Source organism: Salvelinus namaycush, chromosome 8, assembly GCF_016432855.1.
Source record: "Salvelinus namaycush isolate Seneca chromosome 8, SaNama_1.0, whole genome shotgun sequence".
Lineage (NCBI taxonomy): Eukaryota > Metazoa > Chordata > Actinopteri > Salmoniformes > Salmonidae > Salvelinus > Salvelinus namaycush.
The window spans coordinates 409,956-554,134 of NC_052314.1; the positions used below are offsets into that span (position 1 = coordinate 409,956).

At 42.6% G+C, this 144,179-nt stretch overlaps 3 protein-coding genes across 3 annotated transcripts; 2 read left to right on the forward strand and 1 right to left on the reverse strand.

Moving 5' to 3' along the window:
* Positions 1-14,842: 14,842 nt before the first annotated feature.
* On the reverse strand, positions 14,843-16,947 carry LOC120051629 (protein NLRC3-like). The gene is made up of 2 exons (XM_038998525.1): positions 15,104-16,947; positions 14,843-15,020 (listed from the first exon to the last, which is right to left on the reverse strand). The coding sequence occupies exons 1-2, from the start codon at positions 16,945-16,947 to the stop codon at positions 14,843-14,845; spliced, it is 2,022 nt and encodes a 673-aa protein (XP_038854453.1).
* Positions 16,948-41,385: 24,438 nt separating this feature from the next.
* Positions 41,386-60,372, forward strand: LOC120051630 (NACHT, LRR and PYD domains-containing protein 12-like). Its single transcript, XM_038998526.1, has 13 exons — positions 41,386-41,411; positions 41,664-41,830; positions 41,932-43,194; positions 43,309-43,846; positions 43,930-44,103; positions 44,381-44,554; positions 44,724-44,897; positions 45,080-45,256; positions 45,333-45,506; positions 51,079-51,252; positions 54,318-54,491; positions 59,636-59,682; positions 59,819-60,372. The coding sequence occupies exons 1-13, from the start codon at positions 41,386-41,388 to the stop codon at positions 60,370-60,372; spliced, it is 3,816 nt and encodes a 1,271-aa protein (XP_038854454.1).
* A 10,547-nt stretch (positions 60,373-70,919) lies between these two features.
* LOC120052259 (NACHT, LRR and PYD domains-containing protein 1 homolog) lies at positions 70,920-77,969 on the forward strand. The gene is made up of 9 exons (XM_038999078.1): positions 70,920-70,974; positions 71,373-71,437; positions 71,570-71,784; positions 71,971-72,227; positions 72,856-72,990; positions 73,118-73,250; positions 73,352-73,381; positions 75,006-75,288; positions 76,518-77,969. Exons 2-9 carry the CDS (start codon positions 71,430-71,432, stop codon positions 76,522-76,524), a joined length of 1,068 nt encoding a protein of 355 aa, XP_038855006.1. The 5' UTR covers positions 70,920-70,974; positions 71,373-71,429; the 3' UTR covers positions 76,525-77,969.
* The last annotated feature ends 66,210 nt before the right edge of the window (positions 77,970-144,179 follow it).

Sequence of the window (144,179 nt, forward strand, 5' to 3'; positions counted from 1 at the left end):
GAGAGGCTATATACGTTAGAGAGGCTATATACGTTAGAGAGGCTATAACACTAGAGAGGCTGTAACAGTAGAGGCTATAAAAGTAGAGGCTATATACAGTAGAGGCTATATACAGTAGAGAGGTTATATACAATAGAGAGACGATATAAAGAATAGAAGCTACATACAGTAGAGAGGCTATAACAGTAGAGAGGCTATAACAGTAGAGAGGCTATATACAGTAGAGAGGGTATAAGAGTAGAGAGGCTATATACAGTAGAGAGGCTATAACAGTAGAGAGTCTATAACAGTAGAGGCTATAAAAGTAGAGGCTATATACAGTAGAGAGGCTTAATACAGTAGAGAGGCTATATATGGTAGAGAGGCTATAACACTAGAGAGGCTGTAACAGTAGAGGCTATAAAAGTAGAGGCTATATACAGTAGAGGCTATATACAGTAGAGAGGCTATATACAATAGAGAGACAATATAAAGAATAGAAGCTACATACAGTAGAGAGGCTATAACAGTAGATATGCTATATACAGTAGAGAGGCTATAACAGTAGAGAGGCTATAACAGTAGAGAGGCTATATACAGTAGAGAGGCTATATACAATAGAGAGACAATATAAAGAATAGAAGCTACATACAGTAGAGAGGCTATAAACAGTAGAGAGGCTATATACAGTAGAGAGGCTATAACAGTAGAGAGTCTATAACAGTAGAGGATATAAAAGTAGAGGCTACATACAGTAGAGAGGCTATATACGTTAGAGAGGCTATATACGGTAGAGAGGCTATAACACTAGAGAGGCTGTAACAGTAGAGGCTATAAAAGTAGAGGCTATATACAGTAGAGGCTATATACAGTAGAGAGGTTATATACAATAGAGAGACAATATAAAGAATAGAAGCTACATACAGTAGAGAGGATATAACAGTAGAGAGGCTATATACAGTAGAGGGGCTATAACAGTAGAGAGGCTATAACAGTAGAGAGGCTATATACAGTAGAGAGGCTATATACAGTAGAGAGGCTATATACAGTAGAGAGGGTATACGAGTAGAGAGGCTATATACAGTAGAGAGGCTATAACAGTAGAGAGTCTATAACAGTAGAGGCTATAAAAATAGAGGCTATATACAGTAGAGAGGCTATATACGTTAGAGAGGCTATATACGGTAGAGAGGCTATAACACTAGAGAGTCTATAACAGTAGAGGCTATAAAAGTAGAGGCTATATACAGTAGAGGCTATATACAGTAGAGAGGTTATATACAATAGAGAGACAATATAAAGAATATAAGCTATATACAGTAGAGAGGCTATAACAGTAGAGAGGCTATATACAGTAGAGAGGCTATAACAGTAGAGAGGCTATAACAGTAGAGAGGCTATAACAGTAGAGAGGCTATAACAGTAGAGAGGCTACATACAGTAGAGAGGCTATATACAGTAGAGAGGCTATATACAGTAGAGAGGCTATATACAGTAGACAGGCTATAACAGTAGAGAGGCTATAACAGTAGAGAGGCTATAACAGTAGAGAGGCTATATACAGTAGAGAGGGTATAAGAGTAGAGAGGCTATATAAAGTAGAGAGGCTATAACAGTAGAGAGGCTATAACAGTAGAGGCTATAAAAGTAGAGGCTATATACAATAGAGAGACTTAATACAGTAGAGAGGCTATATACGTTAGAGAGACTATATACGGCAGAGAGGCTATAACACTAGAGAGGCTGTAACAGTAGAGGCTTTAAAAGTAGAGGCTATATACAGTAGAGGCTATATACAGTAGAGAGGCTATATACAATAGAGAGACAATATAAAGAATAGAAGCTACATACAGTAGAGAGGTATTAAACAGTAGAGAGGCTATATAAAGTAGAGAGGCTATATAAAGTAGAGAGGCTATATACAGTAGAGAGGCTATATACAGTAGAGAGGCTATATAAAGTAGAGAGGCTATAACAGTAGAGAGGCTATATAAAGTAGAGAGGCTATAACAGTAGAGAGGCTATAACAGTAGAGAGGCTATATACAGTAGAGAGGCTATATACGGTAGAGAGGCTATATACGGTAGAGAGGCTATAACATTAGAGAGGCTGTAACAGTAGAGGCTATAAAAGTAGAGGCTATATACAGTAGAGAGGTTATATACAGTAGAGAGGTTATATACAGTAGAGAGGTTATGTGCAGTAGAGAGGGTATAATAGTAGAGAAGCTATAAAAGTAGACAGGCTATATACAGTAGAGAGGCTATAACAGTAGAGAGGCTATATACAATAGAGAGGCTATATACAGTAGACAGGCTATATACAATAGAGAGACAATATAAAGAATATAAGCTATATACAGTAGAGAGTCTATATAAAATAGAGAGGCTATATACAGTAGAGAGGCTATATACAGTAGAGAGGCTATATACAGTAGAGAGGCTATAACAGTAGAGAGGCTATAACAGTAGAGAGGCTATAACAGTAGAGAGGCTATATACAGTAGAGAGGCTATATACAGTAGAGAGGCTATATACAGTAGAGAGGCTATATACAATAGAGAGACAATATAAAGAATATAAGCTATATACAGTAGAGAGTCTATTTAAAATAGAGAGGCTATATACAGTAGAGAGGCTATATACAGTAGAGAGGCTATATACAGTAGAGAGGGTATAAGAGTAGAGAGGCTATAACAGTAGAGAGGCTATAACAGTAGAGAGTCTATAACAGCAGAGGATATAAAAGTAGAGGCTATATACAGTAGAGAGGCTATATACGTTAGAGAGGCTATATACGGTAGGGAGGCTATAACACTAGAGAGGCTAACAGTAGAGGCTATAAAAGTAGAGGCTATATACAGTAGAGGCTATAGACAGTAGAGAGGTTATATACAATAGAGAGACAATATAAAGAATAGAAGCTACATACAGTAGAGAGGCTATAACAGTAGAGAGGCTATATACAGTAGAGAGGCTATAACAGTAGAGAGGCTATAACAGTAGAGAGGCTATATACAGTAGAGAGGCTATATAAAGTAGAGAGTCTATAACAGTAGAGAGGCTATAACAGTAGAGAGGCTAAATACAGTAGGGATGCTATATACAGTAGAGAGGGTATAAGAGTAGAGAGGCTATAACAGTAGAGAGGCTATAACAGTAGAGAGTCTATAACAGTAGAGGTTATAAAAGTAGAGGCTATATACAGTAGATAGGCTATATACGTTAGAGAGGCTATATACGGTAGAGAGGCTATAACACTAGAGAGGCTGTAACAGTAGAGGCTATAAAGGTAGAGGCTATATACAGTAGAGGCTATATACAGTAGAGAGGTTATATACAAAAGAGAGACAATATAAAGAATAGAAGCTACATACAGTAGAGAGGCTATAACAGTAGAGAGGCTATATACAGTAGAGAGGCTATATACAGTAGAGAGGCTATAACAGTAGAGAGGCTATAACAGTAGAGAGGCTATAACAGTAGAGAGGCTATATACAGTAGAGAGGCTATATAAAGTAGAGAGTCTATAACAGTAGAGAGGCTATAAAAGTAGAGAGGCTAAATACAGTAGGGATGCTATATACAGTAGAGAGGGTATACGAGTAGAGAGGCTATATACAGTAGAGAGGCTATAACAGTAGAGAGGCTATAACAGTAGAGAGGCTATAACAGTAGAGAGGTTATATACGGTAGAGAGGCTATATACGGTAGAGAGGCTATATACATTAGAGAGGCTGTAACAGTAGAGGCTATAAAAGTAGAGGCTATATACAGTAGAGAGGTTATATACAGTAGAGAGGTTATATACAGTAGAGAGGCTATATACAGTAGAGAGGCTATAACAGTAGAGAGGCTATATACAGTAGAGAGGGTATAAGAGTAGAGAGGCTATATACAGTAGAGAGGCTATAACAGTAGAGAGTCTATAACAGTAGAGACTATAAAAGTAGAGGCTATATACAGTAGATAGGCTTAATACAGTAGAGAGGCTATATACGTTAGAGAGGCTATATACGGTAGAGAGGCTATAACACTAGAGAGGCTGTAACAGTAGAGGCTATAAAAGTAGAGGCTATATACAGTAGAGGCTATATACAGTAGAGAGGCTATATACAATAGAGAGACAATATAAAGAATAGAAGCTACATACAGTAGAGAGGCTATAACAGTAGAGAGGCTATAACAGTAGATAGGCTATATACAGTAGAGAGGCTATAACAGTGAGAGGCTATATACAGTAGAGAGGCTATATACGGTAGAGAGGCTATAACACTAGAGAGGCTGTAACAGTAGAGGCTATAAAAGTAGAGTCTATATACAGTAGAGGCTATATACAGTAGAGAGGTTATATACAATAGAGAGACAATATAAAAAATAGAAGCTACATACAGTAGAGAGGCTATAACAGTAGAGAGGCTATATACAGTAGAGAGGCTATATACAGTAGAGAGGCTATAACAGTAGAGAGGCTATATACAGTAGAGAGGCTATATACAGTAGAGAGGCTATAACAGTAGAGAGGCTATAACAGTAGAGAGGCTAAATACAGTAGGGAGGCTATATACAGTAGAGAGGGTATAAGAGTAGAGAGGCTATATACAGTAGAGAGGCTATAACAGTAGAGAGGCTATAACAGTAGAGAGGCTATAACAGTAGAGAGGCTATATACGGTAGAGAGGCTATAACATTAGAGAGGCTGTAACAGTAGAGGCTATAAAAGTAGAGGCTATATACAGTAGAGAGGTTATATACAGTAGAGAGGTTATATACAGTAGAGAGTTTATATACAGTAGAGAGGTTATATACAGTAGAGAGGCTATAACAGTAGAGAGGATATATACAGTAGAGAGGCTATAACAGTAGAGAGTCTATAACAGTAGAGGCTATAAAAGTAGAGGCTATATACAGTAGAGAGGCTTAATACAGTAGAGAGGCTATATACGTTAGAGAGGCTAAATACGGTAGAGAGAATATAACACTAGAGAGGCTGTAACAGTAGAGGCTATAAAAGTAGAGGCTATATACAGTAAAGGCTATATACAGTAGAGAGGCTATATACAATAGAGAGACAATATAAAGAATAGAAGCTACATACAGTGAGAGGCTATAACAGTAGAGAGGCTATATACAGTAGAGAGGCTATATAAAGAATAGAAGCTACATACAGTAGAGAGGCTATAAACAGTAAAGAGGCTATATACAGTAGAGAGGCTATATAAAGTAGAGAGGCTATAACAGTAGAGAGGCTATAACAGTAGAGAGGCTATAACAGTAGAGAGGCTATAACAGTAGAGAGGCTATATACACTAGCGAGGCTATATACAGTAGAGAGGGTATAAGAGTAGAGATGCTATATACAGTAGAGAGGCTATAACAGTAGAGAGTCTATAACAGTAGAGGCTATAAAAGTAGAGGCTATATACAGTAGAGAGGCTATATACGGTAGAGAGGCTATAACACTAGAGAGGCTGTAACAGTAGAGCCTATAAAAGTAGAGTCTATATACAGTAGAGGCTATATACAGTAGAGAGGTTATATACAGTAGAGAGGCTATATACAGTAGAGAGGCTATATAAAGTAGAGAGGCTATATACAGTAGAGAGGCTATAACAGTAGAGAGGCTATATACAGTAGAGATTCTATATAAAGTAGAGAGTCTATAACAGTAGAGAGGCTATAACAGTAGAGAGGCTAAATACAGTAGGGAGGCTATATACAGTAGAGAGGGTATAAGAGTAGAGAGGCTATATACAGTAGAGAGGCTATAACAGTAGAGAGGCTATAACAGTAGAGAGGCTATAACAGTAGAGAGGCTATATACGGTAGAGAGGCTATAACATTAGAGAGGCTGTAACAGTAGAGGCTGTAAAAGTAGAGGCTATATACAGTAGAGAGGTTATATACAGTAGAGAGGTTATATACAGTAGAGAGTTTATATACAGTAGAGAGGTTATATACAGTAGAGAGGCTATAACAGTAGAGAGGCTATATACAGTAGAGAGGCTATAACAGTAGAGAGGCTATATAAAGAATAGAAGCTACATACAGTAGAGAGGCTATAAACAGTAAAGAGGTTATATACAGTAGAGAGGCTATATAAAGTAGAGAGGCTATAACAGTAGAGAGGCTATAACAGTAGAGAGGCTATAACAGTAGAGAGGCTATATACAGTAGCGAGGCTATATACAGTAGAGAGGGTATAAGAGTAGAGATGCTATATACAGTAGAGAGGCTATAACAGTAGAGAGTCTATAACAGTAGAGGCTATAAAAGTAGAGGCTATATACAGTAGAGAGGCTATATACGGTAGAGAGGCTATAAAACTAGAGAGGCTGTAACAGTAGAGGCTATAAAAGTAGAGTCTATATACAGTAGAGGCTATATACAGTAGAGAGGTTATATACAATAGAGAGACAATATAAAAAATAGAAGCTACATACAGTAGAGAGGCTATAACAGTAGAGAGGCTATATACAGTAGAGAGGCTATAACAGTAGAGAGGCTATATACAGTAGAGAGGCTATATAAAGTAGAGAGTCTATAACAGTAGAGAGGCTATAACAGTAGAGAGGCTAAATACAGTAGGGAGGCTATATACAGTAGAGAGGGTATAAGAGTAGAGAGGCTATATACAGTAGAGAGGCTATAACAGTAGAGAGGCTATAACAGTAGAGAGGCTATAACAGTAGAGAGGCTATATACGGTAGAGAGGATATAACATTAGAGAGGCTGTAACAGTAGAGGCTGTAAAAGTAGAGGCTATATACAGTAGAGAGGTTATATACAGTAGAGAGGTTATATACAGTAGAGAGTTTATATACAGTAGAGAGGTTATATACAGTAGAGAGGCTATAACAGTAGAGAGGCTATATACAGTAGAGAGGCTATAACAGTAGAGAGTCTATAACATTAGAGGCTATAAAAGTAGAGGCTATATACAGTAGAGAGGCTTAATACAGTAGAAAGGCTATATACGTTAGAGAGGCTAAATACGGTAGAGAGAATATAACACTAGAGAGGCTGTAACAGTAGAGGCTATAAAAGTAGAGGCTATATACAGTAAAGGCTATATACAGTAGAGAGGCTATATACAATAGAGAGACAATATAAAGAATAGAAGCTACATACAGTAGAGAGGCTATAACAGTAGATAGGCTATATACAGTAGAGAGGTCTATAACAGTAGAGAGGCTATAACAGTAGAGAGGCTATATACAGTAGAGAGGCTATATACAATAGAGAGACAATATAAAGAATAGAAGCTACATACAGTAGAAAGGCTATAACAGTAGAGAGGCTATAACATTAGAGAGGCTGTAACAGTAGAGGCTATAAAAGTAGAGGCTATATACAATAGGGAGGCTATATACAGTAGGGAGGTTTTATAAAGTAGAGAGTCTATACCAGTAGAGAGGCTATAACAGCAGAGAGGCTAAATACAGTAGGGAGGCTATATACAGTAGAGAGGGTATAAGAGTAGAGAGGCTATATACAGTAGAGAGGCTATAACAGTAGAGAGGCTATAACAGTAGAGAGGCTATATAAAGTAGAGAGTCTATAACAGTAGAGAGGCTATAACAGTAGAGAGGCTATATACAGTAGAGAGGCTATATACAGTAGAGAGGCTATATACAGTAGAGAGGCTATATACAGTAGAGAGTCTATAACAGTAGAGAAGCTATAACAGTAGAGAGGCTAAATACAGTAGGGAGGCTATATACAGTAGAGAGGCTATATACAGTAGAGAGGCTATAACAGTAGAGACGCTATATACATTAGAGAGGCTATATCAGTAGAGACGCTATATACAGTAGGGAGGCTATATACAGTAGGGAGGTTATATAAAGTAGAGAGTCTATAACAGTAGAGAGGCTATAACAGTAGAGAGGCTAAATACAGTAGGGAGGCTATATACAGTAGAGAGGGTATAAGAGTAGAGAGGCTATATACAGTAGAGAGGCTATAACAGTAGAGACGCTATATACAGTAGGGAGGTCATATAAAGTAGAGAGTCTATAACAGTAGAGAGGCTATAACAGTAGAGAGGCTATATACAGTAGAGAGGCTATATACAGTAGAGAGGCTATAACAGTAGAGACGCTATATACAGTAGAGAGGCTATAACAGTAGAGGCTATATACAATAGGGAGGCTATAACAGTAGAGAGGCTATAACAGTAGAGAGGCTAAATACAGTAGGGAGGCTATATACAGTAGGGAGGTTATATAAAGTAGAGAGTCTATAACAGTAGAGAGGCTATAACAGTAGAGAGGCTAAATACTGTAGGGAGGCTATATACAGTAGAGAGGCTATAACAGTAGAGACGCTATATACAGTAGGGAGGATATATACAGTAGAGAGGATATATACAGTAAATAGGATATATACAGTAAAGAGGATATATACAGTAAAGAGGATATATACAGTAGGGAGATAATATACAGTAGGGAGAATATATAAAGTAGAGGCTATAACAGTAGAGAGGCTACATACAGTAGGGAGGCTATATACAGTAGAGAGGGTATATACAGTAGAGAGGGTATATACAGTAGAGAGGGTATATACAGTAGAGAGGCTATATACAGTAGAGAGGGTATATACAGTAGAGAGGGTATATACAGTAGAGAGGCTATAACAGTCGAGAGGCTATAACAGTAGAGAGGCTATAACAGTAGAGAGGCTATAACAGTAGAGAGGCTATAACAGTAGAGAGGCTATATACAGTCGAGAGGCTATATACAGTCGAGAGGCTATATACAGTAGAGAGGCTATATACAGTATGGGGGACATACCATTAGAAAGGCTATTACATTAGAGGCTATAAAAGTAGAGAGGCTATAACAGTAGAGAGGCTATATACAGTAGAGAGGCTATATACAGTCGAGAGGCTATATACAGTCGAGAGGCTATATACAGTAGAGAGGTTATATACAGTAGAGAGGTTATATACAGTAGAGAGGTTATATACAGTAGAGAGGCTATAATAGTAGAGAAGCTAAAAAAGTAGACAGGCTATATACAGTAGAGAGGCTATAACAGTAGAGAGGCTATATACAGTAGAGAGGCTATATACAGTAGAGAGGCTATATAGAGTAGAGAGGCTACATACAGTTGAGAGGCTACATACAGTAGAGAGGCTACATACAGTAGAGAGGCTATATACAGTAGCGAGGCTATATACAGTAGAGAGGCTATATACAGTAGAGAGGCTATATACAGTAGAGAGGCTATATACAGTAGAGAGGCTATATACAGTAGAGAGGCTATAACAGTAGAGAGGCTATATACAGTAGAGAGGCTATATACAGTAGGGAGGCTATATACAGTAGAGAGGCTATAAAAGTAGAGATGCTATATACAGTAGCGAGGCTATATACAGTAGAGAGGATATAACAGTTGAGATGCTATATACAGTAGAGAGGCTATATACAGTAGAGAGGCTATATACAGACACCGGTTAGTCAGGCTGATTGAGGTAGTATGTACATGTAGATATGGTTAAAGTGACTATGCATATATGATGAACAGAGAGTAGCAGTGGCGTAAAAGAGGGGTTGGCGGGTGGTGGGTGGGACACAATGCAGATAGCCCGGTTAGCCAATGTGCGGGAGCACTGGGTGGTCGGGCCAATTGAGGTAGCATGTACATGAACGTATAGTTAAAGTGACTATGCATATAAGATAAACAGAGAGTAGCAGCAGTGTAAAAGAGGGGTTGCGGGGGGGCACACAGTGCAAATAGTCCAGGTAGCCATTTGATTACCTCTTCAAGAGTCTTATGGCTTGGGGGTAAAAACTGTTGAGAAGCCTTTTTTTCCTAGACTTGGCACTCCGGTACCGCTTGCCATGCGGTAGTAGAGAGAACAGCCTATGACTGGGGTGGCTGGGGTCTTTGACAATTTTTAGGGCCTTCCTCTGACACCACCTGGTGTAGATTTCCTGGATGGCAGGCAGCTTAGCCCCAGTGATGTACTGGGTCGTACGCTTTACCCTCTGTAGTGCCTTGCGGTTGGAGGCGGAGCAATTGCCGTACCAGGCAGTGATGCAATCAGTCAGGATGCTCTCAATGTTGCAGCTGTAGAACCTTTTGAGGACTTCAGGACCCATGCCAAATCTTTTTTGTTTCCTGAGGGGGAATAAGCTTTGTCGTGCCCTCTTCACGACTGTCTTAGTGGGTTTGGACCATTCTAGTTTGTTGGTGATGTTACCAGGGAACTTGAAGCTCTCAACCTGCCCCACTACAGCCCCATCGATGAGAACGGGGGCGTGCTCGGTCCTCCTTTTCCTGTAGTCCACAATCATCTCCTTAGTCTTGGTTACGTTGAGGGATAGGTTGTTATTGATGCAGGAGCACAAACAAGGGCTCTGATGACACCTCCTTCACTGGATCCACCCACATCCTCACCACTGGCTCTGCCTCTTGAGTGTAAGACAAATGACTGGTTAAATGAGATACCTCGTGTCCAATCACCATCCCCAGCAGGGGCAGAAGGCGAGTCATCAAACAAACAGGAGGAAGCCAGACCAACTGTAGAGTTTGTTTGGGTTAAATTGATGCAAGGTTTAGCCTTAGATGACGTATAGACACTGTCGCAGGCAGCTTGTCGCATTAGTTTACAAGAATAGAATGTAACTCAGCGCTAAGGCTGACTTGGTCCAGAAAATATATATATATAAGAAGCATGCCTTCCCAAAAAAAGGCGTGCTACTTGACTTATCACTAAGCTCGTGATACTTCAACCTACCATCACCCTAAAAGGTAATATCTGACTTTCATACTCTAGAACAATTGTATCTTTTGACCGCTGGTTCTTGGGCGAGACCTACTGAGACAAATACCCTATACACTCCTGTTGCTTAATACATCCACCCCCTAACCGGAGTTGATAAATAGCATCAGTGGTGTTACAAAGGGTCTTGATCTACGAAAGCAGTCTCGTTACTAATCAGAAAAAATATAAAAAAGAAAAAAAGGTCATAGTACAACTTCTATCAGGAGAAACAGATACTGAGTGATTGGCTATACCTATAGAGAAATTGTGAGTCGAAGAACATACTCTTTGGGAACCAACCAGGTCAGCCTACGCTAAGGTAATTAACTGCTTGTTGTAATACATAGATAAGGCATTAAGAGTTCAAGTGTTTTGATGATTATTGATGTTTTATTATATAAAGAAACTGTAATGACGTGTATCACTGTGTGCTTTGCAAACATTGAATAAAAAGTAGAAACTAGACCCAAAACCCCAGGGGAGAGAACACCTCTGACACTCCCGATCTGGGGGAGCAAATCTAGTTTCTACACAAAAGACAATTTAAGGGATTGGACAGCCAACTCATTTATATTGTAAAAGAAAAGTTACTCTGTATTAATATTCAAGCAGTATTAACCGACGGGTATAGGCATTAAATCGTAGAGGAAAGCGTGTGTCTAGATACAAGAGTATAAAAGGTAAAGGTACTCTAAGTCTGATATTATCTAAGATCCCGAAACAAAAACACTAAAAGGCAATTCTCCGAACGAAGGGTAGGAATAAACAAACCGGGTCAGTCCGGCGGAACTGTGAATCATCTGTTTGCCGGATGATATAAGAACTCGAGTGATACGACTTGCGTCACTCTTGACGGGGGACCCTGTAAGGTCTACTCAAAATCCCCTACCGCGACATTATTCTGGCACCACCCGGCCAGGTCTCTGACCTCCTCCCTATAGGCTGTCTCGTCGTTGTCGGTGATCAGGCCTACCACTGTTGTGTCGTCTGCAAACTTAATGATGGTGTTGGAGTCCTGCCTGGTCATGCAGTTGTGAGTGAACAGGGAGTACAGGAGGGGACTGAGCATGCACCCCTGGGGGGCTCCAGTGTTGAGGATCTGCATGGCAGATGTGTTGCTACCTACCCTCACCACCTGGGGGCGGCCCGTCAGGAAGTCCAGGATCCAGTTGCAGAGGGAGGTGTTTAGTCCCAGGATCCTTAGCTTAGTGATGAGCTTGAGGGTACTATGGTGTTGAACGCTGAGCTGTAGTCAATGAATAGTATTCTCACATAAGTGTTCCTTTTGTCCAGGTGAGAAAGAGCAGTGTGGAGTGCAATAGATTGCATCATCTGTGGATCTGTTTGGGCGGTATGCAAATTGGAGTGGGTCTAGGGTTTCTGGAATGATGGTGTTGATGTGAGCCATTACCAGCCTTTCAAAGCACGTCATGGCTACGGACGTGAGTGGAACGGGTCTGTAGTCATTTAGGCAGGTTGCCCTTGTGTTCTTGGGCACAGGGACTATGGTGGTCTGCTTGAAACATGTTTCTATTACAGACTCAATCAGGGACATGTTGAAAATGTCAGTGAAGACACCTGCCAGTTGGTCAGCACATGCCCGGAGCACACGTCCTGGTAATCCATCTGGCCCCGCAGCCTTGTGAATGATCACCTGTTTAAAGGTCTTACTCACGTCAGCTACGGAGAGCGTGATCACACAGTCGTCCGGAACAGCTGATGCTATCATGCATGCCTTAGTGTTGCTTGCCTCGAAGTGAGCATAGAAGTGATTTAGCTCGTCTGGGAGGCTCGTGTCACTGGGCAGCTCGCGGCTGTGCTTCCCTTTGTAGTCTGTAATAGTTTGCAAGCCCTGCCACATAAGACAAGCGTCGGAGCCGGTGTAGTATGATTCAATCTTAGCCCTGTATTGACGCTTTGCCTGTTTGATGGTTCGTCGAAGGGCATAGCAGGATTTCTTGTAAGCTTCCGGTTTAGAGTCCCGCACCTTGAAAGCAGCAGCTCTACCCTTTAGCTCAGTGCGAATGTTGCCTGTAATCCATTGCTTCTGGTTGGGGTATGTACGTCAGTCACTGTGGGGACAACGTCCTCAATGCACTTATTGATTAAGCCAGTGACTGATGTGGTGTAAAAAAAAAAAAAAAAGTGTACTCCTCAATGCCATTGGAAGAATCCCGGAACATGTTCCAGTCTGTGATAGCAAAACAGTCCTGTAGTTTAGCATCTGCTTCATCTGACCACTGTTTTTATAGACCGAGTCAATGGTGCTTCCTGCTTTAATTTTAGCTTGTAAGCAGGAATCAGGAGGATAGAGTTGTGGTCGGACTTACCAAATGGAGGGCGAGGGAGAGCTTTGTACGCGTCTCTGTGTGTGGAGTACAGGTGATCTAGATTTTTTTCCCCTCTGTTTGCACATTTAACATGTTGATAGAAATTTGGTAGAACTGATTTAAGTTTTCCTGCATTAAAGTCTCCGGCCACTAGGAGCGCCACCTCTGGGTGAATGGTTTCCTGTTTGCTTATTTCCTTATGAAGCTGACTGAGTGCGGTCTAAGTGCCAGCATCTGTCTGTGGTGGTAAATAAACAGCCACGAAAACTATAGCTGAAAACTCTCTAGGCAAGTAGTGGCCTGCAATTTATCACAATGTACTCTACTTCAGGCGAGCAGAATCTAGAGACGTCCATAGATTTCGTGCACCAAAAATTGTTTACAAATATGCACAAACCGCCCCCCCTCGTCTTACCGGAGTGTGCTGTTCTATCTTGCCGGTGCAGCGTATATCCCGCTTGCTGAATATCCATGTCGGCATTCAGCCACGATTCCGTGAAACAGGATATTACAGTTTTTTGAAGTCCCGCTGGTAGGATATTCGTGATCGTACCTCGTCTAATCTATTCTGACTTACTTCAGCTTATATGTGGGATCCACCAGAGCAGCTGAAAGCAGTCCCCCTGCAGAGTCTCCTGGGTGATTGTAGCTCAAGTCCAGCTCTTTCAGGTGGGAGGGGTTTGACCTCAGAGCTGAAGACAGAGCAGCACAGCCCTCCTCTGTGACCAGACAACCAGACAGCCTACAGAGACACACAACAGATGTCTAGGTTGATGTACTGGTGTCAATCATCTTGTAGGTCACCCGTACATTTGTCCATGACATAAACATTGTGATGAAAATACTAAGCTCAGTACCGACCTGACTGAAACAGCTGTACTTACCCCAGTGTGTAGTTTACAGTCTGGATCCTCCAGTCCAGCAGACAGCAGTGTAACTCAGCTCAGTACCAACCTGACTGAAACAGCTGTACTTACCCCAGTGTGTAGTTTACAGTCTGGATCCTCAAGTCCAGCAGACAGCAGTGTAACGCAGCTCAGTACCAACCTGACTGAAACAGCTGTACTTACCCCAGTGTGTGTAGTTTACAGTCTGGATCCTCCAGTCCAGCAGACAGCAGTGTAACTCCTGAGTCCTGCAGGTCATTGTCTCTCAGCTCCAGTTGTTTCAGTTGTGAGTTGGGTGAACTCAGGACTGAGGCCAGATCTGAACAGCAACCATCTGTCAGACCACACTGACCTAGACTAGAGGGCAGAAGAGCACATGATTAACACATGTTTAAAACATCCACATAATAACTCATACTGAAGATATTTAACTCACACTAGTGTCTGTATGTTGCAGAGTGGACTGGTTAGTCCAACACAGAGCAGCTCCACTCCTCTGTCTCCCAGGTCATTGTAGCTGAGGTCCAGTTCTCTCAGGGGGGAGTTTGGTGTCTGCAGAGCTGAGGTCAGAGTCTCCCAGGATTCATATGTGAGTTTACAGCCATCCAGTCTGGAGAGAGGAGATATTTTGATACACTTAAATATGCAAACCTTTAACAATAATGAGATGCATTAAGACAATAACAGAAGGACATGATTCGACTATGTTAAAAACATACTAACCCACTCAAGATATTTAACATAAGTTTCAAATATTTATCACATTGTATGTATGTTTCTGCATATTTACCAAGATGTTCAAATAATGTTAAAAACATAATTACTACAAATATATAAACACTATAAAGACAGTGGATACTGAAGATATTTAACTCACACTAGTGTCTGTATGTTGCAGAGTGGACTGGTTAGTCCAACACAGAGCAGCTGCACTCCTCGGTCTCCCAGGTCACTGTAGCTGAGGTCCAGTTCTCTCAGGGGGGAGTTTGGTGTCTGCAGAGCTGAGGTCAGAGTCTCACAGGATTTATTTGTCAGTTTACAGTGATCCAGTCTGAAGAGAGGAGATAATCTGTTAGATATACAAATCCTTCATTATAATGATACTGTAAACATCAACTCAATAACAGAACTTACAGTGCTCTCTTGCAGGTTTTCACTACCGGCAGCAACCTCTGATAACCTTTCTCTGTTGTGTTGTATGTCTTCAGGTCAAACTCCTCCAGCACCTCCGCTGACATCAGAAACAGGTAGGCCAGGGCTGAACATTGGTCAGGTTCTAGCTCTGTTTCTGAAAGAGTTCCTGATCGCAGGGAGGTCTGCATATCTTCAACTAGAGAGTTGGCACCAAGTTCATTCAGACAGTGGAACAAGTTGATGATCCTTTCTGGTGAGGATACCCTTTTGATCTTGTATGAAAGGTACCTGACTGTTCTCTCAACTGTTTCCTCATTGGTCTGTGTTGAATTTCCTGTCTGTGTCAGAAGGCCTCGTAACAGATTCTGATTGGACTCCAGTGAGAGACCCAGAAGAAAGCGAAGGAACAGGTCCAGGTGTCCATTCTTACTCTTCAAGGCCTGGTCCACTGCACTCTCGTGTAAGTCAGACAACTGGATTGACTCCTCCTCATCATCCTCATCAGTAGGGACTGCTTTGGGGTAGAAAACATTTTCATTCTTGTCCAGACATGATTCTAAAACATGCACTGCTGCTAGAAACTCCTGAATGCTCAGATGCACAAAGCTGTAGACCTTGTCTTGGTACAGCCCAGATTCTTCTTTAAAGATCTCTGTACACAATGCTGAGTACTCTGATGCCTCTGTGACATCAAGGCCACACTCTCTCAGGTCCTCCTCATAGAAGATCAGGTTGCCCTTCTGCAGCTGTTGGAAAGCCAGCTTTGCCAGTTTCAGGATCATCTCTTTGTCTGACTGAGACAGTTCCTTTGGGTTTGTCTCTGTGGCTTTGTTGTACTTCTTGTTCTTCACAATGATTTGGATGAGCATGAAGTGTGAGTACATCTGGGTCAGAGTTTTGGGGACTTCATCCTTCTCTGCCTCTTTCAGCATCATCTCAAGGACAGTGGCTGATATCCAACAGAAGACTGGCATGTGGCACATGATGTGGAGGCTCCTTGATGTCTTTATGTGTTTGATGATTTTATTGGCCAGATTCTGATCTGTGTTCTTCTTCCTGAAGTACTCCTCCTTCTGTGGATCATTGAACCCTCGTACCTCTGTCACCTGGTCAACACACTCAGAAGGGATCTGATTGGCTGCTGCAGGCCGTGAGGTTATCCAGAGGAGAGCAGAGGGAAGCAGATTCCCCTTGATGAGGTTTGTCAGCAGCACGTCCACTGAGGTTGGCTTCGTGACATCACAGCACTTCTCATTGTTTTTGAAGTCTAGAGGAAGTCGACACTCATCCAGACCATCAAAAATGAAAACAGTTTTGGTTTCACCATCTTCAATGCTGTCAATCTCTTTCAGCTCTGAGAAGTAATGGGAAAGAAGTTGCATCAGACTGTATTGGTCCTTTTTCAGGTTCAGATCACGGAAAGGAAGAGGAAACATGAAATGAACGTCCTGATTTGCTTTTCCCTCTGCCCAGTCAAGGATGACCTTTTGCACAGAGACTGTTTTTCCAATGCCAGCGATTCCTTTGGTCAGCACAGTTCTGATAGGTTTGTCTTGTCCAGGTAAAGGCTTGAAGATGTCGTTGCATTTGATTGATGTCTCTTGTGTGGTTTGTTTCTTGAATGCCATCTCTAACTGTCTAACCTCATGTTCATTATTGAGCCCTCCACTTCCACCCTCTGTGATGTAGAGCTCTGTGTAGATGTCCTTTAACAGACTTTGGTTTCCATGGTGTCCAATTCCTTCAGATATGTGTTGGTACTTGTGTTTCAGATTAGCCTTAATGTCATGTTGGACTGTCAGCAGAGTTTGACCTGTAGGAAAACAATGAGAGTTGGGACTCATACGTTTGTGGGTGTGTTTTATAAGGGCCTCTGTACCGTTCTTTGTAATATTGTATGAAACACAGTCTTACTTCTTCTGTCCAGAAGGTTGTGTATGATCTTTAATGCATCCTCACTGTCCAAACTCTCCACTTCCTTATTGTCATCTGGTAATGGTTCCTGGCTGAAAGCAGGTGGCTGATCACTCTTCATTGATAGCAGGCTGGTTGTAGGTGACTCTGCTCTGGGCTTCTGGACACTGAACAAAACAGGGAGACAGATCACCTCATCAATATCACATCAATACCTCATCTACTTCATTTTAGCAACTGTATAGTGAAATCCTGATGTTGCTTTATAAAGCTACAGTCTGCAATTGGTAAATCCATTTGGGGCTTTTAAATGAATGATGTAGACCTACATTTTATGTAATGTGGGAACACTTTTCTCTTTAGTTTATATCTTTAAGATAACTGTATATTTTACATTTCATCTCTTACCTCTTAGAACTGGTGTCTTGAGTCATTTTAGAGGCAGTGGTCTCCTCCTCTCTCTCCCCAGAGAGACTCATTTTAGAGGCAGTGGTCTCCTCCTCTCTCTCCCCAGACAGACTCATTTTAGAGGCAGTGGTCTCCTCCTCTCTCTCCCCAGAGAGACTCATGTTAGATGCAAGTCACAGCTCACTCAGCTACAATAAGAGATAACAGAACAGTCAATATTTCTGAACATTGTTGAATAACCATTAACAATGACAACACTTTTACTGTCTGTTGTCAAAGAGTTCAATCAGCGACTTCATACTGTATTTAAACATACACAGTCCAATATTATTTATTTGATTTGGATCCCCAATAGCTGACTCCATAACAACAGCTAGTCTACCTGGTTGGATCCCCTGACTCCATAACAACAGCTAGTCCACCTGGTTGGATCCCCTGACTCCATAACAACAGCTAGTCTACCTGGTTGGATCCCCTGACTCCATAACAACAGCTAGTCCACCTGGTTGGATCCCCTGACTCCATAACAACAGCTAGTCTACCTGGTTGGATCCCCTGACTCCATAACAACAGCTAGTCTACCTGGTTGGATCCCCTGACTCCATAACAACAGCTAGTCTACCTGGTTGGATCCCCTGACTCCATAACAACAGCTAGTCTACCTGGTTGGATCCCCTGACTCCATAACAACAGCTAGTCCACCTGGTTGGATCCCCTGACTCCATAACAACAGCTAGTCTACCTGGTTGGATCCCCTGACTCCTGGTTGGATCCCCTGACTCCTGGTTGGATCCCCTCACTCCATAACAACAGCTAGTCTACCTGGTTGGATCCCCTGACTCCATAACAACAGCTAGTCTACCTGGTTGGATCCCCTGACTCCATAACAACAGGTAGTCTACCTGGTTGGATCCCCTGACCCCATAACAACAGGTAGTCTACCTGGTTGGATCCCCTGACTCCATAACAACAGCTAGTCTACCTGGTTGGATCCCCTGACTCCATAACAACAGCTGGTCTACCTGGTTGGATTCCCTGACTCCATAACAACAGCTAGTCTACCTGGTTGGATCCCCTGACTCCATAACAACAGCTAGTCTACCTGGTTGGATCCCCTGACTCCATAACAACGGCTAGCCTACCTGGTGGAATCCCCTGACTCCATAACAACAGCTAGTCTACCTGGTTGGATCCCCTGACTCCATAACAACAGCTAGTCTACCTGGTTAGATCCCCATTAGCTGACTCCATAACAACAGCTAGTCTACCTGGTTGGATCCCCATTAGCTGACTCCATAACACATGGGGTCCACACACAACTAACTAAAAGACATTACAGACCTCGACTACAGTTTACATTGAAAGACGGTAGTAGAAATTATAAACATTTACCAAGTAGACATTACAGACTGTTAAAATAGCTGACAGGTATTTCTTCCTAACCCTTCGGCCTCATCAAGCAGCGCTTCAGAAAGACCAGAGTGAACACTTTGTCTGAGATTGCTGGTGTTGTGAAGAACAGCACAGTGACAGGGGTCAACATCCCACAGCTGGTTGGGCTGGAGGATGGTACGGTGACAGGGGTCAACATCCCACAGCTGGTTGGACTGGAGGATGGTAGGGTGCTGGTGGAAAGTTATGGCTGGCAACAACACCTGACTCCGATCTTCAGGCCACTGCCACAGATCAAGCAGAACCAGCACTTCAGGTGAATATCATTTTCATTGCATTGTATGAGGTTATTCTTCTTATCTAAACTTGGAGGTGAATTCATGTTATGCAAGGTTGTAATGTCTTCTCAATTGGTTTAGTTATTTCCTGTTTTACAGCTCCGATGCTCTGAAGCCTGGTGTTGTTGTCGCCAAGGAGCGTTGGGACTCAGTCAGGACCAGGTTTCAGCTGCTGCACAACGCTGACATCCTTCCTCCCATAGATGGTCTGCCTGTAGAAGCACCACCTGGACTGGACACAGCTAGACAAACTGATCTTTTTGAGAAGATCAGGGAGTTTTGCTACGAAGAAGCTATGGACATCACATGCCCTGCACCAAAGTCAAGGACAGGACAGAAACAGGCTCTCCGAATATAGATTCCCGTCTTCATGCGTGGTTCAGACGGACCAGTTCATCACTGGGGGAGAGTTCCCAGTCATCAGCACTATCTGCAGTGCCTCTATTCACATGACTCTCTCCTAACACACACCATACGTTGCTGCTACTATAAAACAAATGTATCCTGCTGCTCAGCTACTTTACCCTTGATTGTATACATATAACTACCTCATCTATCACCAGTATCACTGATATGCTTATTGATATTGTTCTTCCTCTTACTGTATATCTACATATAACTAACTCATCTATCACCAGTATCACTGATACGGTCATTGATATTGTTCTTCTACATACTGTATATCTACATTTAACCTGCTGAGGACAGAGGGTGCTATTTTCACTTTGGGGGAAAATCGTGCCCAATTTAAACGGCCTCGTACTCTATTCTTGCTCGTACAATATGCATATTATTATTACTATTGGATAGAAAACACTCTCTAGTTTCTAAAACCGTTTGAATTTTGTCTGTGAGTAAAACAGAACTCATTTGGCAGCACACTTTCTGACCAGGAAGTGGAAAGTCTGAAAATTATGCTCTGTTCAAGGGCCTGCCTATAAATGGGCATGATACGTATGAGTATACATGCACGTCATACACCTTCCCCTAGATGTCAAGAGGAAGTGAGAGAAGAAATGAAGTGTTTATCTTGGTCTGAGGTGGAATAAAAGCTCTTGGCACGACGAGTCAGCCATTTCCTGTTTTCTGGAAAGCGCGTAGATGGACCTGGAATTGCCGTCGGAAAGCTGTCGTTATAGGCGACTACTATCTCCGGCTTTGATTTTATTTGATACATGTCACAAAATCATCGTAAAGTATGTTTTTTCAATATAGTTTTATTAGATTATTGAAATTTTTTCGGGACGTTAGGCGTGTTGCGTTGTCTGTGTTTGTTGACGATGGAGAGCTTCGTGCCACTTGGCGAGTGTGCTTGCTAATTCAAGAGGGACAAAGGACATTCTAAAACCAAACAACGATTGTTCCCGACAAAGGACCTCTTGTACAACATTCTGATGGAAGCTCATCAAAAGTAGGATCCATTTTATGATGGTATTTCATATATCTGTCGAACTGTGTACTATTAGCTTTGCGCCCAGGTTTTGGGCACTATCTCGCCATAACCTAAGCCTTATGTCGTAATGAAGATATTTTTAGAATTCTAACACTGCGATTGCATTAAGAACTAGTGTATCTATCATTTCCTATACAACATGTATTTTTTTGTAATGTTTATGAATAGCTATTTGGTCAGAATAGGTGAGAGTCTAATAGAAATATCCGCACATTCTGGGAAAAAGATGCTACGTTAGCATAATGGATAACCACTGATTTCAGCTCTAAATATGCACATTTTCGAACAAAACATAAGTGTATGTATAACCTGATGTTATAGGACTGTCATCTGAGGAAGGTTTATGAAGGTTAGTGAAAATTAATATCTTTTGCTGGTTTATTCGCTAACGCTAACGTGCCTATTGCTATCGCTAACGTGCCTTGATGAATGAATGCGGTAGTGTGGTAGGCTATTGTAGTAAGCTAATATAATGCTATATTGTGTTTTTGCTGTAAAACACCTAAAAAATCTGAAATATTGGCTGGATTCACAAGATGCTTGTCTTTCATTTGCTGTACACGATGCATTTTTCAGAAATGTTTTATGATGAGTATTTAGGTATTCCACGTTGGTCTCTATAATTACTCTGGCTGCTTCGGTGCTATTTTTGACGGTAGCTGTGATGGTAGCTGCAATGTAAAACTGATTTATACCTCAAATATGCACATTTTTCGAACAAAACATAGATTTATTGTGTAACATGTTATAAGACTGTCATCCGATGAAGTTGTTTCTTGGTTAGTTTGGTTGGTTCTTGGTTAGTTAGGTTGGCTTTGTGCATGCTACCTGTGCTGTGAAAAATGTCTGTCCTTCTTTGTATTTGGTGGTGAGCTAACATAAATATACGTGCTGTTTTCGCTGTAAAACATTTAAAAAATCGGACATGTTGACTGGATTCACAAGATGTGTATCTTTCATTTGCTGTATTGGACTTGTTAATGTGTGAAAGTTAAATATTTCAAAAAAATATTTTTTGAATTTCGCGCACTGCCTTTTCAGTGGAATGTGGGAGGAGTTCCGCTAGCGGAACGCCGGGGCCAGACAGGATAACTACCTCATCTATCACCAGTATCACTGATATGGTTATTGATATTGTTCTAGTATGTACTGTATATCTACCTATAACTACCTCATCTATAACTGATATGGTTATTGATATTGTTCTAGTACATACTGTATAACTACCTCATCTATAACTGATATGGTTATTGATATTGTTCTTGTACATACTGTATATTATGTAGTTCTTTCTCTACATTGACACTTGATATTTTTTTATTTATATTATTTATATTGACACTATCTATTTCTGATATTGCTACTATGTAAGTAACCAGTTGTCTGTACAGTTTCCGCCTTCTGTAGAGACCCATCCACTTAGCTAGATGTGGCTGGGGGATATAGCATTTCTATCACATGACCCATCAGTTTAGTGTCTGGATTAGCATCATCTAACATTTATACAATGTTTTTATCTGGACACTTTCAGTTTTCCTGGAATTGTTCCTAATTGTAGGCTACTACTTTTAGTCTTAATCTTTACTACACTACTCACTGTTTATCACATGACCTCACATGTGGATCCTTAAACAGATGGGTGGGGCTAAGGCTTAAGAGGGTGTGAACGATGCTGAATCGGTGTAGACAAAGGAGAGCTCTCCAGTAGGGGTACCAAAACATTCAGGAGCCATTTTCTCAAAAGTGGGGTTTCAGGTTTATCAACTTTCAAAGCAGAATTACTTTCCCATTGTTCCTCAAATGATACGGCCTCGTATTTTTCAGTTCCCAGTTGTTTTGAACGCGGCATAAACTTTTCACATTAGCCCTTCTTTAAGTTTCAATGCCCATTGCTGCACGTCACTTTTACTTGGCCGAATTGATGAGAATTACTTTTTTTTCTCCAAAGAAACTACTTGAGGTGACACACGTCTTTCTCCGGTAAGTGAAAGAGCGCAAAGACAATAATCGCGGTCATGTGCAGTCAATCCCCCATACCCTACCTCACAGCCCTGTAGACTATAATATAACATTAATTCATATTGACTAGGCTGATCAATATGAATCAGCATCAATGTAAGGAAGCCTAAAATTATCATTATTGAAAGTTGAAATCAGTTTTGTAATAACTTGACAATTCGGCGGATGTCTTACCCTCGAAATCACCTCTCTCTGCGATGGCCTAACTTCTACAAAGCACTTTTCTACAAAAAATGGTAAAAGGACGCTACAAACCTCAGAAACATTTTTCTTCGACCGATCGTGTCCAGTTCTTCCTCTACTTCCTTATAAATGTACTTCCTGTTTCAACACAGTGGGCGGGTTCAACAGGTATAGGTTTATATTATATGTTCATAGTTATTCATGTAACGTGTTCATACAGTTTAACTGTAGTCCCTGAGCAGGTAGATAAACATTTATTCATGTAACGTTTTCATACAGTTTAACTGTAGTCCCTGAGCAGGTAGATAAACATTTATTCATGTAACGTGTTCATACAGTTTAACTGTAGTCCCTGAGCAGGTAGTTAAACATTTATTCATGTAACGTTTTCATACAGTTTAACTGTAGTCCCTGAGCAGGTAGATAAACATTTATTCATGTAACGTTTTCATACAGTTTAACTGTAGTCCCTGAGCAGGTAGATAAACATTTGAATAAAAACATAGTATTTATTTATCCCCTAACACTAACACACCTGATTCTACTAATCAAAGACTTGATGATAATGAATTAATTAGTAGAATGTAGTGTGTTAGTTCTGCGACAAAAACTAAAACCTCATTGGGGGTCCCAGAGGAGAGGTTTGGAATACACTGACCTAGAATAATGTGATGCAAATCAACTCACCAATTCACACACACACACACACACACACACACACACACACACACACACACACACACACACACACACACACACACACACACACACACACACACACACACACACACACACACACACACACACACACACACACACACACACACAGAGAGAGAGAGGCCGGGACACACATACGAGCATGTACACATACACACAGAAAGAGACACAGACACACAGAGATTAAATGACTACAGAATAATAAAGGCAATATTTTAACTTTTACTAAAAGTAATTATGGTCTATATTTTCACAGTGACTATGTACATGGTTGGGGTCACTACCATTTGAATTTGTCAATTCAGAAAATAAACCAAATTCAAAATCCAAAGTCTTCATTGAAAAGCATTGAGGAGAATTGGAATTAGAATTTCAGTGTACTTCCTGAATTGACTGGAATTTAAATGGAATTGACCCCAACCCTGACTATGTATTGGTTTACCAACCTTTCTCAATATATTTTTCAATTATGAATTCTCACACCCAGGAGCCATTTAAATCAAATGTTATTGGTTCATACACATATTTAACAGATGTTATTGGTCCATACACATATTTAACAGATGTTATTGGTCCATACACATATTTAACAGATGTTATTGTGGGTGTAGTGAAAATGGTCTAAAGTTGGCAGGAAGGTGAGTGTGTGTTCGTCTGTGTGTCTGTCTGTGTGTCTGTCTGTCTGTCTGTCTGTCTGTCTGTCTGTCTGTCTGTCTGTCTGTCTGTCTGTCTGTCTGTCTGTCTGTCTGTCTGTCTGTCTGTCTGTCTGTCTGTCTGTCTGTCTGTCTGTCTGTCTTCACATATATCTATATTTCTTAATTATTTTAGATTTGTCGGTATTGTTGTGTATTGTTAGATACTACGGCACTGTAGGAGCTAGGAACACAAGCATGTAGTTTAGCAGCGTTGAAAAGGGTTGAGGGTTTGAATGGTGCATCAGAAGAGTTCATGGTGGTGGATAGGCCTACACTGCAGGATGCAGGGGTTTCCTTTCACCAGCAGGATCCTGACATTTTAAAGGTTAAGAAGGTGGACTTTGTGGCCTTTATAGCTGTGGTAATTAAGGGCACTGCCAAGGTGGAGAGAAGGTGGACTTTGTGGCCTTTATAGCTGTGGTAATTAATGGCACTGCCAAGGTGGAGAGAAGGTGGACTTTGTGGCCTTTATAGCTGTGGTAATTAATTGCACTGCCAAGGTGGAGAGAAGGTGGACTTTGTGGCCTTTATAGCTGTGGTAATTAATTGCACTGCCAAGGTGGAGAGAAGGTGGACTTTGTGGCCTTTATAGCTGTGGTAATTAAGGGCACTGCCGAGGTGGAGAGAAGGTGGACTTTGTGGCCTTTATAGCTGTGGTAATTAATTGCACTGCCAAGGTGGAGAGAAGGTGGACTCTGTGGCCTTTATAGCTGTGGTAATTAATTGCACTGCCAAGGTGGAGAGACAAATAGTGAGTAAAAAATACCCTAAACATGTTTAGAATTACAAATGAACTTTCTTCTGTCGATTCTTATTTTTTTTAATGTCACAATTCCAACCCTCCTATTTTATCCTGGCTTGGGACCCAAAAGAGACGCTGTGGCGGAGCTACTTAGTTTTTTTTCGTTTTCTTAAATTGGTTTGTTTTTTAACCTTATGGTCCACTTAGGAGCCTACAACAAGTGTAAGGAATTGTATTAGATATTGGTAACTTGTTTTAACAACTTCTCAACATTAGCTATGGTTGACACAATATACACACTCCCTTTTATATTGGACATATGCTGGACTCATTGGACACATGCACGACACCCACAACTCCCCTCCCCCATGACAATCACTCAGACACACACAACTCAGGGTTGGAGCTCCAGACAAAGAACTACCTCAGGAACCAATGGAACGTGGACACCAGGCCTGTACAGGACTACCCAAGACCCAGATCGACCAATCGGAAGGCCAGACTCGCAGATCAACCTACTTTGCTTGTTGTCTATATATAAAACTGTACAACTGTGGAAACTCTCCCTTTTCCTGACGACCCCATACGGATCAGATAGAAAGAGCCGTGCTGCACGCTTTGCATAATATTTTTACACTTGAATAAACCTGCCTTATTATAAAATTATCCACCTCGTCCTATGTCTCCACTTGGTCTCCTGTCTCAAGTAAAACGAATTATCAACAAACTTGGTAAGCAGAGGATGGTCAAAACATATTTGAATTCGGCCCAATAGAAAATTCATCGGACAGGAGACGAGAGGGAGAAAGATTCAAGAAGGAGAGGTGACCCGCTCGAGGGAGACGTCGGCGATTCAACTCACCCAGGAAACTGATCAAAGAGCTCGAAAATATTAAGGTAAGCAGAGCCGGTTTAATCAAAATCTGCATATTGTATTATAGCCAATATCTAAATTCAATGATCAGAAGTACTGAGGTGAGTGTGAATTGTTGCTAAATTTATGTGGAATTGTTTAGAATCTAAGGCATTGTGTAAAGATATTTGCGAAGTATAAAATCAAGTCGAATTAGTAATCTGGAACTAGTTGAATTATTCTTCAACTAGGAGTATCGGGGATAAATCTAAGCTTGAGGCTGTTCAAGTCGAATTAGTAATCTGGAACTAGTTGAATTATTCTTCAACTAGGAGTATCGGGGATAAATCTAAGCTTGACGCCGTTCAAGTCGTATTAGTAATCTGGGACTAGTGGACATGGCACCCCACTAGGAGCATCGGTGATAAACCTAAGCTTGATATAGGAGTAATGGTATTAAACTTGAAACTCAAATGTATTTGAAATGTAATGTAGCCTGTTCAAGTCGTATTAGTAATCTGAGGCTAGTGGAAATGGCACCCCACTAGGAGCATCGGTGATAAATCTAAGCTTGGCGTATTGGGATTCAAGTCGCATTAGTAATCTGGGACTAGTCGAAATATTCTTCAACTAGGAGCATCGGTGATAAATCTAAGCTTGAAATAGGAGTAATGGTATTAAACCTGAAACTCTCCAAATTAATGTGAGTGATTGAACGTTCCACGAGACCGATTGCTACTAATTAGCCATATGCTAGGTTGAGGCTGTGTTTAAGTGACCGCCGAGTCAGATTGTGGGAGCTGCTGTGAAGCAGCTATTTTTCTGCTGATAAATTGACCTGGTTTTTCCCTCTGGTGCTGTTGGTAAATCCTTAAGGGTTAGAATTAATTTGATAATTATTCTAGAAGCGCTAGGATACACCATATATTGTCCTAAAAGGACACGTTTGAAATACTTTGGGAAAGTATTTAATTAATTAAGTTAGTTTTTGAGTTTTCAGTTTTTTAATTAGTTTTTGAGAAAAATGAGTCCCAGAATTAATTAAATATTTATTCTAGAAACGCTTGAATATACTAATATAATGTCACGAAAGGACATTTCTGAAATGTTTTGGCAAAGTATTTAAATAATTGAAAAAGTGAAAACGAATAATAACTGTTTGAAAATAGTTCCTAAAATTATTATTATATTTAAAATAGAAGCGCTAGATAATACTAGTAGAGTGTTCCAAAAGGATATTGCCGAAATACTTTGGGAAAGTATTTAATTAATTCGCCAAACATAAAGCAATAACATTCTTTGTACACAAGGGGGAGACAGACACCAGAGATAAGACTGTGTCAGCACCAGAGATACATTGTTAGTTTTGGCCAGTGATGGGCTAAGTGCACCAAGATAATAATAGACCCAGACATAGCTCAACGACAAAATGACCACGACTATCGTCCCCAAACACAAATTCAACGAATATTTAGATCAGAGAATGAAAGACAGAGCAGGCGGGAAATTACACTACAAACCCGTTAAAAGAGTTTGGGAAGAAGTGAGGCTGAGATGGATTCAAGCAGGCTTCCTTAGTGGAGTCGCCCCATCAAAAGGGCAACTCCTCATTATGGAGAAAGAATTGGAGGAAGCAGTGAAGCAAGGGATAGAATGTGAAGTTGATAAGAATAAGAGTCACTTATTTAAAAAAGAAGGGACAAAGCAGAGGGAGAAGGCAGAGGCTGAGATGAAAATAGGATTATGGGCAATTGAGGAAATTAGAAAAGCTCTCCCTTACCGGAAACCTGATATGATGGGAGTGGTCACTGGAGCACCAACTGACACCAAAGAGGGCAGGCCCAACAATAATGACGCCCCACCTACCACCACAGCAGCCCCATCGGCCCCAACCCATCTCAGGGGCACTGTGGGGTTAATGGCAATTCCCCAGGCTCAGTTCAACTCCCATGTGCATCACCACATTACCCAATACAATAAGGGTAAGGGAGGGGCTGAAACACAAATCCAGTCCCTACAGGTACAACTTTTGAAACTACAATTGAAAGAGGCCCAGAAAGGAGAGAAACCCAAGAAACAGATGGTGGCTGAAGACCAACAAGAAATCTCACAAATCATTAAAAAAACTGTTTCCCGAATGATACAGCAACAACAACTACCCATCTTCACCCAGCAGGGACCACCTATACACCCACCCCAGGAGCAGCCATTCCAACTGCCGTATGCCTACCCGCTTCAGCCATACCCTTCGTCGGAACCACCACTACAACCCTACTACCCACTACCACAATCAAACTATTCACCCACATGGGGACAGCCCCAGAGGTACTCTGGATCTTATGGAAGCTGTCATAATTGTAAACAAGCTGGGCATATGGTGCGACAGTGTCCGCACCCAATAACCCCGGCCCAAAGCCAGTTTCTGGCCAAAAGGGGACGAGGATACGCCCCTAGACCAAGGGGGAGTCAGGCCAATGATGTATCAACCACGTGCGGCCCTTCAACCCGCATACAATCACCCCAATCCAGACCCGAATCAGCAATCACCTCCCCCTTTTCAGGGCATGGCTGACGAATATGCCCCATGGCCCTGAAGCTGCTCACCACTAACCTACACTCATCATTGACCTGGACTACTGAAGCATCAAAGGCTTTTGCACTCTTGAAAACAGATCTCTAAGTGGCAGTAGCCCTAACAGCACCTGACAAAAAAAACAAGTTCCATCTGGATGTTTCTGAAAAAGAAGGATTTACATCATCCATCCTTTTCCAGAACCTAGAGGGGGAGAGAAGAGTGTTGAGGTATCACTCCTCCAAACTGGACTACATTGAAGAAGGACAAACCACATGCTCCAGGTATGTGGCTGCAGTGGCAAAAGCTATTGGAAAAACAGCCCACATGATAATGTGCCATCCATTGGAAATCCACACCCACCATGGGGTTGCAGCATATCTGATGAGCAAAGAATTCACGTTCAGCGCTGAAAGGAAAACGGAAATCCAGAATAAATGCACACAATCACACATCACATTTGTTAACACTGACAAAAACATGGCAGACGCACTCAATGCTGAAGGTCTACCCCACTCCTGTGCAGAAAGAGCTGCACAGGAACTGAAACGGAGACCTGACCTGGGGAACGAACCACTCACCAACACACACAGATATGGGGAAAGACAATGTGACAAATGGAAAAAGGTACCTGTTAGTTATGGTAGACAGGTTCTCTAAATGGGTTGAGGCAATACCAACAGCAGGGGAGGATGCAAAATAGGTCATTAGGTGGCTGCAAACCGAACTCATGTGTATTGTTTAATGACAAACGCTCCATGTACCAATAGGGTCGGATGTGTAAATGTCAACTGATTAATGGATGTTGTTTAATGATGGGGTTAGTGTACAGGCCACAATCTCATAAGTCTCGTGGAACGCGCCAATCAAATGTATGTGCAGGTTTGAAGTTGATTTGGGTTAAAGTCCTGCCCCTGGCGTTGCTGGCCATGATAGCCTCTCCAGGTGCAGGCACCCATCTCTCTCCTCATGAGACAATGGCTGGAGGAGTCATGCTGGGTTCACCAAGGAAGGGAGGTCATATGCCCGCCCTTGATGTACAACAAATTGTAATGTTTGATAATTGACGGAACTTTCTGCAGCTCTCTCCACACAGATTCACAAGGTCCAACGGGGAAGCAGAAGGGAGATCTGGCACACGGAAGGTAAAAAATTGGTGACTGGGTGGGGTTAATGTCCACAAGAGAAAGTGGCTAGAACCCAGGTGGACTGGACTGTACGAAGTGGGGGAGGTTACTTCACACTCAGTCCAGGTCAAAGGTAAATCAGGCGCACCTTGGCACCACCTCACACATTGCACTCCAGCCCCAATCCCTTCTAGAACACTGACAGAAGTCAGAGCTGATTTAAACAGCTTAAATTCGATTCCAAAGGAAGACATTCCTGACTCAGGTGATGCGGAATCAAACTCCGCCTCCCCTGATAAAGGAACCTCGCCCAGTTAGAGGGATATTTCTCCCTCCCTGGGCAAGGCTAGGGATATCTGGCCCCTTATTTGTGATATTCCTACTGATATTTGGGGTGTCCCTGGGCACTTTCACATGGTTAATAGAATAACTATAACCGGATCCCCATGGATGTATGTCACGGACACTCTAGTCTAACTAGGTAATAATAGATTAAAAAATTAAAAAAATTTAAAAATTTAGAAAACAATAGTTAAAATAAGAAACTAAAATGGCTCGAATTGAGAAGGTTGAATAAGAGTGGGTGGAGAGCTGTGCAGAGAATGGACAGAAGATGGCAGTATTGCAGCACCCAATGGTCTCCCAGCCGACTGGTTGAATGCTGGTGACATAATTTTGTTTTTTGGAGTAAACATTAAGGTTAAGGGTTTCCGTGTACCCAGAGATAAGATATCTTAAAAGAATACACTCATATGGGAATAGGAGTTTTACTTTCTGAGTTTTATTTAGGCAAGGGACTTTGAGAAGATAAAGGGTTCTTTTGGTATGTTTAGATATGGAACACGAATGTAGGTGTAACATTTTGACCTGTTTTCTGTTTCCATTGCATTTTCCGGCGACTTGATCACTCGCGGGGAAATGTGGTGAGAATAATGAGATTGTGTCATTTGGGATACTAGTTTTGAGGTAAATTGATTATAATAGAGTTTATAACTCTTGACCATAAGGTAAGCATTTGTATTGGCCATTAGAAGATAAAGATAGGTTAATTAAGGTTATGTTAGGACTTTAAAGATTGACACTATAAGACCTGTTGTTATTTTTAAATCCATGCAGATAAAGTCAAAACAGTGAGACACTTAGTTAATATTGTAAAGGAACACATAGAAAAAGGCAGACAGATGGGTCTACCCCGCACTGTTGAGACCTTGAAGGTTTGAGAGCAGAGTGGGGAGGGTGGACCAGGAAATGAGCAAGGTGGGCTGTGAAATAAGATAGGAGGGAAATGGGTTAACATATATAAGCAGCACAGATACATTTCAAAGTAGATAGGTCACTTGACAGAGAATTGGAAAAGAATAGATATGGATGTGCGCCCAGGGGAGAATTGGATATGCGGGGAATAGAAGGGACGTTCCTATAATATGATGTACAAGGTTATTATTTAGAGTAGGTAAGGTTGATACCTGGCCAGAGCCAGGTATCAAACGAAGGAGGGTACATTGTGGACTGGGAAAGGATGGGGCCCATTGGATAATAAACTTATTTAAAATTAAACATTTATAGCTAAAAAATTAGGCATAGAAGTTAAATATATAATCAGAAAGAACAAATGAGGAACTGTTTGTTAACCAAACCTGTATGTCCAAGAGTTTATACATTGCAGGTGAATCAAGGGAGAAGGTGAATCACTCGACATGGGGGCATATCGCACTTGGAGGGTGAGACACACTGACACTGCCGAATGATCACAGAGTTAAGGAGAAGAACCGTTGCTAATAGAGCTCGGGGATCAACTCCTTAATGAAGAATCCCTGACCCTGACCTCTCAACCCTGTGTACGTTCATAGAAGTGAAAGTGTTGCTTGATCTCTGGCTGATGATGTGTTCTCTGGGAGAGGGTGGGGTTTTACAGGACTGCTTGTAGTCCTGAGCTGTTTGATCAGGATACGATGGGGATGTTACCATCGCGGTGCTGCCAGAACCACCACCAGTTCCAACGGACCAGGGTTCAGCCGGTCTCCTCCACCACTTCAAGACCAAGTCCCACGCCATCACCTAAGCTCTCCAATCTGGTACAGATAATAAATATAAAAGACATCTCAGATAGTGAACATTTGGGGACTGAAACTGGTTATGAGGAAAGGGAGAATATGTGGTTGGCCTACAAAACACTTAATAGAAAGGACTGTGTCGTATGTGGACATGCCAGACCTATTCTGGCTGCTCACCCATTTGTCCTAAGTAATGGGGAAGGTTGGATGTGCATATTGGAAAAGTTCAAGCCAAATTCAACCCTGTGTAAGACTCTGAGTCTTGTGTTCCCAGTGGTCCCTCCCCAGAAGGTACCGTGGGGAGTTAAGGCATATGGGGGACATAACAGCTGTATCACTGGTACAGGTAGAGGTATAGACTATGGAGGGCTCCCTGCTACTACCTGCATCACTAATACCACTATTAACTAGAGGTGTTGCTGATGTATGGTGGATGTGTGGACCTGCCAGGCGGTTGACCCTATTTTTGAAAGGAAATTGTCGTTGCTCATGTGCTTTGGCCAGTCTGATACCACCATTGCCTATTATTATAGCTAATCAACTTCTGGGAGCTACACAGGACACAGAGGCTTGGGACCAACCCAGGAGACGGCAGAAACGTGACGCTCCTTGGTCCGAGGGTACAGATAACATGCACACCAACCTGTTGGGGGTCCCAATAGGGGTCCCCCACGAATTCCAGACATTAACCAGGAATGATGGCCTGTGGCATCTGATGCCCATCATTGGCCCAGCTATTGTTGATGCTAAAACAAAAGGTCTGGATCAATTATATCTACTATAATTAATGATGATTTGTCAAACACACCCACACAGGACTTACAGGGATGGCTGAACAATTGGATGCTACCTCACAAACCAGTAGACACAATAGACTAACACTGGACATAAGTCTGGCCAACAAGGGAGGTGTAACAGTGTTGCACGTTTGTTCCTAACAATACTAGTCCGGATGGGAGCATTTCAAAAGCTCTGAGTGGGTTGGCAAGGTTATCAGTGGAGATGAAGGGTCTTGCAGGTGTGGAGGAGAGTGGACTGTTCCCCTGGCTGGGTGGTTGTTTTGGTAAGTACACTGCAATGATGATTACTGGATTTCTGACACTAGTTGTTGTTTTTCATTTCTGTGTAGCCTGTATCGTACCTTGTTTGAAGAAGTTTGTTACAGATGTGTAAGGGGCCTCTGGTATGATGCCGCTGCTTGATGCTCCAGTTGGAGAGGCTGATACGAAAACGAGCTTCCGCAGGAGAGTGGACTGACAGAGGAGGACCCTTGGTTTGCTGTAGATGATGTTGTTGAATGAATAAAAAGTGATGTTTGTCCTCCCTGTGGTGAAGGTTTGAAGTTCCCGGGTGGCGACGAGCCCACCTGGTACAGGTTGTATAGAGGGATGGACCGGAGGGTTTAACATATTCTCGTTTTTTGGTTTACTAATGTGTGGTTGGCCACTCCAGGAGTAGTTATTGGAGTGGTCTCCTTTTTGGTCCTTGCTCATTTACGACTCAACTTACATTGATGCTATTGGTGTCCCTAGGGGGTGCCAGATGAATATAAACTGGTGGACCAAGTGAAAGCTGGGTTTGAATCTTCTGTCTGTTGGTGGTGAACAGTTAATAAAAATGTGGACAGAATTAACTACATTCATTTTAATGTCCAGAAACTGGGCAATTGGACTCAACAAGGCTTCGAGGCGGTCCATGGACAATTGGCAGCTACGTCCCTGATGGCATTTCAAAATAGAATCGCGGTTGATATGTTATTGGCTGAACGGGGGGGGGGTCTGTGCAAATGTTTGGTGAACAGTGTTGTACTTTCATTCCCAATAACACAGCTACGGATGGGAGTCTGACTGTAGCATTGGAGGGACTTCGTACCCTTAATGGTAAGATGAAACAGCATTCTGGAGTGGACACTACTATGTGGGACTCATGGATGGATGCTTTTGGTAAATATAAGACGCTGGTTTCCTCCATCCTAGTATCAATTTCTGTTTTTGCGGCCATTCTTGTACTTTGTGGATGCTGTTGCATTCCATGTGCGCGCACGCTTGCTAGCCGTGTTATAACTGCAGCCATAGACCCTAATCAGGAAAGGGCCCAAATGTTCCCATTGCTTGAGGATGGGGAAGCTGGACCTGTCTATCTATTTGAGGACTAAGATACTTTTATGTCACGTCTCTTGTGAGACGTGAAGAGAGGGAATTAAAAATTTGTCTTCTGACAAATTTTATCCTTTAGTTTTGTCTTTTTATATACTTTATGTCACGTCTCTTGTGAGACGTGAAGAGGGGGATTTGTAAGGAATTGTATTAGATATTGGTAACTTGTTTTAACAACTTCTCAACATTAGCTATGGTTGACACAATATACACACTCCCTTTTATATTGGACATATGCTGGACTCATTGGACACATGCACGACACCCACAACTCCCCTCCCCCATGACAATCACTCAGACACACACAACTCAGGGTTGGAGCTCCAGACAAAGAACTACCTCAGGAACCAATGGAACGTGGACACCAGGCCTGTACAGGACTACCCAAGACCCAGATCGACCAATCGGAAGGCCAGACTCGCAGATCAACCTACTTTGCTTGTTGTCTATATATAAAACTGTACAACTGTGGAAACTCTCCCTTTTCCTGACGACCCCATACGGATCAGATAGAAAGAGCCGTGCTGCACGCTTTGCATAATATTTTTACACTTGAATAAACCTGCCTTATTATAAAATTATCCACCTCGTCCTATGTCTCCACTTGGTCTCCTGTCTCAAGTAAAACGAATTATCAACACAAGTCACAGTAAAACATGAACGTTTTTAATCATTACATGTTTTACATTGTATACAAAAACTATCTAAATGGACCGAAAAGACAATAGAATAAACTGTCAATGGCAAAGTGAGAAAATGATGGTAACTATTCTGGCCCTAATTCAGGTTAATAGTTTTTTTAAATGTAAGTCAGGGCGGGATCAGCCAGCGGCGACTTCCCGCATGCGCGATTCATTTGCAGTCTGGACGCGGAGGGGTGAACATCTCCTGCTCTGACTTGCTGCGCGATGACTGGGCCGCCTGTGAGTGCTTTGGGACAGGGGTGGGGCCCACGGCAGCACCCGCTGCTCGTTGAGAAGAGTGAGAACGATACGTGCTTTCACGTCAGTCTCCAAAAGTCTCCAATAACACCAGAAAAAGTCGCTAGTTTTGTCGCTAGTCGCTTTTTTGAAAATGTGTCGCTAGAGGGGTCTGAATACTCGCTAAATATAGCGACAAAGTCGAACCCAAATTGGCAACACTGCGTCGTTCTGCCTCCCAGTTTTGAGGCACGAAGGTTATAAATTGTAATAAATTCCGTTGTGAAATTGTAAACTAATGACTTTAAATTACAGGTAATTTTCAGTCATTCTGTCTATATCAGAATATCTAACAAGCTATTTTATTTTTTTAAATTTTAAATCAATACATTTTATTATATTGTGAATATCAAAATAATAATCAAACTTATACTATATTCAATATTGTATAATTGTATTGGTGTATCTCATGCATTTCAATGAGTACAAGCTGATCAGGCTGACCTTCGGCTATATTTGGACCAAAACGGACGGACTAAATACAGCCCAGTTTTCGGGAAGACAATTTTGTGGGAAATAAAGTCCATGACCAACGGACCTGATATAGTCCTGATATAGTCCTGATATAGTCCTGATATAGACCTGATATAGTCCTGATATAGTCCTGATATAGTCCTGATATAGTCCTGATATAGACCTGATATAGACCTGATATAGTCCTGATATAGTCCTGATAAAGACCTGATATAGACCTGATATAGACCTGATATTGTCCTGATATAGTCCTGATATAGTCCTGATATAGTCCTGATATAGTCCTGATACAGTCCTGATATAGACCTGATATAGACCCTGATATAGTCCTGATATAGTCCTGATATAGTCCTGATATAGACCTGATATAGTCCTGATATAGTCCTGATATAGTCCTGATATAGTCCTGATATAGACCCTGATATAGTCCTGATATAGACCTTATATAGTCCTGATATAGTCCTGATATAGACCTGATATAGTCCTGATATAGTCCTTATATAGTCCTGATATAGTCCTGATATAGACCTGATATAGTCCTGATGTAGTCCTGATATAGACCTGATATAGACCTGATATAGTCCTGATATAGTCCTGATATAGTCCTGATATAGTCCTGATAGACCCTGATATAGTCCTGATATAGACCTGATATAGTCCTGATATAGACCTGATATAGTCCTGATATAGTCCTGATATAGTCCTGATATAGACCTGATATAGTCCTGATACAGTCCTGATATAGACCTGATATAGTCCTGATACAGTCCTGATATAGACCTGATATAGTCCTGATATAGTCCTGATACGGTCCTGATATAGACCTGATATAGTCCTGATATAGTCCTGATATAGACCTGATATAGTCCTGATACAGTCCTGATATAGTCCTGATATAGACCTGATATAGTCCTGATATAGTCCTGATATAGTCCTGATACGGTCCTGATATAGACCTGATATAGTCCTGATATAGTCCTGATACGGTCCTGATATAGACCTGATATAGTCCTGATATAGACCTGATATAGTCCTGATATAGTCCTTATATAGTCCTGATACAGCTGAAAATTAGCCGTACGTGGACGTCACGTGCTGAGTGGGACTCGTCATGGCCAGAAAAGGTGAGGAATTTATTATTATTTATTATGATGTATTATGTTTATAAATTAAATATTGTGTAAGCAAGAAATGTCACATAACAGTCTCGTCATATATTCCCCATCTGCACCAGGCTACTACTAGTCTACTTTTGTCTTCTTGCAATGCAAGACTTCAACCACTAGAAAGTGTAAGGACGCCTGGTCTAAAGTTAGCGGGAGGATTAGCACATTCTCATGTCAAATTCACTTTTTATCAATGACAACATTTGCGTGAAAACTGGCACATGGATGTTTTGTGGCACATTCTGTTTGTTAGAAATGTTTACAAATGAGGCCCCTGGTATTTTACATAGAGCAAAATACTTGAAATAGCTTATCTATTTACTGCTGTGAGGTGGGTCCAATTAAAAGAGAGATGGGACGAATGGTAACCTCGTTGTAGGCCTGTATGCTACCTCGTGAGAATGAAACCATCACAGAAAAGGTGAGGGATTTATTATGCAACGATCATGGAAACGAAATAAATAATAGCCTAGGAAATAAACGGCCATTTCTAATTATTTTAAAATGCAAAGATAAACGAAATACATTTTCTCTCTTCTCACTAACGGTAAATGATTGCATCTTGTTATTAACCGTTTTATTGTTATGAATAAGCATGTCCATCATATCCCACATTTACACTAAATACTAATCTACTGGCCTGCTTGAAATGCAATACTTCAACCACTAGAAACGGTGCATACGCCTGGTCTAAAGTTAGCGGGAAGGAGAGTGTGTGTGCGTCTTTGTGTCTGTCTGCGCGTGTGTGTGTGTGTGTGTGTGTGTGTGTGTGGTGTGTGTGTGTGTGTGTGTGTGTCTCTGTCTGTGTGTGAATCTGCCTGTCTGTCTGTGTGTTTTCACATATTTTAATATTTTATTTATTCCTTTCTTCTACTTTTAGATGTGTGTGTATTGTTGTGTATTGTTAGATACTACTGCACTGTTGGAGCGAGAAACACAAGCATTTCACTACACCCACAATAACATCTGCTAAATATGTGTATGGACCAATAAAATCTGTTAAATATGTGTATGGACCAATAACATCTGTTAAATATGTGTATGGACCAATAACATCTGTTAAATATGTGTATGGACCAATAACATCTGTTAAATATGTGTATGGACCAATAACATCTGCTAAATATGTGTATGGACCAATAACATCTGTTAAATATGTGTATGGACCAATAACATCTGTTAAATATGTGTATGGACCAATAACGTCTGTTAAATATGTGTATGGACCAATAACATCTGTTAAATATGTGTATGGACCAATAACATCTGTTAAATATGTGTATGGACCAATAAAATGTGATTTGATTTAAATGGCCCCTGGGTGTGAGAATTCATAATTGAAAAATATATTGAGAAAGGTTGGTAAACCAATACATAGTCAGGGTTGGGGTCAATTCCATTTAAATTCCAGTCAATTCAGGAAGTAGACTGAAATTCTAATTCCAATTCTGTAATTTGGTTTACTTTCTGAATTGACTGGAATTAAAATGGAAGTGACCCCCATCATGTACATAGTCACTATGAAAATATAGACCTAAATGATATTTTTAGTAAAAGTTAAATACTGTGTTATCCTGTAGTGTTTTAATCTCTCTGTGTGTCTGTGTCTATTTCTGTGTGTGTGAATTGGTGAGATATTGAATAAATAATGAGTTGATTTGTATCACATTATTCTAGGTCAGTTTATTCCAAACCTCTCCTCTGGGACCCCCAAAGGGCTGCATGTTTTAGTTTTTACCCGTGAACGAACACCTTACATTAAACTAATTAACTCATTATCATCAAGCCTTTGATTAGTAGAATCAGTTGTGTTAGGACAAAAACATTTATTTAGTTTTTATTAAAATGTTTATCTACCTGCCCAGGGACTACAGTTGAAAACTAGCTCGCTGGCTAAATCTGTCACATTTACAGACATGTTGATTGATGTGCAGAATCTCTGTCAAATACATTTTCAATAAATAAAATGAAAAGCAATGAAATGTATTTATGTGTCTCTGTGGTCCTTTAATAAATGTGATTAGTTCAATGTAACGTCATCTACTACACATTGTAATCAGTCTGTTTTGGGTTCTGCAGAATCATTGTCTATCATTGGTTACCCATCCTGTCATGTGACCCTAACCCTACCATACTATTGTAAAGTGGCTGTTCCACTGGATGTCATAAGGTGAATGCACCAATTTGTAAGTCGCTCTGGATAAGAGCGTCTGCTAAATGACTTAAATGTAAATGTAAATAACAACACAGATATGACCGTCTAGCGTCCTTCTGCCGAACCTGTTTGTTGTCACACTGCCCTCTGCTGGTAGCACTGCAAAACAACACTCAATCAAATCCTGAAATAAAATAATACAAAATACACTTTTACCAGATAGAATATGAATTTATGGGCTGAACACCTGCATGAAGTGTATGAAGACTTTACATGACATAAATATGAACATATAATATAAACCTATACATGTTGAACGTGTCGACTGTGTTGAAATGGGAAGTAGCCAACATTTTATAAGGAAGTAGAGAAACAACGGTCGAAGAAACATGTTTGAGGTTTGTAGCTTTTTACAATTTAATATAGAAAAGTGTTTGAGAACTTAGACTATTGTACAGAGAGGTGATTTGGGGGGTAAAACATCCGCAGAATTGTAAAATGATTACAATACTGATTTCAACTTTCAAGAATAATCATTGTAGGCTTATATGTTGATTCATATTGATTATCCTAATTAATATGATGTGATGTTATAGGCTATGAGGTATAGAGTAGTTGATAGCACATTATCGTGATTTGCTATCCGCGTGATCCCCAACACAGTCGACACTTTGCGTTGTTTCAATTCCCGAAAGAAGACGTGCATCGGAATTGTGTAAATCTGTCGCTAAAGAAACTAGTCCGTCTCGTCAAGTCGGTCAAGTAAAAGTGACATGCAACAAATTGGCACATAAACGATGTAAATGTTGACTAAATCAGGGTTCCCAAAAATCGGTCCGGCTCTGAATTACCTGAATTTGAAACTCGTTGTCGTTCCAAAACGTTTTGCAACGGTTTGGTACGGTGTGCACTAAGTAGTACACCCCAGCTCAACAATCAAACGTACTTGCCAGACAAACCAATGTTTAAATTTTTTGACATTTTCTTGCATAACAAAGCAATGCGTATCACCTTGTAGGCAACTATTAAACCAGAACAAGAAACGATGGTGTGTAGGCTGTATTCTCTTAAAGGGTTAGGAAGAAACATTTGTCAGCTATTTTTACTTAAGCTCCCGAGTGGCGCTGCGGTCTAAAACACTGCATCACTGCCTCACTACATACCCGGGCTGTAACCGTCCGTGATCTGGAGACCCATAGGGCTGCGCACAATTTGGCCCAGAGTCGTGCGGGTTAGGGGACTTAATGTTACATAAATATGAACGTAGAATATACAAACCTATACGTGTTGAACGCGTCGACTGTGTTGAAATGGGAAGTAGCCAACATTTTATAAGGAAGTAGAGAAATAACGGTCGAAGAAACATGTTTCAGGTTTGTAGCCTTTTACAATTTAATATAGAAAAGTGTTTGAGAACTTAGACTATTGTACAGAGAGGTGATTTGGGGGGTAAAACATCCGCAGAATTGTGAAGTTATTACAATACTGATTTCAACTTTCAAGAATAATCATTTTAGGATTTTATGTTGATTTATATTGATTATCCTAATTAATATGTGATGTTATAGGCTATGAGGTATAGAGTTGTTGTTATAGGCGATTGATTGCACATTATAATGTCTACTACCGTCTTTCAATGTAAAGTAGATGTCTATAATGTATTTTAGTTGTGTGTGGAGCCCATGTAGACTAGCTGTTGTTATGGAGTCAGGGGATCCAACCAGGTAGACTAGCTGTTGTTATGGAGTCAGGGGATCCAACCAGGTAGACTAGTTGTTGTTATGGAGTCAGGGGATCCAACCAGGCAGAATAGCTGTTGTTATGGAGTCAGGGGATCCAACCAGGTAGACTAGCTGTTGTTATGGAGTCAGGGGATCCAACCAGGTAGACTAGCTGTTGTTATGGAGTCAGGGGATCCAACCAGATAGACGAGCTGTTGTTATGGAGTCAGGGGATCCAACCAGGTAGGCTAGCTGTTGTTATGGAGTCAGGGGATCCAACCAGGTAGACTAGCTGTTGTTATGGAGTGAGGGGATACAACCAGGTAGACTAGCTGTTGTTATGGAGTCAGGGGATCCAAGTCAAATCAAAAGAATAACATATTGGACCTTGTATGTTTAATAACATATTGGACTGTGTATGTTTAATAACATATTGGACTGTGTATGTTTCATAACATATTGGACTGTGTATGTTTAATAACATATTGGATTTTGTATGTTATTAAACATACACAGTTAATAACATATTGGACTGTGTATGTTTAATAAGATATTGGATTGTGCATGTTTAATAACATATTGGATTGTGTATGTTTAATAACATATTGGACTGTGTATGTTTAATAACATATTGGACTGTGTATGTTTAACAACATATTGGACTGTGTATGTTTAATAACATATTTGATTGTGTATGTTTAATAACATATTGGACTGTGTATGTTTAATAACATATTGGATTGTGTATGTTTGAATAGAATATGAAGTCGCTGATTGTACTCTTTGACCACAGATAGTAAATGTGTTGTCATTGTTTATGGTTCTTCAACAATGTTCAGAAATATTGACTGTTCTGTTATTTCATATTGTAGCTGAGTGAGCTATGACTTACATCTAAAATGAGTCTCTCTGGGGAGAGAGAGGAGGAGACCACTGCCTCTAAAATGAGTCTCTCTGGGGAAAGAGAGGAGGAGACCACTGCCTCTAAAATGAGTCTGTCTGGGGAGAGAGAGGAGGAGACCACTGCCTCTAAAATGAGTCTCTCTGGGGAGAGAGAGGAGACCACTCCCTCTAAAATGAGTCTCTCTGGGGAGAGAGAGGAGACCACTGCCTCTAAAATGAGTCTGTCTGGGGAGAGAGAGGAGGGGACCACTGCCTCTAAAATGACTCAAGACACCAGTTCTAAGAGGTAAGGGATTAAATGTAAAATATACAGTTATCTTAAAGATATAAACTAAAGAGAAAAGTGTTCCCACATTACATAAACTGTAGGTCTACATCATTCATTTAAAAGGCCAACAATGGATTTACCAATTGCAGACTGTAGCTTTATAAAGCAACATCAGGATTTCTAGAAGTTCCACTATACATTTGTTAAAATGAAGTAGATGAGGTATTGATGTGATATTGATGAGGTGATCTGTCTCCCTGTTTTGTTCAGTGTCCAGAAGCCCAGAGCGGAGTCACCTACAACCAGCCTGCTATCAATGAAGAGTGATCAGCCACCTGCTTTCAGCCAGGAATCCTTACCAGATGACAATAAGGAAGTGGAGAGTTTGGACAGTGAGGATGCATTAAAGATCACACACAACCTTCTGGACAGAAGAAGTAAGACTGTGTTTCATACAATATTACAAAGAACGGTACTAAGGCCCTTATAAAACACACAAACAAACTTATGAGTCCCAACTCTAATTGTTTTCCTACAGGTCAAACTCTGCTGACAGTCCAACAAGACATTAAGGCTAAACTGAAACACAAGTATCAACACATATCTGAAGGAATTGGACACCATGGAAACCAAAGTCTGTTAAAGGATATTTACACCGAGCTCTACATCACAGAGGGTGGAAGTGGAGGGCTCAATAATGAACATGAGGTTAGACAGATAGAGATGGCATCCAAGAAACAAACCACACAAGAGACACCAATCAAATGCAACGACATCTTCAAGCCTTTACCTGGACAAGACAAACCTATCAGAACTGTGCTGACCAAAGGAATCGCTGGCATTGGAAAAACAGTCTCTGTGCAGAAGGTCATCCTTGACTGGGCAGAGGGAAAAGCAAATCAGGACGTTCATTTCATGTTTCCTCTTCCTTTCCGTGATCTGAACCTGAAAAAGGACCAATGCAGTCTGATGCAACTTCTTTCCCACTACTTCTCAGAGCTGAAAGAGATTGACAGCATTGAAGATGGTGAAACCAAAACTGTTTTAATTTTTGATGGTCTGGATGAGTGTCGACTTCCTCTAGACTTCATAAACAATGAGAAGTGCTGTGATGTCACGAAGCCAACCTCAGTGGACGTGCTGCTGACAAACCTCATCGAGGAGAATCTGCTGCCGGATGCTCACCTCTGGATAACCTCACGGCCTGCAGCAGCCAATCAGATCCCTCCTGAGTGTGTTGACCAGGTGACAGAGGTACGAGGGTTCAATGATCCACAAAAGGAGGAGTATTTCAGGAAGAAAATCACAGATCAGAATCTGGCAAATGATATCATCAAACACATGAAGACATCAAGGAGCCTCCACATCATGTGCCACATACCCGTCTTCTGTTGGATATCAGCCACTGTCCTTGAGATGATACTGAAAGTGGCAGAGAAGGATGAAGTCCCCAAAACTCTGACCCAGATGTACTCACACTTCGTGCTCATCCAAATCATTGTGAAGAACAGGAAGTACAACAAAGCCACAGAGACAAACCCAAAGGAACTGTCTCAGTCAGACAAAGAGATGATCCTGAAACTGGCAAAGCTGGCTTTCCAACAGCTGCAGAAGGGCAACCTGATCTTCTATGAGGAGGACCTGAGAGAGTGTGGCCTTGATGTCACAGAGGCATCAGAGTACTCAGCATTGTGTACAGAGATCTTTAAAGAAGAATCTGGGCTGTACCAAGAGAAGGTCTACAGCTTTGTGCATCTGAGCATTCAGGAGTTTCTAGCAGCAGTGCATGCTTTAGAATCATGTCTGGACAAGAAGGAAAATGTTTTCTCCCCCAAAGCAGTCACGAAGAGTCAAAATAATTATGACAAAAGCCGATTCAAAATCTGGTCAAACAAGTCAGACAAGTTGAAGTCAGACAAGTTGAAGTCAGACAAGTTGAGGTCAGACAAGTTGAGGTCAGACAAGTTGAGGTCAGACAAGTTGTCTGACTTACACAGGAGCGCAGTGGACCAGGCCTTGAAGAGTGAGAATGGACACCTGGACCTGTTCCTCCGCTTCCTTCTGGGTCTCTCACTGGAGTCCAATCAGAATCTGTTACGAGGCCTTCTGACACAGACAGGAAGTACAACACAGAGCAATGAGGAAACAGTTGAGAGAACAGTCAGGTACCTTTCAGACAAGATCAACCAGGAATCCTCACCAGAAAGGATCATCAACTTGTTCCACTGTCTGAATGAACTTGGTGCCAACTCTCTAGTTGAAGACATGCAGACCTCCCTGCGATCAGGAACTCTTTCAGCAACAAGACTAAAACCTGACCAATGTTCAGCCCTGGCCTACCTGTTACTGATGTCAGAGGAGGTGCTGGAGGAGTTTGACCTGAAGACATACAACACATCAGAGGAAGATTATCAGAGGTTGCTGCCGGTAGTGAAAACCTGCAAGAGAGCACTGTAAGTTCTGTTATTGAGTTGATGTTTACAGTATCATTATAATGAAGGATTTGTATATCTAACAGATTATCTCCTCTCTCCAGGCTGGATCGCTGTCAACTCTCATATAAATCCTGTGAGACTCTGGCCTCAGCTCTGCAGACACCAAACTCCCCCCTGAGAGAACTGGACCTCAGCTACAATGACCTGGAAGACAGAGGAGTGAAGCTGCTCTGTGTTGGACTAACCAGTCCACTCTGCAACATACAGACACTAGTGTGAGTTAAATATCTTCAGTATCCACTGTCTTTATAGTGTTTATATATTTGTAGTAATTAAGTGTTATTATGTTATTAACATTATTTGAACATCTTGGTAAATATGCAGAAACATACATACGATGTGATAAATATATGAAACTAAGGTTAAATATCTTGAGTGAGGTAGTATATTTTTAACAGTCTAATCATGTCCTTCTGTTATTGTCTTAATGCATCTCATTATTCTTAAAGATTTGCATATTTAACAGTGTATCGACATATCTCCTCTCTCCAGACTCGCCGGCTGTAAACTCACATATAAATCCTGTGAGACTCTGGCCTCAGCTCTGCAGACACCAAACTCCCCCCTGAGAAAACTGGACCTCAGCTACAATGACCTTGGAGACAGAGGAGTGGAGCTGCTCTGTGTTGGACTAACCAGTCCACTCTGCAACATACAGACACTTGTGTGAGTTAACTTCCTTCAGTATCCACTGTGGGTGTTTATATATTTTGTATTTAGTTAGTATGTGTGTGTTTTTAACATTGTTAAATCATGTGCCCTTCTGTTTTGTCATAACGCATATCAATTAAGCTTTGTGTATTTAACAGTGTATCGACATATCTCCTCTCTCCAGACTAGCTGGCTGTAAACTCACATGTGAATCCTGTGAGACTCTGGCCTCAGCTCTGCAGACACCAAACTCCCCCCTGAGAGAACTGGACCTCAGCTACAATGACCTTGGAGACCGAGGAGTGGAGCTGCTCTGTGTTGGACTAACCAGTCCACTCTGCAACATACAGACACTTTTGTAAGTACATTTTCTTCAGTATCCACTGTGAGTATTTATACAGAATATTTTTTATGTAGTTAGTATGTTTTATATTTTTAACATTGTTAAATCATGTGCCTTTCTGTTATTGTCTTATTGCATCTAATTATTCTTAAAGCTTTGCATATTTAGCAGTGTATCAACATATCTCCTCTCTCCAGACTGGATCACTGTGACCTCACATATAAATCCTGTGAGACTGTGGCCTCAGCTCTGCAGACACCAAACTCCCCCCTGAGAGAACTGGACCTCACATACAACAATGAGCTGGAAGACAGAGGAGTGGAGCTGCTCTGTGTTGGACTAACCAGTCCACTCTGCAACATACAGACACTAGAGTGAGTTAAATATCTTCAGTATTAGTTATGTGGATGTTTTAAACATGTGTTAATCATGTGCTCTTCTGCCCTCTAGTCTAGGTCAGTGTGGTCTGACAGAGGGTTGCTGTTCACATCTGGCCTCAGTCCTGAGTTCACCCGACTCACAACTGAAACAACTGGAGCTGAGAGACAATGACCTGCAGGACTCAGGAGTTACACTGCTGTCTGCTGGACTGGAGGATCCAGACTGTAAGCTACACACACTGGGGTAAGTGTTTGTGTGTGTGTGTGTGTGTGTGTGTGTGTGTGTGTGTGTGTTTTTGTTTGTTTGGTATCAGAATCCAGAATCACTGTTGTGGCTGAGGTCTAGTTAATTTTACTCTGGTTTTAGAATCTGAACTCAAGTTGCAGATACCACCCCTCTCAAAGCCCATTCCCTTTTTTTTGAGTTCAGATGTTTTGGGGGGGAGGGGTTTAAATTCACGCTTTTGAAGGGTTTTACTACCTAATTTCCTCATCTGCTTGCATCTGCCTTCCCTATATCAAGGTGTTTTGGTACTTTCTGAAATCACCAATGGGAAAAATGGATGGTGGAAAAACGATGGGAACCATTTTCCTGTTTGACCGCTAGGTTTTATGGGTATTATGGCTCATACTGTGGTACTCTATGGTGAGTAGATGGGTGACAAAAATAATCAATTTAATCAATTTTGAAATCAGGCTGTAACACTGTAACGGTTTTCTTCCAGGGGTGAAGGAGAGGACCAAAGTGCAGCGCGGCTAGTGTTCAACATGTTTAATAAAGCACAAGTGAACACTACAAACAACTTACAAAATAACAAACGTGAAAACCGATACAGACCTATCTGGTGCAGAACACAAACACAGAGACAGGAAACAAACACCCACAAAATCCCAACACCAAACAAGCCTCCTATATATGATTCTCAATCAGGGACAACGATTGACAGCTGTCTCTGATTGAGAACCATATTAGGCTGGACACAGAAACAGACAAACTAGACACACAACATAGAATTCCCACCCAGCTCACGTCCTGACCAACACTAAACAAGCAAAACACATAATAACTCTGGTCAGGACGTTACAGTACCCCCCTCCTGAGGTGCGGACTCCGAACGCACCCCTACAACTTAAGAGGAGGGTCTGGGTGGGCATCTGTCCGTGGTGGCGGCTCCGGCGGTGGACGAGGACACCACTCCACCACTGTCTTTGTCCCCCTCCTTAGCGTCCTTTGAGTGGCAACCCTCGCCCACGACCTTGGCCTAAGAATCCCCCCCAAGGCCCCCACATGATTTTGGAGGTAGCTCAGGACAGAGAGGTAGCTCAGGACAGAGAGGTAGCTCAGGACAGAGAGGTAGCTCAGGACAGAGAGGTAGCTCAGGACAGAGGGGTAGCTCCGGACAGAGGGGTAGCTCCGGACAGAGGGGTAGCTCCGGACAGAGGGGTAGCTCCGGACAGAGGGGTAGCTCCGGACAGAGGGGCAGCTCCGGACAGAGGGGCAACTCCGGACAGAGGGGCAACTCCGGACTAATGGCAGCTCCGGACTGAGTGGCAGCTCCGGACTGAGTGGCAGCTCCGGACTGAGTGGCAGCTCCGGACTGAGTGGCAGCTCATGACTGTAGGGCAGCTCATGACTGTAGGGCAGCTCATGACTGTAGGGCAGCTCATGACCGTAGGGCAGCTCATGACCGTAGGGCAGCTCATGACCGTAGGGCAGCTCATGACCGTAGGGCAGCTCATGACTGGCTGACGGCTCTGGACGCTCATGGCTGGCTGACGGCTCCGGCAGATCCTGTCTGGTTGGCGGCTCTGGCAGATCCTGTCTGGTTGGCGGCCCTGGCAGATCCTGACTGACGACTGGCTCTAGCGGCTCCTGACTGACGAACGGCTCTGACGGCTCGGGACAGACGGGCGGCTCTAACGGCTCAGGACAGACGGATGGCTCAGATGGCGCTGGGGAGACGGATGGCTCAGATGGCGCTGGGGAGACGGATGGCTCAGATGGCGCTGGGGAGACGGATGGCTCCGATGGCGCTTGGCAGACGGCCAGCTCTGACGGCGTTGGGCAGACGGACAGTTCAGGCGCCGCTGGGCAGACGGGCAGTTCAGGCGCCGCTGGGCAGACGGGCAGTTCAGGCACCGCTGGGCAGACGGCAGACTCTGGCCGGCTGAGACGCACTATAGGCCTGATGCGTGGTGCCGGAACTGGAGGTACCGGGCTGAGGGCACGCAACTCAGGACGAGTGCGGGGAGCAGGAACAGGGCACACTGGACTCTCGAGGCGCACTATAGGCCTGGTGTGTGGTACCGGAACTGGAGGTACCGGGCTGAGGGCACGCACCTCAGGGCGAGTGCGGGGAGAAGGGACAGTGCGTACAGGGCTCTGGAGACGCACAGGAGGCTTGGTGCGTGGTGCCGGAACTGGAGGTACTGGGCTGGAGACACGCACCATAGGGAGAGTGCGTGGAGGAGGAACAGGGCTCTGGAGACGCACTGGAAGCCTGGTGCGTGGTGTAGGCACTGGTGGTACTGGGCTGGGGCGGGAAGGTGGCGCCGGATATACCGGACCGTGAAGGAGGACACGCGCTCTTGAGCACCGAGCCTCCCCAACCTTACCAGGTTGAATGGTCCCCGTAGCCCTGCCAGTGCGGCGAGGTGGAATAGCCCGCACTGGGCTATGCAGGCGAACCGGGGACACCACCTGTAAGGCTGGTGCCATGTACGCCGGCCCGAGGAGACGTACTGGAGGCCAGATATGTTGGGCCGGCTTCATGGCACCCGGCTCGATGCCCAACCTAGCCCTACCAGTGCGGCAAGGTGGAATAGCCCGCACTGGGCTAAGCACGCGTACTGGGGACACCGTGCGCTTTACCGCATAACACGGTGTCTGACCAGTACGACGCCCTCTCACTCCACGGTAAGCCCGGGGAGTTGGCTCAGGTATCCAACCTGGCTTCGCCACACTCCCCTTTAGCCCCCCCCCAAGAAATTTTTGGGTGAGCCTCTCGGGCTTCCAGCCGCTCTGCCTTGCCTTCGCCTCATAATACCGCCTCTCCGCTTTAGATGCCTCCAGCTCCGCTTTGGGGCGGCGACACTCCTCTGGCTCTGCCCAGGGTCCTTCTCCGTCCAGAATCTCCTCCCATGTCCATTCCTCCTTGTACCACTGCTGCTGTTGCTGCTGCCCGTTGCCACGCTGCTTGGTCCTGGTTTGGTGGGTGTTTCTGTAACGGTTTTCTTCCAGGGGTGAAGGAGAGGACCAAAGTGCAGCGCGGCTAGTGTTCAACATGTTTAATAAAGCACAAGTGAACACTACAAACAACTTACAAAATAACAAACGTGAAAACCGATACAGACCTATCTGGTGCAGAACACAAACACAGAGACAGGAAACAAACACCCACAAAATCCCAACACCAAACAAGCCTCCTATATATGATTCTCAATCAGGGACAACGATTGACAGCTGTCTCTGATTGAGAACCATATTAGGCTGGACACAGAAACAGACAAACTAGACACACAACATAGAATTCCCACCCAGCTCACGTCCTGACCAACACTAAACAAGCAAAACACATAATAACTCTGGTCAGGACGTTACAAACACACCAAAATATGGAATAAGTCAAGGAGGATGAATACTTTCTGAAGGCCACTGTGTCTACCAGTCTAACTGTCTATCCTGTCCTCTATCCACCATACATAATAGTCCCTGTATAGTCTACCAGTCTAACTGTCTATCCTGTCCTCTATCCACCATATATAATAGTCACTGTATAGTCTACCAGTCTAACTGTCTATCCTGTCCTCTATCCACCATACATAATAGTCACTGTATAGTCTACCTATCACACCCTGATCAGTTTCACCTGTCCTTGTTATTGTCTCCACCCCCTCCAGGCGTCGCTTGTTTACCCCAGTGAATTTATCCCTGCGTTTCCTGTCTCTCTGTGCCAGTTCGTCTAGTATGTTCCAAATCAACCAGCGTTTTTCCCGTTCTCCTGCCTTTGCTATTATTTTTTTTCTAGTCCTCCCGGGTTTTGACCCTTGCCTGTTCTGGAGTCTGTACCCGCCAGCCTGACCTTTCTGCCTGCCTTGACCACGAGCCTGGCTGCCACTCTGTACCTCCTGGACTCTGATCTGGTTTTGACCTTTTGCCTGTCCACGACCATTCTCTTGCCTACTCCTTTTGGATTATTAAACATTATTAGACTCCAACCATGTGCATCTGGGTCTCGCCTTTGGTCATGATACTACCAGTCTACCTGTTTATCCTGTCCTCTATCCACCATAAATAGTGACAATAGTGGATCGGTTGTCCAGATCTGCAATAGGATAACTAGCTAATATCATACCACACATACAATCATTCAAATATTTAATATAAGACCATGGTGCGTCACTGAAACAGTGAAGACATGAGACACGCAGCTAAAAAAAACTCCCATATTGATTTTGTTTAGTGACAATACAATTATCTAGCCTACAACACCACATTGCAATGAATAATTGTCTTACAAAATTCCACTCTAGGCTGTAAACTGCAGTGAAAAGTTCATCCAAATAATGGCACAAAAGCCCTTTGATTGAGAATATTTAATTCCATTGATTGCATTTGGATCAGTTGTGGGTCTCAACTCTCAACAGCTTATAGGAAAGGCCAGTCTGGCCTTGATTAGGTCTCGCTTTACCGCAGCCGCCGGGTCACTCAAGCAGACAGCACACAGTCGTGCAATTTTACTAAGTAAGATGTTTGCTGTAGTATATCTTAAGTGGAAAAATGTGCAGATAAACAAGTCATCTCTCATTGAATGACAACAAATACTTAATTGAAAAATCTCTACTGTTGACCAATCACCAACGAACGGGTGTAGACTTCTGCTATCAACTTTGGCTTGCCTCGAGAAAAAATGTTGTGTGCACGAACAGCCGAAAAACCCGAAGACCAAAATGAACAAAAACGTCACAAAATGTCTTCATAATAAATGCAAGAACTGTTCCAAACTGTTTATTGGATGGGAAGCATGCAGATGCCTTAAGCTGGCATGTGCCTAAAATAATGGTAATTGCTAACTAGCTAGCTGGCTAGCAAAATGCAGTTAGCTAAATGTACACGTTAGCTCTAATACAGGTTGCTACCAGTGGTGGTGTAGATCAGCATGCTTGTGCAACAGCATGTTCTGAATTAGATAGCTAAAATCTTTGTCTAAATGTCACATCTATCTATTTAAATGTGATTAGTGTCCGCTGGGAAACACTCACCAACACTTTGGTTCCTACCCTGTCATAACTCCTACCTGGCTTTTTAATTTGTTGTCATGCTAAACAACACCAACCATAGAATTAGAATAATCATTCTATTTATGTTTCCAACAGTTCAAGTGTTTTGATCTATAAAAAATAAAAAATATATCAAAAAAATTGCAATATTTGGTTGAAAAGTTAGATTTTCTGCCCATATTGTGCAGCCCTACTATCAACCTGGTAACTTTACCAGTATATGCAAACATTTTGTGGCACAGAAAGAAAGGTGAAAAGGGAATTTTTTTCCAGATGAGTTTTAAAAGTTAGTAGGATTCATTTACACTATAGGACCAACATACGCTATATCTCAATTTAAAAATAGATTATTCTGGTGCTCCTAAATTTGATGTGGCATTCAACCAAATATTGCAATTTTTTTGATAGATTTTTTATTTTTAATAGATACCAATGAAAGACAATGTTTCCCCATCTCAGACTCAACACAGAGGCAGACAGAAGTTACCATTCTGTCACCAGAGATGTGTGCTAAGTTTCCCCTCTACTCCCCTCAGTCTAGGTCAGTGCGGTCTGACAGAGGGTTGCTGTTCAGATCTGGCCTCAGTCCTGAGTTCACCCAACTCACAACTGAAACAACTGGAGCTGAGAGACAATGACCTGCAGGACTCAGGAGTTACACTGCTGTCTGCTGGACTGGAGGATCCAGACTGTAAACTACACACACTGGGGTAAGTACAGCTGTTTCAGCCAGGTCTGTACTGAGCTGAGTTACACTGCTGTCTGTTTTACTGGAGGATCCAGACTGTAAACTACACACACTGGGGTGTGAGTGAGAGATAGAGAGAGAGAGATCTCAGAATTCAGAAACACATCTCGTTTTTGATGGCCAGATACTTGATTCGACTCTGGGTGGCATGTATTCATGGATGCCAAGGAAGCCAGGCTTACCAAAAAAACTGACCAAGAAAACATTTTTCTACTAAATAAAATAATGAATCTTTCATCTCTCTGTGTTTACTAATTTTCCTTACATTCGTGAGATACTTGTAAATTTATCTCATAGGAGAAAGCATCCGAGCGGCGATTCTGATCCAACCATTAATTCATACATTGTTGTGCTCCTGGCCTGAGAGGATGGAAGTTCAATATGTAGATAGATGTAGAAGGCTAATGTTAACTAGCGAACGTTGCCCATGATTGGAAGTTAGGCTAGTGAGCAAGCATTTTAGCCAGGAGGCATAGGACAACAAACAAGAAAAGCGTGTACTGTATGACAGAGTGATGGACCGTTTTGTCAACATGACAGAGAGGAGGATGTCATTGGTGTTTCTCTACAATTAGGGTGAGAACATGGTTTTTTCTACTTGCACGAACGTGCACCCATATACGCAAACAGAAATCAGAACCATGGACAGCCACATTATATTTAGCTTACATTGATTGGACTAATTCGTTTCTGTATCTTTTAGTTGTCACTGTATTAGACTAAGCAGAGGTGATTTGATGATGTTGAAATTGAAATGGTGCTCGAATAGTGGACGCAGCATCTGTTTTCTTTGTGACTTGCGGTAACTCTCTGTGGTTCTAAATCAATAGTTGTTTAGTGGTCCAGAAATGTCGGAAACATGAACTTGCTTGACCCTGCTGTAGGTCATGTAACTGTCTGTTAAATACAATACGCTTTGTGGACTTAACCGGACAGATGTTGCTCTCCGGTTTTGTGATAAAACAAAGGTATGGTTGAATTTATTCTGCCACTGTGTCTTCTTATTGTCTCAGCCTTTAGTCCTATATATCACTGTGCCTTATTGTCTCTGCGTTTATATCACGGTGAACTAACAGGTTATAGAGCAAACAAAGGTTATAATATGGCTTTCAAAGCCTGATCCCCTTCCATCTCCTTCCAAAAAAAGTCCACCTGTTTACAATCTAGGCTGCAGGCTTTGAATGGAATGCTGAATGCTGAATGGAATGCTCTGAATGGAATGCTGAATTAAATGTATTTATTTATTTATTTATCAAATCAAATTTATTTATATAGCCCTTCTTACATCAGCTGATATCTCAAAGTGCTGTACAGAAACCCAGCCTAAAACCCCAAACAGCAAGCAATGCAGGTGTAGAAGCATGGTGGCTAGGAAAAACTCCCTAGAAAGGCCAAAACCTAGGAAGAAACCTAGAGAGGAACTAGGCTATGAGGGGTGGCCAGTCCTCTTCTGGCTGTGCCGGGTGGAGATTATAACAGAACATGGCCAAGATGTTCAAATGTTCATAAATGACCAGCATGGTCAAATAATAATAATCACAGTAGTTGTCGAGGGTGCAGCAAGGCAGCACCTCAGGAGTAAATGTCAGTTGGCTTTTCATAGCCGATCATTAAGAGTATCTCTACCGCTCCTGCGGTCTCTAGAGAGTTGAAAACAACAGGTCTGGGACAGGTAGCACGTCCGGTGAACAGGTCAGGGTTCCATAGCCGCAGGCAGAACAGTTGAAACTGGAGCAGCAGCAAGGCCAGGTGGACTGGGGACAGCAAGGAGTCATCATGCCAGGTAGTCCTGACGCATGGTCCTAGGGCTCAGGTCCTCCGAGAGAGAGAAAGAAAGAGAGAAAGAGAGAATTAGAGAGAGCATACTTAAATTCACACAGGACACCGGATAAGAGAGGAGAAGTACTCCAGATATAACAAACTGACCCTAGCCCCCCGACACATAAACTACTGCAGCATAAATACTGGAGCCTGAGACAGGAGGGGTCAGGAGACACTGTGGCCCCATCCGATGATACCCCCCGGACAAGGCAAAACAGGAAGGATATAATCCCACCCACTTTGCCAAAGCACATCCCCCACACCACTAGAGGGAAATCTTCAACCACCAATTTACCATCCTGAGACAAGGCCGAGTATAGCCCACAAAGATCTCCGCCACGGCACAACCCAAGGAGGGGCACCAACCCAGACAGGAAGATCACGTCAGTGACTCAACCCACTCAAGTGACGCACCCCTCCTAGGAACGGCATGAAAGAGCACCAATAAGCCAGCGCTTTATCTGGGTAGCCGGAAAGTAGAGCATTTCAGTAGTCTAACCTAGAAGTAACAAAAGCATAGATACATTTTTCTGCATCATTTTTGGATAGAAAGTTTCTGATCTTTGCAATGTTACGTAGATGGAAAAAAGCTGTCCTTGAAACAGTCTTGATATGTTCGTCAAAAGAGAGATGCTGAATGGTGATGTTTTAGATTTAATTTTTTCTCAGCAGTGTAACGATATCGCTCTACCAGATTGTTATTTTCCCCATCAGAGAAGATGTAGAGAGGCCAACAAATATTACTATTTGTTAATGTGTCATTTTTGTATTTACAAAATGTTTTTAACATACGTATCCGATAACGTGTGTGTGTGCGCATGTGTGTGTGACTAATGATGAAGTTTGTCCTCTACTCTCCTCTAGTCTAGGTCAGTGTGGTCTGACAGAGGGTTGCTGTTCACATCTGGCCTCAGTCCTGAGTTCACCCAACTCACAACTGAAACAACTGGAGCTGAGAGACAATGACCTGCAGGACTCAGGAGTTACACTGCTGTCTGTTGGACTGGAGGATCCAGACTGTAAACTACACACACTGGGGTAAGTACAGCTGTTTCAGTCAGGTTGGTACTGAGCTTAGTAAAACACAAACTCTGAAAATCTAATGTTTCATCACAATGTTTGTGTCATGGACAAATGTATGGGTTTCCTACAAGATGATTGACACCAGTACACCAACCTAGACAGCTGTTGTGTGTCTCTCTGTAGGCTGTCTGGCTGTCTGGTCACAGAGGAGGGCTGTGCTGCTCTGTCTTCAGCTCTGAGGTCAAACCCCTCCCACCTGAAAGAGCTGGACCTGAGCTACAATCACCCAGGAGACTCTGCAGGGGGACTGCTTTCAGCTGCTCTGGTGGATCCCACATATAAACTGATGAAGCTGAAGTAAGTCAGAATAGATGTCCTAATAGTGTGAGCAGCGGTTGTGTCATATGTAGTGTAGTAGGGTCAGTAACATGAGTACATGATGGTAGAATTAAGGGGAAGTTTACCCAGCAGGCTGAGCACTCAAACACAGCATACATCATCACCACATGAATACTCTTCTTCTGCATCTCTGATATCCTGTTGGAATTGTACTCCGTTCTGTATGCAGTAGGTAGGATAGAATACCTGTATGTCTCTAGTAATGAATTGTACTCCGTTCTGTATGCAGTAGGTAGGATAGAATACCTGTATGTCTCTAGTAATGAATTGTACTCTGTTCTGTATGCAGTAGGTAGGATAGAATACCTGTATGTCTCTAGTAATGAATTGTCCTCCATTCTCTATGCAGTAGGTAAAAGTATCAACTGTCATACTTGAGTAAAAGTAAAGATACCTTAGTATAAAATGAGTCACCCAGTAAAATACTGCTTGAGTCAAAGCAAAAAAGTGTATGGTTTTAAATATACTAAAGTATCAAAAGTAAAAGTATAAATAATTTCAAATTACTTATATGAAACAAACCAGACGATGTTCTCTTGAAACGTGAGAGAATTGGACCATTGTCCTGTCCATTCAAAATGTGACCGACCGCCTCAATTCGGTAGCAACATTTGAAATTGTGTTTCTTTCATTGGATAAAAGCAGAGATACAAAATGGTATATCATACACTGCAGTTGATGAACAATGGGAAAGTAATTGTGCTTTGAAAGCTGATCAATTTGTAACCCCCTTTTGAGAAAATGGCCCTTGAATGTTTTGGTACACCTAAAGGAGAGCTCTTCTTTGTCTCCACCCATTCAGCATTGTTCACACCCTCTAAAGCCTTAGCCCCACCCATCTGTTTAAGGATTCACATCTGAGGCCATGTGCTAAACAGAGTAGTGTAGTAAACAACCAAAGATTGCAAGACTATAAGTGGTGAAAGTAGTAGCCTACAATAATAAGTTCTCTCATGTCGGCCACGGAGAAGGAGAGCCCACAGTCTTTGGTAGCGGGACGTGTCGGTGCCACCGTATTATCCTCAAAGCGGGCCAAAAGGTGTTTAGTTTGTCTGGAAGCAAGACGTCGACAGGGCTGGTTTTCTTTTTGTAATCCGTGATTGTCTGTCGACCCTGCCACATACGTCTCGTGTTTGAGCTGTTGAATTGCGACTCCACTTTGTCTCTGTACTGACATGTTGCCTGTTTGATTGCCTTACGGAGGGAATAACTATACGATTTGTATTCGGCCATATTCCCAGTCGCCTTGCCATGACTAAATGTTGTGGTACATGCTTTCAATTTTGCGCGAATGCTACCATCCATCCACGGTTTCTGGTTAGGGTAAGTTTTAATAGTCACAGTGGGTACAACATCCTTCTAAACTCGCTCATCGACTCAGGTTATACGTCAATGTTATTCTCTGAGGCTACCCGGAACATATCCCAGTCCCTGTGATCAAAACAATCTTGAAGCGTGGAATCCGATTGGTCAGACCAGCGTTGAATAGACCTAAGCACGGGTGCTTCCTGTTTTAGTTTCTGCCTATAGAAAGGGAGCAACAAAATGGAGTCTTGGTCAGATTTGCCGAAAGGAGGGTGAGGGAGGGCTTTGTATGCATCGTGGAAGTTAGAGTAGCAATGGTCCAGAGTATTACCAGCTCGGGTGCTGCATTCGATATGCTGATAGAATTTAGGTAGCCTTGTTCTCAAATTAGCTTTGTTAAAATCCCCAGCTACAATAAGGATAAATGGTTTCCAGTTTGCATAAAGTCCAGTAAAGTTCCTTGAGGGTCGTCTTGGTATTGGCTTGAGGGGGGATATACAGTCGTGGCCAAAAGTTTGAGAATGACACAAATATGAATTTTCACAAAGTCTCCTGCCTCAGTTTGTATGATGGCAATTTGCATATACTCCAGAATGTTATGAAGAGTGATCAGATGAATTGCAAAGTCCCTCTTTGCCATGCAAATGAACTGAATCCCCCAGAAACATTTCCACTGCATTTCAGCCCTGCCACAAAAGGACCAGCTGACATCATGTCAGTGATTCACTAGTTAACACAGTTAACACATTCACTAGTTTCACTAGTTAACACTCAACAGGTGTGAGTGTTGACGAGGACAAGGCTGGAGATCACTCTGTCATGCTGATTGAGTTTGAATAACAGACTGGAAGCTTCAAAAGGAGGGTTGTGCTTGGAATAATTGTTCTTCCTCTGTCAACCATGGTTACCTGCAAGGAAACACGTGCCGTCATCATTGCTTTGCACAAAAAGGGTTTCACAGGCAAGGATATTGCTGCCAGTAAGATTGCACCTAAATCAACCATTTATCGGATCATCAAGAACTTCAAAGAAAGCGGTTCAATTGTTGTGAAGAAGGCTTCAGGGCGCCCAAGAAGGTCCAGCAAGCGCCAGGACCGTCTCCTATAGTTGATTCTGCTGGGGCACCACCAGTACAGAGCTTTCTCAGGAATGGCAGCAGGCAGGTGTGAGAGCATCTGCACACACAGTGAGGTGAAGACTTTTGGAGGATGGCCTGGTGTCAAGAAAAGCAACAAAGAAGCCACTTCTCTCCAGGAAAAACTTCAGGGACAGACTGATATTCTGCAAAAGGTACAGGTATTGTACTGCTGAGGACTGGGGTAAAGTCATTTTCTATGCTAAATCCCCTTTCCGATTGTATGGGGCATCCGGAAAAAAGCTTGTCCGGAGAAGACGATGTGAGTGCTACCATCAGTCCTGTGTCATGCCAACAGTAAAGCATCCTGAGACCATTCATGTGTGGGGTTGCTTCTCAGCCAAGGGAGTGGGCTCGCTCACAATTCTGCCTAAAAACACAGCCATGAATAAAGAATGGTACCAACACATCCTCCGAGCGCATCTTCTCCCAACCATCCAAGAACAGTTTGGTGACGAACAATGCCTTTTCCAGCATGATGGAGCACCTTGCCATAAGGCAAAAGTGATAACTAAGTGGCTTGGGGAACAAAACATCGATATTTTGAGTCCATGGCCAGGAAACTCCCCAGACCTTAATCCCATTGAGAACTTGTGGTCAATCCTCAAGAGGCGGGTGGACAAACGAAAACCCACAAATTCTGACAAACTCCAATCATTGATTATGCAAGAATGGGCTGCCATCAGTCAGGATGTGGCACAGAAGTTAATTGACAGCATGCCAGTGCGGATTGCAGAGGTCTTGAAAAAGAAGGATCAACACTGTAAATATTGACTCTTTGCATCAACTTCATGTCATTGTCAATAAAAGCCTTTGACACTTATGAAATTGTCACAATCGTCGGAAAGGACGGACCAAGGCGCAGCGTGAGTTGAGTTCCACATTTAATATACAGTGAAACTAAGAAAACAACAAACATACAACGAACGTGAACTACGTGGTGCTGAATGCACTCACTCAAAACACAGGTGGGAAAAAGCTACCTAAATATCATCCCCAATTAGAGGCAACGATTACCAGCTGCCTCTATTTGGGAACCATACAAATCACCAACATAGAAATTAACTGACACCCCCCCTAGTCACGCTCTGACCTAAACAACATAGAGAACCAAGGGCTCTCTATGGTCAGGCGTGACAGTACCCCCCCCCCCAAAGGTGCGAACTCGGGCTGCAAAACCTGAAACCAAATGGGGAGGGTAGGGGGGTGACTAGTGTCGGTGGCGGCTCCGGTGTGGGTCGTAGCCCATGCCCAGACCCCGGATCCATGGCGCCGGGCTGAACGCCGTGCCTGGACTAGGCATCGGAGCTGAGGAGGGCTCTGGCCATGGAGCTGGGTTAGACGCCGTGCCTGGACTGGGCACCGGCGCAGAGGAAGGCTCCGGACCATAGACTATAACTAGCAATGCAAATGGATTTTGGATTCGAATAATATTACTACACACGTAACATTAGTTTACGAGCCAGCAAGCTAACTTTATTTTTTATGAAAATGACTTTCTGACGAAATTTGAAATGTGTAATATCTGAAAATGTAGCTAAGCTCTTATACATATATTTTTTTCCTTTATTTAACTAGGCAAGTCAGTTAAGAACAAATTCTAATTTTCAATGACGGCCTAGGAACAGTGGGTTAACTGCCTTGTTCAGGGGCAGAACGACATATTTGTACCTTGTCAGCTCGGGGATTCTATCTTGCAACCTTTCGTTTACTAGTCCAACGCTCTACCCTGCCGCCCCCATTATCCATATGAGGAGGAAGCAGGAACCATTTAACTCCGTTTTGTTTGCAGCTACATCTTGTTTGGCGTTGTGTCATGTCACTCCGTGGCGTGTGCAAAAAGTAGCTTTTTCCAACTGATCTGTCGATAGCTAAATTCAGAGCATCAATTTTGTTGAGAAAAGTAGCAAAACGTTTGTAGTTCAAGATGGTTAATGTTGTATCTTTCAAAAACGGCGCAGTAGAAAGGACTGTCAACACATACTGAACAGCTCACGTTATAGACAGACGCATTCTACATGGCAGACCAATCAGAACTCATCTCCCTGCATGTCCAGCCCAGTCATTATCTCAGCCAATCATGGCTAGCGGGAAGGTTCCTGCATTTTTCCGTGGCTAAACCAACTAGGCTCATAATTTAAGAATTGTATTCGTATTTACGGATGGAATATAAGTTTGTTAGTAAGGCACATGAAAGTTCACATGTGTTCACATGTTCCAAGAAATGCATTTTGATAAAAAGTTTCCTGAAACGATTCACAAATGTAACAAGTACTTTTGGGTGTCAGGGAAAATGTAGGGAGTAAAAATAACATTATTTTCTTTAGTAATGTAGTTAAAAGTAAAAGTATATAAATATAAATAGTAAAGTACTGGGTATTTTTACTTAAGTATTTTACACCACTGCCGTTCCGTATGCAGTAGGTAGGATAGAATACCTGTATGTCTCTAGTAATGAATTGTACTCTGTTCTGTATGCAGTAGGTAGGATAGAATACCTGTATGTCTCTAGTAATGAATTGTACTCTGTTCTGTAGGTAGGATAGAATACCAGTATGTCTCTAGTAATGAACTTGGATAGTGCACCAGAACACAACAATATGGTTTAAATGTTGACCGCTTTATTAGGTCTTTGTCAGTCAATAACTTGTTTCTCCTACAGTGTGGATCATGGTGGAGAGTGCAGGCTGAAATCAGGGCCGAGGAAATGTAAGTCTCTTCAATCCTAATTAATTGCATATTCAGAACTATAGTAACATAGTAACTAAGCAATACTTGTTCTGTTCCTACAATGCAACATTTTAAATGAAGATGTGGTTTGATTAAACTCTCCTTTTGTCTACAGATGCCTGTCATCTCACCCTGGACCCAAATACAGCAAGCCCAAACCTGATACTGTCTGAGGGGAACAGGAAGGTGACACCGGTGGTGGAGGAGCAGCGTTATGAAGACCATCCAGACAGATTTGACCGTTATCGCCAAGTTCTCAGCAGAGAAGGCTTATCTGGATGTCGTTATTACTGGGAGGTGGACTGGGATGGTGGTGGGCCTGCCATTGGTGTGGTGTACAAAGGAATGTTGGGAAGGGCTGGCATTTGTATTGGACTCACCAGCAATTCCTGGTGTATGTACTGCTCTGACAGCGTTTATGACTTTTACAATGCTGGAGTCCATAGTAGATCCATCCTTGGCCCTGTATCTAACAGAGTTGGAGTGTATCTGGACTGGCCAGCTGGTACTTTGTCCTTCTATAGTGTGTCCTCCTCTGGTACACTGACACACCTTTACACATTCTACACCACGTTCACTGAACCCCTCTATCCTGGATTTGGGTTTCTTTTGTTGAAAACCTCCTCAGTGACCCTGTATCAGATCAACGACCAATACATTCAAAGGTGAGTCATAGTTGACAAAGGGTAAATCCTTGAAGTCGGAAGTTTACATTCACCTTAGCCAAATACATTTAAACTCTATTTTTCACAATTCCTGACATTTAATCCTAGTAAAAATTCCCTGTCTCAGGTCAGTTAGGATCACCACTTTATTTTAAGAATGTGAAATGTCAGAATAATAGTAGAGAGAACTATTTATTTCAGCTTTTATTTCATTCATCACATTCCCAGTGGGTCTGAAGTTTACATACACTCAATTAGTATTTGGTAGCATTGCCTTTACATTTTTTAACTTGGGTCAAACGTTTCGGGTAGCCTTCCACAAGCTTCCCACAATAAGTTGGGTGAATTTTGGCCCATTCCTTCTGACAGAGCTTGTGCAACTGAGTCAAGTTTGTAGGCCTCCTTGCTTTTTCAGTTCTGCCCACAAATGTTCTATGGGATTGAGGTCAGGGCTTTGTGATGTTCACTCCAATACCATGACTTTAATGTCCTTAAGCCATTTTGCCACAACTTTGGAAGAATGCTTGGGGTCATTGTCCATTTGGAAGACCCATTTGCGACCAAGCTTTAACTTCCTGACTGATGTCTTGAGATGATGTTTCGATATATCCACATAATTGTCCTGCCTCATGATGCCATCTGTTTTGTGAAGTGCACCAGTCCCTCCTGCAGCAAAGATCCCACACAACATGATGCTGCCACCCCTGTGCTTCACGGTTGGGATGGTGTTTTTTGGCTTGCAAGCCTCCCCCTTTTTCCTCCAAACATAACGATTGTCATTATGTATTTTTTGTTTCATCAGACCAGAGGACATTTCTCCAAAAAGTATGATCTTTGTCCCCATGTGCAGTTGCAAACCATAGGCTGGCTTTTTTTATGGCGGTTTTGGAGCAGTGGCTTCTTCCTTGCCGAGCGGCCTTTCAGATTATGTCGATATAGGACTAGTTTTACTGTGGATATAGATACTTTTGTACCTGTTTCCTCCAGCATCTTCACAAGGTCCTTTGCTGTTGTTTTGGGATTGATTTGCACTTTTCACACCAAAGTACGTTCATCTCTAGGAGACAGAACGTGTCACCTTCCTGAGCGGTATGACGGCTGCGTGGTCCCATGGTGTTTATACTTGCGTACTATTGTTTGTACAGCTGAACGTGCTACCTTCAGGCGTTTGGAAATTCATCCCAAGGATGAACCAGACTTGTGGAGGTCTACAATTCTTTTTCTGAGGTCTTGGCTGATTTCTTTAGATTTTCCCATGATGTCAAGCAAAGAGGGACTGAGTTTGAAGGTAGGGCTTGAAATACATCCACAGGTGCACCTCCATTTGACTCAAATTATGTCAATTAGCCTATCAAAAGCTTCTAAAGCCATGACATAATTTCCTGGAATTTTCCAAGCTGTTTAAAGGCAGTCAATTTAGTGAATGTAAACTTCTGACCCACTGGAATTGTGATACGGTGAATTATAAGTGAAATACTCTGTCTGTTAACAGTTGTTGGAAATATTACTTGTGTCATGCACAAAGTAGATGTCCTAACCGACTTGCCAAAACTATTGTGTGTGTGTGTGTGTGTGTGTGTGTGTGTGTGTGTGTGTGTGTGTGTGTGTGTGTGTGTGTGTGTGTGTGTGTGTGTGTGTGTGTGTGTGTGTGTGTGTGTGTGTGTGTGTGTGTGTGTGTGTGTGTGTGTGTGTGTGTGTGTGTGTGTGTGTGTGTATATATACCAGAAATATATTGGGGATTGGAAATGATGCAGACAATTACATTGATGGAAGCAACCATCTATCTGCAGTATTAAAGCTGAACCCTGATTATTATCAACAGCTGTAACAAGTTGTCCCCTGCAGGAAACCCTCACTGGTCCCATCATTTATAGAAAGATCCATGTCTATACAGTATAAAGTTGTAGTTTGTTTAATCACGCTCAATCGGTCTGCTTTCCCAACACCAGAGACCATGAGTGTTCTATCAAGCCTGGACCTGAGAACACCAGAGACCATGGTGGAGAGTGTTGGATCAAGCCTGGACCTGAGAACACCAGAGACCATGGTGGAGAGAGTTGGATCAAGCCTGGACCTGAGAACACCAGAGACCATGGTGGAGAGAGTTGGATCAAGCCTGGACCTGAGAAAGGTGAGTGTTAACTGATTTACTTGTTTTACTTGTTTAACTTGTTTTCCAATCCAAATATGATTATAGAGTTCGTTATACTTGAGTCCCAGGCAAGGAACACAATAATTATGTATTTGTGACCCGTTTCAGGAAACTTCTGGAACATGTGAACTTTCATGTGCCTTAATAACAAACTTGTATACCATCTGTAAATATGAATACAATTGTTAAATTACGAGCCTTGTTGGTTAAGCTACAGGAAAAGTCAGCAACCTTCCCACTAGCCATGATTGGCTTAGATAATGAGTGGGCTGGATATGCAAAGAGAGGAGTTCAGATTGGTTTGCCATATAGAAGGCTTCTGTCTATTTGAGCTGGTCTGTTGGTAATCCTGTTGAATGCTGCTTTTAAAAAAATGTATTGTGTAGTAGAGTTTCTCTCCACTTTCTGAAGGATCAAGTTTTGAAATCAGTGGAATTAGAGTCTGATAGCTAAAGAGATGGAGAAAACACCTGTCTCTGGATTACATCTTCAAACTAAGGGCAACCGTGGTATGGCATCCGTGACAGAGAGATGCGTCCATCATGCTTGATGATGTGTACGGGTAGGATAGTCTAGCTAACTACATTTTCAGATATTACACATTTCTAATTTTGACAGAAAGTGGTTTAATTTCAAGCTAAAGTGTACTGTTAGCTAGCTAGCTAACGTTACGTGTATGACATTATTATTCGTATCCCAGAACCGTTTGCTTTGTTAGTTAGAGCCTAATGTTAGCTAGCTAACATTGAACCTGGTTGGTTAGCTCCCAGCAGATTCATGCAGGGTAGTAACAACATGATTTGGCACTATGTTCATTGTTGTTAAAAAAAAGAAAAAAGTATTTCAACATTATTTAACCAGGTAAGCTAGTTCTCATTTACAACTGCGACCTGGCCAAGATAAAGCAAAGCAGTGCGACACAAACAACAACACAGAGTTACACATGGAATAAACAAGCGTACAGTCAATAACACAATAGAATAAAAGAAAGTCTATATACAGTGTGTGCAAATGGCGTGAGGAGGTAAGGCAATAAATAGGCTACAGTAGCGAAGTAATTACAATTTAGCAAATTAACACTGGAGTGATAGATGAGCAGATGGTGATGTGCAAGTAGAAATACTGGTGTGCAAAAGAGCAGAAAAGTAAATAAAAACAATATGGGGATGAGGTAGGTAGATTGGGTGGGCTATTTACAGATGGGCTATGTACAGCTGCAGCGATCAGTTAGCTGCTCAGATAGCTGATGTTTAAAATTCTTGAGGGAAATATAGGTCTCCAGCTTCAGCAATTTTTGCAATTAGTTCCAGTCATTGGCAGCAGAGAACTGGAAGGAAAGGCGGCCAAAGGACGTGTTGGCTTTGGGGATGGCCAGTGAAATATACCTGCTAGAGCGCGTGTGGGTGTTGTTATCGTGACCAATGCGGAGCTTTACCTAGCATCGACTTATAGATGACCTGGAGCCAGTGGGTTTGGCGACGAATATGTAGCAAGGGCCAGCCAACTAGAGCATACAGGTCGCAGTGGTGGGTGCTAAAAGGGGCTTTGGTAACAAAACAAATGGCCCTGTGATAGACTGCATCCAGTTTGCTGAGTAAAGTATTGGAAGCTATTTTGGGGGCTTTATCTGTCCTTAGTTCTACATTTTTTGAAAAGGGCATACTTATTTAAGATGGTGAGGAAATTACTTTTAACGAACGACCAGGCATCCTCGACTGACGGGATGAGGTCAATATCCTTCCAGGATACCCGGGCCAGGTCGATTAGAAAGGCCTAATCGCAGAAGTGTTTTAGGGGGCGTTTGACAGTGATGAGGGGTGGTCGTTTGACCGCGGACCTATAGCGGATGCAGGCAATGAGGCAGTGATCGCTGAGATCCTGATTGAAAACAGCAGAGGTGTATTTGGAGGGCAAGTTGGTCAGGATAATATCTATGAGGGTGCCCATGTTTACGGATTTAGGGTTGTACCTGGTGGGTAACTAGCTAACATTAGCTGGCTGGCTCGTTAGCTAATGTTACGTGACGTGTGTGGTCTTACACGTTGTTTACCTAGCTAGGTTAATTGTTACCTAGCTAGCTACATCTCTTAAGCTAAAGTGTACAACACCCGTTGAATATGGCCGGTGTCAGTAAATGTCGGCAAAAAAAAGCCAGCAGAGCTGGTAAGGCTGTTTTCATGTTATCCCTAGGTAAACAAAATTAGACAGAGCGTCAGGTGTGCTCTGAACACTCCAAGAGCGAAACTAAATGGGTGGGGCTAAAGCTTAAGTGGGTGTGAACGATGCTAAATTCACTAAATACCAAAACATTCAAAGGCAATTCTTCTCAAAAGTGAGTTTACAAGTTGATCAACTTTCAAAGCAGAATTATGTTCCCATTGTTCCCAAAGCAGAATTATGTTCCCATTGTTCCCAAAGCAGAATTATGTTCCCATTGTTCCCAAAGCAGTGTATATATACCATTTTGTAGCTCTGAGTCTCTAGTTTTATCCAATGTAAAAAACACAATTAAAAATGTTGCTACATAACACCAAATCCAGGTGGTGAGGCACATTTGGTCAAAACAAGCTTAAAACCTCTACCACTTCTCTCTCCCGGATCCGGGATCGTCCTCATCAAAAAAGCTGACTAGCATAGCCTAGCCTAACGGGACAGGGATATCATATAATATAATTTTCTTGAAATCACAAGTCCAATACAGCAAATGAAAGATAAACATCTTGTGAATCCAGCCATCATTTCTGATTTTTAAAATGTTTTACAGCGAAAACACAATATGTATTTCTATTAGCTAACCACAATAGCCAAGGTATTGAGGTATAAATCATAGTTTTACATTGCAGCTACCATCAAAAATAGCACCAAAGCAGCCAGAATAATTACAGAGAGCAACGTGAAATACATAAATACTCATCATAAAACATTTATGAAAAATACATGGTGTACAGCAAATGAAAGATAAACATCTTGTGAATCCTGCCAATATTTCCGATTTTTTTAAAGTGTTTTTCAGCGAAAACACAATATAGAATTATATTAGCTTACCACAATAGCCAAACACACAAACGCATTTATTCACCGCAAAGGTAGCTTTCGCAAAAACCAGCAATAGATATAAAATTAATCACTAACCTTGAACAAATTTATCAGATGACAGTCTTATAACATCATGTTATACAATACAATTATGTTTTGTTCGAAAATGTGCATATTTATAGCTACAAATCATGGTTATACATTGTGAATACGTAGCATCGATTCACCAGAATCTCCGGAGATATTTTTGACACTCGCCTAATCTGACCAAAGAACTCATCATAAACTTTACATAAAAATACTTGTCGTATGGCAAATGAAAGATACACTGGTTCTTAATGCAACCGCTGTGTTAGATTTTTAAAAATAACTTTACCATAACATACAGCTTGCGTTATTGTGAGACAGTGCTCACCAAAACGGCGGAGAATAGGAGTCAACATTTTACACAGAAATACGAAATAACATCATAAATGTTTTCTTACTTTTGCTGAGCTTCCATCAGAATGTTGTACAAGGAGTCCTTGGTCCAGAATAAATCGTTGTTTGGTTTTAGAATGTCCATTTCTTCTGTCGAATTCGCGCCACAATGCTAGCCAAGGTTGCTAACATTCCCACCCTCTCTTGACGCAAAGAATGGAAAACTCCAAAACTCCCAATAAACGTTGAATAAACTGATAAAACTCGGTTGAAAAAACCTACTTTATGATGTTATTATCTTAACTTCTTCAGGCTGCAAGCCCGACACCGGGCACAATATGACAACAGCCACTTCAAGTGCAGGGCGCGAAATTCAAAATATATTTTTTAGAAATATTTAACTTTCACACATTAACAAGTCCAATACAGCATTTGAAAGATAAACATCTTGTCAATCCAGCCAACATGTCCGATTTTTTAAATGTTTTACAGAGAAAACACCACATATATTTATGTTAGCTCACCACCAAATAAAAAAGAGGACAGACATTTTTCACAGCACAAGTAGGATGAAGTAGCATGCACAAGCCAACCTAACTAACCTAAAACCAACCTAAATAACCTAGAAAAAACTACCTCAGATGACAGTCCTATAACATGTTACACAATAAATCTATGTTTTGTTCAAAAAAATTGCATATTTTAGCTATAAATCAGTTTTACATTACTGCTACCATCAAAGCTACAGTCAGAAATCGCACGGGAGTAGCCAGAGAAAATACAGACACCAACGTCAACTACTAATTACACATCAGAAAACATTTCAGAGAAATATATGGTGGATAGCTAATGAAAGACAAAGATCTTGTGAATAAAGCCAATATTTCAGATTTTTAAAATGTTTTACAGCGAAAACACCACATATATTTATGTTAGCTCACCACCAAATACAAAAGACAGACAGACATTTTTCACAGCAACGGTAGCATGCAAGTAGCATGCACAAAGCTAACCAAACTAACCTAGAACCAACCTAAATAACCTAGAACCAACCTAAATAACCTAGAAAAAACTCCCTCAGATGACAGTCCTATAACATGTTACACAATAAATCTATGTTTTGTTCGAAGAATTTGCATATTTTAGCTATAAATCAGTTTTACATTACTGCTACCATCTTAGCCACCATCATAGCTACAGTCAGAAATCGCACGGCAGTAGCCAGAGAAAATACAGACACCAACGTCAACTACTAATTACACATCAGAAAACATTTCAGAAAAATATATGGTGGATAGCTAATGAAAGAGAAAGATCTTGTGAATACAGACAATATTTCCGATTTCTGAAGTGTTTTACAGCGAAAACACAATATATCGTTATATTAGCTTACTACAATAGCTAACACACAGCAGCATTGATTCTAGTCAAACGCTAGCGATAGCACAGTTCGACAGATATATGAAAAAGCATCCCAAATTGGGTCCTTATCTTTGTTGATTTTCCATCAGAATGTTCTCCAAAGGGTCCTTTGTTCAGAACCGTCTTCATTTGGACCCAGAACGAACGATGTCCCTCTTGAATTAGCATGGCACACTGGCCATGCCGTGCTAACCTCTCCGTCTTGACAAAATTCTTGCGTCGCATCACGTCTAAAGTCCAGAATAAATTTCAATAATATAATTAAAGTATATTGAAAAAACATACTTTAGGATGATATTGTGACATGTATCAAATAAAATCGAAGCCGGAGGTCATATTCACCTATAACGAGGGTTTTCCAGGAGCGCAGTCCAGTTCCTACTTCGCGCCCAGAAAAGAAAAAAAAAGTGCGCACTTCTCACTCCAAGATGTTGTTTTCAGTCCCTGACAGAGATAATCAAGTCATTTCTTCTCTCACTTCCGCATGACACCCAGGGGAAGGCGTGTGACGTGTTTCTACAGTCCTAAGTGCCAAGGCCTTTTATAGAGAGTATCTTGGAGAGACATAGCTTCTTGGAAATTTCACTTCCGGATAGAAAATGGGCTGTAAAAAGAGTTATGTTTCACTTAGAGAAATAATTAAACCTGTTTTAGAAACTAGACAGTGTTTTCTATCCAATTGTAATAATAATATGCATATTGTACGAGCAAGAATTGAGTACGAGGCCGTTTGAAATGGCCACCTCTTTCCAGGTTACTCACTGCTGATACTCAATGCTAATATTTGAGCCATAAGAGGATATGTATCAAATAAAATCAGAGCCGGAGATATTCGCCGTGTAAACCGAATGCTTTTCAGAATACAATGTCGAGCTCCCCCGCGCGCCTTCGAAGACAAAGAAAATTCCGGACCTGTCACTCCAAAAGCTCTTGTTCGGCCTCAGATCAAGCTAGACACCCCATTCCACCTTCCACTGCCTGTTGACAGTGTTTTCTATCCATTAGTAATAATAATATGCATATTGTATGATCTAGAAAAGAGTACGAGGCCGTTTCATTTGGGCACGATTTTATCCCAAAGTGAAAACAGCGCCCCCGTATTGACAAGAAGTTGTTAAGCTTTCATTCTAGAAACTAGGGAACCAGAAATCAGGCCCCTAACGTCTACAAACCATGGACAAGAACAATGTTGTTTCCTGCTTCCACAAACATGAATTAATATAACAATGTAATTGTATCCTTAATACTTTTCACGTCAGATTATGGTATGCTAATGAGTGGATAAATCATGTATGACTTCATTATCCACACCACATTCTAAGCCTGTTGCTCACTTATATTAATTTTTATTACAAGTCTAAGTCAAACGACTAAAACAATGAATCGAGTTAATGGCATTAGTTCAATTTTAGAATTTGTTCAAATTTGTCCCCAAAAATTGTCCAATTTTAAAAAGCAGTGCATTGAGTTATAAGCATACAATGCTTTGATTGTAAGGGAAAAAAACACATCAGGCTACTAGTCCACTACCACATATCTACAACACAAAATCCATGTGTATGTGTGTGTATGTGTGTGTGTGTATGTGTGTGTATACGGTGTGTATGGTGTGTATGGTGTGTGTATAGTGTGTATAGTGTGTGTAGTGTGTGTGTTGTGTTTGGTGTGTATGTGTGTGTGTGGTGTGTGTGTGTGTGTGGTGTGTATGTGTGTGTATGTGTGTGTATGTGTGTGTATGGTATGTGAGTGTATGTGAGTGTATGTGAGTGTATGTGAGTGTATGTGAGTGTATGTGAGTGTGTGTGAGTGTGTGTGTGTGTGTGTGTGTGTATGGTGTGTGTGTGTGTGTGTGTGTATGTGTGTGTATGGTGTGTATGTGTGTGTGTGTGTTATCATGTTTGTGTGTACATTGCATTCGGAAAGTATTCAGACCTCTTTACTTCTTCCACATTTTGTTACGTTACAGCCTTATTCTAAAATGGATTAAATTTAAAAAATCAATCTACACACAATACTCTATAACGACAAACCGAAAACAAGTTTTTAGAAATGTTAGCAAAATTAGAAAAATTAATACCTTATTTACGTAAGTATTCAGACTTTTTGCTATAAGACTCGAAATTGAGCTCAGGTACATCCTGTTTTCATTGATCATCTTTGAGATGTTTCTACAACTTAATTGGAGTCCACCTGTGGTATGTTTGGAAAGGCACACACCTGTCTATATAAGGTCCCACAGTTGACAGTGCATGTTAGAGCAAAAACCAAGCTATGAGGTTCGAAGGAATTGTCCATAGAGCTCCGAAACAGGATTGTGACTCTTCCTAGAGCTGGCCGCCCGGCCAAACTGACCAATGGGGGAGAAGGGCCTTGGTCAGGAAGTTGACCAAGAACCCAATGGTCACTATGACAGAGCTCTAGAGTTCCTCTGTGGAGATTCCAGAACCTTCCAGAAGGACAACCTTCTCTGCAGCACTCCACTAATCAGCCACTCCTCAGTAAAAGGCACCTGACAGCCCACTTGGAGTTTGCCAAAAGGCACCTAAAGGACTCTCAGACCATGAGAAACAAGATTCTCTGGTCTGATGAAACCAAGCTTGAACTATTTGGTCTGGAGGAAACCAGGCACAGCTCATCACCTGGTCAATACCATCCCTACGGTGAAGCATGGTGGTGGCATGCTGCGGGGATTTTTACAGCAGCAGGGACTAGGAGACTAGTCATGATCGAGGGGAAGAATGAACGGAGCAAAGTACAGAGAGATCCTTGATGAAAACCTGCTCCAGAGCGCGCAGGACCTCAGACTGGGGCGAAGGATCACCTTCCAACAGGACAACGACCATAAACTATGAAACAACACATATGGAATCATGTAGGAAGCAAAAAAAGTGTTAAACAAATCAAAATATATTTCATATTTGAGATTCTTCAAATAGCCACCCTTTGCCATGATTACAGCTTTGCACACTCCTGGCATTCTTTCAACCACCCCAACCAATGCCAACAGTGTGCAAAGCTGTCATCAAGGCAAAGGGTGGCTATTTGAAGAATCTCAAACATAAAATACATTTCGTTTTGTTTAACACTTTTTTGGTTACTACATGAATCCATGTGTTATTTCATGGTTTTGATGTCTTCACTATTATTCTACAAAAAAAAGAAAAAAGCCTTGAATGAGTAGGTGTTCAAACCCTTTTGACCGGTAGTGTATATATATATATATATATATATAGAGAGAGAGAGAGAGAGAGAGAGGGAAAAGGAATGACAGACTACTGATGGCAGTAGGGATGCTGCTACCCCCTGAAAATCAGAAGATTTTTTTTATTTTTTTTAATAAAATATATATATATCTTTTTTCCTTTTCCCTCTCAAACATACAATTTTTAATTCCGCATCAATAATAGTAATTTAACAGCTTTTACAGTCAGTTATTAGTAACTGAAATAAGCAATTTCATAAATGCGTCTGGTTACTTGACAGTCTAATTACTTGTATTTAAATATCTGTTTTATAGAACAGCTACTTTTGACATCAGGGATTCCTCAGAGCTGTAAGACTTGTGACCATGTTGAGGTAAGTCATAATGTCAATTCTTACTTTTACATGCCTGCAGGAGTCAGGTACAGTCTCAAAGCCAGGTGTGTACTGACCAACCATTCATACTGGGATATAGACAGTCCTGTGTTCTGCTTGTAGGCATGCAGGATTTTAGATGTTGTCATATTTTGTCATTAGACAGTTTAATTGATAAATTAAATCACCAGCATTCCATGTAACATTGAATAAATACATTAGATTAGTTACTTTGGTTAATGGGCCAGTTTCCCAGACACAGATTAGGTCTTGTCCTGGACCTTAAAGAACTTTCTATTGAAACTCCCATTGAGCATGCTTTTAGTCCAGCACTAGACTCAATCTGTGTTCAGGAAACAGGCCCCATATGTATTACTGACATGCTTGTCCTTGTTCAGGACTCCACACACTGGCTTCAGATTGAACCCTTGACTTCCACTGTCCAGGGAGTGACAATGTTCAGGTAAAATAACTACTTTTAACATTTCATTCCACGTGCTAGTGTATTTCCCCACTACCTTTGGGAATAGTCTTCTAATCCAACCTCTCCATTTGACCATTGACCCTCTCTACCATATATTGTTGTTGCCCTCAGGCACAGGACACCCAAAGGGAGTTATGAGTGCACAGTGTCTGGTCTCCGCTGGCTGTGTGAGAGAGATGTCATTCTGAAGTATCACTTCAGGAACTGGGAACCCTACAGTCAACTTCTGAAAGACATGCAGTACACACAAGGTGGTCCATTGCTGGACATCACTATGGAGTTAGGTGAACTGGAGGAAGTTCATCTGCCACACTGTGTCTGTTTAGGTAAAACCATATAGAAATAGTATTCAGAAAGACATTTCCATGTAACTGAGTTTCACTTCCTGAGTTAATGAATTAACTATTCTGGGAGTTTGAGTTTACTGTGATCTGGTACTGCATATTCTTTGTGTTTTAGTTGGATGAAGAAGACAATATTTGTCTTTCTCTCCTTTTTATTGTGTTGTTCAGGGACCAACCCTTCCCTGAGGAATGAGATGAAGATTCTTCATGTAGAGGAACATGGAGTGTCTTTAGAGGAAGTGCATGAGGTCACCAGATTCCATGCTAAGATTCTCCATCCCAAGTTCTCAGCTATCTCTCTGATACTGAGATTACTGTCTTGGAACGTAGATGTCCACTGTGACGTGGTCCTCTATTTGGCAGTAAAAAGGTCAACAGTAATTTCAAGGCTGTACCTGCTCCTCAGAAACTCCAGTCAGAAAGAGGTGAGGCACTATCATTGAAGTGACAACAGTATGTTGAAACTTACTGAAGAAAAGCTGATAGTTTGCTGAAAATCTCTAGATTAGAAAGACAACATGCAGCTCTGTGAGAAATCTATTTCTGTCTCATTCATTTGAAGAGCCAGTAGATGGCACTCTTCCCTCTGGTCGGAGGAGAACCCAATGCCCCGGGGCAGTGAAGGGGACATTTCCCTGTGTAGGGTGCATCTTTCAGATGGGACGATAAACGGGTGTCCTCTCCATGGTCACTAAAGATCCCATGGCCCTTCTCGTAAGAGTAGGGATGTAAACCCCGGTGTCCTCACTAAATTCCCAATCTGGCCCTCATACCATCATGGCTACCTAATCATCCCCAGCGTCCAATTGGCTCATTTATCCCCCCTCCTCTCCCCTGTAACTCTTCCCCAGGTCGTTGCTGTAAAAGAGAATCTCTTCTCAGTCAACTTACCTGGTACACCTTTAACATAATATCCTGGTAAAATAGGGATAGTAAAACAGTAGTGTACACATTTTTTGTTGTTGACAAAAATGGATTGCTCAGTGAGCTGCATGTTGTGTCAATTATGAGACTACATTGTTCTGACTGACTACTACATTGCTCATTTTGTAGGCTGTTCAGGAACGGGAGAAAAATCAGCTGTCCCAAGGATATTCAGAATTGGTCCTGTCAAGTCCAAATGGGTCCTTAAAGCTGAACAGTTGGTTTGCACTCAAAAATCCCCACTCCACTTCCATCAATCCAGAGGTGTAGTTTTATCAGTCTAAGGACATGAATCTGTCATATTGTATATGAATAACTGGAATATCATTCTATTTCACTATTTCTCTCTCTGTCTGATGTCTCAATCGTTGCACCATATGGCCTCCTACAGAAGATTCAGCTGTTACCTGCAGACACCACACCAAGCTGTTGTAAGATGATCATGAGAAACACAGGGGTTGACATTGAGATGGAGTTAATCGGGGATGATGAGAGGACAGTATGGAAATCAGTGGTATCAAAAGGTAAGAAATACTATACATGAACAGTATGTCAATCATAAATGTCCTTTTCTAACAGATGCTATTCACATGTTTTATGATATTTTCTATTGCTTGTCTTTCAGACGAATACAGCAAAGACTCTCATCCAACATGTAAGTTTGTTTTTGTGGACAAGGTTTATAAAACGGGCTATAGAGCCAACATATCTTCAAGTTGTGATGAAGAACACTGATGAAGGTCTTCGTGAGTCATGTTCAGTGGGGTGATTCTTCATGAGTCATGTTCAGTGGGGTGATGAAGGTCTTCATGAGTCATGTTCAGTGGGGTGATGAAGGTCTTCATGAGTCGTGTTCAGTGGGGTGATGAAGGTCTTCATGAGTCGTGTTCAGTGGAGTGATGAAGGTCTTCATGAGTCGTGTTCAGTGGGGTGATGAAGGTCTTCATGAGTCGTGTTCAGTGGGGTGATGAAGGTCTTCATGAGTCGTGTTCAGTGGGGTGATGAAGGTCTTCATGAGTCGTGTTCAGTGGGGTGATGAAGGTCTTCATGAGTCGTGTTCAGTGGGGTGATGAAGGTCTTCATGAGTCATGTTCAGTGGGGTGATGAAGGTCTTCATGAGTCGTGTTCAGTGGGGTGATGAAGGTCTTCATGAGTCGTGTTCAGTGGGGTGATGAAGGCTTCTGAGTCATGTTCAGTGGAGTGTAATGATATAGAACATTCAGACAGAAATTCAGAGCCTTGCAAAAGTATCTGCATCACATGTTATTGTGTTACAAAGTGGGATTAAAAGGGATTTCATTGTAATTTCCTGTCAACATTCTACACAAAATACTCTGTAATGTCAAAGAATATATATTTTAGATTGATAGGTAAGTCTCAAAGAGCTTTACAGCTGGGAGTCTTCTTGGGTAAGTCTCTAAGAGTCATTACAGCTGGTAGTCTTCTTGGGTAAGTCTCTAAGAGCGTTCCAGCTGGGAGTCTTCTTGGGTAAGTCTCTAAGAGTCATTACAGCTGGTAGTCTTCTTGGGTAAGTCTCTAAGAGCTTTACAGCTGGGAGTCTTCTTGGGTAAGTCTCTAAGAGTCATTACAGCTGGGAGTCTTCTTGGGTAAGTCTCTAAGAGCTTTACAGCTGGGAGTCTTCTTGGGTAAGTCTCTAAGAGCTTTACAGCTGGTAGTCTTCTTGGGTAAGTCTCTAAGAGCTTTACACACCTGGATTGTACAATATTAGCCCATTATCATTTTCATATATCTTCAAGCTCTGTCAAGATGTTGGGGATCATGGCTAGACAGCCCTTTTAAAGTCTTACCATAGAGTTACAAGCAGATTTAAGTAAGAACTGTAACTTGGCCACTCAGGAACATTCCTTCTTGGTAAGCAACTCCAGTGTAGATTTGGCCTTGTGTTGTAGGTTATTGTTCTGCTGAAAGGTGAATTACTCTCCCAGTGTCTGGTGTAAAGCAGACTGAAGCAGGTTTTCCTCTAGGATTTTGTCTGTTCTTAGTTCCATTCCCTTTATTTTCATCCTGAAAACTCTACGGTATTTGCTGATGACAAGCATACCCATACCATGATGCAGCCACCACCATGCTTGAAAATAAGGAGGCAGTTACTCAGTGATGTGTTGTGTTGGATTTGCCCCAAACATAAGACTTTGTGTTTTTTACAATATTACTTTATTACCTTGTTGCATATAAGATGCATGTTTTGGAATATTTGGAATATTTATTCTGTATATTTGTTTTATTTTCACTCTGTCATTTAATTCACCCCCCTTCAGCATTAACACTCTCTGGGATTCCTGCTGAGGAGTTTCTGAAGAAACACAGGGCTGTACTCATTCAGGGAGTCAAAAACCCAATGCCGATAGCAGATGTTCTGTCATCAAAGGACATGATTGGTGATGAAGAGTACTCCAGAATAACAGCTGAAACAACTGAACAGGAGCGAATGAGAGAACTACTGAATGCAGTCCTCCCTAAAGGACCAGAAGTGATGGGAGCTTGTCTCAAAGCTCTCAGTGAACATGAACACCATCTTGTTAAGTACTTGAGTGAATCTAGGTAAGACCGTTTTCTTTTCTCCCTCCCTTGAATATGTGGAATGATTAAATATAGGTCAAATGAAAACATAGCTACCCAGATCAAAGAGAAAGTCTTTTTCAGAATGGAAGCATGTTTTTTTGTGTTGCTGCCTGTAATAAATGTATCTTATTATAGTTCTATCATAGGACCATCATCACATCATTATCTCAGGTGTATCATAGGACCATCATCACATCATTATCTCAGGTGTATCATAGGACCATCATCACATCATTATCTCAGGTGTATCATAGGACCATCATCACATCATTATCTCAGGTGTATCATAGGACCATCATCACATCATTATCTCAGGTGTATCATAGGACCATCATCACATCATTATCTCAGGTGTATCATAGGACCATCATCACATCATTATCTCAGGTGTATCATAGGACCATCATCACATCATTATCTCAGGTGTATCATAGGACCATCATCACATCATTATCTCAGGTGTATTATAGGACCATCATCACATCATTATCTCAGGTGTATCATAGGACCATCATCACATCATTATCTCAGGTGTATCATAGGACCATCATCACATCATTATCTCAGGTGTATCATAGGACCATCATCACATCATTATCTCAGGTGTATTATAGGAACCATCATCACATCGTTATCTCAGGTGTATCATAGGACCATCATCACATCATTATCTCAGGTGTATTATAGGACCATCATCACATCATTATCTCAGGTGTATTATAGGACCATCATCACATCATTATCTCAGGTGTATCATAGGACCATCATCACATCATTATCTCAGGTGTATCATAGGACCATCATCACATCATTATCTCAGGTGTATCATAGGACCATCATCACATCATTATCTCAGGTGTATCATAGGACCATCATCACATCATTATCTCAGGTGTATCATAGGACCATCATCACATCATTATCTCAGGTGTATCATAGGACCATCATCACATCATTATCTCAGGTGTATCATAGGACCATCATCTCAGGTGTATCATAGGACCATCATCACATCATTATCTCAGGTGTATCATAGGACCATCATCACATCATTATTTCAGGTGTATCATAGGTCCATCATCACATCATTATCTCAGGTGTATCATAGGACCATCATCACATCATTATCTCAGGTGTATCTCACTCCTCATTCTTCTCTGTACTTTCTGATTTCTCTCTTCCCTTCTCCTCCATCCTCTGTCTTGTAGCACCTAATCTGAAGATGCTGAGGCCTGTCTCCTAGTCTGTGGACAAAGACACTTCTTCACCTAATCTGAAGATGCTGAGGCCTGTCTCCTAGTCTGTGGACAAAGACACTTATCCACCTAATCTGAAGATGCTGAGGCCTGTCTCCTAGTCTGTGGACAAAGACACTTCTTCACCTAATCTGAAGATGCTGAGGCCTGTCTCCTAGTGTGTGGACAAAGACACTTAAATGATTGTAAGGGAAATTGTTTGCTATTCTTTTAACAAATGTCTGTATTTTATTCATGTGCTGTTCTATAAACCAATGTGTGTTCATCAAGTGGCTGACTGTACAAATCCTCACTATCAGTAGCTGTAATTTGGCAGCAAGCCCAGATGATGTTTTGAGAACGAGATATCTCAGTTTCAAGGTCTCAGCTTAGAGAGAAGAAGACTGGTGAGGTGTTGGTCTGTCAAATGCTATGAACCAGTATTGGTCGGTCACATGAATGGAACAAAACGGTAATGATGAATTAATTATGTTAAATCATGCAAATATTACTTGTCTGTGTATCGCCGTATATAAGACAACTGCTGGGTCTGACCAGGGAGAGCTCCTGATTGACGTGTGTACTATGGTACATTGAGTTGGGTCTGCCCAGGGAGAGATCCTGATTGACATGTGTACTATGGTACATTGAGTTGGGTCTGACCAGGGAGAGATCCTGATTGACATGTGTACTATGGTACATTGAGTTGGGTCTGACCAGGGAGAGATCCTGATTGGTTGGAACCTCTCCAGCTCGCTGACAATAAACAACGATTCATTTCAGATTGACTTCGAGTGTCTCTGTGTGGAAGAATTTCCACGACATGATTTTTGAAAACAAAATTAAGGGAATGAATTGGAATTATCTCTTGTTTATACAGATGGGGAAGCTGATAGTCAGGCTAGTCAAAGATACACACCACGTTGACGTCTTGACCAAAGACCTTCCATAGATTCTTTAGGGGATTACAACTCACTCTGTCTGAAGGAAGTGAGGAAATGGACTCACTAAAGGGGATAGCTGAGAAGGCAGAGAAGCCACGAGTCATCATCGACATGGTGTTGAGAAAAGGAACTGAGTCATGTTCCAGGACGATCAACCTTCTTGGGGAGCTGGACCCTTATCTTTGGACAGAGCCTCAGGTCAACAGTTGTAGTCAACCCCTGGGTGTGAGGAGACCAGGCAGAATAGACAGGCAGGATGGTTCAACATGTCCTTGTTGTCTTTTGCTTTAATTCAGGGTCACAAAAAATGTACAGAAAATGTCAAACAAACATCCTTCTATAATAACAATACACTTACTGAAGGACCAACCACACAGCCTCTCTCCTTCTGCAGCCTCCTGGAAGTGTGGATCTTCTAGCAGGAGGGTCAGTTAGGGGTCCAGATAGGTACCTAGTGGAGGACTATCTAGCAGGAGGGTCAGTTAGTCCTACGCTAGGTACCTAGCTGGACCCCTATCTAGCAGGAGGGTCTGTCAATCCTCCACTAGGTACCTAGCTGAACCCCTATCTAGCAGGAGGGTCAGTCAGTCCTCCACTAGGTACCTAGCTGGACCCCCATCTAGCAGGAGGGTCAGTCAGTCCTCCACTAGGTCCCTAGCTGGACCCCTATCTAGCAGGAGGGTCAGTTAGTCCTCCACTAGGTCCCTATCTGGACCCCTATCTAGCAGGAGGGTCAGTCAGTCCTCCACTAGGTCCCTATCCGGACCCCTATCTAGCAGGAGGGTCAGTTAGTCCTCCACTAGGTCCCTATCTGGACCCCTATCTAGCAGGAGGGTCAGTCAGTCCTCCACTAGGTCCCTATCTGGACCCCTATCTAGCAGGAGGGTTAGTCAGTCCTCCACTAGGTCCCTAGCTGGACCCCTATCTAGCAGGAGGGTCAGTCAGTCCTCCACTAGGTACCTAGCTGGACCCCTATCTAGCAGGAGGGTCAGTCAGTCCTCCACTAGGTCCCTAGCTGGACCCCTATCTAGCAGGAGGGTCAGTCAGTCCTCCACTAGGTACCTAGCTGGACCTCTATCTAGCAGGAGGGTCAGTCAGTCCTACACTAGGTACCTAGCTGGACCCCTTTCTAGCAGGAGGGTCAGTCAGTCCTCCACTAGGTACCTATCTGGACCCCTATCTAGCAGGAGGGTTAGTCAGTCCTCCACTAGGTCCCTAGCTGGACCCCTATCTAGCAGGAGGGTCAGTTAGTCCTCCACTAGGTACCTAGCTGGACCCCTATCTAGCAGGAGGGTCAGTCAGTCCTCCACTAGGTCCTTAGCTGGACCCCTATCTAGCAGGAGGGTCAGTCAGTCCTCCACTAGGTCCCTAGCTGGACCCCTATCTAGCAGGAGGGTCAGTCAGTCCTCCACTAGGTCCCTAGCTGGACCCCTATCTAGCAGGAGGGTCAGTTAGTCCTCCACTAGGTCCCTAGCTGGACCCCTATCTAGCAGGAGGGTCAGTCAGTCCTCCACTAGGTCCCTAGCTGGACCCCTATGTAGCAGGAGGGTCAGTCAGTCCTCCACTAGGTACCTATCTGGAGCCCTATCTAGCAGGAGGGTCAGTCAGTCCTCCACTAGGTCCCTAGCTGGACCCCTATCTAGCAGGAGGGCCAGTTAGTCCTCCACTAGGTCCCTATCTGGACCCCTATCTAGCAGGAGGGTCAGTCAGTCCTCCACTAGGTCCCTATCTGGACCCCTATCTAGCAGGAGGGTCAGTTAGTCCTCCACTAGGTCCCTATCTGGACCCCTATCTAGCAGGAGGGTCAGTCAGTCCTCCACTAGGTACCTATCTGGACCCCTATCTAGCAGGAGGGTCAGTCAGTCCTCCACTAGGTCCCTAGCTGGACCCCTATCTAGCAGGAGGGTCAGTTAGTCCTCCACTAGGTCCCTATCTGGACCCCTATCTAGCAGGAGGGTCAGTCAGTCCTCCACTAGGTCCCTAGCTGGACCCCTATCTAGCAGGAGGGTCAGTCAGTCCTCCACTAGGTACCTATCTGGACCCCTATCTAGCAGGAGGGTCAGTCAGTCCTCCACTAGGTACCTATCTGGACCCCTATCTAGCAGGAGGGTCAGTCAGTCCTACACTAGGTCCCTATCTGGACCCCTATCTAGCAGGAGGATCAGTCAGTCCTCCACTAGGTACCTAGCTGGACCCCTATCTAGCAGGAGGGTCAGTCAGTCCTCCACTAGGTACCTAGCTGGACCCCTATCTAGCAGGAGGGTCAGTCAGTCCTCCACTAGGTACCTAGCTGGACCCCTATCTAGCAGGAGGGTCAGTCCTCCACTAGGTACCTAGCTGGACCCCTATCCAGCAGGAGGGTCAGTTAGTCCTACACTAGGTACCTATCTGGACCCCTATCTAGCAGGAGGGTCAGTCAGTCCTCCACTAGGTACCTATGACTTGAAAATGGCTGAAGGACAATCAGCCCCCATCTATACACAATGTTTTACCAACTGTATTTTAATGTATTTTGTTATGTTTATCTACCTGCCCAGGGACTACAGTTGAAAACTAGCAAGCTGGCTAAATCTGGCACATTTACAGAAATGTTGATTGATGTGCACAATCCCTGTCAAATACATGTAGTACATTTAAGGTGTCAAAACCGGCCCACCTGTGGGGAAGAGGTCTGGCTATCTGTCAGCCATTTGCCAAGCTGATCCGAGCCTTTGGATCCTTGACCAGGAGAGTCATGACAGTTCCCCTCTGGTGGGTTCGACCTTGGAAGGATTCTGCAAGTTGCAAAACTGCCATAAAAATGACCATGGGATGTCCTGGTTGCAAGAGCCTTTTGTTGACACTGAATAACAGGAGAGAGATTTTTTAAATTTAAGGTGTCAAAACAGGCCCAACTTCCCCCATCTCCTCTCTTGTGGGGTCTGACTATCTGTCAGCCATTTTCCAAGCTGATCTGAGGCCTTGGATCCTCAGCCAGGAGAGTCATGACAATATGAATCTGTAATATCGTTCTATTTCACTATTTCTCTCTTTGTCTGTTGTCTCAATCGTTGCACCATATGGCCTTCTACAGAAGATTCAGCTGTTACCTGCAGACACCACACCAAGCTGTTGTCAGATGATTATGGGAAACACAGGGGTTGACATTGAGATGGAGTTAATCGGGGATGATGAGAGGATAGCGTGGAGAGAGATGCTACGAACAGGTAGGAGAATATGTCAATCATAACTGTTATTTTCTGACAGATGCTATTTAGAGTGATAAAACCTATTTTTGTTTCTTTCAGATGAATACATCACTGAATCCCATTCAACTAGTAAGTAAACATGAGAGATACAAACCAATGACTTGAGGGCCAGTCAACATGGTTTACTGTAGGACCCAGACTAGTCCTGATTATAAAAGACTGTCTTCAAGAACAATGACATCTCCTCCAGGACTTGATGTAGATTAGCCTGGTTCTGAATGACCCAATGACATTTCCTCCAGGACTTGATGTAGATTAGCCTGGTTCTGAATGCCCCAATGAGATCTCCTCCAGGACCTGATGTAGATCAGCCTGGTTCTGAATGCCCCAATGACATTTCCTCCAGGACTTGATGTAGATTAGCCTGGTTCTGAATGCCCCAATGAGATCTCCTCCAGGACTTGATGTAGATTAGCCTGGTTCTGAATGCCCCAATGAGATCTCCTCCAGGACTTGATGTAGATCAGCCTGGTTCTGAATGCCCCAATGACATTTCCTCCAGGACTTGATGTATATTAGCCTGGTTCTGAATGACCCAATGACATCTCCTCCAGGACTTGATGTATATTAGCCTGGTTCTGAATGACCCAATGACATCTCCTCCAGGACTTGATGTATATTAGCCTGGTTCTGAATGACCCAATGACATCTCCTCCAGGACTTGATGTATATTAGCCTGGTTCTGAATGACCCAATGACATCTCCTCCAGGACTTGATGTAGATTAGCCTGGTTCTGAATGCCCCAATGACATCTCCTCCAGGACTTGATGTATATTAGCCTGGTTCTGAATTCCCCAATGACATCTCCTCCAGGACTTGATGTATATTAGCCTGGTTCTGAATGACCCAGACTGTTTTTCTACATCTGTGAAACCGAATATGAATGAAATTGTAGGGGTGTGATGTGTTCATTGATGTAGGTCGTTATTGTTTGAGAATAGGTTCTCAATGCAAAGATTCAATAATAAAATGTAGACTTTTATTGTAGGTCACTTTGAAAGAAGTCTGTTCCTAAATGACTGAAATGTAAATGTACAAATGTAGTAATTTTGTAACCTGACTCTCTCAGGTGCTGTGTCGGGGGCAGGAGGTCCAGCTGTGAGCAGTCTGACTGGTTCTACAGAGCAGCAGCTGCGTTCTGTACGGACAGAGTTTGTGAAACGAGTGTCAAGACCTGTCCTAGATGTTCTGCTGGACAGACTCCTGCAACACACAGTCATCAACCAGGAGGAAATGGAGTCAGTGAAGGTGATAGCTGAGAGGGCAGAGAAGGCACGTGACATCATCGACATGGTGTTGAGAAAAGGAACTGAGTCATGTTCCAGGATTAACCTTCTTGGGGAGCTTGACCCCTGTCTTTGTTCACTGCTTCAGATCAACAGTGTTGGTGTACCAACCTAATGGTAGAATGGATAGTAACAGTGTTGGGGTACCAACCTAATGGTAGAATGGATAGTAACAGTGTTGGGGTACCAACCTAATGGTAGAATGGATAGTAACAGTGTTGGTGTCCCAACCTAATGGTAGAATGGATAGTAACAGTGTTGGGGTACCAAGCTAATGGTAGAATGGATAGTAACCGTGTTGGGGTACCAAGCTAATGGTAGAATGGATGGTAACAGTGTCCGGGTACCAAGCTAATGGTAGAATGGATAGTAACAGTGTTGGGGTACTAACCTAATGGTAGAATGGATAGTAACAGTGTTGGGGTACCAACCTAATGGTAGAATGGATAGTAACAGTGTAGGGGAACCAACCTAATGGTAGAATGGATAGTAACAGTGTTGGGGTACCAACCTAATGGTAGAATGGATAGTAACAGTGTTGGGGTACCAACCTAATGGTAGAATGGATAGTAACAGTGTTGGGGTACCAACCTAATGGTAGAATGGACAGTAACAGTGTTGGGGTACCATCCTAATGGTAGAATGGATAGTAACAGTGTTGGGGTACCAACCTAATGGTAGAATGGATAGTAACAGTGTTAGAGTACCAACCTAATGGTATGGATAGTAACAGTGTTGGGGTACCAACCTAATGGTAGAATGGATAGTAACAGTGTTGGGGTACCAACCTAATGGTAGAATGGATAGTAATAGTGTTGGGGTACCAACCTAATGGTAGAATGGATAGTAACAGTGTTGGGGTACCAACCTAATGGTAGAATGGATAGTAACAGTGTTGGGGTACCAACCTAATGGTAGAATGGATAGTAACAGTGTTGGGGTACCAACCTAATGGTAGAATGGATAGTAACAGTGTTGGGGTACCATCCTAATGGTAGAATGGATAGTAACAGTGTTGGGGTACCAACCTAATGGTAGAATGGATAGTAACAGTGTTGGGGTACAAAATACATAAATAACTGTACAAATGTTATGGAGACACAGTGTTTTGTAAAAACATTGAATATAAGAATAATAATTGGAATCATTTGGACCGGGGAGACCTGATCCTAGATCAGGACTCCTATTCAACACCATGGGGTGTATTCACTAGGAAACAGACCTGATCCTAGATCAACGCTCCTATTCAACACCATGGGGTGTATTCACTAGGAAACAGACCTGCTCCTAGATCAACACTCCAATTCAACACCATGGGGTGTATTCACTAGGAAACAGACCTGATCATAGATCAACACTCCTATTCAACACCATGGGGTGTATTCACTAGGAAACAGACCTGATCCTAGATCAACCCTCCTATTCAACACGATGGGGTGTATTCATTAGGAAACAGACCTGATCCTAGATCAACACTCCTATTTAACACCATGGGGTGTATTCACTAGGAAACAGACCTGATCCTAGATCAACCCTTCTATTTAACACCATGGGGTGTATTCACTAGGAAACAGACCTGATCCTAGATCAACACTCCTATTCAACACCATGGGGTGTATTCACTAGGAAACAGACCTGATCCTAGATCAACACTCCTATTCAACACCATGGGGTGTATTCACTAGGAAACAGACCTGATCCTAGATCAGGACTCCTATTCAACATTTAGGATTACACTGAATGCTTTCCTCCTTAAAACAGGGTAGAGACCTACCTGAATTTGTACAAAATAAACTATTGTTTTGTTGCAAAACGTTGTGCTACGGTAGATGACTAATGAATACACCCCTGATCTGACTGGGATGTAAATCTTTGTCAACAAACAAAAAGAGTTTATAGTTTTTTTTTACCTCTCCCCCTCTTCGGAGGACAAATATGTTGGTTTTATTTCAGATTTTTTGCTACATATACATATATCCAAACATATACATATATCCATACACACACACATTTCCATGTGCCATATACAGTGGGGAGAACAAGTATTTGATACACTGCCGATTTTGCAGGTTTTTCTACTTACAAAGCATGTAGAGGTCTGTAATTGTTTATCATAGGTACACTTCAACTGTGAGAGACGGAATCTAAAACAAAAATCCAGAAAATCACATTGTATGATTTTTAAGTAATTAATTTGCATTTTATTGCATGACATAAGTGTTTGATCACCTACCAACCAGTAAGAATTCCAGCTCTCACAGACATGTTAGTTTTTCTTTAAGAAGCCCTCCTGTTCTCCACTCATTACCTGTATTAACTGCACCTGTTTGAACTCGTTACCTGTATAAAAGACACCTGTCCAAACACTCAATCAAAAAGACTCCAACCTCTCCACAATGGCCAAGACCAGAGAGTTGTGTAAGGACATCAGGGATAAAATTGTAGACCTGCACACGGCTGGGATGGGCTGCAGGACAATAGGCAAGCAGCTTGGTGAGAAGGCAACAACTGTTGGCGCAATTATTAGAAAATGGAAGAAGTTCAAGATGACGGTCAATCACCCTCGGTCTGGGGCTCCATGCAAGATCTCACCTCGTGGGGCATCAATGATCATGAGGAAGGTGAGGGATCAGCCCAGAACTACACGGCAGGACCTGGTCAATGACCTGAAGAGAGCTGGGACCAGCTCATTATATATATTCATTATATAAATAGGCACGTTTAATTTTGTCTGGCTTAGCATTCCAAATAAAATTAGTTTTACTATGGAACCACCTAAAATGGTTCCATAGTGCTGTTGTTGGAGTTTTAACATGATAAAGAGAATGTATTCTGTTTCTGGGTTGTTTACTGTACACACACCTGTTACATATACACCTGTTACATACACACCTGTTACGTGATCATTCATACACACCTGTTACATGAGCATTCATACACACCTGTTACATGAGCATTCATACACACCTGTTACATACACACCAGTTACGTGATCATTCATACACACCTGTTACATGATCATTCATACACACCTGTTACGTGAGCATTCATACACACCTGTTACATACACACCTGTTACATGATCATTCATACACACCTGTTACATACACACCTGTTACATACACACCTGTTACATGATCATTCATACACACCTGTTCTATGATCATTCATACACACCTGTTACGTGAGCATTCATACACACCTGTTACATGAGCATTCATACACACCTGTTACATACACACCTGTTACGTGATCATTCATACACACCTGTTACATACACACCTGTTACATACACACCTGTTACATGATCATTCATACACACCTGTTCTATGATCATTCATACACACCTGTTACATGAGCATTCATACACACCTGTTACATGAGCATTTATACACACCTGTTACATACACACCTGTTACGTGATCATTCATACACACCTGTTACGTGATCATTCATACACACCTGTTATATTCACACCTGTTACGTGATCATTCATACACACCTGTTACATACACACCTGTTAAGTGACCATTCCTACACACGTCTGCTAGGATCATAACACACCTGTTCAGAAATACTATACAAAGAATATAAAAGAGATGACCAAGATCCAATCATGGACTGAGATTACAGATGGAAACATAACTACACACACAGGAAATCTACTGGGTCTGCAGGGTTTTGCTTCAGCCCTGCTCTAACACACCTCATTCTGCCAGTCAAGGTTCTGATTCGACTGATTAGTAGATTCAAGTGTGTTAGAGCAGGGTCGGAGCAAAAGCCTGCACGGCCAGTAGTATCATTCCAGGAGTAGGCTTGGGCGTCCCGTTTTAATTCTACATATTCCTCTATCTCCATGGTAATGTCCTTAACATGACCCTTGACCTTTACTGATCAGCCAAAGCTGTCCCAAATGGCATCCTATTCCCTATACAGAGCCCTATGGGCCCTGGTCTAAAGTAGTGCACTACATAGGGAATAGGGCCCTGGTCTAAAGTAGTGCACTATATAGGGAATAGGGCTCTGGTCTAAAGTAGTCCACTACATAGGGAATAGGGCTCTGGTCAAAAGTAGTGCACTACATAGGGAATAGGGCCCTGGTCTAAAGTAGTGCACTATATAGGGAATAGGGCTCTGGTCTAAAGTAGTGCCCTATATAGGAAATAGGGCTCTGGTCTATAGTAGTGTAGTATACATACTGTATACTACATACTTAATGAGTATATACTACGTACTATTAGTTCATTTTAGTATACTGTATACTACATACTTAATGAGTATATACTACATACTATTAGTTCATTTTAGTATACTGTAACCAACCAGCTCTTTGCCTTCTCTACCGGAAGTTGATGCTGTTGCTATGCAACCTCTTGCTAGCTAGTTAGCGTATCAAATTACTAGTTAGACATTGTTCGACTTTGGGTGTGTTATTAAATTAAATCTGGAGTGCTGGACTCTCTGGACGATGAGTTGGGTTGATTTGAGCTTTCTGGTGCTGCTGGAAACAATTTAATTACGCTTTTTTCCCCCCGACGTTTACTGACACTGGCCATATTCAACGGGTGTTGAGCGGCTCGTAAATTCATTATTCTGCGCTCTGGTCTCAGGCGAGATGCTCTGAAATCGGAGTAGAGAGACAGAATTTACGAAAGCACAACGACTATACCATTTAGCTAAGAATGACGGGAATAATCAAGTCAATAAACGTTGAGTAGTTAGTTAGCCTGTAGTTAATATACTGACACGTTTGATGTATAAGTAGCCAACTACTGTAACGTTAGGTAGGTAGCTAACATACCGGTACATACTGCTGTAATGATATGCTATGTGGTTCACAAGGACAGCGTAGCTAGCAAATTGTCAGCCAACATAACGTGTAAGGTAACTTATTTGAAAAGTCATTACTTTATTACGTTGCTCAACAGTTTCTTAACCTTTGTCATAATTAGTTAAAGTAATGAATTTGTCTCCGCTCTCGTTGGACTTCAGTAACATATTTTCCGCCATTTTCCTAAAATCTGAAAACGATGTGAAGCCCCGCACATTTCCTGAATAATTGCATTATTATTATACAAATCAATACATAAAGCATATGAGGGAACACAAGCATACATAGATTGCAAACAATGGACAATCGAGCTAGGGGGTACAATATCACATTACAATTACACAAGGACCTTAAGGGACATACCTACACTTACAATTCTAACAGCTTTTTTGTTAGTAGAGTATTTAACCGTCTTAAAATACAGTTCAATTTCTTTTTGTAGGGTAAGAAAATGTGGTTTTCTGTTTGTAAATTTACATTTGTGTATATGAAATTTGACCAAAAGAATAATGAAATTAATTACATAAAAATGTTTCAGCTTATTTCTATCGTATGTAAAGAATCCAAGCAGCACATCTCTCCACAATAGTGTAAAATCTTCATAAATGTTTTCAATTATAAATCTACTGGTGTCTTGCCACAGTTTTCTTACATGTATACAATGCCAAAAAAGATGCAACACTGTTTCTGGGTGGTCATTACAAAAGGAGCAATTTGAGTTGATGTTTTCCTTATTAAACTTCATATAGTGGTTGGCAGGATAATATTTATGAATAATTTTAAAGGAAACTTCCTTAATTTTGTTAACAAGTAGGTATGTGTGTGGCAACAACCAAACTTTTTTCCAACAGATATTATCATTAAATCCATTCCAATAAGGCATGACCTAAGGTATAGATACAACATCCTGCTGAAACAAGGTTCGTATCGCTCTGTTGTTGAATGGCCCAAAAGAGAAACAAATCTTTCCTACTGATGAGTCAACAGGGTCAATAGAAGGTAGGCTCTGAGGGTCAGGTCTTGACACGTTCCTGAATAACAGAGCAACACCTGAGGGAATGGCATCTAAAACAATTGCAAAATCTTTAGGTGTTACAGGGACCTTGTAAAGTGATAAGAATTCCTTATAACTGAGTAAAGACCCTCTGCATTTCACAGTTGTCTCACCAATAGGATATTATTTCGGAACAAATATTCTAAAAACAAAGAAGTATTTTTATACAATATTTCCCGATTATTCCATATATAATATCTGTGTGGAGAAAAATTGTGTTTATAAATTAAGGACCATGACAAGAAAACCTGCCGATGAAAAGCAGAAAGTTTCACTGGAACTTTGTCAATATTATAATTGCAAAACAACATGAAGTTAAGGCCACCAAAAGTAGAGAAGACATGATGAGGAATAAAATTCCAGATAGAAGTGGGTCTTCTTAGGAATTATTTTATCCAATTGATCTTAAAAGTATTATTTAAAGTAGTAAAGTCCAGAAACTTCAGTCCAGCATTCTCATAAGTGTTCATTACAACAGTTTTCCTAATGTAATGGGTACGGTTTCTCCACAGAAAGGTGAAAAGCATCTGGTCTATCTCCTTGCTTATTTTACTGTGAAGATATAAAGATAGAGCACCATATGTTAGTCTAGAGATACCTTCAGCCTTGGTTATTAGGACTCTTCCTTTTAAAGATAAGTCCCTCTGTAGCCATTGATTTAGCTTCTTCTGGGTATTTTTTAATAAGAGGGTTCAAATGTAGTAAGCCTCTAGACTTCTGATCCTTTGTAATGGTTATGCCTAAATATGTAAGTTATTCTTTTACTGGAATACCATAATATGAAGGTGTCACACAATCTTTGACAGCAATGAGTTCACATTTATTAGCGTTAAGATATAGACCAGACGCTTTGGAAAAGGATTGTATCACATTGATCGATATGGGAATTTGGTTAGCGTCTTTGAGAAAAAGTGTAGTATCATCAGCCAGCTGGCTTATAATAACTTCTTTACCAGCTTTGGAAATACCTTGTACAGGACTATTATTTAAAGAATTTGTAAGAAGTTGGGTGATTAATAAAAACAGGTACAGAGAGATAGGACAACCTAATTCCTCTCTTTAACTCAAATCTAGGTGAGGTGCCATATTTCAATTTGATAGAGCTGTTACCATTTGCATAGAGAATCTTAATAGCCTTAAAAAAAAAATCCCCAAAGCCTGTCCTCTGCATGTAAACTTAATATTTTGGCGAATATAGTACGACATCCGGGAACTTTTGGCATACTAAACTACATCGTTATATATATATATATTTATACTGCGGACTCCAACTTTGATCTGATTTAAATGACCCTGGGTGCGAGAATTCGTCACTGAAAAATATATTGAGAAAGGTTGGCAAACCAATACATAGTCTGGGTTGGGGTCAATTCCACTCCTCAATGATCTCCTCAATGATTTTCAATGAAGACAATTTGATTTGGAATTTTGTTAAATTTCTGAATTGACTGGAATTAAAATGGAAGTGACCGCAACCATGTACATAGTCACTATGAAAATATAGACCTTAATGATATCTCCCTCTCTCTCTCCCTGTGTCTGTCTGTGTACCTCTCTCTCTCTCCCTGTGTCTGTCTGTGTACCTCTCTCTCTCTCTCTTTCTCTCTCCCTGTGTGTATCTGTGTACCTCTCTCTCTCCCCCCCCCCCCCCCCCCCCCACACCTCGTTGGTCTTCATGGAGATACAGCACCTTGAATTTTAACACATTTTGATTCGTTACAGCCTTATTCTAAAAAAAAAATTGTTTTATTCCCGTCAACAATACTCCATAACGAAAAAGCAAAAAACAGGTTTTTAGAAATTTTAGCAAATTTTTTTATTTTTAAAGAACCCATAAATATGACATTTACATAAGTATTCAGACCCTTTACTCAGTACTTTGTTGAAGAACCTTTGGCAGCGATTAAAACCTTGGGTATTCTTGGATATGATGCTACAAGCTTGGCACACCTATATTTGGGGAGTTTCTCCAATTCTTCTCTGTAGATCCTGACAAGTTCTGTCAGGTTGGATGAGGACTGTTGCTGCGCAGCTATTTTCAGGTCACGCCAGAGATGGTTGGTATGGTTCAAGTCCTGGCTAGTTGGGTAACTGAGAATGTGTCTGTGGAAACTGGCTCTGAGAATGGTTGTGTTGATATTCAGTCTCTCTCATGAACCTCTATCAGTGCCTTCGGAAAGCATTCAGACCCCTTGACTTTTTCCAAATTTTGTTCCATTACAGCTTTATTCAGCATATCTTTATTGTAATATATTCTAAATATATACCATAGCATATCTTTACTGTAATATATTCTAAATATATACCACAGCATATCTTTATTGTAATATATTCTAAATATATACCACAACATATCTTTATTGTAATATATTCTAAATATATACCACAGCATATCTTTATTGTAATATATTCTAAATATATACCACAACATATTTTTATTGTAATATATTCTAAATATATACCACAGCATATCTTTATTGTAATATATTCTAAATATATACCACAGCATATCTTTACTGTAATATATTCTAAATATATACCACAACATATCATTATTGTAATATATTCTAAATATATACCACAGCATATCTTTACTGTAACATATCTAGTGTAGTCAGTCTGTTAAGGTGAGGTGTGTGTGTGTGTTAGTGAGACAGATCCTTTGTCAATAATCTATAAGGTCCTATGCTACTACACAGTGTATAGAGTGCGTACCCTCAAATGACACCCTTTTCCCTATATAGTGCACTACTTTTACAGTATATCCCTGATACCTCTCTACCTTCCTCTCTCCTCCATTCCCCTCTCCCTGTCTCCTCTCTCCACCTCTCCATGTCTTCTCCCTCTCCCTCCCCCTCTCTCCCTCCCTCACTCTTTCCTCCCTCCACCTTTCCATGTCTTCTCCCTCCCCCTCTCTCCTTCTTCCACTTCTCTACTCCCCTCCCCCTCTCTCCCTCCTGCACTCTTTCCTCCCTCCACCTCATGTCCCAACTCAGGAAGTCCATGTTTAAGGAACAAGAGGAAGAAATGGACTTTACGGGTAGAAGACTAAAACATCAGAGGTTTGTAGCGTCTTTTATAATTTAATGTAGAAAAGTGTTGTGGAGAAGTTAGGCTTTCATAGAGAGTCAGAAGTCAGATGATTTAAGGGAAAGACACCTGAAGAACTGTAACGTTAATACAATACTGATGTCAACTTTACAAAATGATAAGTCACATCTTATTTACATTGGTGTTGATTAGCCTAATCAATATGATCCAATGTGATGTTATAGGCTACAGGGCTATGAGGTAGGGTATTATTGGTAAAGGCGACGGACAGCGCCTTATCGTGATTATTATCTGCATGATGAAACTACGTTAGAAGACGTGAATCAGAATTATGTAAAGCTGTCACTAAAGAAAACACTCTGTTTCGTCAAGTCAGTCAAGTGACGAGCAACAATGGGCATAGAAACTATTTGAATGTAGGGCTAAATCAACGTTGAAAATGCTTTCTGGCAACACGGATCAGGAAAGTGGTGGTCCGTTTTGCTCACTGCTGTGCGCTTGATATAACTTGGCCGGTGCACTGTTACATTATTTTACCCACTGGTTCAGTCGCTGTGGCACACCTTTCTTCTGAATACAAGCCCCGGTACAACGGACGAGAAACTGATCGCGCCTCATGTGAACTCAAGCAGTGCATGTGTGTATTCACTAAGGGCACTATTCCAACTTATGAAATTACGCCTTTTTTATGCACGCCTTTCCTACGTACTTGTCATCAGTTTATATTCAGATTTACCTTGTTAAGTTGCATAACGGGCTTTTGCAGGTGTGGTTCCCTCGTGTGCGCTGAATAAATGTAATTTAATCACTGAAAACACCCACTTGCTGGCCAACAGATTTACTGGTGGAGTTTCCATTCAACAGCGTTTTCACACAAAATATATTGATAAATAATAAATACAGCGGTTTGATTCATCCTGTAAGTTGTCTTATTCAAGATGAATCCATGAAACATTGGAAGGTGTACAAAAGTGTACAATAGAGGTTGAATAGGTGGGGTCCTATACGATAGAATGGAATGATGCAACAATGTAAGCTACAATTTGAGGAGAACGAACACTAAAGTGACAGTTATAAATGTATGTGGGTATTACTGACCGTGGTTCTCGGTAGTGGCTGATATTTAATGACATGATACAGATTGTAAAATAGAACGGAGAACGCCTGGACATAACCTATAATTAAAACATTCCGTAGCTCTAACATCAACAGGTTCAGTCCCACAGAAGCCTAAAGCGGGGGTGTCCACATTACATCCACGCCAATTATGAGGTCACACCAGTATCGGTGCGTGGGTAAAATCACTGTTATTAATATATAATTACTAAGTCCGAGACAATAAGAAGACACAGTGGCAGAATAAATTCAACCACACCTTTGTTTTATCACAAAACCGGAGAGCAACATCTGTCCGGTTAAGTCCGGAAAACGTATTGTGTTTAACAGACAGTTACATGACCTACAGTATGGTCAAGCAAGTTAATGTTTCCGACATTTCTGGACCACTAAACAACTATTAATTTAGAACCACAGAGAGTTACTGCACGTTGCAAAGAACGGTTCATGGTACTGATGTCTGTGTGTGCGTGTTTGTACAAGTAGAAAAACCATGTTGACTCACCCTAATTGTAGAGAAACACCAATGACATCCTCCTCTCTGTCATGTTGACAAAACGGTCTATCACTCTGTCATACAGTACACGCTTTTCTTGTTTGTTGTCCTATGCTACATGGCTAAAATGCTTGCTCGCTAGCCCAACTTCCATTCATGGGCAACGTTAGCTAGTTAACATTAGCCTTCTACATCTAGCAACATATTTAACTTCTATCCTCTCAGGCCAGGGGCAAAACAATGTATGAATTAATGGTTGGATCAGAATCACGCTATTATCATTGGCCAGTATGGAGAATTAAATAAAACAATAAGTCAGAATACTTATCCCAATCCATGTGTAACAGGGTTATATTGGTGATTCCCCTTGCCACTTTATTGTTAAGCCAATGGGTTTTGGGTTTTAATTTTGTCTTGCCTTCACCTACTCAACATGGCATCTTATTGGCTGGTTTGCGGGACTTGCTTACGAGGGAGGGTGTTTCAGTTAGAATTGTCCCAGTGAACAAGCACCAAACCAGAGGTAGGTTGTTGGTGTCGCGGAAATATTGAATCAAATATTTCTCAGATACCGGAGCTTGTGAATTGTGAATTCAAATAGACTTTATTACAAAAAGTAACAAAGCCGTGAAAATTCCATGGAACAACTGCCTTCTCTTGTTACAGACCTCAGGCTTTATAGGTTTCCACTTTCAGATAACACACATGGTCTCTCCCCTCTATGTAGATGATTAACCTCTTCCACCTCGACAGCATCCGGAGAGCGCGAAATTCAAAATGCAAAAATCGTAATATTAAACATTCATGAAAATACAAGTGTCTTACATCGTTTAAAAGCTTATCTTCTTGTTAATCCAACCGCGTTGTTAGATTTCAAAAAGGCTTTATGGAGAAAGCATTCCATGCGATTATCTGGACAGCGCCCCGCATACACCACCATTAAAAACATTTTTCAAACCAGTAGAGGCGTAAAAAAAAACAGAAATAGCGATAAAATGATTCACTTACCTTTGAAGATCTTCCTCTGTTTAATCCCAAGGGTTCCAGCTACACAATGAATGGTCATTTTGTTCGATAAAATCCTATATGTCAAAAAAGTCAGTTTAGTTGGCGTACTTTGTTCAGTTATCCACCCGTTCCACTCGTTCAACATGCAGACAAAGGAATCCCAAAAGCTACCGGTAAACTTTGTCCAAACAAGTCAAACAACGTTTCTAATCGATCTAATCAATCCCTAATATGTAAATAAACGATAGAATTTAAGACGGAATGTAGAATGTTTAATACCGGAGATAAATAACGAAGTGCGCGCCCTCATTCATGCGCGCCACAAGACTAGAGTGACTGAGGGACAGTTAGAAAAACTACAACTACTTCTTCATTTTTCAAAAAACAAGCCTGGAACCTTTTCTAAAGACTGTTGACATCTAGTGGAAGCCATAAGAACTGCAATCTGGGAGGATTTCTTATGAATTTCCCATAGGCAAGCATTAGAATGGCCTGTGACCTCAAAAAAAGAAAATTCCGGATGGATTCTCCTCGAGTGTGTAAGAAATTGTATTAGATATTGGTAACTTGTTTTAACAACTTCTCAACATTAGCTATAGTTGACACAACATACACACCCCCTCTTTCTCTTGGACATATGCTGGACTCATTAGACATATACACGATACCCACAACTCCCCTCCCCCATGACAATCACACAGACACACACAACTCATGCTTGGAGCTCAGGACAAAGAACTATCTCAGGAACCAATGGAACGTGGACACCAGGCCTGTTCAGGACTACCCAAGACCCAGATCGACCAATCGGAAGGCCAGACTCGCAGATCTACCTACTTTGCTTGTTGTCTATATAATACTGTACAGTTCTTGAAACTACCTCTTTTCCGGACGATTCAATAAGAATCAGACAGAAAGAGCCTTGCTGCAAGATTTTACTAAGATATCTTTACATGTAATTAAACGGCCTTATTATAAAATTATCCACCTCGTCCTATTGTCTCCTCTTGTTCTCCTGTCAACAGTAAACGTTTTACTAACAGACTTGGTAGCAGAGGATGGTTAAAACATATTTGAATTCGGCCCAATAGAAAATCCATCGGACAGGAGACGAGAGGGAGAAAGATTCCAGAGGAGAGGTGACCTTTTCGAGGGAGAATCGCGATTCAACCCACCCAGGAAACTGATCAGAGAGCTCGATAATAAAGGGTGAGCAGATGCCGGTTTAATCAAAATCTGTATATTGTATTATAGTCAATATCTAAATTCATTGATCAGTACTACTGTGGTGAGTGTGAATTGTTGCTAAATTTATGTGGAATTGTTTAGAATTTAAGGCATTGTGTACAGATATCTAAGTATTAATAGGTCAAAGACTTATTCACATAGTCTGACACTACGTGGTATGCTGATCGCGTAGGTGTACAGTGAAGGATAAGCTTTATAACGATTCACACAGTCGGGCCATATTTGACAGTCGATCAGATAGGGGTTACCGTGAAGAATCCATAATTAAAAGATGGGATCCAAATAGCCGGGCAGTAGTTAGATTTGGCAAATCAGCTAAGTGTTACCGTGAAGACCCATAAAAAATAAAAATAAAAATATATAACGATTCACACAGTCGGGCCATATTTGACAGTCGATCAGATAGGGGTACCGTGAAGAATCCATAATTAATATAATACGATTCAAATAGTCGTGCAGTAGCTATATTTAGCTAGGTGTTACGTGAGAAATCTAATGTGAATATAATACGATTCAAATAGTCGTGCAGTAGCTATATTTAGCTAGGTGTTACGTGAGAAATCTAATGTGATATTGCATGTGTAAGTTGTGTTGTAATTGTATGTGTAAGTTGTGTTGTCGCAATGTGGGGGATTGAACGTTCCACGAGACCGAATGCTACTAATTAGCTATATGCTAAGTTCAGGCTGCAGTTCATAGTGACCGCCGAGTCAGAATCTGTGGGCCGCGTTGAAGCAGCCATTTACGGCTGATGAGTTGACCTGGTTTTCCCCTCTTCTGCTGTTGGTAAATCCTTAAGGGTTAGAATTAATTTGAAAATTATTATAGAAGCGCGTGAATTCATTAGTATATTGTCCCCAAAGGAAACTTCTGAAATATTTTGCCAAAGTATTTAATTAATTAAATAAGCGAAAAGCAATAATATTTTTTATTATAAGTACCTAAAACTGTCATTCCAATTATAACAGGAGCGCGTGAATATATTCGTATATTGTTTCAAAAAGATATAGCTGAAATATTGTTGGAAAACGAAAATAATTCATCGAATACACGGCAATAAAATTCTTTGTCCACGCGAGTCGGACACGAGACTGGGGGAGGTTAGAGGAAGAAAAATACATCGCTGGTTTCGATCAGTGACGGGCTAAAGTATACAAAGATAATAATAGACCCAGACATAGCTTAACGACAAAATGACCACGACTATCGTCCCCAAACACAAATTCAGCGAATATTTAGATGGCGATTGAGGAAATTAGGAAAGCTCTCCCTTACAGGAAACCTGATACGATGGGGGTGGGCACTGGAGCACCAACTGACACCAAAGAGGGCAGGCCCAACAATAATGACGCCCCACCTACCACCACAGCAGCCCCATCGGCCCCAATCCATCTCAGGGGCACTGTGGGGTTAATGGCAATTCCCCAGGCTCAGTTCAACTCCCATGTGCATCACCACATCACCCAATACAATAAGGATAAGGGAGGGGCTGAAACACAAATCCAGTCCCTACAGGTACAACTTTTGAAACTACAATTGAAAGAGGCCCAGAAAGGAGAGAAACCCAAGAAACAGATGGTGGCTGAAGACCAACAAGAAATCTCACAAATTATTGAAAAAACTGTTTCCCGAATGATACAGCAACAACAACTACCCATCTTTACCCAGCAGGGACCACCTATACACCCACCCCAGGAGCAGCCATTCCAACTGCCGTATGCCTACCCGCTTCAGCCATACCCTTCGTCGGAACCACCACTACAACCCTACTACCCACTACCACAATCAAACTATTCACCCACATGGGGACAGCCCCAGAGGTACTCTGGATCTTATGGAAGCTGTCATAATTGTAAACAAGCTGGGCATATGGTGCGACAGTGTCCGCACCCAATAACCCCGGCCCAAAGCCAGTTTCTGGCCAAAAGGGGACGAGGATACGCCCCTAGACCAAGGGGGAGTCAGGCCAATGATGTATCAACCATGTGCGGCCCTTCAACCCGCATACAATCACCCCAATCCAGACCCGAATCAGCAATCACCTCCCCCTTTTCAGGGCATGGCTGACGAATATGCCCCATGGCCCTGAAGCTGCTCACCACTAACCTACACTCACCATTGACCTGGACTACTGAAGCATCAAAGGCTTTTGCACTCTTGAAAACAGATCTCTAAGTGGCAGTAGCCCTAACAGTACCTGACTAAAAAAAAAACAAGTTCCATCTGGATGTTTCTGAAAAAGAAGGATTTACATCATCCATCCTTTTCCAGAACCTAGAGGGGGAGAGTAGAGTGTTGAGGTATCACTCCTCCAAACTGGACCACATTGAAGAAGGGCAAACCACATGCTCCAGGTATGTGGCTGCAGTGGCAAAAGCTATTGGAAAAAACAGCTCACATGATAATGTGCCATCCATTGGAAATCCACACCCACTATGGGGTTGCAGCATATCTGATGAGCAAAGAATTCACGTTCAGCGCTGAAAGGAAAACGAAAATCCAGAATAAATGCACACAATCACACATCACATTTGTCAACACTGACAAAAACATGGCAGACGCACTCAATGCTGAAGGTCTACCCCACTCCTGTGCAGAAAGAGCTGCACAGGAACTGAAACGGAGACCTGACTTGGGGAACGAACCACTCACCAACACACACAGATATGGGGAAAGACAATGTGACAAATGGAAAAAGGTACCTGTTAGTTATGGTAGACAGGTTCTCTAAATGGGTTGAGGCAATACCAACAGCAAGGGAGGATGCAAAATAGGTCATTAAGTGGCTGCAAACCGAACTCATGTGTATTGTTTAATGACAAACGCTCCATGTACCAATAGGGTCGGATGTGTAAATGTCAACTGATTGTTGTTTAATGATGGGGTTAGTGTACAGGCCACAATCTCATAAGTCTCGTGGAACGCGCCAATCAAATGTATGTGCAGGTTTGAAGTTGATTTGGGTTGAAGTCCTGCCCCTGGCGTTGCTGGCCATGAGAGCCTCTCCAGGTGCAGGCACCCATCTCTCTCCTCATGAGACAATGGCTGGAGGAGTCATGCTTGGTCCACCAAGGAAGGGAGGTCATATGCCCGCCCTTGATGTACAACAAATTGTAATGTCTGATAATTGACGGAACTTTCTGCAGCTCTCTTCACACAGATTCACAAGGTCCAACAGGGAAGCTGACGGGAGATCCGGCACCACTGAGGGAAAATTGGTGACTGGGTGGGGTTAATGTCCACAAGAGAAAGTGGCTAGAACCCAGGTGGACTGGACTGTACGAAGTGAGGGAGGTTACTTCACACTCAGTCCAGGTCAAAGGTAAATCAGGCGCACCTTGGCACCACCTCACACATTGCACTCCAGCCCCAATCCCTTCTAGAACACTGACAGAAGTCAGAGCTGATTTAAACAGCTTAAATTCGATTCCAAATGAAGACATTTCTGACTCAGGTGATGCGGAATCAAACTCCGCCTCCCCTGATAAAGGAACCTCGCCCAGTTAGAGGGATATTTCTCCCTCCCTGGGCAAGGCTAGGGATATCTGGCCCCTTATTTGTGATATTCCTACTGATATTTGGGGTGTCCCTGGGCACTTTCACATGGTTAATAGAATAACTATAACCGGATCCCCATGGATGTATGTCACGGACACTCTAGTCTAACTAGATAATAATAGATTAAAAAAATGTAAAAAAATTTAAAAAATTAAAAATTTGGAAAACAATAGTTAAAATAAGGAACTAACATTGCTCAAATTGAGAAGGTTGAATAAGAGTGGGTGGAGAGCTGTGCAGAGAATGGACAGAAGATGGCAGTATTGCAGCACCCAATGGTCTCCCAGCCGACGGGGGGGCCTGGTTGAATGCTGGTGACATAATTTTGTTTTTTGGAGTAAACATTAAGGTTAAGGGTTTCCGTGTACCCAGAGATAAGATATCTTAAAAGAATACACTCATATGGGAATAGGAGTTTTACTTTCTGAGTTTTATTTAGGCAAGGGACTTTGAGAAGATAAAGGGTTCTTTTGGTATGTCTAGATATGGAACACGAATGTAGGTGTAACATTTTGACCTGTTTTCTGTTTCCATTGCATTTTCCGGCGACTTGATCACTCGCGGGGAAATGTAGTGAGAATAATGAGATTGTGTCATTTGGGATACTAGTTTTGAGGTAAATTGATTATAATAGAGTTTATAACTCTTGACCATAAGGTAAGCATTTGTATTGGCCATTAGAAGATAGAGATAGGTTAATTAAGGTTATGTTAGGACTTTAAAGATTGACACTATAAGACCTGTTGTTATTTTTAAATCCATGCAGATAAAGTCAAAACAGTGAGACACTTAGTTAATATTGTAAAGGAACACATAGAAAAAGGCAGACAGATGGGTCTACCCCGCACTGTCGAGACCTTGAAGGTTTGAGAGCAGAGTGGGGAGGGTGGACCAGGAAATGAGCAAGGTAGGCTGTGAAATAAGATAGGAGAGAAAGGGGTTAACATATATAAGCAGCACAGATACATTTCAAAGTAGATAAGTCACTTGTCAGAGAATTGGAAAAGAATAGATATGAATGTACGCCCAAGGGAGAATTGGATATGCGGGGAATAAAAGGGACGTTCCTAGAATATGATGTACTAAGTTATTATTTAGAGTAGGTAAGGTTGATACCTGGCCAGAGCCAGGTATCAAACGAAGGAGGGTACATTGTGGACTAGGAAAGGATGGGGCCTATTGGATAATAAACTTATTTAAAATTAAACATTTATAGCTAAAAAAAAAAAATTAGGCATAGAAGTTAAATATATAATCAGAAAGAACAAATGAGGAACTGTTTGTTAACCAAACCTGTATGTCCAAGAGTTTATACATTGCAGGTGAATTAAGGGAGAAGGTGAATCACTCGACCTGGGGGCATATCGCACTTGGAGGGTGAGACACACTGACACTGCCGAATGATCACAGAGTTAAGGAGAAGAACCGTTGCTAATAGAGCTCGGGGATCAACTCCTTAATGAAGAATTCCCTGCCCCCGACCTTTCCTCACTGTGTTCGTTCATAGAAGTGAAAGTGTTGCTTGATCTCTGGCTGATGATGTGTTCTCTGGGAGAGGGTGGGGTTTTACAGGACTGCTTGTAGTCCTGAGCTGTCTGATCAGGATACGATGGGGATGTTACCATCGCAGTGCTGCCAGAACCACCACCAGTTCCAACGGACCAGGGTTCAGCCGGCCTCCTCCACCACTTCAAGACCAAGTCCCACGCCATCACCTAAGCTCTCCAATCTGGTACAGATAATAAATATAAAAGACATCTCAGATAGTGAACATTTGGGGACTGAAACTGGTTATGAGGAAAGGGAGAATATGTGGTTGGCCTACAAAACACTTAATAGAAAGGACTGTGTCGTATGTGGACATGCCAGACCTATTCTGGCTGCTCACCCATTTGTCCTAAGTAATGGGGAAGGTTGGATGTGCATATTGGAAAAGTTCAAGCCAAATTCAACCCTGTGTAAAACTCTGAGTCTTGTGTTCCCAGTGGTCCCTCCCCAGAAGGTACCGTGGGGAGTTAAGGCATATGGGGGATATAACAGCTGTATCACTGGTACAGGTAGAGGTATAGACTATGGAAGGCTCCCTGCTACTACCTGCATCACTAATACCACTAGGAACTAGAGGTGTTGCTGATGTATGGTGGATGTGTGGACCTGCCAGGCGGTTGACCCCATTTTTGAAAGGAAATTGTCGTTGCTCATGTGTTTTGGCCAGTCTGATACCACCATTGCCTATTATTATAGCTAATCAACTTCTGGGAGCTACACAGGACACAGAGGCTTGGGACCAACCCAGGAGACGGCAGAAACGTGACGCTCCTTGGTCCGAGGGTACAGATAACATGCACACCAACCTGTTGGGGGTCCCAATAGGGGTCCCCCACAAATTCCAGACATTAACCAGGAATGATGGCCTGTGGCATCTGATGCCCATCATTGGCCCAGCTATTGTTGATGCTAAAACAAAAAGGTCTGGATCAATTATATCTACTATAATTAATGATGATTTGTTAAACACATCCACACAGGACTTACAGGGATGGCTGAACAATTGGATGCTACCTCACAAACCAGTAGACATAATAGACTAACACTGGACATAAGTCTGGCCAACCAGGGAGGTGTATGTAAAAAGATTGTAGAACAGTGTTGCACGTTTGTTCCTAACAATACTAGTCCGGATGGGAGCATTTCAAAAGCTCTGAGTGGGTTGGCAAGGTTATCAGTGGAGATGAAGGGTCTTGCAGGTGTGGAGGAGAGTGGACTGTTCCCCTGGCTGGGTGGTTGTTTTGGTAAGTACACTGCAATGATGATTACTGGATTTCTGACACTAGTTGTTGTTTTTCATTTCTGTGTTGCCTGTATCATACCTTGTTTGAAGAAGTTTGTTACAGATGTGCAAGGGGCCTCTGGTATGATGCCGTTGCTTGATGCTCCAGTTGGAGAGGCTGATACGAAAACGAGTTTCCGCAGGAGAGTGGGCTGACAGAGGAGGACCCTTGGTTTGCTGTAGATGATGTTGTTGAATGAATAAAAAGTGATGTTTGTCCTCCCTGTTGTGAAGGTTTGAAGTTCCCGGGTGGCGACGAGCCCACCTGGTACAGGTTGTATAGAGGGATGGACCGGAGGGTTTAACATATTCTCGTTTTTTGGTTTACTAATGTGTGGTTGGCCACTCCAGGTGTAGTTATTGGAGTGGTCTCCTTTTTGGTCCTTGCTCAGTTACGACTCAACTTACATTGATGCTATTGGTGTCCCTAGGGGGTGCCAGATGAATATAAACTGGTGGACCAAGTGACAGCTGGGTTTGAATCATCATTTTGTTGGTGGTGTACAGTTAATAAAAATGTGGACAGAATTAACTACATTCATTTTAATGTCCAGAAACTGGGCAATTGGACTCAACAAGGCTTCGAGGCGGTCCATGGACAATTGGCAGCTACGTCCCTGATGGCATTTCAAAATAGAATCGCGGTTGATATGTTATTGGCTGAACGGGGGGGGGTCTGTGCAATGTTTGGTGAACAGTGTTGTACTTTCATTCCCAATAACACAGCTACGGATGGGAGTCTGACTGTAGCATTGGAGGGACTTCGTACCCTTAATGGTAAGATGAAACAGCATTCTGGAGTGGACACTACTATGTGGGACTCATGGATGGATGCTTTTGGTCAATATAAGACGCTGGTTTCCTCCATCCTAGTATCAATTTCTGTTTTTGCGGCCATTCTTGTACTTTGTGGATGCTGTTGCATTCCATGTGCGCGCACGCTTGCTAGTCGTGTTATAACTGCCGCTATAGACCCTAATCAGGAAAGGGCCCAAATGTTCCCATTGCTTGATGATGGGGAAGCTGGACCTGTCTATCTATTTGAGGACTAAGATACTTTTATGTCACGTCTCTTGTGAGACGTGAAGAGAGGGAATTAAAAATTTGTCTTCTGACAAATTTTATCCTTTAGTTTTGTCTTTTTATATACTTTTATGTCACGTCTCTTGTGAGACGTGAAGAGGGGGATTTGTAAGAAATTGTATTAGATATTGGTAACTTGTTTTAACAACTTCTCAACATTAGCTATAGTTGACACAACATACACACCCCCTCTTTCTCTTGGACATATGCTGGACTCATTAGACATATACACGATACCCACAACTCCCCTCCCCCATGACAATCACACAGACACACACAACTCATGCTTGGAGCTCAGGACAAAGAACTATCTCAGGAACCAATGGAACGTGGACACCAGGCCTGTTCAGGACTACCCAAGACCCAGATCGACCAATCGGAAGGCCAGACTCGCAGATCTACCTACTTTGCTTGTTGTCTATATAATACTGTACAGTTCTTGAAACTACCTCTTTTCCGGACGATTCAATAAGAATCAGACAGAAAGAGCCTTGCTGCAAGATTTTACTAAGATATCTTTACATGTAATTAAACGGCCTTATTATAAAATTATCCACCTCGTCCTATTGTCTCCTCTTGTTCTCCTGTCAACAGTAAACGTTTTACTAACAGGTGCCATATCAGTTCTGTTAAACTCACAGACATTTTAACAGTTTTAGAAACTTCAGAGTGTTTTCTATCCAATGTTTTCTATCCAATGCTACCAATTACATGCATATCATAGCTTCTGGGCCTAAGTAACAGGCAGTTTGCTTTGGGCACATCAGTCGTCCGAAATTCCGAATACTGTCCCCAAGCCCAAAAAGGTTAACACCCCTTGGCCTCTTGCCACCATTATCTTTCTGTCTGAATTATTGCTTGTTTACAGATTCTATTGGTGGCGTATCCATAGCAATGATACTCATAGGACTACACAATGGCTCTCCACAAGCATGTAATGGCACAGACAATCACATGCCTTAAAGCTAGTCACAGGACCAGGCAATGAATTCCCTCAGGCATTGGTCGCAAAGCACAGTACGTCAAAAGTGATTTTTATTCTCCCAAATGATGATTTGAATGTACAATTTAAATCAATTTGTTTGTAAATATTATTAAAACATCACATATAAGATGTAGCGTTTTTTGTGCATGTTTGTTGTGCATCTTGTTGTACAGAATTACAGCTAATACTAGCTAGCAAGTTTACTGTGTCAGATGGGGGGGGGGGGTCGCATATTTGAGTGCAGAGTTGCATGACGTGCATTGCATGATGTGTAATTTTGTGCTGTTCCTATCAGAAAAAATCTCCATGACTGGTGCTACAAGTTGGAGTTCGTGTCGATGATTGATTGGACACAACGTAAGAAGAGTACTGTTACACATGGCTAATCTGGGGAAAGGGACAATTTTAACTAGCTAGCCACCAGAAGACAACAACACAACGTGATAAAACAATTGAAGTTGTTTTGCAATTCAACGGCTCAGACACGAGACGTATGTGGCAGGGATTACAGATAATCACAGACTACAAAAGGGAAAACCAGTCACGTCACCGAGACTGACGTCACGCTTCCAGACAGGCTAAATACATTCTTTGCACGCTTTGAGGATAACACAGTGTCACCGACGCAGCCTGTTACCGAGGACTGTGGGCTCTCCTTCTCCGTGGCTGACGTGAGTAAAACATTTAAATGTGATAACCCTCGCATGGCTGCCGGCCCAGACGGCATCCCTAGCCGCGTCCTCGGAGCATGCGCTGACCAGCTGGTTGGTGTGTTTGCGGACAAATTCAATCTCTCCCTATCCCAGTCCGCTGTCCCCACATGCTTAAAATTGGCCACCATAGTTCCTGTACCCAAGATGGCAAAGGTAACTCATGAAGTGCTTTGAGATACTAGTCAAGGATCATATCACCTCCACCCTACCTGACACCCTAGACCCACTTCAATTTGCTTACCGCCCCAATAGCTCCACAGACGATTCAATTGCCATCACTCTGCACACTGCCCTATCCCATCTGGACAAGAGGAATACCTATGTACGAATGCTGTTTATTGCTCAGCATTTAACACCATAGTACCCTCCAAGCTCATCATTAAGCTCAAGGCCCTGGGTCCTGGACTTCCTGACGGGCCACCCCCTGGTGGTGAAGGTAGGAAACATCACCTCCACTCCGCTGATCCTCAACACTGTGACTGCGTGGCCAAGCACGCCTCTAACTCAATCATCAAGTTCGCAGACGACACAACAGTAGTAGGTTTGATTACCAATGATGACAAGCTGCAGTGGAGAAGGTGGAAAGCTTCAAGTTCCTTGGCGTACATCATCACTGACAAACTGAAATGGACCACCCACACAGACAGTGTGGCGAAGAAGGCGCAAAATAGCCTCTCCAACCTCAGGAGGCTAAAGAAATTTGGCTTATCACCTAAAACCCTCACACATTTTTATAGATGCACAATTGAAAGCATCCTGTCTGGCTGTATCACCACCTGGTACGGCAACTGCAACTGCACCGCCCGCAACCGCAAGGCTTTCCAGAGGATGGTGATGTCTGCCCAATGCATTACCGGGGACAAACTACCCGCCCTCCAGGACACCTACAGCACCCGATGTCACAGGAAGGCCAAAAAGATCATGAAGGACATCAACCACCCAAGCCACTGCCTGTTCACCCCGCTGTCATCCAGAAGGCGAGGTAGAGACTGAAAAACAGCTTCTATCTCAAGGTCATCAGACTGTTAAACAGCCATCACTAGCACATTAGAGGCTGCTGCCTATAGGCATAGACTAGGAATCACTGGACACTTTAAGGAATGGAACACTAGTCACTTAATAATGTTTACATATCTGGCATTACTCTTCTCTTGTGTATATACTGTATTCTATATATTGTACTGGATCTTAGTCACTTAATAATGTTTAAAGAGCAGCAGTAAAAAATAACAATATATACAGGGGGGTACAGAGTCAATGTGCGGGGGCACAGGTTAGTTGAGGTAGTATGTACATGTAGGTAGAGTTAAAGTGACTATGCTTAGATGACAATAGAGAGCGGCAGTGATGTGGAGAGGGGAGGGAGGGGGAAATGCAAATAGTCCGGGTAGCCATTTGACTAGCTGTTCAGGATTCTTATGGCTTGGGGGTAGAAGCTGTTTAGAAGCCTCTTGGACCTAGACTTGTCGCTCCGGTACCGCTTGCCGTGCGGTAGCAGAGAGAACAGTCTATGACTAAGGTGGCTGGAGTCCTTGACAATGTTTAGGGCCTTCCTCTGACACCGCCTGGTATAGGTCCTGGATGGCGGGAAGCTTGGACCCAGTGATATACTGGGCCATTCGCACTACCCTCTGTAGTGCATTGTGGTCGGAGGCCGAGCAGTTACCGTACCAGGCAGTGATGCAACCAGTCAGGATGCTCTCGATGGTGCAGCTGTATAAACTTTTGAGGATCTGAGGACCCATGCCAAATGTTTTCAGTCTCCTGAGGGAGAATAGGTTTTATTGTGCCCTCTTCACGAATGTCTTGGTGTGCTTGGACCATGTTAGTTAGTTGGTGATGTGGACACCAAGGAACTTGTAGCTCTCAACCTGCTCCACTGCAGCACCGTCGATGAGAATGGGGGCGTGCTCAGTCCTCTTTTTCCTGTAGTCCACAATGATTTCCTTCGCTACACCTGCAATAACATCTGCTAATCACGTACAGTGGGGAGAACAAGTATTTGATACACTGCCAATTTTGCAGGTTTTCCTACTTACAAAGCATGTAGAGGTCTGTAATTTGTATCATAGGTACACTTCAACTGTGAGAGATGGAATCTAAAACAAAAATCCAGAAAATCACCTTGTATGATTATTAACCTTTACAGCCCCGGCGTTCCGCTAGCGGAACTCCTCCCACATTCCACTGAAAAGGCAGAGCGCGAAATTCAAAAAATATTTTTTAGAAATATTTAAATTTCACACATTAACAAGTCCAATACAGCAAATGAAAGATACACATCTTGTGAATCCAGTCAACATGTCCGATTTTTAAAATGTTTTACAGCGAAAACACCACATATATTTATGTTAGCTCACCACCAAATACAAAAAAGGACAGACATTTTTCACAGCACAGGTAGCTTGCACGAAACCAACCAAACTAACCAAGAACCAACCAAACTAACCAAGAAACAACGTCATCAGATGACAGTCCTATAACATGTTACACAATAAATCTATGTTTTGTTCGAAAAATGTGCATATTTGAGGTATAAATCAGTTTTACATTGCTGCTACCATCACAGCTACCGTCAGAAATAGCACCGAAGCAGCCAGAGTAATTATAGAGACCAACGTGAAATACCTAAATACTCATCATAAAACATTTCTGAAAAATCGATGGTGTACAGCAAATTAAAGACAAACATCTTGTGAATCCAGCCAATATTTCCGATTTTTTAAGTGTTTTACAGCGAAAACACAATATAGCATTATATTAGCTTACTACAATAGCCTACCACACAACCGCATTCATTCATCAAGGCACGTTAGCGATAGCAATAGGCACGTTAGCGTTAGCGAATAAACCAGCAAAAGATATTAATTTTCACTAACCTTCATAAACCTTCCTCAGATGACAGTCCTATAACATCAGGTTATACATACACTTATGTTTTGTTCGAAAATGTGCATATTTAGAGCTGAAATCAGTGGTTATCCATTATGCTAACGTAGCTTATTTTTCCCAGAATGTGCGGATATTTCTATTAGACTCTCACCTATTCTGACCAAATAGCTATTCATAAACATTACAAAAAAATACATGTTGTATAGGAAATGATAGATACACTAGTTCTTAATGCAATCGCAGTGTTAGAATTCTAAAAATATCTTCATTACGATATAAGGCTTACGTTATAGCGAGAGAGTGGCCAAAACCTGGGCGCAAAACTACTAGTACACAGTTCGACAGATATATGAAATAGCATCACAAAATGGGTCCTACTTTTGGTGATCTTCCATCAGAATGTTGTACAAGGGGTCCTTTGTCCAGAACAGTCGTTGTTTGGATTTAGAACATCGTTTTTCCCTCTTGAATTAGCAAGCACACTGGCCAAGTGGCGCGAAGCTCTCCAACGTCAACAAACACAGACAACGCAACACGCCTAACGTCCCGAAAAAATTTCAATAATCTAATAAAACTATATTGAAAAAACATACTTTACGATGATATTGTGACATGTATCAAATAAAATCAAAGCCGGAGATAGTAGTCGCCTATAACGACAGCTTTTCAGAAGGCAATTCCAGGTCCATCTTCGCGCTTTCCAGAAAACAGGAAATGGCGGACACGTCATTCCAAGAGGATTTATTCCACCTCAGACCAAGATAATCACTTCATTTCTTCTCTCACTTCCTCTTGACATCTAGGGGAAGGTGTATGACGTGCGTGTATACTCATACGTATCATGCCCATTTATAGGCAGGCCCTTGAACAGAGCATAATTTTCAGACTTTCCACTTCCTGGTCAGAAAGTGTGCTGCCAAATGAGTTCTGTTTTACTCACAGACAAAATTCAAACGGTTTTAGAAACTAGAGAGTGTTTTCTATCCAATAGTAATAATAATATGCATATTGTACGAGCAAGAATTGAGTACGAGGCCGTTTAAATTGGGCACGATTTTCCCCCAAAGTGTAAATAGCGCCCTCTATCATCAACAGGTTAAGTAATTAATTTGCATTTTATTGCATGACATAAGTATTTGATACATCAGAAAAGCAGAACTTAATATTTGGTACAGAAACCTTTATTTGCAATTACAGAGATCATACGTTTCCTGTAGTTCTTGACCAGGTTTGCACACACTGCAGCAGGGATTTTGGCCCACTCCTCCATACAGACCTTCTCCAGATCCTTCAGTTTTCGGGGCTGTCGCTGGGCAATACGGACTTTCAGCTCCCCCCAAAGATGTTCTATTGGGTTCAGGTCTGGAGACTGGCTAGGCCACTCCAGGACCTTGAGATGCTTCTTACGGAGCCACTCCTTACTTGCCCTGGCTGTGTGTTTCAGGTCGTTGTCATGCTGGAAGACCCAGCCATGACCCATCTTCAAAGCTCTTACCGAGGGAAGGAGGTTGTTGGCCAAGATCTCGCGATACATGGCCCCATCCATCCTCCCCTCAATACGGTGCAGTCGTCCTGTCCCCTTTGCAGAAAAGCATCCCCAAAGAATGATGTTTCCACCTCCATGCTTCACGGTTGGGATGGTGTTCTTGGGGTTGTACTCATCCTTCTTCTTCCTTCAAACACGGCGAGTGGAGTTTAGACCAAAAAGCTATATTTTTGTTTCATCAGACCACATGACCTTCTCCCATTCCTCCTCTGGATCATCCAGATGGTCATTGGCAAACTTCAGACGGGCCTGGACATGCGCTGGCTTGATCAGGGGGACCTTGCGTGCGCTGCAGGATTTTAATCCATGACGGCGTAGTGTGTTACTAATGGTTTTCTTTCAGACTGTGGTCCCAGCTCTCTTCAGGTCATTGACCAGGTCCTGCCATGTAGTTCTGGGCTGATCCCTCACCTTCCTCATGATCATTGATGACCCACGAGGTGAGCTGTTGCATGGAGCCCCAGACCGAGGGTGATTGACCGTCATCTTGAACTTCTTCCATTTTCGAATAATTGCGCCAACAGTTATTGCCTTCTCACCAAGCTGCTTGCCTATTGTCCTGTAGCCCATCCCAGCCTTGTGCAGGTCTAAAATTTTATCCCTGATGTCCTTACACAGCTCTCTGGTCTTGGCCATTGTGGAGAGGTTGGAGTCTGTATGATTGAGTGTGTGGACAGGTGTCTTTTATACAGGTAACGAGTTCAAACAGGTGCAGTTAATACTGGTAATGAGTGGAGAACAGGAGGGCTTCGTAAAGAAAAACTAACAGGTCTGTGAGAGCAGGAATTCTTACTGGTTGGTAGGTGATCAAATATTTATGTTTTGCAATAAAATCCAAATTAATTACTTAAAAATCATACAATGTGATTTTCTGGATTTTTTTTCTTCTGGATTTTTGTTTTAGATTCCGTCTCACAGTTGAAGATACAAAATTACAAAATTACAGACCTCTACATGCTATGTAAGTAGGAAAACCTGCAAAATCGGCAGTGATACAATACTTGTTCTCCCCACTGTATATGTGACCAATACAATTTGATATGATTTGATTCTGTCAATGATGTACACTATGCTCTGAAAGCGATCTGATAGGACTGACGCCAAAATCCAAGCTGTTTTACCTCGACACCTTTTTTTGGTGCGCCAGGACCATTCACAGTTGAGCTCGCTCAGTTTAGCTCAACGCCGATGGGCTAATTTCTAATATTTTTTTTAATCATGGGCCCAATTCTCGCTGGCTGCCCTTTCTTTCAATGCTACGGGCAACAATGTCATACTGGTTTGGACCAGACAGCATCAGATACATGGTCTACATGTAGAGAGAGAGAGGGGTGCTGTTTCACTGACCAGACAGCATCAGATACATGGTCTACACATACTGAGACAGAGAGGTGCTGTTTCACTGTCCAGACAGCATCAGATACATGGTCTACACATACTGAGACAGAGGGGTGCTGTTTCACTGACCAGACAGCATCAGATACATGGTCTACATGTAGAGAGACAGAGGGGAGCTGTTTCACTGTCCAGACAGCATCAGATACATGGTCTACATGTAGAGAGACAGAGGGGAGCTGTTTCACTGTCCAGACAGCATCAGATACATGGTCTACATGTAGAGAGACAGAGGGGAGCTGTTTCACTGACCAGACAGCATCAGATACATGGTCTACATGTAGAGAGACAGAGGGGCGCTGTTTCACTCAGATGATTTCTCCTGTGAGATACATTCAGCCTCTTGCTAATTGAAGGACAATTATGAAGCACAGAGAGACGAAAGATACATTATTTTATTTTTTTTATTTTTTATTTTATTGGTACATTTTTTGGAGAAGCCTGGTTATGGGATCCAACCAGGTGGACTAGCTGTTGTTATGGAGTCAGGGGATCCAACCAGGTGGACTAGCTGTTGTTATGGAGTCAGGGGATCCAACCAGGTGGACTAGCTGTTGTTATGGAGTCAGGGGATCCAACCAGGTAGACTAGCTGTTGTTATGGAGTCAGCTAATGGGGATCCAAGTCAAATTAATAACATATTGAACTGTGTATGATTAAATGCAATATGAAGTCGCTGATTGAACTCTGTGACCAATGACAGTAAAGGTGTTGTCATTGTTTATGGTTCTTCAACATTAACAGTATTGACTGTTCTGTTATTTCTTATTGTAGCTGAGTGAGCTGTGACTTACATCTAAAATGAGTCTCTATGGGGAGAGAGAGGAGGGGACCACTGCCTCAAAAATGAATCTCTCTCACTCTAACAACTAGAGGGCATCAGAACCTGTTAAATAGGACATCCTCACTGTAGTGTCAGTCTCACTCACTCGCTATTGTAAAAATCAATTGTGTGTGTCACAAGCACAGTGTTTAATGAGGGGTGGGGTGTGTGTGGTGTATGGGGGGGGTGTGTGGTGATGATACCTGGTGACTTCACATCTCTAGGGGGGAATGTAACTCATGATACCTGGTGACTTCATCTCTAGGGGGGGTATGTAACTCATGATACCTGGTGACTTCACATCTCTAGGGGGGAATGTAACTCATGATACCTGGTGACTTCATCTCTAGGGGGGTATGTAACTCATGATACCTGGTGACTTCACATCTCTAGGGGGGAATGTAACTCATGATACCTGGTGACTTCATCTCTAGGGGGGAATGTAACTCATGATACCTGGTGACTTCACATCTCTAGGGGGGTATGTATCTCATGATACCTGGTGACTTCACATCTCTAGGGGGGTATGTAACTCATGATACCTGGTGACTTCACATCTCTAGGGGGAATGTAACTCATGATACCTGGTGACTTCACATCTCTAGGGGGGAATGTAACTCATGATACCTGGTGACTATATCTCTAGGGGGGAATGTAACTCATGATACCTGGTGACTTCACATCTCTAGGGGGAATGTAACTCATGATACCTGGTGACTTCATCTCTAGGGGGGTATGTAACTCATGATACCTGGTGACTTCATCTCTAGGGGGGGTGTAACTCATGATACCTGGTGACTTCATCTCTAGGGGGGGTGTAACTCATGATACCTGGTGACTTCATCTCTAGGGGGGTATGTAAGTCATGATACCTGGTGACATCACATCTCTAGGGGGTATGTAACTCATGATACCTGGTGACTTCACATCTCTAGGGGGGTATGTAACTCATGATACCTGGATACTTCACATCTCTAGGGGGGTATGTAACTCATGATACCTGGTGACTTCATCTCTAGGGGGGGTATGTAACTCATGATACCTGGTGACTTCACATCTCTAGGGGGGTATGTAACTCATGATACCTGGTGACTTCACATCTCTAGGGGGGTATGTAACTCATGATACCTGGTGACTTCATCTCTAGGGGGAATGTAACTCATGATACCTGGTGACTTCACATCTCTAGGGGGGTATGTAACTCATGATACCTGGTGACTTCACATCTCTAGGGGGGTATGTATCTCAGGATGCCTGGTGACTTCACATCTCTAGGGGGGTATGTAACTCATGATACCTGGTGACTTCACATCTCTAGGGGGGTATGTAACTCATGATGCCTGGTGACTTCATGTCTAGGGGGGTATGTAACTCATGATACCTGGTGACTTCATGTCTAGGGGGGTATGTAACTCATGATACCTGGTGACTTCACATCTCTAGGGGGGGTATGTAACTCATGATACCTGGTGACTTCATCTCTAGGGGGGGTATATAACTCATGATACCTGGTGACTTCACATCTCTAGGGGGGTATGTAACTCATGATACCTGGTGACTTCACATCTCTAGGGGGGGTATGTAACTCATGATACCTGGTGACTTCATCTCTAGGGGGGTATGTAACTCATGATACCTGGTGACTTCACATCTCTAGGGGGGTATGTAACTCATGATACCTGGTGACTTCATCTCTAGGGGGAATGTAACTCATGATACCTGGTGACTTCACATCTCTAGGGGGGTATGTATCTCAGGATGCCTGGTGACTTCACATCTCTAGGGGGGTATGTAACTCATGATACCTGGTGACTTCACATCTCTAGGGGGGTGTGTAACTCATGATGCCTGGTGACTTCATGTCTAGGGGGGTATGTAACTCATGATACCTGGTGACTTCATGTCTAGGGGGGTATGTAACTCATGATACCTGGTGACTTCACATCTCTAGGGGGGTATGTAACTCATGATACCTGGTGACTTCATCTCTAGGGGGGTATGTAACTCATGATACCTGGTGACTTCACATCTCTAGGGAGGTATGTAACTCATGATACCTGGTGACTTGAAATAGGAAGTACATTTATAAGGAAGTAGAGGAGGAAATGGACACTATCGGTCAAAGAAAAATGTTTCTGAGGTTTGAACTGTAGTGTTCTTTTACTATTTTTTGTAGAAAAGTGTTTTGGAGAAGTTAGGCCATCACAGAGAGAGGTGATTAAATTTAAGGGGGTAAGACATCCACAGAATTGTTAAGTTATTACAATACTGATTTTAACTTTCAATAATGATTATTTTAGGCTTCCTTACATTGATGCTGATTCATATTGATCAGCCTAGTCAATATGAATCAATGTTATATTATAGGCTACAGGGTTATGAGGTACGGTATGGGCGATTGACTGCACATGATCGGGATTATTGTCTTTGCGATCTTTCACTTCCCGAAGAAAGACTTTTATCACGTAAACTAGTTTCTTAGAAAAATAAAAGTCCTTCTCGTCAATTCGGCCAAGTAAAAGTAACTTGCAGCAATGGGCATTGAAACTAAATGTGACCGACTGACTTGATTCGGTCTTATGTAGCAACATTTGAAATTGTTTTCACTTTTTCTTCATTTGATAAAAGCAGAGACTCAGAGATATAAAATGGTATGTCATACACTGCATTTGAGGAACAATGGGAAAGTAATTCTGCTTTGAAAGTTGAAACCCCACCTTTGAGAAAATGGCTCCTATATTTTGGTGCACCTACTGGAGAGCTCTCCTTTGTCTCCACCCATTCAGCATTGTTCACACCCTCTTAAGCCTTAGCCCTACCCAACTGTGTAAGGATTCACATGTGATGTCATGTGATAAACAGTGAGTAGTGTAGTAAAGATTAAGACTAAATGTAGTAGCCTACAATAAGGAACAATTCCAGGAAAACAGAAAGTGTCCAGATAAAAATATTGTATAAATGTTAGATGACGCTAATCCAGACACAAAACTGATGGGTCATGTGATAGAAATGCTATATCCCCCAGCCACATCTAGCTAAGTGGATGGGTCTCTACAGAAGGCGGAAACTGTACAGACAACTGGTTACTTACATAGTAGCAATATCAGAAATAGATAGTGTCAATATATATAATATAAATAAAAAAATATCAAGTGTCAATGTAGAGAAAGAACTACATAATATACAGTATGCACAATAACAATATCACTAGCCATATCAGTGATACTGCTGATAGATGAGGTAGTTATATGTAGATATACAGTATGTAGAAGAACAATATCAATAACCATATCAGTGATACTGGTGATAGATGAGGTAGTTATATGTATACAATCAGGGGTAAAGTGGCTGAGCAGCAGGATACATTTGTTTTATAGTAGCAGCAACGTATGGTGTGTGTTAGGAGAGAGTCATGTGACTAGAAGCACAGCAGATAGTGCTGATGACTGGGAACTCTCCCCCAGTGATGAACTGGTCCGTCTGAACCACGCATGAACAAGGGAATCTATATTCGGAGATCCTGTTTCTGTCCTGCCCTTGACTTTGGTGCAGGGCATGTGATGTCCATAGCTTCTTCTTAGCTTCTTATGACTGCAAGCCCGAGGTCGGTACACCTATGACAACAGCCAGGCCAAGTGCAGGGGCGCCAAATTCAAAAGATATTTTTTAGAAATATTTAACTTTCACACATAAACAAGTCCAATACAACAAATGAAAGATACACATCTTGTGAATCCAGCCATCATTTCCGATTTTTAAAAATGTTTTACAGGGAAAACACAATATGTATTTCTATTATCTAACCACGATAGCAAAAGATCCACCATTTTTTTACTGCATTGGTAGCTATCACAAATTCGACCAAATAAAGATATAAATAGTCACTAACCAAGAAACAACTTCATCAGATGACAGTCTGATAACATATTTATTGTATAGCATATGTTTTGTTAGAAAAATGTGCAGATTTCAGGTATAAATCCTAGTTTTACATTACAGCCACCATCACAGCTCTCAAAAAAAACAGCTAGAATAACTACAGAGACCAACGTGAATTACATAAATACTCATCATAAAACATTTATGAAAAATACACGGTGTACAGCAAATGAAAGACAAACATCTTGTGAATCCAGCCAATATTTCAGATTTTTTAAGTGTTTTACGGCGAAAACACAAAATAGCATTATATTAGCTTACTACAGTAGCCAGCCATACAACAGCATTGAAACCAGGCACGTTAGCGATAGCTAATAAACCAGCAAAAGATATTAATTTTTTCACTAACCTTCTCAAAACTTCATCAGATGACAGTCCTATAACATCATATTACACAATACATATATGGTTTGGTCGAAAATGTGCATATTTAGAGCTGAAATCCGTGGTTATACATTGTACAAACTTAGCATCTATTTCCCAGAATGTCAGGATATATTTCTGACACTCACCTATTCTGACCAAATAACTATTCATACACGTTACTAAAAAATACATGTTGTATAGGAAATGATAGATACATTAGTTCTTAATGCAATCGCCGTGTTAGATTTCTAAAAATAACTTCAGTACGACATCCAGCTTAGTTATGGCGAGACCGCGCCCAGAATCTGGGCGCTAACTAATAGCACACATGTTCGACAGATATATGTAATTACATCATAAATGTTTCCTACTTTTTGCTGATCTTCCATCAGAATCTTGTACAAGGGGTCCTTTGTCCAGAACAATCGTCTTTTGGTTGAAAGATGTCCTCTTCTGTAGAATTAGCAGCTAACGCTAGCCATGTGCCGGAGAGGTGTCCAACTCGCGATAACGGTGACAAAGAAATTCCAGAAAATCGCAATCAACTGATATAAACTGCTATAAGTCGGTTTAAATTAACTACCTTATGAAGTTTCTAACACAAAAATCTAATTAAATCAGAGCCGGAGATATAGAACTTCTAAAACGAAAGCTTTTCAAGACGCCATGCTGATGTCCCTGCTGCGTCAGGCACCCCTTTGAAAAGGTCGGACCTTCCATTCCAAGAGCTTTTATAATGCCCCAGATAGAGATATTCACCTCATTCAAATTCTCACCGCTTACTGACATCTAGGGGAAGGCGTATGCAGTGCATGTTGACCCCTAGGTTACATGCGAATTTATAAACTGACCCTGGAACAGAGACCTCGATTTCAGAAATCTCACTTCCTCACAGGAAGTTTGCTGCAGAATGAGTTCTGTTTCACTCAGAGAAATAATTCAAACGGTTTTAGAAACTAGAGAGTGTTTTCTATCCAATAGTAATAATAATATTAATAATAATAAAGATAATAATTATGCTGTGGATTACATATTAAACCACACAGACACATCAAAAGATACAGTCGTCCTTCTGAACTGAGCTGCAGGACAGGAATTAAACTGCTCAGTGATGTTACCAGGACATTGGTGATTTTAAAACAGTTACAGAGTTCAATGTCTGTGATGGGAGAAAACTGAGGATGGATCAACAACATTGTAGTGACTCCATTATAATGACTTAAAACCTCTTAGTGAATAGGGGGCGCTGTTTTCACTTTGGGAAAAAATCGTGCCCAAATTAAACGGCCTCGTACTCTGTTCTAGATCATACGATATGCATATTATTATTACTATAGATTAGAACACACTCTGAAGTTTCTAAAACGGTTTGAATTATATATGTGAGTAAAACAGAACTCATTTGGCAGCAAACTTCCAAACAGGAAGTGAAAATTCTGAAAATGGAGCTCTGTGTAAGGCCTTGCCTATTCAATTGCCTTTTATTTATGGATCTGTATGCACTTCATACGCCTTCCACTAGATGTCAACAGGCAGTAGAATGTTGAATGGGGTGTCTAGCTTGATGTGAGACCGAATGAGAGCTTTTGGAGTGACAGGTCCGCCCTATTGGCATTACTCAGCTGCACACCAGGGAACACGACATTGTTTTCTGCAATCCGTTAGGTATACACGACGAAATGCGCCGTCTTCGACGTTATTGGATACATATGAGAAAAAGATCATAAAGATGGATTTTCAACTGAGTTTGACCAGTTTATTCGACGTTTATTGTGACTTTTGGAATTTTTCGTTCCAAGCGCCAAGAGTTGATGGACACGTGAGCTCCACAATGCTAGCCAAAGTTGCTAATTCGACAGAAGAAATGGACATTCTAAAACAAAACAACGATTTATTGTGGAAATAGGACTCCTTGCACTACATTCTGATGGAAGATCATCAAAGGTAAGAGAATATTTATGATGTTATTTCGTATTTTTGTGGTATATGTTGGCTCCAACATGGCGGAGAATTGCTGGGCGCTGTCTCAGAATATTGCATGCTGTACTTTGTACTAAAGTTATTTAAAAAAATCTAACACAGCGGTTGCATTAAGAACCAGTGTATCTTTCATTTGCTATACATGTATTTTTTAGTAAAGTTTATGATGAGTTTTTTGGTTAGATTACGTGACTGTCCAAAATTTATGATGAGTATTTCTGTTGAAATGATGTGGCTATGCAAAGTCACTTGATGTTTTTGCAACTAGTGAATCTAACGCGTCAATGTAAACTCAGATTTTTTTATATAAATATGAACTTAATCAAACAAAACATGCATGTATTGTGTAACATGAAGTCCTATGAGTGTCATCTGATGAAAATAATCAAAGGTTAGTGATTCATTTTATCTCTATTTCTGGTTTTTGTGAAAGCTATCTTTCGCTGGGAAAATGGCTGTGCTTATTGTGGTTTTGTGGTGATAATCGTTTGTAGTGCTTTCACTGAAAAGCCTATTTGAAATCGGACACTTTGGTGGGATTAACAACAGATTACCTTTAAAATGATACAAATCTATGTTTGAGGAATTTTAATTATGAGATTTCTGCTTTTTTGAATTTGGCGCCCTGCACTTTATCTGGCTGCTGTCATATCGATCCCTGTAGCGGGATGCAGCCATAAGAAGTTAACATCAATTCACCTCCAAGTTTAGATAAGAAGAATAATCTCATTCAATGCACGACATGGGTCTATTCGCTAAATGGAACGAAACAGGGAGGAACTTATCTGAATTTGTCAAATATAAATTTGTTTTCTTTCCAAACGTTTTGCTACAGTGTGCGCTAATGAAAACACCCCGGCTCAATGAAACATACGCCTTACGCCTCACGTCCACCATCAAAGTCAAAGTCAACGCTACGTTGGGGATGCCGCACTAATCTGTGGTGTGTTCTGTGTACTGCATGAATTCAATATTTTAAACATGTGCGTTGCTTTACCGTGCGGTGGTACAAATGGAAGTACAGTCGTGGACAAAAGTTTTGAGAATGACACAAATATACATTTTCACAAAGTCTGCTGCCTCAGTTTGTATGATGGCAATTTGAATATACTCCAGAATGTTATGAAGAGTGATCAGATGAATTGCAATTAATTGCAAAGTCCCTCTTTGCCATGCAAATGAATTGAATCCCCAAAAAACATTTCCACTGCTTTTCAGCCCTGCCACAAAAGGACCAGCTGACATCATGTCAGTGATTCTCTCGTTAACACAGGTGTGAGTGTTGACAAGGACAAGGCTGGAGATCACTCTGTCATGCTGATTGAGTTTGAATAACAGACTGGAAGCTTCAAAAGGAGGTTGGTGCTTGAAATCATTGTTCTTCCTCTGTCAACCATGTTTACCTGCAAGGAAACACGTGCCGTCATCATTGCTTTACACAAAAATGACTTCACAGGCAAGGATATTGCTGCCAGTCAGATTGCACCTAAATCAACCATTTATCGGATCATCAAGAACTTCAAGGAGAGCGGTTAAATTGTTGTGAAGAAGGCTTCAGGATGCACAAGAAAGTCCAGCAAGCGCCAGGACCGTCTCCTAAAGTTGATTCAGCTGCGGGATCGGGGCACCACCAGTACAGAGCTTGCTCAGGAATGGCAGCAGGCAGGTGTGAGTGCATCTGCACGCACAGTGAGGCGAAGACTTTTGGAGGATGGCCTGGTGTCAAGAAGGGCAGCAAAGAAGCCACTTCTCTCCAGGAAAAGCATCAGGGACAGACTGATATTCTGAAAAAGGTAAAGGGATTGGGCTGCTGAGGACTGGGATAAAGTCATTTTCTCTGATGAATCCCCTTTCCGATTGTTTGGGGCATCCGGAAAAAGCTTGTCCAGAGAAGACAAGGTGAGCGCTACCATCAGTCCTGTGTCATGCCAACAGTAAAGCATCCTGAGACCATTCATGTGTGGGGTTGCTTCTCAGCCATGGGAGTGGGCTCACTCACAATTTTGCCTAAGAACACAGCCATGAATAAAGAATGGTACCAACACATCCTCCGAGAGCAACTCCTCCCAACCATCCAGGAAAAGTTTGGTGATGAACAATGCCTTTTCCAGCATGATGGAGCACCTTGCCATAAGGCAAAAGTGATAACTAAGTGGCTTGGGGAACAAAACATCAATATTTTGGGGCCATGGCCAGGAAACTCCCCAGACCTTAATCCCATTGAGAACTTGTGGTCAATCCTCAAGAGGCGGGTGGACAAACAAGAGCCCACAAATTCTGACAAACTCCAAGCATTGATTATGCAAGAATGGGCTGCCATCAGTCAGGATGTGGCCCAGAAGTGAATTGACAGCATGCCAGGGCGAATTGCAGAGGTCTTGAAAAAGAAGGGTCAACACTGCAAATATTGACTCTTTGCATCAACTTCATGTAATTGTCAATAAAAGCCTTTGACACTTATGACATGCTTGTAATTATACTTCATTATTCCATAGTAACATCTGACAAAAATATCTAAAGACACTGAAGCAGCAAACTTTGTGGAAATTAATATTTGTATCATTCTCAAAACCATTGGCCACGACCTTACACACAGACTTCAACTAGCTAGCTTTTAGCAAGTTGGAAGGCGAAGCACGCGTGTCAAGTATGGAAAATGAGGCTAGACATCTAGCAAAACAAAACCTTATATACATCTGGTGGACATCGGGTATTATGCTGTGTTCATAACCTGGCTAGACATCCAGCAAAACAAAACCTCATTTGCATCTGGTGGAAGTTGGGCATCATGCTGTGTTCATAACCAAGTGGGAAGGTGGTGATTACCAGTTGTGTTTTGTAAACAAATTACATTTTCAAAAAACATATTAAAATAAAGCTTTTCATGAATAGTATTTTGGTTCCAACCCCTGGTTGGATAACAACATTTTTGAGGAACAGAATCAGAACTAAATCTAGAGCCATCATTTTAAAAGCATTGGAACCAGTTAATAACGTTATTTTGCATTCTGGGCATTTTTTTCCCAGTCACACAAAAAACGCAACACAGCGCCTATACAAAGCCCTCACTCTGTCACTCAGAGACGTATTCCAGTGTCTGCCTGCAAGTTGAAAATCTTTGCCAGTGTGGATTGTCTACTGTAGCGTGATTCAGAAATTAGGGAGAGGATTCATTAGAGGAGAATGGATTAACTTTTCCAATGCTAGTTAAGGATACTATGGTTATTAAGTTTCACATTGGATTTATCTACTAAAAGGTCAGATGTGTTTTTATTTTAATTCTGGTGTCGCTCTGCACACAAGCTTGTTAGTTAACTAACTAACTAACTAACTAACTAACTAACTAGCTGGCGCTGGTCTAACACTAGTTAAGTCAACTCTCTGAAGTTCAAAGGTCCTTCATAGACGCCGGTAGACGCCGGTCCAATGTAGGTATAATTCTGTTGACGTAATTCAGATAATTAATGTCGTAACAACAAGATACCAAGCCTCCAACCTCTTTCACTCTTTCCCCTCACACTAAATGTCAGTCTCATCTTGCGCCCTACTGTCACGCCCTGACCTTAGAGAGCCTTTTAATGTCTCTATTTGGTTTGGTCAGGGTGTGATTTGGGGTGGGTATTCTATGTTTTGTTATCTATGATTTTGTATTTCTATGTTTTGGCCGGGTATGGTTCTCAATCAGGGACAGCTGTCTATCGTTGTCTCTGATTGGGAACCATACTTAGGTATCCCTTTTTCCCACCTGTCTTTGTGGGAAGTTGACATTTGTTTAGGGCACATAGCCTTTAGCTTCACGGTTTGTTTGTAGTGTTTAATGTTTTTGTCATCTTAAATAAAGAATATGTACGCTAACCACGCTGCAGCTTGGTCCACTTCATTCAACAGCCATGACACCTACACAGTCCAATGCATTTAAATATCTTGCCCGCTTCATAGCAAGCTGCTCTCTCTGCACTGATTGGTGAAGTAATTTAATGTCGAGCTAAATAAAACAAATATTGATTTCAGAGGTTTATAAAAGGAACAATATAAACAGTTACTTTTTTTGAGTTTGAACCGGTTCAGGACTACATTCTACTTGTCTAAACAGTGGAACGGAATGAAAAAAAATATGATTCTGTTCAGAACTAAACGATTGGAAAATAATTTCTGTTCCAACCCCTGGTTGTTACATTTAACTGACAAAGGCTGTTATCGAGGTCATTTCCTTTTAGTAGGTGACGTCGTTGTGTGAACTATGTGACCATGGACAGTAAAAGTCTTGTCATTGTTAATGGTACTTCCAACAATGTTCAGAAATATTGACTGTTCTGTTATTTCTTATTGTAGCTGAGTGAGCTGTGACTCTAAAATGAGTCTGGGGAGAGAGAGGAGGGGACCACTGCCTCTAAAAGAAGTCTCTCTGGAGAGAGAGGGGGGGACCGCTGCCTCTAAAATGAGTCTCTCTGGGGAGAGAGAGGAGGAGACCACTGCATCTAAAATGAGTCTCTCTGGAGAGAGTGAAAAGAGAGGCAATGCCTCTAAGAGGAGGTATTCTGAGAGAGAGGAGGGTGCCACTGCCTCTAAAAAGAGTCTGCCTCAAGACGCCAGTTCTAAGAGGTAAGAGATCAATTGCAATTATATACAGTTATTTTAAATATATACAACTAAGTTAAGAGAAGTGTTTCCACATTACGTAACACGCAATTAATTCAAAAGTCAAAAAATCCTTTGACCAATTGCAGACTGTAGCTTTCAAAGAAGGTAACCGTCCAACTGGTGACAAGCTAGATTACCATCACACTGGTGACAAGCTAGGTTACCATCAAACTGGCGACAAGCTAGGTTACCATCCAACTGGCGACAAGCTAGGTTTCTATCCAACTGGTGACAAGCTAGGTTTCTATCCAACTGGCAACAAGCTAGGTTTCTATCCAACTGGCGACAAGCTAGGTTAGCATCCAACTGGTGACAAGCTAGGTTACCATCCAACTGGTGACAAGCTAGGTTTCTATCCAACTGGCGACAAGCTAGGTTTCTATCCAACTGGCGACAAGCTAGGTTTCTATCCAACTGGCAACAAGCTAGGTTTCTATCCAACTGGCGACAAGCTAGGTTACCATCCAACTGGTGACAAGCTAGGTTACCATCCAACTGGTGACAAGCTAGGTTACCATCCAACTGGTGACAAGCTAGGTTACCATCCAACTGGTGACAAGCTAGGTTTCTATCCAACTGGTGACAAGCTAGGTTACCATCCAACTGGTGACAAGCTAGGTTACCATCCAACTGGTGACAAGCTAGGTTACCATCCAACTGGTGACAAGCTAGGTTACCATCCAACTGGTGACAAGCTAGGTTACCATCCAACTGGTGACAAGCTAGGTTTCTATCCAACTGGTGACAAGCTAGTTTACTGTCCAACTGGTGACAAGCTAGTTTACCATCCAACTGGTGACAAGCTAGGTTAACATCCAACTGGTGACAAGCTAGGTTTCTATCCAACTGGTGACAAGCTAGGTTACCATCCAACTGGTGACAAGCTAGGTTACTATCCAACTGGTGACAAGCTAGGTTTCTATCCAACTGGTGACAAGCTAGGTTTCTATCCACTGGTGACAAGCTAGTTTACCATCCAACTGGTGACAAGCTAGGTTACCATCCAACTGGTGACAAGCTAGGTTACCATCCAACTGGTGACAAGCTAGGTTTCTATCCAACTGGTGACAAGCTAGGTTACCATCCAACTGGCGACAAGCTAGGTTTCTATCCAACTGGCGACAAGCTAGGTTTCTATCCAACTGGCGACAAGCTAGGTTTCTATCCAACTGGTGACAAGCTAGGTTTCTATCCAACTGGCGACAAGCTAGGTTACCATCCAACTGGCGACAAGCTAGGTTACCATCCAACTGGTTACAAGCTAGGTTACCATCCAACTGGTGACAAGCTAGGTTTCTATCCAACTGGTGACAAGCTAGTTTACTATCCAACTGGTGACAAGCTAGTTTACCATCCAACTGGTGACAAGCTAGGTTACCATCCAACTGGTGACATGCTAGGTTTCTATCCAACTAGTGACAAGCTAGTTTACTATCCAACTGGTGACAAGCTAGTTTACCATCCAACTGGTGACAAGCTAGGTTTCTATCCAACTGGCGACAAGCTAGGTTTCTATCTAACTGGCAACAAGCTAGTTTACCATCCAACTGGCGACAAGCTAGGTTACCATCCAATTGGGGACAAGCTAGGTTACCATCCAACTGGTGACAAGCTAGGTTACCATCCAACTGGTGACAAGCTAGGTTACCATCCAACTGGTGACAAGCTAGGTTACCATCCAACTGGTGACAAGCTAGGTTTCTATCCAACTGGTGACAAGCTAGGTTACCATCCAACTGGTGACAAGCTAGGTTTCTATCCAACTGGCGACAAGCTAGGTTACCATCCAACTGGCGACAAGCTAGGTTACCATAACACTGGTGACAAGCTAGGTTACCATCCAACTAATGACAAGCTAGGTTTCTATCCAACTGGTGACAAGCTAGGTTTCTATCCAACTGGTGACAAGCTAGGTTTCTATCCAACTAGCGACAAGCTAGGTTTCCATCCAACTGGTGACAAGCTAGGTTTCTATCCAACTGGTGACAAGCTAGGTTACCATCCAACTGGCGACAAGCTAGGTTACCATCCAACAGGTGAAAAGCTAGGTTTCTATCCAACTGGCGACAAGCTAGTTTACCATCCAACTGGCGACAAGCTAGGTTACCATCAAATTGGTGACAAGCTAGGTTACCATCCAACTGGTGACAAGCTAGGTTACCATCCAACTGGTGACAAGCTAGGTTACCATCCAACTGGTGACAAGCTAGGTTACCATCCAACTGGTGACAAGCTGGGTTTCTATCCAACTGGTGACAAGCTAGGTTACCATCCAACTGGTGACAAGCTAGGTTTCTATCCAACTGGCGACAAGCTAGGTTACCATCCAACTGGCGACAAGCTAGGTTACCATAACACTGGTGACAAGCTAGGTTACCATCCAACTGGTGACAAGCTAGGTTTCTATCCAACTGGTGACAAGCTAGGTTTCTATCCAACTGGTGACAAGCTAGGTTTCTATCCAACTAGCGACAAGCTAGGTTTCCATCCAACTGGTAACAAGCTAGGTTTCTATCCAACTGGTGACAAGCTAGGTTACCATCCAACTGGTGACAAGCTAGGTTTTTATCCAACTGGTGACAAGCTAGTTTACTATCCAACTGGTAACAAGCTAGGTTACCATCCAACTGGTGACAAGCTAGTTTACTATCCAACTGGTAACAAGCTAGGTTACCATCCAACTGGTGACAAGCTAGGTTACCATCCAACTGGTGACAAGCTAGGTTTCTATCCAACTGGTGACAAGCTAGGTTTCTATCCAACTGGCGACAAGCTAGGTTACCATCCAACTGGCGACAAGCTAGGTTACCATCCAACTGGTGACAAGCTAGGTTTCTATCCAACTGGTGACAAGCTAGTTTACTATCCAACTGGTGACAAGCTAGTTTACCATCCAACTGGTGACAAGCTAGGTTACCATCCAACTGGTGACAAGCTAGGTTTCTATCCAACTGGCGACAAGCTAGGTTACCATCCAACTGGTGACAAGCTAGGTTTCTATCCAACTGGTGACAAGCTAGGTTACCATCCAACTGGTGACAAGCTAGGTTTCTATCCAACTGGTGACAAGCTAGGTTAGCATCCAACTGGTGACAAGCTAGGTTTCTATCCAACTGGTGACAAGCTAGGTTACCATCCAACTGGGGACAAGCTAGGTTACTATCCAACTGGTGACAAGCTAGGTTTCTATCCAACTGGTGACAAGCTAGGTTACCATCAAATTGGTGACAAGCTAGGTTACCATCCAACTGGTGACAAGCTAGGTTACCATCCAACTGGTGACAAGCTAGGTTACCATCCAACTGGTGACAAGCTAGGTTACCATCCAACTGGTGACAAGCTGGGTTTCTATCCAACTGGTGACAAGCTAGGTTACCATCCAACTGGTGACAAGCTAGGTTTCTATCCAACTGGCGACAAGCTAGGTTACCATCCAACTGGCGACAAGCTAGGTTACCATAACACTGGTGACAAGCTAGGTTACCATCCAACTGGTGACAAGCTAGGTTTCTATCCAACTGGTGACAAGCTAGGTTTCTATCCAACTGGTGACAAGCTAGGTTTCTATCCAACTAGCGACAAGCTAGGTTTCCATCCAACTGGTGACAAGCTAGGTTTCTATCCAACTGGTGACAAGCTAGGTTACCATCCAACTGGTGACAAGCTAGGTTTTTATCCAACTGGTGACAAGCTAGTTTACTATCCAACTGGTAACAAGCTAGGTTACCATCCAACTGGTGACAAGCTAGTTTACCATCCAACTGGTAACAAGCTAGGTTACCATCCAACTGGTGACAAGCTAGGTTTCTATCCAACTGGTGACAAGCTAGGTTTCTATCCAACTGGCGACAAGCTAGGATACCATCCAACTGGCGACAAGCTAGGTTACCATCCAACTGGTGACAAGCTAGGTTTCTATCCAACTGGTGACAAGCTAGTTTACTATCCAACTGGTGACAAGCTAGTTTACCATCCAACTGGTGACAAGCTAGGTTACCATCCAACTGGTGACAAGCTAGGTTTCTATCCAACTGGCGACAAGCTAGGTTACCATCCAACTGGTGACAAGCTAGGTTTCTATCCAACTGGTGACAAGCTAGGTTACCATCCAACTGGTGACAAGCTAGGTTTCTATCCAACTGGCGACATGCTAGGTTAGCATCCAACTGGTGACAAGCTAGGTTTCTATCCAACTGGTGACAAGCTAGGTTACCATCCAACTGGGGACAAGCTAGGTTACTATCCAACTGGTGACAAGCTAGGTTTCTATCCAACTGGTGACAAGCTAGGTTACCATCCAACTGGTGACAAGCTAGGTTTCTATCCAACTGGCGACAAGTGTTGATAATTCGTTTTACTTGAGACAGGAGAACAAGAGGAGACATATGAGAAGGTGTATAATTGTATAATAAGGCAGATTTATTCAAGTGTAAAAATATTAGGCAAAGCGTGCGGCACGGCTCTTTCTGTCTGATTTGTATGAAATCGTCCGGAAAAGAGAGTAGTTTCAACAGTTGTACAGTTTTATATAGACAACAAGCAAAGTAGGTTGATCTGGAAGTCTGGCCTTCCGATTGGTCGATCTGGGTCTTGGGTAGTCCTGAACAGGCCTGGTGTCCACGTTCCATTGGTTCCTGAGATAGTTCTTTGTCTTGAGCTCCAACCCTGAGTTGTGTGTGTCTGTGTGATTGTCATGGGGGAGGGGAGTTGTGGGTGTCGTGTATATGTCTAATGAGTCCAGCATATGTCCAAGAGAAAGAGGGGGTGTGGGCATATTGTGTCAACTATAGCTAATGTTGAGAAGTTGTTAAAACAAGTTACCAATATCTAATACAATTTCTTACACAAGCTAGGTTACCATCCAACTGGCGACAAGCTAGGTTTCTATCCAACTGGCGACAAGCTAGGTTACCATCCAACTGGTGACAAGCTAGGTTACCATCCAGCTGGTGACAAGCTAGGTTTCTATCCAACTGGTGACAAGCTAGGTTTCCATCCAACTGGTGACAAGCTAGGTTTCTATCCAACTGGTAACAAGCTAGTTTACTATCCAACTGGCGGCAAGCTAGGTTTCTATCCAACTGGCGACAAGCTAGGTTTCTATCCAACTGGCGACAAGCTAGGTTTCTATCCAACTGGCGACAAGCTAGGTTACCATCCAACTGGCGACAAGCTAGGTTACCATCCAACTGGCGACAAGCTAGGTTACCATCCAACTGGTGACAAGCTAGGTTACTATCCAACTGGCGACAAGCTAGGTTACCATCCAACTGGTGACAAGCTAGGTTACTATCCAACTGGCGACAAGCTAGGTTACCATCCAACTGGTGACAAGCTAGGTTACCATCCAACTGGTGACAAGCTAGGTTTCTATCCAACTGGCGACAAGCTAGGTTACCATCCAACTGGTAACAAGCTAGGTTACCATCCAACTGGTGACAAGCTAGGTTTCTATCCAACTGGTGACAAGCTAGGTTTCTATCCAACTGGTGACAAGCTAGGTTTCTATCCAACTGGTGACAGATATTCATGTGAATATTCTAAAATGTTGTGATGACCGTGCACATTAAAAATAATTTGAATACATTCAATAACATTTATTTTCAGAATTATTACACGGCCATTTAGTACTATGAATATTCTGCTGTGAATCAAAAACACACTTACAGATTTTATCTGCGCACGCTCGGAGTTCTGTCACTGCTGTCATGTTACCAAGAGATTTCTAAGCTCAAATCAAGTTGTATTTGTCACATGCGCCGAATACAATGGGTGTAGACCTTGTAGTGAAATGCTTACTTGAATGTCCAGTGATGCAACCAGTGAGGATGTTCTCGATGGTGCTCGGTCCTCTTTTTCCTGTAGCCTACAATCATCTCCTTTGTTTTGATCACGTTGAGGGAGACGTTGTTGTCGTGGCACCACACGGCCAGGTCTCTGACCTCCCTATAGGCTGTCTCGCCGTTGTCAGTGATCAGGCCTACTGTTGTGTCATCGCCAAACTTAATGATGGTGTTGGAGTCATGCCTGGCCGTGCAGTCATGAGTGTACAGGGAGTACAGGAGGGGACTGAGAATGCACCCGAGGGGACCCTGTGTTGAGTATCAGCGTGGCGGATGTGTTGTTACCTATCCTTACCACCTGGGGGCGGCTCGTCAGGAAGTCCAGGATCCAGTTGCAGAGGGAGGTGTTTAGTCCCAGGGTCCTTAGCTTATTGATGAGCTTTGAGGGCACTATGGTGTTGAACGCTGAGCTGTAGTCAATGAATAGCATTCTCACATAGGTGTTCCTTTTGTCTAGGTGGCAAAGGGCTGTGTGGAGTGCAATAGAGATTGCATCATCTGTGGATCTGTTAGGGCGGGTATGCAAATTGGAGTGGGTCTAGGGTTTCTGGGATAATGGTGTTGATGTGAGGCATGACCAGCCTTTGTCGTGGAGAATTGTCTCCGAAATATAACACTTTTACAAGAACTTGTGAATTCAATATAGACTTTAATACAAAGTAGCAAAAATGAGCCCTTCCATGGAAGGACCCTATAACAGCGCCAAGCCCCGCCATGGAAAGAGACTACATTCTCATATTACAGAGTCCTGCCTTTATAGGATTCTGTCTTTGCATAACGTATAGAGTCCCCTCCCTCTATATGAAAATAGCTTCCCTTGACCTTTCTCCGTTATTTTCTTTTCATCTCAGAGCTTGCATGTTCACACCCACTAGCGCTCATATCTGCTTTTGGTTAGGTTATAATGATGGCAGAACCCTGTTCACGTCCTAAAAATAATGCATGCTTATGTTTTACGTGTTAGTCATCAGTTATCCTGCTGACCATAGTATGTCCAGCTGTCATAAATGTACGTGTGGTCTTGGTTAATGTACTCTTTCAAAAAAAGAGTATAGCCTGGGTGTCATATGGCCTGAGTGTCATCTTCTCTTAAAACTTCTTATGACTGCAATCCCGTTAACGGGATCGATATGACAAAAGCCAGTGAAAGTGCAGGGCGCCAAATTCAAAACAACAGAAATCTCATAATTAAAATTCCTCAAACATATATGTATCTTATACCGTTTTAAAGGTAATCTTGTTGTTAATCCCACCACAGTGTCCAATTTCAAATATGCTTTACAGCGAAAGCACCACAAATGATTATGTTAGGTCACCACCAAGCCACAGAATAAACACAGCCATTTTTCCAGCCAAAGATAGGAGTCACAAAAAGCACAAATAGAGATAAAATGTATCACTAACCTTTGATCATCATCAGATGACACTCATAGGACTTCATGTTACACAATATATGTATGTTTTGTTTGATAAAGTTCATACTTATATAAAAAAATCTGAGTTTACATTGGCGCGTTAGATTCACTAGTTCCAAAAACATCCAGTGATTTTGCATAGCCACATCGATACAAAAGAAATACTAAATGTAGATGATAATATAAGTTATACACATGGAATTATGGGTATACCTCTCCTTAATGCAACCGCTGTGTCAGATTTCAAAAAAACTTTACGGAAAAAGCAAACCATGCAATAATCTGAGACGGCGCTCAGGAAAATAAACAAATTATCCGTCATGTTGGAGTCAACAGAAACCAGAAATTACACGATAAATATTCCCTTACCTTTGATGATCTTCATCAGAATGCACTCCCAGGAATCCTAGTTCCACAATAAATGCTTGATTTGTTCGATAATGTCCGTTATTTATGTCCAAGTAGCTACTTTTGTTAGGGAGTTAGGTATACATATCCAAACGCTCGTGAAGGTCGAGCTTTGGACAAAAACTTCAAAAAGTTATATTACAGGTCAAAGAAACATTTCAAACTAAGTATAGAATAAATAATTAGGATGTTTTTATCATAAATCTTCAATAAAGTACCAACCGGAGAATTCCTTTGTGTCTAGAGGAGCAATGCAACGCAGCTCGATATCATGTGGAATGCGCATGACCAGGAAATGGCTCTCTGCCAGTAACTTGACTCATTCAGCTCTTATTCTGTCACGGTCGTCATATGGAGGAGACCAAGGCGTACATACTTCTTTATTTAAAGAAAAAACACTGAACAACACTGATTCAACTTTTTCACTCCTGACGCTTTATCTGGACATGGTTCGTCAGCACCTTCAACAGCCGAAGCTAAGTAGTAACATTAACATGATGCCTTCTAATTGCAGTCACTGTATTCATAATATACAGGAGAACGATCGCCTTACGGCGAGGATAGCTGTGCTGCTAGCCCAGCTTCAGACGCAATCGTTAAGCAAGGGTAATTTCAGTGTAGGAAAGGATGAAACAGCGTCTGTGCCACCAGTAAATACAGATAGTAGTATAAATCCCCCCACACAGTCCCCGCAGCCGGACAACTTTCTCATGGTTTCTGGAGGGAAATGCTGTAGGAATGCTCAACTGGTGTCGCTCATTCAGCCGACAGAAATTTTCAACCGGTTTTCCCCATTAAGTAGCGAGTCGGAGTCTGAGGCCGAGTCTTCTCTTGTCTCTACTCCTCCCGTTACGGGGTTAGAGACGCCGAAGCTTCCCACTATTAGCTCTGACAAATTGAAAACCCTAGTCATTGGCGACTCCATTACCCGCAGTATTAGACTTAAAACGAATCACCCAGCGATCATACACTGTTTACCAGGGGGCAGGGCTACCGACATTAAGGCTAATCTGAAGATGGTGCTGGCTAAAGCTAAAACTGGCGAGTGTAGAGAGTATAGAGATATTGTTATCCACGTCGGCACCAACGATGTTAGGATGAAACAGTCAGAGGTCACCAAGCGCAACATAGCTTCAGCGTGTAAATCAGCTAGAAAGATGTGTCGGCATCGAGTAATTGTCTCTGGCCCCCTCCCAGTTAGGGGGAGTGATGAGCTCTACAGCAGAGTCTCACTACTCAATCGCTGGTTGAAAACTGTTTTCTGCCCCTCCCAAAAGATAGAATTTGTAGATAATTGGCCCTCTTTCTGGGACTCACCCACAAACAGGACCAAGCCTGGCCTGTTGAGGAGTGACGGACTCCATCCTAGCTGGAGGGGTGCTCTCATCTTATCTACCAACATAGACAGGGCTCTAACTCCTCTAGCTCCACAATGAAATAGGGTGCAGGCCAGGCAGCAGGCTCTTAGCCAGCCTGCCAGCTTAGTGGAGTCTGCCACTAGCACAGTCAGTGTAGTCAGCTCAGCCATCCCCATTGAGACTGTGTCTGTGCCTCGACCTAGGTTGGGCAAAACTAAACATGGCGGTGTTCGCCTTAACAATCTCACTAGGATAAAGACCTCCTCCATTCCTGCCATTATAGAAAGAGATCGTGATACCTCACATCTCAAAATAGGGCTACTTAATGTTAGATCCCTCACTTCAAAGGCAGTTATAGTCAATGAACTAATCACTGATCATAATCTTGATGTGATTGGCCTGACTGAAACATGGCTTAAGCCTGATGAATTTACTGTGTTAAATGAGGCCTCACCTCCTGGTTAAACTAGTGACCATATCCCCCGTGCGTCCCGCAAAGGCGGAGGTGTTGCTAACATTTACGATAGCAAATTTCAATTTACAAAAAAAAAAATGACGTTTCCGTCTTTTGAGCTTCTAGTCATGAAATCTATGCAGCCTACTCAATCACTTTTTATAGCTGCTGTTTACAGGCCTCCTGGGCCATATACAGCGTTCCTCACTGAGTTCCCTGAATTCCTAATCGGACCTTGTAGTCATAGCAGATAATATTCAAATTTTTGGTGATTTTAATATTCATATGTAAAAGTCCACAGACCCACTCCAAAAGGCTTTTGGAGCCATCATCGACTCAGTGGGTTTTGTCCAACATGTCTCTGGACCTGAGATTGTTAAGGCGAACACCGCCATGTTTAGTTTTGCCCAACCTAGGTCGAGGCACAGACACAGTCTCAATGGGGGATAGCTGAGCTGACTACACAGGCAGACTTGGAAAGACAGTACCGTGCAGTACCGAAGAGCCCTCACTGCTGCTCGATCATCCTACTTTTCCAACTTAATTGAGGAAAATAAGAACAATCCCAAATTTATTTTTGATACTGTTGCAAAGCTAACTAAAAAGCAGCATTCCCCAAGAGAGGATGGCTTTCACTTCAGCAGTAATAAATTCATGAACTTCTTTGAGGAAAAAATCATGATCATTAGAAAGCAAATTACGGACTCCTCTTTAAATCTGCATATTCCTCCAGGGCTTAGCTGTCCTGGATCTGCACAGCTCTGCCAGGGCCTGGGATCGGGAGAGACACTTAAGTGTTTTAGTACTATATCTCTTGACACAATGATGAAAATAATCATGGCCTCTAAACCTTCAAGCTGCATACTGGATCCTATTCCTACTAAACTACTGAAAGAGCTGCTTCCTGTGCTTGGCCCTCCTATGTTGAACATAATAAACGGCTCTCTATCCACCGGATGTGTACCAAACTCACTAAAAGTGGCAGTAATAAAGCCTCTCTTGAAAAAGCCAAACCTTGACCCGGAAAATATAAAAAACTATCGGCCTATATCGAATCTTCCATTCCTCTCAAAAATTTTAGAAAAAGCTGTTGTGCAGCAACTCACTGCCTTCCTGAAGACAAACAATGTATACAAAATGCTTCAGTCTGGTTTTAGACCCCATCATAGCACTGAGACTGCACTTGTGAAGGTGGTAAATGACCTTTTAATGGCGTCAGACCGAGGCTCTGCATCTGTCCTCGTGCTACTAGACCTTAGTGCTGCCTTTGACACCATCGATCACCACATTCTTTTGGAGAGACTGGAAACCCAAATTGGTCTACACGGACAAGTTCTGGCCTGGTTTAGATCTTACCTGTCGGAAAGATATCAGTTTGTCTCTGTGAATGGTTTGTCCTCTGACAAATCAACTGTACATTTCGGTGTTCCACAAGGTTCCGTTTTAGGACCACTATTGTTTTCACTATATATTTTACCTCTTGGGGATGTTATTCGAAAACATAATGTTAACTTTCACTGCTATGCGGATGACACACAGCTGTACATTTCAATGAAACATGGTGAAGCCCCAAAAATGCCCTCGCTAGAAGCCTGTGTTTCAGACATAAGGAAGTGGATGGCTGAAAACGTTCTACTTTTAAACTCGGACAAAACAGAGATGCTTGTTCTAGGTCCCAAGAAACAAAGAGATCTTCTGTTAAATCTGACAATTAATCTTGATGGTTGTAAAGTCATCTCAAATAAAACTGTGAAGGACCTCGGCGTTACTCTTGACCCTGATCTCTCTTTTGACGAACATATCAAGAGTGTTTCAAGGACAGCTTTTTTCCATCTACGTAACATTGCAAAAATCAGAAATTTTCTGTCCAAAAATGATGCAGAAAAATTAATCCATGCATTTGTTACTTCTAGGTTAGACTACTGCAATGCTCTACTTTCCGGCTACCCGTATAAAGCACTAAATAAACTTCAGTTAGTGCTAAATACGGCTGCTAGAATCCTGACTAGAACCAAGAAATTTGATTATATTACTCCAGTGCTAGCTTCCCTACACTGGCTTCCTGTTAAGGCAAGGGCTGATTTCAAGGTTTTACTGTTAACCTATAAAGCGTTACATGGGCTTGCTCCTACCTATCTTTCCGAGTTGGTCCTGCCGTACATACCTATACGTACGCTACGGTCACAAGACGCAGGCCTCCTAATTGTCCCTAGAATTTCTAAGCAAACAGCGGGAGGCAGGGCTTTCTCCTATCGATCTCCATTTTTATGGAACGGTCTGCCTACCCATGTGAGAGACGCAGACTCGGTCTCAACCTTTAAGTCTTTACTGAAGACTTATCTCTTCAGTAGGTCATATGATTGAGTGTAGTCTGGCCCAGGAGTGTGAAGGTGAACGGAAAGGCTCTGGAGCAACGAACCGCCCTTGCTGTCTCTGCCTGGCCGGTTCCCCTCTCTCCACTGGGATTCTCTGCCTCTAACCCTATTACAGGGGCTGAGTCACTGGCTTACTGGTGCTCTTTCATGCCGTCCCTGGGAGGGGTGCGTCACTTGAGTGGGTTGAGTTACTGACGTGATCTTCCTGTCTGGGTTGGCGCCCCCCCTTGGTTTGTGCTGTGGTGGAGATCTTTGTGGGCTATACTCGGCCTTGTCTCAGGATTGTAAGTTGGTGGTTGAAGATATCCCTCTAGTGGTGTGGGGGCTGTGCTTTGGCAAAGTGGGTGGGGTTATATCCTTCCTGTTTGGCCCTGTCCGGGGGTTTCTTCTGATGGGGCCACAGTGTCTCCTGACCCCTCCTGTCTCAGCCTCCAGTATTTATGCTGCAGTAGTTTATGTGTCGGGGGGCTAGGGTCAGTTGGTTATACCTGGAGTACTTCTCCTATCTTATCTAGTGTCCTGTGTGAATTTAAGTATGCTCTCTCTAATTCTCTCCTTCTCTCTTTCTTTCTCTCTCTCGGAGGACCTGAGCCCTAGGACCATACGTCAGGACTACCGGGCATGATGACTCCTTGCTGTCCCCAGTCCACCTGGCCTTGCTGCTGTTCCAGTTTCAACTGTTCTGCCTGCGGTTATGGAACCGCCACCTGTCCCAGACCTGCTATTTTCAACTCTTAATGATCGACTATGAAAAGCCAACTAAAAATTATTCATGATTATTATTTGACCATGCTTGTCACTTATGAACATTTTGAACATCTTGGCATAGTTCTGTTATAATCTCCACCCGGCACAGCCAGCAGAGGACTGGCCACCCCTCATAGCCTGGTTCCTCTCTAGGTTTCTTCCTAGGTTTTGGCCTTTCTAGGGAGTTTTTCCTAGCCACCGTGCTTCTACACCTGCATTGCTTGCTGTTTGGGGTTTTAGGCTGGGTTTCTGTACAGCACTTCGAGATATTAGCTGATGTACGAAGGGCTATATAAAATAAACTTGATTTGATTTGATTTGGACCTACTCACTGCCACAGTCATACTCTGGACCTAGTCTTGTCCCATGGAATAAATGTTGTGGATCTTAATGTTTTTCCTCATAATCCTGGACCACCATTTTATTACGTTTGCAATCGCAACAAATAATCTGCTCAGACCCCAACCAAGAAGCATCAAAAGTCGTGCTATAAATTCTCAAACAACACAAAGATTCCTTGATGACCTTCCAGACTCCTTCTGCCTACCCAAGGACGTCAGAGGACAATAATCAGTTAACCACCTAACTGAGGAACTCAATTTAACCTTGCGCAATACCCTAGATGCAGTTGCACCCCTAAAAACTAAAAACATTTGTCATAAGAAACTAGCTCCCTGGTATACAGAAAATACCCGAGCTCTGAAGCAAGCTTCCAGAAAATTGGAACGGAAATGGCGCCACACCAAACTGGAAGTCTTCCGACTAGCTTGGAAAGACAGTACCGTGCAGTATCGAAGAGCCCTCACTGCTGCTCGATCATCCTACTTTTCCAACTTAATTGAGGAAAATAAGAACAATCCAAAATTTATTTTTGATACTGTTGCAAAGCTAACTAAAAAGCAGCATTCCCCAAGTGAGGATGGCTTTCACTTCAGCAGTAATAAATTCATGAACTTCTTTGAGGAAAAGATCATGACCATTAGAAAGCAAATTACGGACTCCTCTTTAAATCTGCGTATTCCTCCAAAGCTTAGCTGTCCTGAGTCTGCACAACTCTGTCAGGATCTAGGATCAAGAGAGACACTTAAGTGTTTTAGTACTATATCTCTTGACACAATGATGAAAATAATCATGGCCTCTAAACCTTCAAGCTGCATACTGGATCCTATTCCAACTAAACTACTGAAAGAGCTGCTTCATGTGCTTGGCCCTCCTATGTTGAACATAATAAACGGCTCTCTATCCACCGGATGTGTACCAAACTCACTAAAAGTGGCAGTAATAAAGCCTCTCTTGAAAAAGCCAAACCTTGACCCAGAAAATATAAAAAACTATCGGCCTATATCGAATCTTCCATTCCTCTCAAAGAATTTTAGAAAAAGCTGTTGCGCAGCAACTCACTGCCTTCCTGAAGACAAACAATGTATACGAAATGCTTCAGTCTGGTTTTAGACCCCATTATAGCACTGAGACTGCACTTGTGAAGGTGGTAAATTACCTTTTAATGGCATCAGACCGAGGCTCTGCATCTGTCCTCGTGCTACTAGACCTTAGTGCTGCCTTTGACACCATCGATCACCACATTCTTTTGGAGAGACTGGAAACCCAAATTGGTCTACACGGACAAGTTTTGGCCTGGTTTAGATCTTATCTGTCGGAAAGATATCAGTTTGTCTCTGTGAATGGTTTGTCCTCTGACAAATCAACTGTACATTTCGGTGTTCCTCAAGGTTCCGTTTTAGGACCACTATTGTTTTCACTATATATTTTACCTCTTGGGGATGTCATTCGAAAACATAATGTTAACTTTCACTGCTATGCGGATGACACACAGCTGTACATTTCAATGAAACATGGTGAAGCCCGAAAATTGCTCTCGCTAGAAGCCTGTGTTTCAGACATAAGGAAGTGGATGGCTGAAAACTTTCTACTTTTAAACTCGGACAAAACAGAGATGCTTGTTCTAGGTCCCAAGAAACAAAGAGATATTCTGTTAAATCTGACAATTAATCTTGATGGTTGTAAAGTCGTCTCAAATAAAACTGAAGAACCTCGGCGTTACTCTGGACCCTGATCTCTCGTTTGACGAACATATCAAGACTGTTTCAAGGACAGCTTTTTTCCATCTACGTAACATTGCAAAAATCAGAAATTTTCTGTCCAAAAATGATGCAGAAAAATTAATCCATGCTTTTGTTACTTCTAGGTTAGACTACTGCAATGCTCTACTTTCTGGCTACCCGGATAAAGCACTAAATAAACTTCAGTTAGTGCTAAATACGGCTGCTAGAATCCTGACTAGAACCAAGAAATTTGATCATATTACTCCAGTGCTAGCTTCCCTACACTGGCTTCCTGTTAAGGCAAGGGCTGATTTCAAGGTTTTACTGTTAACCTATAAAGCGTTACATGGGCTTGCTCCTACCTATCTTTCCGAGTTGGTCCTGCCGTACATACCTACACGTGCGCTACGGTCACAAGACGCAGGCCTCCTAATTGTCCCTAGAATTTCTAAGCAAACAGCTGGAGGCAGGGCTTTCTCCTATAGATCTCCATTTTTATGGAATAGTCTGCCTACCCATGTGAGAGACACAGACTCGGTCTCAACCTTCAAGTCTTTACTGAAGACTTATCTCTTCAGTAGGTCATATGATTGAGTGTAGTCTGGCCCAGGAATGTGAAGGTGAACGGAAAGGCTCTGAAGCAACGAACCGCCCTTGCTGTCTCTGCCTGGCCGGTTCCCCTCTCTCCACTGGGATTCTCTGCCTCTAACCCTATTACAGGGGCTGAGTCACTGGCTTACTGGTGCTCTTTCATGCCGTCCCTAGGAGGGGTGCGTCACTTGAGTGGGTTGAGTTACTGACGTGATCTTACTGTCTGTGTTGGCGCCCCCCTTGGTTTGTGCTGTGGTGGAGATCTTTGTGGGCTATACTCGGCCTTGTCTCAGGATGGTAAGTTGGTGGTTGAAGATATCCCTCTAGTGGTGTGGGGGCTGTGCTTTGGCAAAGTGGGTGGGGTTATATCCTTCCTGTTTGGCCCTGTCCGGGGGTATCATCGGATGGGGCCACAGTGTCTCCTGACCCCTCTTGTCTCAGCCTCCAGTATTTATGCTGCAGTAGTTTATGTGCCGGGGGGCTAGGGTCAGTTGGTTATATCTGGAGTACGTCTCCTCTCTTATCCGGTGTCCTGTGTGAATTTAAGTATGCTCTCTCTAATTCTCTCCTTCTCTCTTTCTTTCTCTCTCTCGGAGGACCTGAGCCCTAGGACCATGCGTCAGGACTACCGGGCATGATGACTCCTTGCTGTCCCCAGTCCACCTGGCCTTGCTGCTGTTCCAGTTTCAACTTATCTGCCTGCGGCTATGGAACCCTGACCTGTCCACCGGACGTGCTACCTGTCCCAGACCTGCTGTTTTCAACTCTCTAGAGACCGCATGAGCGGTAGAGATACTCTTAATGATCGGCTATGAAAAGCCAACTGACATTTACTCCTGATTATTATTTGACCATGCTGGTCATTTATGAACATTTGAACATCTTGGCCATGTTCTGTTATAATCTCCACCCGGCACAGCCAGAAGAGGACTGGCCACCCCTCATAGCCTGGTTCCTCTCTAGGTTTCGTCCTAGGTTTTGGCCTTTCTAGGGAGTTTTTCCTAGCCGCCGTGCTTCTACACCTGCATTGCTTGCTGTTTGGGGTTTTAGGCTGGGTTTCTGTACAGCACTTCGAGATATTAGCTGATGTATGAAGGGCTATATAAAATAAACTTGATTTGATTTGATGAACAAACTATACAAAACAACAAAACAAACCGTGAAGCTAATATGGCTAGTGCAGAACAGGCAACTAAACATAGAATAAGAACCCACAAACTACCCAAGGAATATGGCTACCTAAATATGGTCCACAACAATAAACAGCTGCCTCTGATTGAGAACCAATCTAGGCAACCATAGACATATAAACACCTAGACTACCAAAACCCGAGACATACAAAAAACCCTAGAAAATACAAAAACTAAACATCCACCCTCGTCACACCCTGACCTAACCAAAGTAATATAGAAAACAAAAGATAACTAAGGTCAGAGCGTGACATATTCAGTCCCACACACAGTAGAAGCCTCATTCAAGTTTCTAAAGACTGTTGACATATAGTGGAAGCCATAGGAAGTGCAACCTCATCCATATCTCACTGTTAATTCAATAGGGCCTGGGTTGAAAATCCACCAACCTCAGATTTCTCACTTCCTGTTTGGATTTCTTCTCAGGTTTTTGTCTGCCATATGAGTTCTGTTATACTCACAGACATCATTCAAACAGTTTTAGAAACTTCAGAGTGTTTTCTATCGAAATATACTAATAATATGCATATATTAGCAACTGGGACTGAGGAGCAGGTAGTTTACTCTGGGCACCTCTGGGCACCTTTCATCCAAGCTACTCAATACTGCCCCTGCAGCCATAAGAAGTTAATGTGCATGTCCTTGCTTCTTCAGCCTGGCAACTAGACCTATTTATATTTAATGCTTAGCTCTCCTTAATGCTTAGCTCCCACACCTTTCAAATCAATTCATGGCTACAGACGTGAGTGCTTTGGGTCGGTAGTCATTTAGGCAGGTTACCTTAGTGTTCTTGGGCACAGGTACTGTGGTGGTCTACTTAAAACAGGGAGAGTGTCACGATCGTGTAGAGGAGAGACGGACCAAAACGCAGCATGAGGAAAATAAGCCATCTTCTTTTTATTTTGAAGAAGGAAAAACGAAACAAAACACTTACAAACTAACAAAACAACAAACGACCGTGAAGCTAATAAACGTAGTGCACACACACAGGCTACAAACGTTCCACATAGACAATTCCCCACAAACAACTAAAGCCTATGGTTACCTTAAATATGGTTCCCAATCAGAGACAACAGTAACCAGCTGTCTCTAATTGAGAACCCATTCAGGCAACCATAGACTTTCCTAAACAACTACACACAACCATAGACACAGCTAGATCTCTATACTAAACATAAACCCAACTACTCTAATAAACCCCCTAAACCTTACAACCACCCTAGACACTACAAAAAACACATACATTCCCCATGTCACACCCTGACCTAACTAAAATAATAAAGAAAACAAAGAATACTAAGGCCAGGGCGTGACATAACCCCCCCCTTAAGGTGCGAACTCCGGGCGCACCAGCACAAAGTTTAGGGGAGGGTCTGGGTGGGCATCTGACCACGGTGGTGGCTCAGGCTCTGGGCGAGGTCCCCACCCCACCATAGTCAATCCCAGCTTACGTCTCCCCCTTAGAATGACCACCCTCATCTTACACCCACTTAATTTTAATGATAACCTTAATATAAGGGGCAGCACCGGGACAAGGGGCAGCACCGGGATAAGGTAGCTCAGGGCAGAGATACAGCACAGGACAGAGAGGTAGGTCAGGATAGAGAGGTAGCTCAGGATAGAGGGGCAACTCCGGACTGAAGGGCAGCTCCGGACAGAGAGACAGCTCTGGACTGAGGGGCAGTTCTGGATTAATGGCCGCTCTGGGCTGAGGGGCAGCTCATGACTGGCTGACGGCTCTGGACGCACATGGCTGGCTGACGGCTCTGGACGCTCATGGCTGGCTGACGGATCTGGCTGCTCATGGCTGGCTGACGGATCTGGCTGCTCATGGCTGGCTGACGGCTCTGGCTGGTCATGGCTCGCTGACGGCTCTGGCTGGTCATGGCTCGCTGACGGCTCTGGCTGGTCATGGCTCGCTGACGGCTCTGGCTGGTCATGGCTCGCTGACGGCTCTGGCTGGTCATGGCTCGCTGACGGCTCTGGCTGGTCATGGCTCGCGGAAGGCTCTGGCTGATCCGGTCTGGCGGAAGGCTCTGGCTGATCCGGTCTGGCGGAAGGCTCTGGCTGATCCGGTCTGGCGGAAGGCTCTGGCTGCTCCTGTCTGGCGGAAGGCTCTGGCGGCTCCTGTCTGGCGGAAGGCTCTAGCGGCTCCTGTCTGGCGGACGGCTCTGTAGGCTCATGGCAGACGGGCGGCTTTGCAGGCTCATGGCAGACGGGCGGCTTTGAAGGCTCAATACAGACGGGCAGTTCATGCGGCGCTTGGCAGACGGACAGTTCAGACGGCGTTGGGCAGACGGGCAGTTCAGGCGCCGTTGGGCAGACGGACAGTTCAGGCGCCGCTTGGCAGACGGGCAGTTCAGGCGCCGCTTGGCAGACGGGCAGTTCAGGCGCCGCTTGGCAGACGGGCAGTTCAGGCGCCGTTGGGCAGACGGCAGACTCTGGCCGGCTGAGACGCACTGTAGGCCTGGTGCGTGGTGCCGGAACTGGAGGTACCAGGCTAAGGACACGCACCTTCAGGCTAGTGCGGGGAACAACAACAGGGCACACTGGACTCTCAAGGCGTACTATAGGCCTGATGTGTGGTACCGGCACTGGTAGTACCGGGCTGAGGGCACGCACAACAGGGCGAGTACGGGGAGAAGGAACAGTGCGTACAGGGCTCTGGAGACGCACATGAGGCTTAGTGCGTGGTACCGGAACTGGTGGTACCGGACTGGAGACACGCACCTCAAGGCTAGTGCGGGGAGCAGGGACAGGGCACACTGAGTTCTCAAGGCGCACTATAGGACTGGTGCGTGGTACCGGAACTGGTGGTACCGGGCTGAGGGCACGCACCTCAGGACGAGTGCGGAGAGAAGGATCAGTGCGTACAGGGCTCTGGAGACGCACAGGTGGCTTAGTGCGTGGTGCCGGAACTGGAGGCACCGGACTGGAGACACGCACCTCAAGGCTAGTGCGGGGAGCAGGGACAGGGCACACTGAGTTCTCAAGGCGCACTATAGGACTGGTGCGTGGTACCGGAACTGGTGGTACCGGGCTGAGGGCACGCACCTCAGGACGAGTGCGGAGAGAAGGATCAGTGCGTACAGGGCTCTGGAGACGCACAGGTGGCTTAGTGCGTGGTGCCGGAACTGGAGGCACCGGACTGGAGACACGCACCATAGAGAGAGTGCGTGGAGGAGGAACAGGGCTCTGGAAACGCACTGGAAGCCTGGTGCGTGGTGTAGGCACTGGTGGTACTGGGCTGGGGCGGGGAGGTAGCGCCGGAAATACCGGACCGTGCAGGCGTATTGGCTCCCTTGAACACTGAGCCTGCCCAACCTTACCTGGCTGAATGCTCCCCGTCGCCCGACCAGTGCGGGGAGGTGGAATAACCCGCACCGGGCTATGTAGGCGAACCGGGGACACCATGCGTAAGGCTGGTGCCATGTAAGCCGGCCCAAGGAGACGTACTGGTGGCCAGATATGTAGAGCCGGCTTCATGGCGCTTGGCTCAATGCTCCATCTAGCCCTACCAGTGCGGGGAGGTGGAATAACCCGCACTGGGCTATGCACACGTACAGGAGACACCGTGCGCTCTACTGCGTAACACGGTGTCTGCCCGTACTCCCGCTCTCCACGGTTAGCCTGGGAAGTGGGCGCAGGTCTCCTACCTGCCCTTGGCCCACTACCTCTTAGCCCCCCCCCCCCAAGAAATTTTTGGGTAGTACTCACGGGCTTTTCGGGCTTCCGTGCTAGACGCGTCCCCTCATAACGCCGGTTCCCTTCTCCAGTTGCCTCTGCTCTCCTTAGTGCCTCCAGCTGTTCCCATGGGAGGCGATCCCTTCCAGCCAGGATCTCCTCCCATGTGTAGCAACCTTTACCGTCCAAAACATCCTCCCATGTCCATGAGTCCTGGTTACTTTGCCGCTGTTGTTGGTTCCGCTCATGCTGCTTGATCCAATGTTGGTGGGGAATTCTGTCACGATCGTGTAGAGGAGAGACGGACCAAAACGCAGCATGAGGAAAATAAGCCATCTTCTTTTTATTTTGAAGAAGGAAAAACGAAACAAAACACTTACAAACTAACAAAACAACCGTGAAGCTAATAAACGTAGTGCACACACACAGGCTACAAACGTTCCACATAGACAATTCCCCACAAACAACTAAAGCCTATGGTTACCTTAAATATGGTTCCCAATCAGAGACAACAGTAACCAGCTGTCTCTAATTGAGAACCCATTCAGGCAACCATAGACTTTCCTATACAACTACACACAACCATAGACACAGCTAGATCTCTATACTAAACATAAACCCAACTACTCTAATAAACCCCCTAAACCTTACAACCACCCTAGACACTACAAAAAACACATACATTCCCCATGTCACACCCTGACCTAACTAAAATAATAAAGAAAACAAAGAATACTAAGGCCAGGGCGTGACAGAGAGGTTGAAAATGTCAGTGAAGACACTTGCCAGTTGGTCAGCGCATGCACGCAGTACACGTCCTGGTAATCCGTCTGGCCCTGCGGCCTTGTGAATGTTTACCTGTTTAAAGGTCTTACTCACATTGGTTTCGGAGAGCATGTTCACACAGTCTTCCGGAACAGCTGATGCTCTCATACATGTTTCAGTGTTATTTGCCTCGAAGCGAGCATAGAAGTAGTTTAGCTCGTGGGGAGCTCTCGGCTGTGCTTCCCTTTTGTGGTCTGTAATGGTTTGCAAGCCCTGCCACGTCCGACGAGCGTCAGAGCCGTTGTAGTACGATTTGATCTTAGTCCTGTATTGATGCTTTGCCTGTTTGATGGTTCGTCGGAGGGCATAGCGGGATTTCTGATAAGCTTCCGGGTTAGTGTCCCGGTCCTTGAAAGCGGCCGCTCGAGCCTTTAGCTCAGTGCGGATGTTGCCTGTAATCTATGGCTTCTGGTTGGGGTATGTACGACGTAGGGTCACTGCGGGGACAACGTCATCAATGCACTTATTGAGGAAGCCAGTGACTGATGTGGTGTACTCCTCAATACCAGTGGAAGAATCCCGGAACATATTCCAGTCTGTGCTAGCAAAACAGTCCTGTAGCTTAGCATTTGCTTCATCTGACCACTTTCTTATTGACCGAGTCACTGGTGCTTCCTGCTTTAGTTTTTGCTTGTAAGCAGGAATCGGGAGGATAGAATTATGGTCCGATTTTCCAATTGGAGGGCGAGGGACAGCTTTGTACACGTCTCTTTGTGTGGAGTAAAGGTGGTCTAGAGTTTTTTCCCCCTCTGGTTGCATATTTAACATGATGGTCGTATACAGCTCATTGAGTGTGGTCTTAGTGCCAGCATCGGTTTGTGGTGGTATATAGACAGCTACATGAACTACCGGTAGTTAAATATAATATAGGGCTAAATGAACTACCGGTAGTTAAATATAATATAGGGCTAAATGAACTACCGGTAGTTAAATATAATATAGGGCTAAATGAACTACCGGTAGTTAAATATAATATATAATATAGGGCTAAATGAACTACCGGTAGTTAAATATAATATAGGGCTAAATGAACTACCGGTAGTTAAATATAAAATATAATATAGGGCTAAATGAACTACCGGTAGTTAAATATAATATAGGGCTAAATGAACTACCGGTAGTTAAATATAATATATAATATAGGGCTAAATGAACTACCGGTAGTTAAATATAAAATATAATATAGGGCTAAATGAACTACCGGTAGTTAAATATAATATAGGGCTAAATGAACTACCGGTAGTTAAATATAATATAGGGCTAAATGAACTACCGGTAGTTAAATATAATATAGGGCTAAATGAACTACCGGTAGTTAAAAATAATATAGGGCTAAATGAACTACCGGTAGTTAAATATAATATAGGGCTAAATGAACTACCGGTAGTTAAATATAAAATATAATATAGGGCTAAATGAACTACCGGTAGTTAAATATAAAATATAATATAGGGCTAAATGAACTACCGGTAGTTAAATATAAAATATAATATAGGGCTAAATGAACTACCGGTAGTTAAATATAAAATATAATATAGGGCTAAATGAACTACCGGTAGTTAAATATAAAATATAATATAGGGCTAAATGAACTACCGGTAGTTAAATATAAAATATAATATAGGGCTAAATGAACTACCGGTAGTT

Coding starts and splice junctions, on each gene's coding strand:
- LOC120051629 (XM_038998525.1), bottom strand. CDS start 16,947: ATGAGTCCCAACTCTCATTGTTTTCCTACAGGTCAAACTCTGCTGACA. Junction 15,021..15,103: donor AAAACCTGCAAGAGAGCACT/GTAAGTTCTGTT, acceptor TCCTCTCTTCAG/ACTGGATCACTGTAAACTGA.
- LOC120051630 (XM_038998526.1), top strand. CDS start 41,386: ATGACTCAAGACACCAGTTCTAAGAG. Junction 45,257..45,332: donor TGCAACATACAGACACTAGA/GTGAGTTAAATA, acceptor TCTGCCCTCTAG/TCTAGGTCAGTGTGGTCTGA. Junction 45,507..51,078: donor TGTAAGCTACACACACTGGG/GTAAGTGTTTGT, acceptor TACTCCCCTCAG/TCTAGGTCAGTGCGGTCTGA.
- LOC120052259 (XM_038999078.1), top strand. Junction 72,228..72,855: donor GAAACTCCAGTCAGAAAGAG/GTGAGGCACTAT, acceptor CTCATTTTGTAG/GCTGTTCAGGAACGGGAGAA. Junction 73,382..75,005: donor CAAAGACTCTCATCCAACAT/GTAAGTTTGTTT, acceptor ACCCCCCTTCAG/CATTAACACTCTCTGGGATT.